Source organism: Solanum lycopersicum, chromosome 1, assembly GCF_036512215.1.
Source record: "Solanum lycopersicum chromosome 1, SLM_r2.1".
Taxonomy (NCBI): domain Eukaryota; kingdom Viridiplantae; phylum Streptophyta; class Magnoliopsida; order Solanales; family Solanaceae; genus Solanum; species Solanum lycopersicum.
The window spans coordinates 74864050-75008228 of NC_090800.1; the positions used below are offsets into that span (position 1 = coordinate 74864050).

The 144179-nt window shown below is 32.4% G+C and overlaps 11 protein-coding genes, 2 non-coding genes and 1 pseudogene across 21 annotated transcripts; 6 read left to right on the forward strand and 8 right to left on the reverse strand.

The window, feature by feature from the left end:
* The first annotated feature begins 13689 nt into the window (after positions 1–13689).
* On the forward strand, positions 13690–16962 carry MYB12 (Myb12 transcription factor). The gene is made up of 4 exons (NM_001247472.1): positions 13690–13870; positions 13961–14090; positions 15530–15879; positions 16474–16962. The coding sequence occupies exons 1-4, from the start codon at positions 13738–13740 to the stop codon at positions 16875–16877; spliced, it is 1017 nt and encodes a 338-aa protein (NP_001234401.1). The 5' UTR covers positions 13690–13737; the 3' UTR covers positions 16878–16962.
* A 2752-nt stretch (positions 16963–19714) lies between these two features.
* On the forward strand, positions 19715–24587 carry LOC101246860 (uncharacterized). Of its 5 annotated transcripts, none has more exons than XM_010324174.4 (6): positions 19715–19887; positions 19967–20051; positions 22666–22803; positions 22902–23216; positions 23303–23562; positions 24092–24587. In XM_010324174.4, exons 2-6 carry the CDS (start codon positions 19971–19973, stop codon positions 24369–24371), a joined length of 1074 nt encoding a protein of 357 aa, XP_010322476.1. In that variant the 5' UTR covers positions 19715–19887; positions 19967–19970; the 3' UTR covers positions 24372–24587. The 5 variants fall into 5 exon arrangements, with proteins under 5 accessions (XP_010322476.1, XP_004229406.1, XP_010322484.1 ...); XM_004229358.5 differs by having other exon boundaries at positions 19738–19887; positions 22659–22803; XM_010324182.4 differs by having other exon boundaries at positions 19784–19887; positions 22659–22803; positions 23303–23491.
* A 59-nt stretch (positions 24588–24646) lies between these two features.
* Positions 24647–29725, reverse strand: LOC101247157 (uncharacterized). The gene is made up of 3 exons (XM_004229359.5): positions 29458–29725; positions 28940–29037; positions 24647–25736 (listed from the first exon to the last, which is right to left on the reverse strand). The coding sequence occupies exons 1-3, from the start codon at positions 29629–29631 to the stop codon at positions 25175–25177; spliced, it is 834 nt and encodes a 277-aa protein (XP_004229407.1). The 5' UTR covers positions 29632–29725; the 3' UTR covers positions 24647–25174.
* A 12211-nt stretch (positions 29726–41936) lies between these two features.
* On the forward strand, positions 41937–52427 carry LOC101247459 (uncharacterized). Of its 2 annotated transcripts, XM_069299187.1 has the most exons (24): positions 41937–42065; positions 42147–42382; positions 44139–44218; positions 44959–45045; positions 45167–45217; positions 45312–45429; positions 45611–45667; positions 45799–45863; positions 45963–46046; positions 47326–47376; positions 47470–47532; positions 47613–47659; positions 47931–48000; positions 48078–48140; positions 48484–48573; positions 48653–48691; positions 49344–49493; positions 49579–49656; positions 49763–49848; positions 50551–50599; positions 50675–50755; positions 50925–51018; positions 51740–51852; positions 52056–52427. In XM_069299187.1, the coding sequence occupies exons 2-23, from the start codon at positions 42265–42267 to the stop codon at positions 51805–51807; spliced, it is 1689 nt and encodes a 562-aa protein (XP_069155288.1). In that variant the 5' UTR covers positions 41937–42065; positions 42147–42264; the 3' UTR covers positions 51808–51852; positions 52056–52427. The 2 variants fall into 2 exon arrangements, with proteins under 2 accessions (XP_069155288.1, XP_004229408.1); XM_004229360.5 differs by having other exon boundaries at positions 41980–42382.
* A 364-nt stretch (positions 52428–52791) lies between these two features.
* Positions 52792–53340, reverse strand: LOC101247750 (uncharacterized). Its single transcript, XM_004229361.5, has one exon. It carries the CDS (start codon positions 53338–53340, stop codon positions 52792–52794), a length of 549 nt encoding a protein of 182 aa, XP_004229409.2.
* Positions 53341–58540: 5200 nt separating this feature from the next.
* Positions 58541–59230, reverse strand: LOC101244226 (uncharacterized). The gene has a single exon (XM_004229512.5). The coding sequence runs from the start codon at positions 59136–59138 to the stop codon at positions 58671–58673; it is 468 nt and encodes a 155-aa protein (XP_004229560.2). The 5' UTR covers positions 59139–59230; the 3' UTR covers positions 58541–58670.
* Positions 59231–62938: 3708 nt separating this feature from the next.
* On the forward strand, positions 62939–65943 carry LOC101248044 (RAN GTPase-activating protein 2). 3 transcript variants are annotated; one of them, XM_004229363.5, is made up of 2 exons: positions 62939–63136; positions 64010–65943. In XM_004229363.5, the coding sequence occupies exon 2, from the start codon at positions 64021–64023 to the stop codon at positions 65671–65673; it is 1653 nt and encodes a 550-aa protein (XP_004229411.1). In that variant the 5' UTR covers positions 62939–63136; positions 64010–64020; the 3' UTR covers positions 65674–65943. The 3 variants fall into 3 exon arrangements, with proteins under 3 accessions (XP_004229411.1, NP_001334927.1, NP_001334928.1); NM_001347998.1 differs by having other exon boundaries at positions 62993–63114; positions 64010–65939; NM_001347999.1 differs by having other exon boundaries at positions 62993–63087; positions 64010–65939.
* A 449-nt stretch (positions 65944–66392) lies between these two features.
* On the reverse strand, positions 66393–82234 carry LOC101248711 (SWI/SNF2-type chromatin remodelling ATPase). Its single transcript, XM_004229365.5, has 12 exons — positions 81728–82234; positions 80751–80907; positions 73149–73213; positions 71941–72129; positions 71457–71606; positions 70886–71275; positions 69725–69984; positions 69391–69609; positions 68851–69058; positions 68579–68732; positions 67654–68256; positions 66393–67283 (listed from the first exon to the last, which is right to left on the reverse strand). Exons 1-12 carry the CDS (start codon positions 82004–82006, stop codon positions 66637–66639), a joined length of 3321 nt encoding a protein of 1106 aa, XP_004229413.1. The 5' UTR covers positions 82007–82234; the 3' UTR covers positions 66393–66636.
* A 1814-nt stretch (positions 82235–84048) lies between these two features.
* On the reverse strand, positions 84049–91839 carry LOC101249013 (uncharacterized). Of its 2 annotated transcripts, XM_004229366.5 has the most exons (11): positions 91489–91839; positions 90779–90826; positions 90384–90560; positions 89896–89962; positions 88432–88496; positions 87110–87188; positions 86499–86617; positions 86340–86419; positions 85136–85205; positions 84607–84684; positions 84049–84488 (listed from the first exon to the last, which is right to left on the reverse strand). In XM_004229366.5, the coding sequence occupies exons 1-11, from the start codon at positions 91720–91722 to the stop codon at positions 84423–84425; spliced, it is 1083 nt and encodes a 360-aa protein (XP_004229414.1). In that variant the 5' UTR covers positions 91723–91839; the 3' UTR covers positions 84049–84422. The 2 variants fall into 2 exon arrangements, with proteins under 2 accessions (XP_004229414.1, XP_010322517.1); XM_010324215.4 differs by lacking the exon at positions 90384–90560 and having other exon boundaries at positions 91489–91799.
* LOC112940797 (small nucleolar RNA snoR101) lies at positions 88827–88888 on the reverse strand. The gene has a single exon (XR_003245062.1). It is a non-coding gene; the product is annotated as a small nucleolar RNA snoR101 (small nucleolar RNA).
* LOC112940798 (small nucleolar RNA snoR101) lies at positions 89125–89185 on the reverse strand. Its single transcript, XR_003245063.1, has one exon. It is a non-coding gene; the product is annotated as a small nucleolar RNA snoR101 (small nucleolar RNA).
* A 1280-nt stretch (positions 91840–93119) lies between the features above and the next one.
* On the reverse strand, positions 93120–108254 carry LOC101249298 (protein phosphatase 2C 70). Its single transcript, XM_004229367.5, has 13 exons — positions 107795–108254; positions 103711–103891; positions 103439–103636; positions 103160–103335; positions 102872–103030; positions 98916–99056; positions 98776–98837; positions 98256–98391; positions 97820–97914; positions 94539–94654; positions 94325–94454; positions 93604–93658; positions 93120–93524 (listed from the first exon to the last, which is right to left on the reverse strand). Exons 1-13 carry the CDS (start codon positions 108023–108025, stop codon positions 93363–93365), a joined length of 1842 nt encoding a protein of 613 aa, XP_004229415.1. The 5' UTR covers positions 108026–108254; the 3' UTR covers positions 93120–93362.
* A 6080-nt stretch (positions 108255–114334) lies between these two features.
* LOC101244524 (dolichyl-diphosphooligosaccharide--protein glycosyltransferase subunit 4A-like) lies at positions 114335–114448 on the forward strand (annotated as a pseudogene).
* Positions 114449–125239: 10791 nt separating this feature from the next.
* On the forward strand, positions 125240–126328 carry LOC138347185 (uncharacterized). Its single transcript, XM_069294839.1, has one exon. The coding sequence runs from the start codon at positions 125240–125242 to the stop codon at positions 126326–126328; it is 1089 nt and encodes a 362-aa protein (XP_069150940.1).
* The last annotated feature ends 17851 nt before the right edge of the window (positions 126329–144179 follow it).

Sequence of the window (144179 nt, forward strand, 5' to 3'; positions counted from 1 at the left end):
AATCAACTGATCAAGTAAGTTTGCCATGAAAAACAATTCAATGTTCGATATTTTTTTTTCGTAATCAACCAAGTCCTACGATCCTACAATATACTTATTTCTTCCTGGTAATCTAATACCTCATACATACACTTAAACATAACTTAGGACCCGTTTGGATGGGCTTAATAAAAGCAGCTTTAAAAAAGTACTTTTGAAAGTAATGAAACTTATTTTTAAAATAAGCAGTTATGTGTTTGGATAAAAGTGCTGAAGTTGCTATGCCAAACGTGAAAAGCAAAAAATGGAAGAAAGAGATGTTAGGGTTATGTGGGTAATTTGGAGATTTTATAAAAATATTAAGGGCAAAAAGATAAAAATGTGGTCAACTTAAAACAGCTTATAAGCTAAAAAAAAAACACCCCTACCCTAGCTTTTAACTTTTGGCTTAAAATAAGTTTTTTTTTAACTTAAAATAAGTTATTCTGAGTATTGCCAAACAGCTAAATAAGTCAAAAATCAGCTTTTAAGTCAGTTTGATCAGCTTTTAAGCTGAGCCAAACAGGCTCTTAATTTAGGATAAATTGCGTGAACAAGTAAATATATATTAGTTAATTAATTAATATAGTTATAGTTTGTCTTAATTATAATTTGCGATCCACTTTTAGCTATGATTACACGGTTTGATTTTTTAGATTTGTATAATTCAGACGTTTGTACAATATAATTTGTATAACTTATGTATAATATAATTTGTATAACTTTTAAAGTTCAAATTTTGTGTTTGTATAAATTTGTTAATTCAAATTTATACAAAAATAGTCGAATTATTACAAATACAACAAATTATACAAAAGAGACAACTTAAATTATAGTTACAATCTGTAAATAAGTAAACTATAATTATGAAGTATAATTAAATTTATTATAATAACAAATTACGAAAGTTTCAATTTATCTTTAATACGGCATCTCATGACTGTAATCACTTATCTTTCCATAATGTTAAATTTGTATCACTTAGATGATATTACTCGTTTATTTTATTTAAAACATAATTTCATTAATATTAATATAAAATTTAAGCATTTGTCATATTCTGATTAGACTTAAGCAATGCATAGTATGCTATCCAATCAGCGTAAATGCACGCCATGATAATTGATATTCGTATCATATGTATTGTCTTATCAAATATTAATATTACTATTATATAAAAGATATATAATATTATAGAAATATGAAATTTATAAACGGGATTCTATATTATTCTTTAGCCTATATGCGCGATAATGTAAATTAGTTTATTTAGGGTGTGTTTGGTGTAACAGAAAATATTTTTCACAAAATATAAATTTTTTATTTATTTATTTTTTAAATTGATACGTAAATAAAAAATATTATACAAATAAATATAATAGTAGATGGGTTAATTAAGGGTGTGGCCGTGTGGGGTGATCATGAGGATGAAGATAAAGATAAAGAGTATTGGAAAACAAAAATGACACAATCAATATGAAATATTATTCGTAAAATTTATTTTTAATTCTACTTAAAAAGATAATTTTTCTATCTTTAGATAATGAATTAAAAATGATATATTTTTCTTCGTATCGAAGCCATGGTTGGTGTTCTTTTTTGCTCTCTGTATTTCTAATCACACGTGCACAAATAGAAGGATGCCTAGTGTGAAACACTTGTTTTCAGATCAGTAAATTATTGAGCATGACTAAAGCTCAACTTTCTATCGACAAGTTCATTTTGATGTAACGTATGAATTGACATGATATTTGATATTGAAGGAAATAACTATAATTAATAATAATAATAATAATAATAATAAATATTAAACATAAAATTATTTAATAATTTTATAAAGTGAATAATTGTTATTAAATATTTTAAGATAATTATTATTGAATTGAGAAAGTAAAATATTATAAGGATAACAAATGATATTTATCGATATCGGAAGAATAAAAAAATATTATTATCTGAATATGTATTGAGAAATAGAATTCAACCTTATCATTTCTAACAAGCGTACTTCATGCTGTTTCAACTTTAATTCTTTGTATCAATACATCATAAAATGCTCCTTTCATTATTATTTTACATTGGGTGGAAGATCTTCTAATTTTATTTTTTTTAATCTTAAATGTATTACAACATTGTAATTATAATATTATATTAAAAAAAAAATTACATTACTCTGATGATTATTTTTATTATATTTACATATATAATAATTGTTATTGAACCTCATTTCATATTTATATATATATTTACTTTTTTATATTTTAAATTTCATCAATAAAAATTTGATTATACAATTGTTCATAATTATTAATAGTCCAACCCCCACCCCCACCCCCACCCCCAACTCAAAAAAAGAAAAAAAAAAACTAATTCCCTAACCTGCACCCACCTCCCAAACTAATTCCTTACATAGTTACATGGTATAATATGCGGGGAAGATAATATTGATATCTAAAAAAAATATTCAAAATTATTATTATTATATTAAAAATGAGCATTAGCGAGAATAAATTAGTAATTGTTGTTAAATATATATTTTTAGCGGTAATTAACACTTTTTGTATATGTTCATAAAGTCTTTAGGGATATTATGTCTAATGGCAACTAACTAATGTCGGTGCTTCACACTTTTTATTAATGTGTTTTTTATTACCGTTTATTTTATTTTAATATATCTATATTCCTTCTATATATTAAATATTAAAGTTTTGTTAACGACCGTTAATATATTTTAGGCCGAAGTCATGTGTGGCTCCTTAAAGTTGTGTGCATATTTCATTTATACATCTTAACTAGGACTTGTACCTATTGAATACGTCTATCCTCTAAAATTTGAACCATTTAAACACTTTATGCAGATGTGGCACAAAAAGTGTGAATTACGCTTGATAAGTGCGTGACGTCGTAATTTTAATATTTTTTTTCTTTTTTAATTATTTTAAAAAAAAATAATAATCTTTATCTCTTTGCAGATAGCTCCCGTCATTTCTGTAACCATTTCTTGAAAATAATTCAATGTGAGCTTTTTCTTATATAACTTTCCATCTTTTTGTTCTTTGTTTTGTTTAATTTTTTTTTATTATCATTATATTATTAATTTTGTAGATGTAAAAAAATACTTTCCTTTTTTTCCAAAAAATAAAGATCACTATAGACAATTTTTTGCCGGAATAAATGGATGTATAAATTTATATCTTTTTCGCTTTAAAAATAGAGACCAACATCCATATCTTCTTTATCGAAAAAATAAGATTTGTCATTAAGATATACTCTCACTTTGTCTTCACCTCTCCACACACACCAGCCCTAAGCCATGCCCCTTCTCCCCCATTAATCAAAGCAAAAAGAGAAAAAAAATGTGAAGAAGCTCTATTAATGAAGCTTAAAGAAGATGAAGAAGAAGACAACAGAGGAATTTGAAGAAGAATTGTATAAATCTGTATGTTAACATATGTGTTTACATCATCCATATATACAATGCTGTTAAGTATAAAAAATGACAGCTACTTATTCTAACTAATTCCTATTAACTAACTTGTAACTAGCTAACTAACTAATTAACTAACTAACTAAAATATTAAAAGAGTACATGATTAGTTTATAATCCCTCTTAACACTCCCCCTCAAGCTAAGAATTGAAAAATATATTTTTCATTCCTAGCTTGTCAATCAGTTCCTCATGTTGAGGTTTGCACAACCCTTTAGTAAGTATATCTGTTTATTGTTCTCTTGTTCCTAAGTATTGTGTCTGAATAAGTTCTTCAAGTATCTTCTCTATTACAAAGTGACAATCTATGTCAAAATGCTTTGTTCTTTCATGGAAAATTGGATGAGCTGCTATTTGAATAGCAGCTTTGTTATCACAGAATACTTTCACAGGCAACTTTATATTCATTCCCATCTCTCTGAACAAGCCTTTTAACCAAACTATTTCAGCAACTGTAGTAGCCATGCTTCTGAATTCTGCTTCTTCAAAACTTCTTGATACTGTGCTTTGTTTCTTTGATTTCCAAGACACCAGTGCTCCTCCTAGTTTGATCATATAGCCAGTAACTGATCTTCTTGTCTCTACACAAGCCCCCTAGTCTGAATCACAATAAGCTACCAAAGTCTGAATCACAATAAGGCATCATAGTTCATGTGTGTATACTCCTTAACAGAATGGAGTAGTTGAGAGAAAGCATAGGTCTATTCTTGATATGGCTAGAGCACTAAGATTTCAGGCTGGTGTACCTCTACAGTTTTGGGGATTTTGTGTTACTACTGCTGTATACATATTGAATAGATTGCCTACTGTGTTGTTACAAGGACATAGTGCTTTTGAAAAATTGTTTGGACAAGTTCCTAATCTTCAGCATCTTAGAGTGTTTGGGAGTCTATGCTATGCTACAGATCCTATAACTCTAGACAAGTTTGCACCTAGAGCTGTTCCAGCTGTGCATATGGGGTACTCAATGACCAAGAAAGGTTATATTCTGTATAATTTGACTTGCAAATCATTTTTTATAAGCAGAGATACTGTGCTTAAAGAAGATATATTTCCTTTCAAGAATCTTAAATCTTTTCTAAATCATTTGTCTTGGATCTTCCTGATAGCTCATATAATGATTCATCTGTATCAGCTTCTGATAATACTTCTGTTCCAGTTCCTAATCCTACAACTTCTATACAGTCTCAGACTTCTTCTAATATTACAGTACCCTTGGTTTCTCTAAGAAGATCTTCTAGACAATCTAAGCCACCTGTATGGTTGGATTCATATGTGACTCAAAGTGCACAAAATGCATGTCTATATCCTATGTCATAATATGTCACTTACTCTAAACTAGCTCCTACCTATAGAGCCTCACTTGCTGCATGTTCTACTATATCTGAACCTCATACATATAGAGAAGCCTGTCAAGATACTCATTGGGTGAATGCTATGAGGGATGAGATTACTGCTCTAGAAGACAATAATACTTGGTCTATTGTTCCTCTACCTCCAACAAATGTTCCTATTGGTTGTAAGTGGGTGTTTAAAGTTAAGTATAAAGCATCTGGAGAAGTTGAGAGATATAAGGCCATGTTAGTGGCAAAAGGGTATAATCAACAAGAAGGTTTAGACTATAGTGAGACATTCTCACCAGTAGCTAAAATGGTTACAGTAAGGTCAGTAGTAGCTTTAGCTGCTTCATGTGGCTGGTTTGTATTTCAAATGGATGTTCACAATGCATTTCTTCAAGGAGATCTTCCTGAAGAAGTTTATATGCAAATTCCTGAGGGTTTTGCAAACCTGGGGGAGAAAACATGGTTTGCAAGCTTCATAAGTCCTTGTATGGACTGAAACAGGCACCAAGGCAGTGGAACTTGAAGTTAACAAAGGCTTTAGTTGATATGGGATTTTCACAGTCTCATTATGATTACTCACTCTTTACTAAGAACATAGGTAAAGAGCTTCTAGTCATTCTGGTATATGTTGATGATCTCATTGTTACTGGAAGCAGTTTACATCATATACAACAAATAAGAGAGGAGTTACAATATAGGTTCAGAATGAAATATCTTGGTGAGCTTAAATATTTTCTTGGAATTGAATTCTCTAGGTCTACAGAAGGTATACTGATGAATCAAAGAAAGTATGCTCTAGGACTTGTGTCTGAGTTGGGATTAGCAGGTTGTAAGCCTTCTTCTACACCCTTGGAGTTTAATCACAAGTTAACTTCTACTGCTTTTGATGAATTCACTGGAAAGAATGCTAATGCAGAAGACACACTTCTTGATGATTTTGGAAAATATCAGAGACTAATAGGTAAGTTATTATACTTAACTATGACTAGACCTGATATAGCCTTTGTAGTACAAGTTCTCAGTCAATATATGCATTCACCAAAAATATCTCATATAGAAGCAACACTTGGAGTAGTGAGATATATAAAAGGAACTGCAAGTCTTGGATTGTTTATGCCAAGCAACAAAGGAAATGAAATGGTAGCTTATTGTGATTAAGACTGGGGGGCTTGTGTAGAGACAAGAAGATCAGTTACTGGCTATATGATCAAACTAGGAGGAGCACTGGTGTCTTGGAAATCAAAGAAACAAAGCACAGTATCAAAAAGTTCTTTGTGACATAGTGACTAATTCTTTGTGAAGATAAAAGGCCCTAGATGCATTGACTTTATCAAATCTTTCACGTAGATCTTCCCATACTGTATGAGCATCAGATCCATAGATTACTGTACTAATCAAGCCTTTAGACACAATATTCATAATCCATCCTAGAATAATTGCATTACATCTATCCCATACATCATGTAAAGATTCAGAATACATCTCCTTTTTACATGTTCCAAGTAGAAATCCTAGCTTGTTTTTTCCAAGTAACACAAGTTTTAAAGATTTGCTTCACAAAGAATAATTTTCAAAACCCAGTAATTGAATTGAAATCAGAACAGAACCTTGGGTATCTGAAGGATGTATAAAGAGAGGATGATTGTGATCGATTGTCCCTGAAGTTGTGACTGGAAGTTGTTGTTGAACTTCACTTGAAGCTCCATCTGCAGTTGAAGGTATTATTGATCGATTTTGAATAGCTAACAGTATCTAATTTCTATGAACAACCAAACACTAGATCTTCAATTCAAGACTCTTTGAAATCTCGTCTTCAGACTATGGAAAAATTAACACAGAGATTCAAATTCTCCTGTGCTCTGATACCATGTGAAGAAGCTCTATTAATGGAGCTTAAAGAAGATGAAGAAGAAGACGACAGAGGAATTTGAAGAAGAATTGTATAAATTTGTATGTTAACATATGTGTTTACATCATCTATATATACAATGTTGTTAAGTATAAAAAATGACAGCTACTTATTCTAACTAATTCCTATTAACTAACTTGTAACTAGCTAACTAACTAACTAAAATATTAAAAGAGTACATGATTAGTTTATAAGCCCTCTTAACAAAAGAGAAGAGGTAAAATCAAAATAAACAAAGTAAGAACAAATCTTTTAAGAAACATCTAACAAATCCTTTAAAAAACATTTTTAATTTTATTGGAAATAAGAAATAAGACGTAAATAAAAATAAAAATAGTAAAGTTCATCCTGCAGAATTAACAATGATAAAGAAGGGTGAGTATTAGAAAAAAGAAGAAAACGACCTCGTGGGGTGGGCTACGATGGGGGTGGGTGAGAAGTGTATAATTAATTTCTTTAAAAAAATTAAAAATCTTTTCGTTTTAAATTTACTTATTTATATTTAAAAATTATATTTATAACTCCTTTAAATTAAAAATGTCATGTGTCTTTATTTGATTTGCTATTTTGACAAATCATATGCATGTGTATTATACTCACTTTTTTTTTTTATCAATTGTCAAAAAAAATATTCAATTAGTATTTATTTTTTAAAATTAAAATGTCTAATAAGAAAATAAGGTCTGTGAAGACGTCTAAATAAATTAAGCGAATAACTTTAAGGGGCCACTCACGACTATAACCTATATTTTATTGCAGTTGAATATCTTGTATTGATTAATCAGTATTCTGATATTATTCCTAACATTAGTTAATCACCTGTTTTGACACATGATAATTCACTTGTTTTCAAAGATTATTTCACTTCTTAAAAAACAAAAAATAGTGTCTCACTATGAAAATTCTACATACAACTTTGATTAGTTGTATTTGGAATTTGAAAAACACCAAAAATCTCATTTTCACTTTTTTCATTTTAGTTTTGTTTTGTTCTTAAAAGAATCCTTAATTTTTATTTTCATAAAAATAACTTCATTTAATTTTATATTTTTGAATGGTAATTCTTAAGGTGCAATTACTTGGCTTTTTTTATTCCGTTGGTTTGTAATGAAAGGATTAGTTATTGGTTTGTGATTTTGTTCCTATATAAATTCAAGTTTGTTTCATTTCTTTAGGTATTAAGAAGAAATTCAGTACTAGAGAAAATACTCTTTCACTTTCTTGCTGATTTTTTTTTAAAGTAAGATTATTTGTTCCTTGTGTTCTCAGTTCATAATTAGAAGAGCTTATAAATTTTGAAGATAGTATAACGGTATTTGGTGAAATATTTTTAAGAATAGTATTATAGCATGTCTTAAGCTGTGAGAACTTTTTTGTGATTTTTAGTATTTTTCAACACAATGTAAGGTGTCGTTTGATCAATTTAATTAGAAGAGCTTATAAATTTTGAGAATATATCAGTATTTAGTGAAATATCCTCAAGGACAATGTTATACTAGCTATGCCCTAAGCTATGAGAATTTTCGTGAACAATGTATTGTGTCGTTTGATTAATAATGAAACGATAATGTTTTCGAGATACTTTATCTTGTATATTTGTGAATGGATACTTTGTATATTCACTTTTACTGGTCCATTATTTCAAATATAGATTTTTATTTTTATTTGCAATTTTTTATATATCAAAAAAAGGCGGAAAAAAAAAGAAAAAAAGAATCATATTTACACATAAGATCAAATAGTTATTTTTCAAGATATAATATTAAGGACACGTTTGGCCATAGATTTCTCAAACAAAATTTGGAGGTGGGGGGGGGGGGGGGGGGGGATTTGACATAGTGTTTGTCCATATAATTTGTTATTATTTGGCACATAACTCAAATACTAGAAACAAAATAGTATTTAGGTCAAATCTCATTATTTGAAAAGTTTTAAAAATTCAACTTCTATACCAAACTTTTATCTTTTACAAAAGCACCCTCTATAGTATATGTTTGCGTTGTATTACATAAATTTTTTTTATGTGAACACCAAAATAGTGATGAAATTCAATGAATATGAAAGTGATGATAGGGATGTTTATGAAAGTGACGAACAACCGACCTAGAATAATAATGTTTCATCTACTTACAATGTATAGAATGATGATTGTTGTATTCGTCTCAAACTATAATGTCATTGACACTGCTTGTTATTTGTTGCAATGAAGATTATATTTATTTTAAAAAATAAAATAATATTATATTTAAATACATGGTGAAATTTTACCCAAATTCTAAAATATACTATCAAAAATATTTAAAAACTATGGCAAAACGCTGGCTAAACATCATCTAAATTAAATAGTGGTCGTGTTAAAATTATATTTCTTAATTGATATGACAAATAAGATAGAACTAAGAATGTACTGTTTACTCAAAAATATTTTATCTCTTATAAAAAGTGTGATAAAATAATTTTATATATTTATTATGGAAAAATCAAAATTTTAAAAATATATGAAAAAGTATTTTCTACGAAACTAATCTCTCAAATTCGCCATTTAATTGCATCTTATTTAGCTAACAAGAATTTGCATGTTGAACTTCTTCTAATATACTCTAGAAATCAATTAATAAGGGACCAAATTGGTTGTGATTTTTTTCATTAAATCACTTGAGTTATAATGTATTTAATGTATGCCGACTGATAACGCTAGAATATAGCTTGTCTTGAAGTCAATTTAAATAAAATACTAAATACACTGATTTGATTAGTGAGTAGACAATTACAATTCATGAATTTATGAAAGGCAGATTTGACTTATAGAAAAATTGTAACATATTTTTATTTTAAATAATTTTTTTATTTTTTAATTAAAATTAAAATTAAAAAAATTAAAATAACATAAAAAAAAGTTCCATTCTATTTAAATTTTGGCCAAAGAGATGGTGAGTCTATGTATCATTTATTTTACGGAATCGTGGCATTAAACAGAACCATAACATTATAAATGTTTTACCAACTTAATTATGAGTGACCAATTAACTTTGTCCGCGTTTGTGAGGCCGTGACGATCAACTTAAATAATTATATTCATAAAGTTATTAATATTTAATAGTTATAAATATGCTATCTTCAAAAAAAAAAGCTACATTTTATATATTTTTGTAGCTGTATTTTTGTAGATGTTCCTTATATTTCAATTTAAAAGTTGATATAATTTTTATTACAATAAATTAAATAAAAAAAAACATTAACTGTACAAATACAAATTGATATTCTTATTTATAAAATTTTAAGTATTAATATATTAATAATACAAGTAATTATAAAATTGAGAGAAAAATTTAACATATATTCGAACTTTGATCGAAATTATTATAATGGTATCAAACTTCTGAAAGAACACTTTACTTCCTACACTTTTTATAGTACATTTTAAATGTATATACGTGTTTATACAGACATCATAAATAATATATAATTATAATAATAACATATCCACATAAACATATAGAACTTTAAAATACATTTGTTAGGTACTATAAAAGTAAAAGATCCTCAAATAATATAATAATCATAATTACGATAAAATTTAAAATATTTTCAAAAATTTATAAATACAAATATATGTCTTTCAAATTAAAATACCACTTGCACTAAAATATGGACAAACAGGACCTTAAATTCTCCGTGATCTCCATCTCTCTGACTCGGCGGTCCTACTCGAGTGAGTTAATATATATATATATATATAAAATTTAATATTTTATTTATAATATTAATAGAGGACACACCGTTCGGTGAGTGAAAGACGAGGAAATGTCAATTCCAGTGTTTTCTAGGAGGCGCTGTGCGTCGACTGACATAATTTCTATTGAAACGTATATAATTTCAAGAATATCCTTCACATTTTATTATTTATTTGTACATTTTCTTTGCAACAAATTTTTTTTGCTAAAACAACTTCTCCTTTCTTTTTTTCAAATATAAGATTACGTAGTTATACTATTACATCAAAATATTTTTATGAAAAGTTAGCAAAGAACTCTTTTTAATCAAATTTATCATCACAGTAGTAAAAAATTTGATTAAATTATATTGAAATTAGATTTATCTATTTTTAAAATAACAAGATACTTAAGAGGCGACAAAGCCTATTAAAACACCAACAAATTAAAAGACACTAGAAAAAAAATCAAAATAAAAGTAAAAACTTAACAACAAAGAAAATAAAAAGACTTTTAAGAACAATTTTATAATTATTTAATCTAATACAAAAGTTAAAATTATTAATATCTAGAATTTCTTGATATTAATAATATTCAATAGAGTTCATAACTAATTCTTGCAATATTTATTATATATGACATTAAAAAATTATATACTATTAATACACGCTTAATACATACATTATATTCTTAATATAATCTATCAAACTAACCCTTTTAAGACATTTATGGACAGGTGAACTACATGAACGATGTATAACTTTTCAAATACAAAAATAAAAAATTGGAAAACTATAAAATTAAAACTCAAAGCTTGGAAAAAGAAATTAGAAAAAGAACGGCAAAAAGGTAGTACTAGTGAAGACAAAATAAAGAAAACAATAAAGGAGACATTATTAATTGAAACTCGAATAAAGGAGTTTAGTGTGGGCACAGGTTGATGAAAATAATAATAGTCATGCATATATAGGGGCTATCAATAATTAAATACAAATGCATTCAATATTTCTTTTCTAGAAAATTAAATAAAACCATGTATGGAAAAAGGAAAAAGTGGAGGAGATAATTATAAAGTGATTTGAAATCGTATGCTTGTCCATAAGATATGAAAATATAATTTAAAATAATTATATCAAATTAGATTGATATGAAATTAAATGTGAAATTTAAATTTCTTAATTAGTATTTCCCTATAAACATGAAACATTTCAGAAGTCCAAAAATTATCACAAAGATTTATTATTATTATTATATATAAATCATGATTCCAAATTGAAAGTCACCATTTTGAGTATGGTTAATTTAAAAGAAATATATTTTATAAAAATAATTCTTAATATTCTCATGTTCAGTTGGTTAAAATATTTTAATTTTTTTTTAAAAAAAAGAGAAAAATGAATTATATGATAAACATAGAGAATACATTTTTTATAAACATATCGAATTCATTATCTCTATCTCGTCCAACTAAATGACCGCCACTCGCAAACCCTCGCTACTTACCTTTTTTCCTACATATTTAAATAGTTAAAAGAAAAATTATTTATAGATAAAAAAAATTCATTAATTTTGAGAATTATTTTGAAAATAATATATTTTTACTTCATATAATTTATTTATTTTTATATCGCACGTACAAACGCAAACTAAACAAAATAATGGGGTGAAGGACAACGAACGTGGTAAATAGAAGCCCCCTGGCAGTAGTCGACTGTGGATGAGCCACGACTATATTTTAAAACAAATGGCTACGTGGCATATTTTAACACCACACACGTGTCCCTCTGTCTCTTTCAATATCTTTCATATAAGAGTTAAGTAGCGAGGACAAAATTTTTATTAATATCTATAATTATAGCTAAAAATGAGTACGAAGCTAATAGGACTAAAATTCATGATTTTAAGAAATTTTAGTAAATTCCTTGATTATTAGACTAAATCGTTCTAGAATTGTAAAAATTTATATATATATATATATATATATATAATAAAATTTTAGCTTTATATATGATGAAATTTTTTCGGCAAAGGGATTGGACAAAGGGTGGCTCTGCCCTTGGATGTTGCGTTTTTTAAAATTAATTTAGTTAATTTCAAAATTAAATTAGGTTATATTTATTTGATACAAATTATATAAAATGTCACATAATTATATTTTTTTTATATCAATATATAATAAAAACATCTAAAAAATATTAATTAAATTTCTTATCATTTGACTCTAAGAAAGCAACGATGTTGATCGAAAGGGAGCGAATAGAGTACGTTATTTGATTTTTAAATAATAATACTCGAGGTTTGAAAATAAAATTTTAGAACAATCGAAATTGAGGGTATCGAATATGTTTAACCTTAAAACGGTACAATTATTTAGATTTATAGACTTCAATCAAGGACATATATAAGGATTAAGATAGTCACAAACACGTGATTTGTATACTATATTTTGATTAATGAATGGGCAAATTAAAATGAAATAACAAATATATATTTATAACGAGACATAAATACGTTAAGTAAATAGAATTAGTTCTGAAATCCGATGTCGATAGCTAGCAACGTCATCGAATAACCTTGATTATATTGGTATTAATTGAAACAAATATAACGTAGAACAAATTAAGCTCAAGATCTTAAAAACACATAAAGATATTACATTACTACAAATGAATTAAAAAATGCGATAATTTACAATGAAGGAAAAGGAATTTTTTTATTAAGTAAAATCATAGAGTAATCACCACCCACTATGACTCCCATCTACCTGGTTAAAGAAAAATTAGCATAAAAAAGTCTTTTATATATATATATATATATATGAAGCAAAGTGTTCTAATTATGAATAAAGAAATATTTATTAGATTATAACGATGATTATATTTAGGATGGAGCTAGCAATTTATCAGAGGATTCACCTCTTTTAATGAAAAATATTATTATCTGTACATAATTAAAATGATTTTTTTTTATAATATACAATAAATATCAAATTCCCTTCAATTATTTTATACATTTATTTTTTTAAGTTTTAAATTTTTTTTTATTAAAAATCTTAACTCTTCTTTTATCAAAGAGTGACATGCAATGCAAAAAAGCTTATTAAGTCAACCTTTGGTACGTTATTAAGTTCACATAAAATTAACTAGACTAAAGTGAAGAGCGGGGTCCATTTATTTGTGTTGTCTCTCTATTTATTGGCATTTCTATTGGTGAAATGAGACTAATTTTCATTGCCTTTTGCTTCTCCATTTTGTGATAATAATAATAATGGGAAGAACACCTTGTTGTGAAAAAGTGGGCATCAAGAGAGGCAGATGGACTGCAGAAGAAGATCAAATTCTCACTAATTATATTATTTCTAATGGAGAAGGCTCTTGGAGGTCGTTACCTAAAAATGCCGGTACGATTACCTACTAATCTTTTATTTTAATTTGAAATTTAAAATTTTTTTCTTCGTTTAACAGTTTTTTTATAATATTTTATTTCGAAGGATTATTGAGATGCGGAAAGAGTTGTAGACTACGATGGATTAATTATTTGAGGTCTGATCTCAAGAGAGGGAACATTACTTCTCAAGAGGAAGATATAATTATAAAGTTACATGCAACTTTGGGTAACAGGTAATTAGTCAATTACTTGATTGGACTTTTTAGCTTGCTAATTAAACCACTCATTTTGTTTCTTTTTAGTCTAGGTCCAGAAAAAAATGTCTCCTTTAAAATCAAGTACTTTCTTCGTTTAAAAAATAATAATTTTATTTTTATTTAGTCTGTTTTATAAAGAATGACTTTTTTTTTAGTAATATGTTAAATTTAATTTTTCACATGACATCTTTAAAATTATAAAATTAGAGATAGTTTGATACATTTGACATAACTTTAATTTAGAATCACTTCTTTCTTTTCTTAAAATCCGTTTCAAGTCAAATAGGTCATTCTTTTTTATACGCAAGAAGTATTTTTTTCTTTAAAAATAAATCTGAAACTCATTTTAGGTTATAAACATTGTCACAATAATTTGGTGCCCGATCTAACAACACTTCTTATATCATTTTAGTGTGTGAATAGTGTTACACCAAATTTAATACAACAAAATTACTCATCAAAATTATTACTATTCATGATAACATAGTGTAATGGATTCGAGCTAGAGAAAGAATAAATAATATGTTTTAGGTAAATAATATTAATGGATTCGAGCTAGAGAAAGAATAAATAATATGTTTTAGGTAAATAATATTCCATTTGCTTAAAAAAATAATCTTTTTTTTTTAAAAAAAGAATGATTTCTTTTACTTTCAGATATATTTTAATCTCAGCTGTTGTTCGTGTGATAAGTTTAATATCATATAATACTTTGCTTTATTTGACATAATTTTAATTTAGATTTATAAAATTAATAATTTTTTTTATTTTCTTAAATATCGTGTTAAATTAAACTAGGTCAATGGTATAATTGATTGAAGTAGATGCCCTAATAAATAAAAGTGAGATCAATGCAATTATAATTAACTTAAATTCATCACTTCTTTTTTACTACTTGAATTCATCACATAAAACAAATGAATTTTTCTTCTTCTTTTATTTCATGTTTACTCCAGTACTTAATAGTTTATAGTTATGTTTGCCTGGAAAAAGGAGAAAAGTTTTGGTCACTTTAATTTGTAGGGTATTATTTTCTACATTCATTATTTGTGCTAATGAATTAATAAGTTAATTAAATTGGTCCCCTCGAGTAAGTTCAATATTACTCTTTTTTTTTTTCTTTTTCATATGACGAGTGACATATTCATGCTTTAAAAACAATTCATCCTTTCTATTATTAGTCATATACCAAGTCTAGAAAATAAAACAGTGACAATTTAAAGTATTTTTTCAAACTAGAAAACGTATCTTAAGTTGGATGTATACACAAATATATCAAATAATTTCAACAAAGAAAAAATTTAGAAAAGATGTGTTAGTTGTGAGTTGTGACATTAAATATGATTGATTAATACAATATACCATCGATCTAGTTTCTAACATTTTCTAGTATCATCGACTTTTTAAAATTACAGATGGTCTCTTATAGCAGAACATTTATCAGGTAGAACAGACAATGAGATAAAAAACTATTGGAACTCTCATCTAAGTCGAAAAGTTGATAGCTTAAGGATACCAAGCGATGAGAAGTTACCTAAAGCCGTAGTTGATTTGGCTAAAAAAGGTATACCGAAGCCAATTAAAAAATCATCGATTAGTCGACCAAAAAATAAAAAGTCAAACTTATTAGAAAAAGAAGCATTGTGTTGTACAAATATGCCAGCTTGTGATAGTGCCATGGAATTAATGCAAGAAGATCTAGCAAAGATAGAGGTGCCAAATTCTTGGGCAGGACCTATAGAGGCCAAGGGAAGCCTTAGTTCAGGTACAAATTTCGATGTTTTGACTATTTTTTATTGTGAAATTTGATTTTAAAAAATATTTTTTGATATTAAAGTGAAAAATAATATTCAAAATTTATTTAAGTTGTGTTTGGTTATGAATATGAATTAGAGTTGTTTTTTTCATTTTTTCCTCAATTATTTCGAGTAAACCTTTTTTTTTTCTTTAAAGAATTGAAATTTTATTGTCAAATATGATTCTCTGAGTTTTAACTATCGAAAAAAGCGAAAAAGATCAAACACCCTCTAATAGTTTTTATTAATCAATTAAATACATTTTCAATAGTGACTATGACGACATAATATTTATATATTGAAATATATGATTATTTTATCAAAAAACTTAAAATTTAATTTTCACGTCTTTCTTTTCTTTTGAAACGTCATTTTTTATATGTACCTTTTAGATCCAATATCTATCTATGGATAGACGTTGCGAAGTACTTTTTGTTATTTTCAATTATTAGGCACAAATAATTGAATCTAGCACCTCTTGTATGTACAAAATTTTAAACTGTAGCAATAAATAAATATATTTTTTAATTTTTTTAAATTTTTATTTTTTTTTGTCTGAGCAGATAGTGATATCGAATGGCCAAGACTCGAGGAGATTATGCCAGACGTGGTGATTGATGATGAAGATAAGAACACAAATTTCATATTGAATTGTTTCAGAGAAGAAGTAACGAGCAATAATGTAGGGAATAGTTATTCATGTATCGAGGAAGGTAATAAAAAGATATCAAGCGACGATGAAAAAATCAAATTATTAATGGATTGGCAAGATAATGATGAGTTAGTATGGCCAACGTTACCATGGGAATTAGAAACGGATATAGTTCCCAGTTGGCCACAATGGGACGATACTGACACTAACTTACTTCAAAATTGCACCAATGATAATAATAATTATGAAGAAGCAACAACAATGGAAATTAATAACCAAAATCATAGTACCATTGTATCTTGGCTTTTGTCTTAGAAATATAATAATATGACATTATATATTGCTTTTGAATATATTACTCAACTCTTTTTGTTTCGTTTTATATTTGGAATGTGGGAATTAGAATGACTAGTTTATGTACATATTTTAAGTTTCGTTAGAAATATCGTCAAGTCAGATTAAAATATGTATGAGTTGATGTAGTAATAAATGTTATTGTTATTACTTTTTTTGATGTAATTGAAGTGTCTTAATTTGATTAGAAAGTAAAGTTAAAATACAGTGAAATTTTTTAAAAATTTAATTTTTTTTTGTTTAGAATATCAAATTAATATAATCTAATTTAATTTTTAAAATTAATTAAATTGACTTTCGAAAATGGAACATGAAAATTAAAAGTGGAGAAGTAGAAAAACACTGACAAATTAATTAAACAAAGAAGAATAAACAAATATGCTCATAAACTTGGTTTTATTTAGTATTTATGATCTTTCAATTACATATAAGTAGATATTTAAATTTGTATAAAGTTAAACAAATAAATATCATGTGACATATTACACGTAAAATATCATGTAAACGTAAATTGTTATGCACAACATGTATATTTAGTTTTTTAATTCCTTACAAAAGAAAACATTTAAAGAAAAAAACTAATCATTAAAAATAGACACTTTATTAAATTGAACGAAATAAAATACTAAATTGAGAAAAATAATAATTAGGCTTTTATAATACATTGATAAAACAAACCAGATATAACACATGAATATGCTCATAAAAGTAGTCTCATTTAATATATATATATATATATATATACTAAAAATTTATATAAAATTATACAAATAAATATATGTCTTACATAATATTTCCCGAGAATCAATAAGAAAATAAGTGCTAAGTTTCAGATCAGTAACGAACTGGCTTCTTGAGAAGCTCATTCCCACCGCACAGCTCCAGCTTGCAACCACAGGGGCCCGTCAATTATCAAATAAAAAAGGGCAACTTATTTATTCTACTTATTCAATTTTTAATAAATCTAAGTAACCATTTATACACCAAATATAATTAGAATTTATAAGTTTTCAAATTAAATGATAGGTTATATATTCTGCCACCAAATATAATTATAATTTGTCACTGTCACTTGTCCTTGATTCATGCATTACAATATTTAAATTCTTACTGCACCTCGTGCAGTACCTTGAATGCTGGAACTTGTCTATCAATATCGGTCAAAATCACATTTTTACTGGCAAGCATACTGAAAATATATTAATTCACGATAAAGATCGAACGAACTAAAAGAAATATACGATAAATCAATACATTTTTATTTTACACTTAATTTTTTTTTATAATTGAAGCATAAAATAGAGAAGGACTAATTCACCTCTATTTATTTTATTTTTTATATTTATAGAATTGAATAATAGTTATTCAACAGTATTCTCTATTTTACTTTTCAAATATAGAGTTTTTTAATTTTTTTAGACAATCAAATTCAACTCAATTCTCTATTTTACTCTCTAAAAGAAAATCATATTCTCTTTCTCGATATTGTATTATTATTTTTATTTCTTTTTTATTTTATAATATAATTTTTTAATCATCCCATATAATTTCATGATATATAATTTTTTTCAAATTTTTTATTTAATATAAATTATATTATTCTAAATTTTATAATAACATAAATTGCCGCAAATAGTAAATAAATTGATGACGTGGCCGGATTATAATTGGCCACATCATCAAATTTTTAAATAAAAAAAAATCAAAATTCTGAATTAAGTTTAACTTTGGGTGTGCACAAGTAGACACTTAAATTTGTATAAAGTTGAACAAATAGACACACTATCCCACATAGGACTACGTGGTATCCTACGTGTATGTGCCATATAGGACTCATGTATTTATTTATTTAAAGTTAGATAGTTAAAGTGAATGTTTGTCCATTATGAAAGTTGGAGGTCAAAGTTGAAATTTGAAGTCAAGTTTAGACTTCAATATATGTATTATGCCTTTGTTTTATGGATTCATTTAACTCGAATTAAAATTAGTGATTGTCAATTGATTTTTTTAATTTGTTTGTATTTAATAATTTGAGAGAGATTTATTATTAATTATTCTTATTATTAAATAAATATACAAAATAATAGCATTCAAATTTAAATTTCAAAGTATATTACGAAGGATAATTAAGTAAAACAATTGCTACTATAAGGATGTTAAGACGACGAGTTAGAATGGATAAGATATCGAATTTTGAGAAAAAACTTATTTATGAAATCCGTTAAAAGTTTGATTCATATGTCATTTATGTTTGAGAAGGTTTGTCCATGTAATTATTTGTTAATTGAGTATAATTTTGATTTTGTAAAATTATTTGTACAAGTGATCAATCATGATTCGTTCACGTCATTAATTAAATCATTTCATAAATTAAAAAAACTTAAATATGATATCAAACTTTGAGAAAAACTCATTATGTCATTTGTTAAAAGTTTTTGACTCATTTATACCATTTCAAATACTAAATAATGGCATGCATAATTTTTTTAAAATGAAAATGACATAGATGAACCACACTTTTAACATATGATATGAATTAACTTTTGTAAAAATCACACAAATCCCACAGTGTTAAAAGCTAATTACATTTTACCCTTGTTTTTTTTTTCAAATTACAAAAATCTCTTAAAATTTAAAGTTTTCGAATACATTACTCAGCATGTCATTACATCGCGTTTTGATACATTATCTTTATTAATACACGACATATTTATCTGGATATATCAGTCAACTTCTCAATATATCGCATATCTATACATTACATTTATTAATAAAAAACACGTATCCTAATAAATTGCATGAGAGTGCGATTTGGGTGCGCACGTACCAAATGCAAAGTCATAGGGCATATTTTGTAACATGTAAAACATATGTGCCAGTGTTATTTGCTCTTAATGAGAGTCCCTTCCTGCAAATCCCCTAATGAAAATGAAGCCCAGAATCCCTGCTTCAATTTCTGCTCTAATGGCAGGTAAAACTCTTCCTCTAAAACCCTAAATTTTTATCAAATGGCTCCTTCCAATTCAATTGTCCCTTCTCCTCCACCGCAGGTGAATGTGCCGGAATTTGCAAAGCCATTTCTGGCCTCTTACCGGAATCTCAAACATTAAACGGCTTCGGTCGAAGCTGCAGCAGGTAAATACACTTTAAACCTTGTGATTTAACACCAGTTCTATTTTTAAAGATGAATTTGAAGCAGCTAGGAAAATTTTCCTGCATCAGTTTGCCAATAGGTGGAGGATTAATACAGTATCTATATCCGTTTTACAAATTTATCCTGGTTGTTTGTGCTAATATAGGTTTTTTAATGTGAAATCATCAGAACTGTTCATTTTAAAAAAAAATTGTAATTCGTTTTCATTATGGATTGTAGTTCATCTATTCGTTGTGTTTACTTAGAGGACGAGTTTGTTGTCAATAGCAAAATTTAAGAGCATGTTTGGATGGGGCGTATAGCTTACGACTTATAACTAATAGTCATTAAGTTAGGGCAATAGAAATTTTAAAGTTCAAGTGAAGAAAAAAAAAAAGATGAGATGATATCTCCTATAGAGAAGGTACAAAAATGAATGTCAAGTTTGCAGTATATCTGAATGGATTTAGCTAAAATCTTGTAGGAGTAATTGGTAAAAAGTTGTGTAGTTTTGCCTCAACATAGATGCTTTTACTACCTTACTGAAAGCACGCCAAGGCAAAGGTACCTAGGAATATGTATAGAGTAGGAAGTAGTGATGTACTTCCAAAATGCAAAATTGGATTACTCCAAGAAACCACATTATAGATTAACCAACATATGATGGATGGACCAAAGAAGCAGATTCAATTGTCTTCCTGATACCATTCCCTAATTTAATACATTGGAGATTATTGAACGTGCTCATGAGTTAATTGAAGAATGAAGCTTCATTTTTGTATAGGTGGGCAATTGGGTTGTATTAGGCCGGTTCTGGTTCTAACCACTCTTTTTGCCCTGCTATGCTGAGGAAATCTTGTGGACCCTTTGAGGGGTAGATTGATGCCTAATGGTCTAGATTTGTCTTTCGTTAACATTCATGGTCAGATTTACCCTCATCGTTACACTATGGACTAGATTCGCCCCTTTCCTTTGTAAAAATGTCCATGTAAGCCTTCATTGTGTCAATAAGGGGAAATTTAGCCCATTTTTGTGACAACGGGGTAGATCTGATTCCAACTATTAATGGAGGGCGAACTTAAACAATTTCGCAAACTTCAAGGACAAATTTGGACAATTTCGTACAATTGAAGGGCTAATTTGACCCTTTTTTAGTTGAGAAAATGTCCACATTTTGCAAAACCTTCGACGTTAGTCAATAGAGGCAAATTAAACCCATTTTAGTAATAGGAGGGGCGAATCTGACCCAACTATTTATGGAGGGCAAACTTAAGCCTCATTTATTTGCACTTATTGGAGGTTTGAATATGAATAATTCAGACATTAGACCATTAAGTGCATTTGTTTTTATTAAGATTTAAGCACTTAACGGGCTTGGATATGTCTTAATCACTAAGATCTAGAACAGTGTCTTAATATGATTAAGAGGTCTATCCACAATCACCAGCCACCACTCTGCCATCACAACAACCACCACTACTAACCACCTCTGTCATCACCACCACCACCATTATTGTCAACGACCATTGCCTCGTCTACCACCAACCACCACTTGCAAACTATTACTAGCAGGTGCTACCACACTTATCTTCTTTATCATTATGATTATATCCAATGCCACCACCACCAGCCACCTTTAAATATTTTATTTTTTATTTGAATTGTATATTTATTATGTACATATAAATAAATTATGTACATTCAGTTGTTGAAAACAAGCAATCTTAATCATTCAATGTTCAAATCTAGAGATAACATCTTAATTATTTAGATGTGCATTCAGATTCAGACGTCTAAATTTTAATGAAAACAAATGAGGCCTTAAAACCATTTCGCAAAGTTTAAGGGCAATTTTGGACTTTTTACTTTTTAGAATAATATGTTTAGTATGAATAAAGTTGTAAATCTTGCAAAAAACACACCCACAAAATAGGTGAAAATGGGTCCAGAAGTAGAGATAGTATTTATTTGGAAACATTTTAAATTACTTTAGTTCAAAAATGGGTTGCACAGATAGAATGCTGAAAAGTAATACACTGTCAAAATAAGTTGACAACTTTGGAATAACCTAAAATAGAAATAGATAGATTATTGGGTATGAAGGAAGTAGTAATAAGTAATCATCAGAGGGTAACACCTTCCCACGGTAGGGTTCAGGTGAAGGCCAACAAATAACCAGTACACTAACAAAACCAAGGTTAGCAAGCTGCAGAAACTAATAGGACTGAATGTGTCAATAGCATAGCAAAGACCTCTAGGCATATAGCTTCTGAAAAAGAATAAACTGCCTTCCTAAAGGCTCATTAGCTTTAAATAAATTATACTTAAATGAACAGTGAAAACTAGAATCTGGAGGTTTTAGGGTAGGATAATTATAATCTGGTAAGATGAGCAGGGACATGAGAAATGCCACTATGGGTATCAAAGTTGGGAAGCAAAGAAATTAGAAAAAAAAAACTTGGTATTTTGTCTGTACATCTCTTGCCTGCTAGCTCAACCTGTGGATTTTCCTGATTATTGATTTTGTAGACTTTATTCTGTCTATTCAAATCAAACATCATACTTTATTATTGATTATTGTGCTATTCTTACACCTTAAAGTTAACCAGCTTCCAGTTCCAAAGATTTCAGAGCTCAAAGGGTTTACTATTCAAAGTCCATAATGATGATAACGACTTCTCAGACCTGGGTCCTCCAGTAGAAAGAGCTTTTGGGCAGCTGAAATTAGTGACGGAGAAGCGCGATCCTTTTCCGGTATGTTTTTCTGATTTTATTTATAGCATAGGACTTCTAATGGTTGGGTACATGTACTAATTGGTTTGAATATGTTACCATTACCTTTTGAGTCACAGAAATTTGATAATGGTCGAGAAGTATTATCTCGCAAGTCTCACAGCAAAAGCATGCAACACGTAAAGGGAAAAGTCTTAACTCTTGATGAACCTCATCAAAGTGGGTGTGGTAATGGTGATGATGCTTCTGGGTCGACTTATACAACTTCAGATGCTGCTTGTATGGACGTCCGGAGGTCAATCTCAGTTGGGAACGTACCTTCTACCATCAGCCTTCCTCAGCTTGTAGAAGCAGTTTCAGTCTTCGGAAAGTTCTGTGCTGCTTCAGTCAGGCATCTTCCCGATGGGCTTAACTGTTGGGACATCCAATTCAAGGTATGCTATTGATTTCTTGAACTTCTGCCTTCAGCCCCCTCAATCAGGAAAAGTTTGTTTATTAACTGTTGTTAACTATTGGCAAGAGCTTAGAATCCCGCAATAGAGCAGTTAGAGCTGGTGCGCTAAATCTTGGGAGGTATCGCCTTCCAATTCAACCCCCACGGGCTTCTATGGTTGTTACTATCAAGATTGAGGACATTCCCGATGATGCTTCCCTCAGTGAGATGCACTCGATCTGTAAATCTGTTGGCACGACAGAAGGGTTGGCATGGGTAAGCAAGGATAGTGTAGAAGCCTTATTTACAGTTGAGAATGACAAAGAATCTGAGTCGATCCTCAAAAAGTAAGTGGTGGTTCATCCTGGAACAAAAGGTCTTATTGTTACTGTTTTCACTCTTGTAGGCTAGGGGGCTGGTTCTTGTCCATTATTTTGCCATCTCAAAAGTATAAAACTGTTCTCACTTCATTTTGGAAGAAGTTGGAGGGGGGGAATCAATCCAAATATGACTTTGCTTTATTACAGCAGCATCATTAATCATATTCCTTATTGTTCCATGTAGTTCTTCACTTACCATTGCATCCATACTCCATTTTCTTTGCATGTACCTTATTAATAGACAAAAACGAGAAGACTGATATTGGCATCTGCTCCGTTCATTTTCTGCCTTCCTTTTTTCCTTAGCAGAACACACTGTACTTCCATTATTGGTGGACACTGGTTGAAAACGCATGATATTTCATCTTTATTTGGTCACAGACTTTAATTATACCACCTGAAATCAAATTGTTGCACATCTTGTTCCCATTTTAACCTTGCCTTAACTAGAAAGAATATGCTGGTGTAACTTTGTTATGTATTTTTATCTTCTTAGGTTGAATGGTGCTATTGTTGGTGGTCATTGCCTATCAGCTTCTTTAGTACCTAGCAACTCATCATCTGCTTCCATGTCTGAAAATAAGGATGATAGATGCAGGATGGCTTTACAAATTAACAACTACTTGACAGAACTCAAAATGCAACTTGAGGAAAAGGAAATGGATTGGCTTGAATTGTCGGTGCTGAAATCGTGTATGGAGGATCTTCAGATGCTGCATGAGGAGATAATGCACCTTGAAGATCTGCCTTCCATCATCGATTCATCTGACAATTGATTCTTGATTTTCAAAACTTCTCTATTCAAGTATCTTCACTTGCTAACAACAGGATAACTCTCTTTCATTCCCCCTTCCTTCATGTGCCTCCTCCTTGGCATTGCTTCTACAATTAACTGCTGAAACCGAACCCGACTTTAATTCCTTTAATTTTTACAATTTCGTTTTCATATTTGTTGGACTGATTACCCTTTAAAAGAAGATATTGGTTGATGATCTGTTTGTGGTGATTGTTAATTGATACAATATCGAAATGCAGAAATTGAACCCGTAAATTCTAAGAAACAAGAATAAAGATAGATCGACACAAACAAAAGAAGTAATATACAACAATGACTATATCACAGTTACAACCTTCGGTGGAAATTACGTGTGAGAACCAAAGAAAGGAGATTCTGTGATTTGTATTATTCAACCTTTTCCTGAGCTTAAGATTGAACTGGAAATAAAGTCTCTCTACTTGATGATCAACGACAAACAATAAATCAACCTCTCTGATGCCTTATCATCCTAATTCATATCACACTATGAATGTATATTTATTTGGCCAATTGCTCATAGATTTCCTATACTTGTGCTTTTGTACATGTTTTTATAATTGCAAAACAAGTTTTTTTGAGAGTGGATAGGCATGGGGCAGGAAAGTGAAACAAGACAAGGAAAACAATGGCAGAATCGGGTAATAGTGTAAACAGAGGGTGGTCATAGAACAGGACTGTTTTCTGAAGTCGTTACCTTTGAGCATGAAGGGCTCAATCGATCCTCGAAAGTATAGCAGTAACTGACAATGACATGTTCTGTGTTTAATCTACAGATTCATCTTCTTTTGGTCCCATATTCAAAATACTACAGGGATCTTCCCCATTTTCGGGTGCTGATACACTCATTGACGAGCATTGTTCAATCTTATATTCTCTCTCGTCAACTAAAGACTTCATGTAGGAACAAGGCCGGTCCTCAGTCTCCATATGATTAGGCTCCTGGCCTGGAGTAAAATGCAATTCAAATGATGATGGTCCAGGAGGTTGAGTCCTCATTTGCACAGACCGCAAAAGTGCAGCTCTCCTTAAGTCAGCAGAGTGGCATATGTCACTGGGTGATGATGGAAATCGACCCTCAGAATCAGAGCCTCGTTGACGAGGCTGGGAGGATGTGGCAGGAGGGAAGTTGCAGGAATGTGACGGATATGACGTGGAGGGAGGGCATGATGAGAACCCATTCATTGGTCTGTGATATCGGTAGGGTGAGACTGGACTAGTTGGTGCACTCTCACGTTGGGGTGAGCTGGTGTTCGTCAAAGCCTCATAACACCGTGAATCATCTGAATCTTCTGACATTGGTGAATATTGAAAGGACAGCTCGTCCCTGAAACAAACATAAAAAATCAAATAAAACTTGATAACAAATAAGCAAGGAGATGGGAAAACAGGATCTTCATCTGATGCTACATTTCTTATAAGCTTAGAGGTACATTGTCAAGTCACAAATAGTAAAGACATTCAAATCTAAGAAGAATTCATGGAGTCTATCTCTACATCAAAGAAAAATTCAGAGAGCTAGAGCAAAATTACATGTTTATGTACTCCACAAAAGTAAGCAAAATCCAAATGCATGCATGATGATAGATTGGTCTATCTACAGATTCTATGCAGTAGTTTGTGTGGTTCTTTCCCATCATGTGTGGTTCTAAAAGGGATTAAGAACTTCTCTTTAGACACTAAACTGGACCAAAAAGACCAAGACTTCGCCGATCATAACTTGGAAACGTATTTTTGCACGATTATTGCAGTTTCATTTAACAGTAGAATACAGTCCTCAATATTTGCATGGTGCATCAGTTTTCTCTAAACAAAATATGCAAGTCAGCGCCTTTCAAGATTTTGGAACTACAAAGCCATACAGCGGTGACCCCTCTATTACGCTTAAAAGTCAAATGACTATACGGCCTGTACTTCCTTGCCAACCATTTTTTGCTCTAAACTCCAAGTGCCATGACAGGAGACACTGAGCCACTGCTTGTTTCATCTGTAAACTTTGATATGTTCCCAATGTCTCTGTATATAAAGCTCTGAACACTTTGCATTTTAACAGAATTGCACTGACAGACACTACAAGGTTTCACAGAATCAAAGTAGTGAATCTAACTCTGATCATCACAGAATCAGGGCAGATTAGTCACTCTCTAAAGAAAGACAGCTGCCAGATGACATCTACGAATTCTAGTCCTCTGTTATCCATCACTCCAAAAAGAGCTGTCACATTTTGAACGCCCATTTCTACAAGTTTTGATAGGTTCTGATTATATATATACTGATTCATCTGTCAAAGATGCAGACATGAAACCCGACAAGGAAGAATCCCGCACCACAGTATATTCACTTGCAACTATACCCTTAATAATTGCCGTCCCACACTAGAGTGTTTCAATAGTTTACAGATCTTAAAGGTTCTATTAACACTCTCCTACCAACTCCCTCAGCATAACATTATGGCAGTGAAATTCAAGAGGTCAACGATGTGTGTATGTCATGTGAATGAGCATCTTTCTACAAGGGAAATATGAGTAAAAAGGTTTTGAGGATGTAGCAAAAGATTGAGGTGGCTACTCTCCATCCAACCTTGTTTATTTAATGCTTCCCAGTTACTAGAAAAAGGAACCATTGAATTCTAAGATATAATAATAATAATAATAACAAGAATAAGGTGCGTAGCCGTTAGAGCTTACTTTGAGTGGCATAGGTTGAGGGAGACTTGTGACTAAGGTCACGGGTTCGAGCCTTACACTAAGCCCGGTTTCAGAGGTTGTGTTTGGTCCTAAGGGTAGGCCAAGATGGATTTTTCAGTCATAAAAAAGAATATTAATAATAAGGCGGGTAAGTTTCAATTATATATTGGAAATGGACTGGACAGCTTCATAGACCATGTAAGTCATGGAGGTTATTGGATATTATTTTATTTTTAATGTAAATGTATTTCATTCATGGCCAAAAACTGGCCATTACAAGCTAATCAGACATATTATTCGATATTAAAGTCCCCATATCCTTGCTAATCAGGCATACTATAACTTACTTGTTGCAGCATACAGTGCTTCTCTTTCATTTTTTATTTTATTTTAGAGGAGGGTCTAGACCAAAAGATGCCAGTAGCATGTTCGATTTACCTTCTAGTAACTTTTAAATTTAACATATGATAGATTATAAGTCTAAAGGAAACCTAACCTAAACCAACATAAGCATACACTGCAGGGAAGCAATTGATATACGTGGGGAAGAAGAAAAGAAAATTCTCTGTCTACTTTAATTCTTGCTTGTCTCTCCATTTAACATCAGTCCTCTCAAAAGGAGAAATTCTAACACAATTTATTGCTGTTCTAAGAGAAAGACATTCACGACTAGGTTTTCTAAGCAGTATCTTAATTGTGTTATAACCCAACTGAGCAATAATTGGCATTATTCTGTTATTTCAGAAATTCAACAAAACTTTCAACATTAAAACATATCTCTGGGTTTCACACAGTACTGAGAGATTGAGCTAGCACAGGCTTCTTTGTGAGATCGATAACTAAGCGATCACTGAATTCTGGTAAATTATTTTTTTCTTTAGAGTGGGCAAAATTAGTTTAAGAGATGATCTATGCAGGATTAATTACTCAACAAAGAATGATACCAAGCAGCCACTATGAGTGGTTTTTATAGAAGGTAGGGGTTTAAGTGGTCAATTAACTCAAAAGTAATACTCTCTCAAATGAAACTACTTAAAACCTATGGAACTTCTGTCAACAAAGGTTGTAAAAGATTACATAGTACATATGAGTAGCATGTCCCGAACACCAATATTTAGGTAAAGGTATCAATGGATCTCTCTCTCTGAACAATTAAGTGTTCTCTCAAGATTCACTTTTTAGGAAGAAAATTTTAAGCTTGGTCTTTTAATGGACTCACAGAGCTTCTTGGGGTCAAGGTGTTGATACAGTAATGAGCTCACTGCCAAGGATGTAAGGACTGAAGGAGAGAGATTTCAAAATCCCCATCGTCCAGCAAACCTCCTTCGATTTAAGTTAAGAGTAAGACAAACCTAAAGCAGTCATACAGACAGAGAGAGAAAGAGTAAAGAACCAAGAAGTAAAGGCAATTAACAGGAAAGCAATCTCTCATCTGCAATGGAAAATTCTTCCTTATCTCTCTCTTTACTATTTCTTTTGTTTGTATAAGAGAAGAAGACTTATAAGCACAAAAGTGCATTAATGTAATAAGTAAAAACAGTAAAATATCCACAAGGAACTAAATAATCTAAGCAGTAAATTCTATAAACTAATGCAAGGTACCTATCGGGGGACTTCTTCACCTTAAACACAATCACATGCTAATGAACTATCATGAACATGTGAGTCAATAAAGGATTTGCACGTAAAGCATAATATCTCAAGGTCAGAGTGTCATTCCAGACTTCCAACAGTAACTGAAGTTGGACTAAAAGCAACTCTCTCCACAATGAGAAACCAAACTTGCTCCCATCCTTAACTATGTACTAATATCTGTCTTCCAATGTAGTACAAAACTCATCACCTGATATAGAGCATGCTTTCGGATCTTGATGGAGAATCCACTATATTATCTGGTAGGGTGTCTCCCACTGTCAATCCATTTAAACTTGATGCCATTATCTGCAAAATTCCGCAAGTTACTTCAGAAAGCCGAAGAAATTAGCACATGAAGGCTGAAATCACAGCCAAAGAACATGCATTTCCGTTGATAGCAACAACAACAAACGCAATTTCAATAATTATATTTAACATAAGAATCTACAATAACATTTACACACTTTGTTGACATTATTAAGAAAGCACCATCTTTTAAAAAGTCTATCAGCCACATCTCAATCCTAAACTAGTTGTAATTAACTATATTTATCCCACCTGCTCTGCTCAAATCCGTTTCATTCTAAAAACGCAATTCAATAATGTAAGAAATTTAAACCCTCGAAAGGTCTACAAACTTGAAATTGTATGTTAACAAAATCGGCTCTAATTCCACATACACATTTCAACAACATAAAAAGAGTAGATTTTGAGAAGGGGCAAAACCTCACTAAGATAACGTTTGTGAGAGTGAAGATTATCGACATAAACCTCGTCTTCTGGGTCTCTATTTCTCTTACCAGTACCAGTTGGGGACGATGTTGCTGATGATGACGATGCCGCTGCTGCTGTTGCGATCGCCGGAGCAGACGACGGCGATGAACCCGTCTCCGAGCCCATATTATAAAAGAGAATAAAAAAATCAAATCCCTTTTCTCTCGAGTTCAATGTCAGAGTGAAAAAGTAGAAAACCGATTAAGCATTAAACCAAAAGTTAACGGCTTTAATTATCCAAAAAAGTATGAAATTATTATTTTTTTTCACCATAGGTTGACAATATGCCAGGTCAGTCTCACTTGTTAGAGCCGGGTCTTGAGAAAATACTTATTTATGTCATCAATTAAAAGCTTGACTCATTTATGTTATTATCTTAAAGGCAAGACTCATTTAATTTTATAAAATTATTTTTGACACATCAATTATAATTCAATCACGTCATCGATTTTTTAATTAAAAAATCAAAAAAAAAGTAATTTAATTTCTCTAGAATTTTGATTTTTTAATTAAAAAAATTGATGACATTGCTAATTATAATCGATCACGTCACTAATTTATTTAATTAAAAAATTAATTCAAATCTTTTTAGAATTACAATTGACCACGTGTGAAAAATGATTTTGCAAAATTACTGTTAAAAAATAATGGCATGAATGAGTCTTTTCTTAAACGGTAATGGCATAGATGAGCCAAACTTTTAACGAATGACATAAATGAACCTTTTCTGAAAGTTCGATGGCATATTTGAGCCTTTTCCCTAAAATTAATAAGGGCAAATGACAGAAATCACACACTTTAAAGGTAAAATTACCATTTGTCTCTTATAAGTTTATAATAACAGAAATCCCTCAAACTGATACAATAATGTAAGCGTTGATATATTAATTTGATGCGCGAGATACATTAACCGTTAAGTAAGATACATTACATTTTATACGTGATATACTAATCTGATGTACATTTTATACATGATACACTAATTTGTTGCGTGAGATATATTAATCTGATGCGCGACATACATAAATTTAATGTGTGAGATACATTAATTTGATTCATTGATACATTAATCTGATACGTGAAAAGAAGGAATTTTGGAATTTATAAAACTATAGGGAATAATGGTAATAAGAAAACTTTAAGGTGGAATTTTTGTCATTCTTCCAATTAATAACCCAAAGATTAGTAACGTAGAACTAGTAATATAGGGTTTTTTTTTATCGAGTGTTTGATTCGTTGCCCACTTCATCTTGTGTTTGAATCAAAATTCTGTAATTAAATTATTATGAAATTTTCTATTTCATGTACTCTCTCCGTTTAAAAAAGAATGGTCTAGTTTGACTTGAAAGAAGTTCAAAGAAAAAGAAATAAAACTTTTTAATCTTGTGATTCTAAATTAAAGTTATGTCAAAATATACCAAAATACCTTTTAATCTTGTGGCTTAAACATGTTATGCGGAAAGTTAAATTTAAAGTGTTGCCAAAAAAGAAAATAGGTCATTCTTTTTGTAACAGACTAAAAAAGAAATAGGATCATTCTTTTTTAAACAGAGTGAGTAATTGGCTTAAGATAGATAATTGACGGATAATAATATTTTTTATAATCTTCTAACTAGCTAGGAGAAGAACAATTTTGTTGTCATAATTGTTATTTTTTCACTTGAATTATTTGAGGATAAATAATTATTATCTTAATAAACAAATCGTTTACAAAGCATAAATTTTTCAATCTAAAAAGATCGACATCTACTTTTAAAAACGAAAAGACAGTAAACAATACTCTCTTCGTTTAAAAAAGTATGACCTAGTTTGACTTGAAACGGAGTTTTAAAAAAGAAAGAAGACTTTTTAATCTTGTGGTTCTAAATTAAAGTTATGTCAAATGTACCAAAATATCATTTAATCTTGTGGTCTTAAACATGTCACGTGGAAAGTTAAAGTTAAAGTGTTGCTGCCAAAAAAAAATGGATTATTTTTTTTAAACATACTAAAAAGAAAATAGGATCATTCTTTTTTTTAAACGAAAAGAATAATAAAATCAAATAAATCATCTGGGACTTGTTTAGCCATGCGATGAAAAATCATGATATAAAATCATAAGAATTTATAAATTCCTCAATTTCTTTAATCCTTATTTCTTGAACTCTCAACTCCAATTTGATAGCCGTAAAATATATTAAATCAATCCATAAAATAAGTTCACAAATACACCCTCTTTTCCCCTTAACATTAGTTGACTTTTTTTGTTTTTCCCATTTCCTTTTTTCAATCACTTCAGTATTTAATTCAATACTCTCTGTGTTCTCTGGTGGAAAGAAACTCTGGGTTGACTTACCATAGCCCATCTGAGGAGGCCTTAGATACTTTCGGATTGTCACACTTAGTGGGATCGAGTCGAAATTTAGGTTGGAAACGATATACATTTGTGTTTGTGTAACTATTATATATGTTGTTTTTTTGTCTTTTGTTAAAAAAAATTACGATATAAAATGTGAGTAACATCATCTATTACATATATAATATATATATATATAAGAGTAATTGTGAAACTACAAAGAGAATGGCCATGAAATGAATTCCATTGCTAGTCTATTTTTGTAAAAGAAATGGATAATGCCCAAGTACCTCCTCAACCTATGCCCGAAATCTCATAGACACACTTATACTATACTAAGGTTCTATTACCCCTGAACTTATTTTATTAATAATTTTTTACCACTTTTCGACCTAGGTGGCACTATCTTGTGGGCCCAACGATGGTTGGCTTTTTTTTCAAACTAGTGCCACGTAAGCTAAAAAGGGTAGAAAATTATTTATAAAATAAGTTTAGAGGAGTTAATAGAACCTTAGTATAGTATAAGTGTGTCTATGGGATTTCGGGCATAGATTGAGGGGGTACTTGTGCATTATTCCAAAAGAAATAGAAATGTATATTATTATTGCTCCTATATAAAATTGGGAGTTGATGGACTAACACATCACAAACGAATAGTACCAAAAACAGTCTATATGGTACAATAAATTGAATAGAGTACCAAGTGGCCGCAAAACCAGATGAAGATAACATCTATTTTGGACTAATGGACATTGGTATAAATTTATTAAAAAATAGACATGCTTTTTCGCTATCAAATATGAATGATAACAGAAGTCTAGACAAGCATAATTTCAGACATTCACCAAACAATGACATGTTTAGATTTCTATATTATAGCAGTGTAAACCTAGTTGTAAAAACTAAAAGAAAGGGCATTGTGAAACTTACCACCAACATTTTCCCCTTGGTTTTGTGACACTGAATAAAATCTTTTGTTAGTTATTTTGCACTAAAAAAAATAAAGTCCCTAATATATGAGATTAGAATCGCTTCAGTATATAATATGCACAAATGAAAATAATGTTAGGTTGGTTTAAGATTTCTTAAAATATAGAAGAGCTAATGAAACTATGGAACAATTCACATTATGTGAAATCAAAACACGAAACTATGGATAACAAAACTGAAAATTATGACAAAAAAATAGATATAGTAATATATGATGAGAGAGAGTTGTTCTGATGATAAACACCTCTCACTTTCAGCTTGAAAGTTGTTAGTTCGAGTCACCAAGGGAGAAAAAAAAAAGGAAGCAACTAGGGAGGGGTAAAAAAGGAAGAAGATATAGTAGTGAATATATTGTAAAATCAAGTGCAAAAACCATAATTTTATGATTTAGATGCAAAGTTGCAATTATTAATTAATATGTATGCTTCTAACATTGAACATCAATCGAAAGACAATTACATATAGCTATATGAATGCATGACTATTCATTGAACGAGATACGTTTATTTATATGTGCAAAACAATAAAAGAAAAAAATAATAAATATTGATACAAAAATATTTGTATGTTGTGTAAATAGCCCTTTTTGTATCAATACACATAAAATAAATCAAGTTGATTACTAAATAGATTTAGATTGTTAATAAGAATTGGTCTTATCTTCTATAACACAGAAACGTCAGGTCTCTACGAGGAAATCGAAATTCAACTTTTGTCAGTGAGAACGCATATGGACTTTCCACATTCACATATGACATTTTTTGATAACACGAAAATATCATGCTTCTATGAGGAAATTGAGATTCAATTTTTTTTAATGAAAGCGTAGATGGACTTTGGCGACTGCACGTACAATGTCTTCTGATAACACAGAAATGTACGATCTCTATGAAGAAATTGAGTATCAACTTTTGTCAATTAGAACATAGATGGACTGTGGAACCTCCATGACCTATTTACAAAGTCGACTCTAGGGTTAGAAAATGAGGTATCTATCTGAGGTCCTGAAATTTGATGTACGTGTTTTAAAACAATAAATAGAATTATTAGAGATTTTCTTTAGAAAAATTATTTTGTATTGTCTCATTTCAATTTGTTTGTCTTTTTTTAGTTTTTTTTTCCTAAAAAAAATAACTTCTTTTTGGCTAAGTCTTTAATTTTAACTTTGCGTATTGAATGTTTAAAAGCCACATGAATAAGTGACATTTTAGTATCTTTTACATATCTTTATTTTAAGACTATAAGATTCAAAACATATTCTTTACTTTCTTAATGATCAATGATAATTCATATGATTAAATTGAAAGCTAGGAGAGAAGGAGATTTTTGAAGTATAAGTATATTTTGAAGAAACAAGTCATATTTTGGTCCTAAATGAAACAAAACTGATATTTGAACACAATTTACAATACTTGAGTGATCATTTAGGGAACTAACTCCGATTAATAATATACAAAGTTAATGTATACTTTCTCCATCCCATTTTATGGGTGGTAGTTTGACTTGACACAAAATTTAAAAAAAAAAGACTTTTAAAACTTGTGGTTCAATTAAATGAATGATAGAATTTTGTGTGACTATAAATCATTTCATTAAGAGTAAACAAAACATTTTATAGTTAAATAGTTACTTAATATAGAAATGTGTCTCTCTTTTTGAAACAAACTGACTAAAAACAAAAGTAAGTCACATATGAAACAGAGAAAGTAATTATTTTTCGAATACACTCTACCAAAAAACTAGAGAATATAAAAAAAGGCTTATGTACCAAAAATAGCTTTGCAAATGACGGGAATGATCTTCGAGTTCCCATCTTAAATCATTCAAATTTTGATTTATCTGAGGGTAGTATCTTTATTATGATTTTTCTAAGAGATCAATAATTTATACATCTTTATATACATGATTTGAGTCTTTTTTTTCTCAATATAGAGTCTTTCTTTTAGTATCTTTGGATGGATGGTGTATAATTGTTCTTTGTCTTTCTTCATGTTTTTTTTGTTAATTATGTACTGGAATTTGTTTATTTGTTCAAACGCCTCTTATGAAATAAACAGGCAGAAGAAAGAACTAAATGAGTTGTTTTATTTGTACATATAGGGTGGAGGGAAACATTTGATTCTTTTTATCTATAGTTTTTGATTCTTATCTTTGGCGTGTGGTAGAGCAATCTGATAGCTCGCAAGTCTCATAACCTTGAGGTCATGAAAATTGCAGTTACTTTTCTATTCTCATTTTGTAGTAATATTCCTTTGTACATGACATGTTTTACAACATTTCGTTACACAATTTTCTCTTGGATACATCCCTTGCATTATGAATCATGCATCCAAAAACAGAGAAATATATTTGACACAACAACAGAGTAGAGACCAATGTACTCGACAATAGAGGAATATATTTTACGCAATTGAATCTTAAGTAATGTCTTATTTGTAATGTATCGCACAATCGAGAAATGTATCTGAGAGCAATTAAAATTTTAAAATTATTGTAATAATGAAGACTTTTGAAATAGAATGTAATTAACACTATTTGAGATTTTCTATTAAATTTTAAAGAACATTTTACATTATATCTGACATATTGGGCCTGCGCTCGGCACGGGCTATGCAAATTTAGTTTTCTAAGAATATGGACAATTAATGCACTAGGTAAAAGAAATAGGACTGAATTAAGCTTAAGTTTGAAATTAGTGGACTGTTTTCAATTTAATCTCACTTATTATATGCATAAATAGTTTAATTAACTTTTAGGTTTAATCTCACTTATTATATGCATAAATAGTTTAATTAACTTTTAGGAGTTATATCACCTCTGAGAAAAAGTATTATTTATTATTAATAATAGAAGGATTGAATACACTTTTTGAATTTAGTAATTATTATAACTTATAACAATCGATCAATTGAACCTGATTCTTCTACTTATCTTTTTCATTTTCCCCTCAAATTGAAAAGGCCATAAGATTTGTTTGGTATGAAATATTTTTCATAAAGTAGTGTTATTTTTTCATAACTAACTTTTTTCTGTTTTTCTCCTATAGATGAATCGGATTTCGATGTATGAAACTTGAAAGGAAGTAGGAGAAAATAAAATAAAAAAATAATCTCTCAGTTCAATTTGTCCACTATTAATTTTATGTATTTTTTAAGAAATTATGAATAGAAGGGTAATTTTATGATATTATCATCTTGGATATAATAAATACAATGTTAGAAAAATATAATAGAGAAATAATAATAAAGGTGAATTAGAAATTAAGTGCACGTTAGGATGGACTTTCAAGTTGATCAAACTTTTGAGATCATTTGGCAATTATAAGAACAACTTAAAATAAGACAAAAGTTAAAAGTAGGGTAACCCTTATTTATTTTTAACTTAAAAGTCATTCTATTTTGACCAAATATATTACCTTATTATCCTTAATTCCTTTAAATAATTCCCAATTTCTTTTATGTGATCTATTTAAATTTTATACTTTTAAAATTTAAAATTCACTTAAATATTAAATATAAAATTATTTATTGATTTTATAAAGAGAACAAATATTATTAGACGTCCCAAAATGATATAGCTAAAGTTCCATTTTTCTGAACCGAATAACCCATCGTTGCTATAACCTTAACACTCTGTAATGAGCATTTTGTGCACACTGAAAAAATTCTTCACTATATAATAATATACATAAAATATAAACTATACTAGACAAGCTTTATACAAATTCAACTCAAAAAATATCATCGAAGAAAAGGGATATATACTAAACAATTGTCCCCTTAAAGCAAACATGCATTTTGTTGAAGCAAATAACATTGTCGGGCCATATAAGCATGTGAAATATCAATTATTATTGCAAAGAATTTGGATCATTGGACCTTTCTGTTTTTCTTGGAAAAGATAAAATCTTTTTTCCGTTTCGGTCTATTGGAAATTAAGTATTTCATCATTTTAAAATATGTGTTATTATAATAAAAATATCATTGGAAATATAATGTTTATTAAGAAATTATGTTAATTTGTATTTTAAAATTATAAAATAATTTTTTTTAAATTAAAATAACATATATTTTGAGACGGAGTAACTATATAATGTGGCATACATATTCTGTTGAGAGGCATCAATCAAAGAAAGGAGATCTTGTTCCCAAATGATCAAAAGTGACCAAACTATAAATCTAATAATATATCTTTTCTATTTATTTGATTCCATTTTAATGGATTTGCACCTCTGAAAGTGATAGGAATCAAGTTAGTTTTATTCAATTTAATTACTTAATATTTAAAATATAATTTTTATTGAATGATGATATAGTTGACCAGGAATTTTAAATAAATGATTATTATGTAGAAGAATATAAACTTTAGTAAAAGGAAATTCTTTAGTCATCTTTATTTCATATATTTACGAAAGTCTTTAGATTTAAGGCTTAAGAAAGAAGGAATTATATAAGTTAGAGATAAATTGAAAAGCATAAAATTGTTTTAGAACAACGTGCTAAATATGTAGGAAAAATATTAGACAATTTTTTATGGCTTAGTCAAGTTTCGAAAAAAGTTATTCTTTTTAGTATTGCACATTGTAAAATTTATTTAATAGTGATATTGATCTCAATAAAAAAATTACATTCAGCGTTCAAATCTAAGATAATTGATTTAAAAAGCAATTCTCTAACTGCACCATAGCTTATATCAATAATTTGATCAGGAACTTGATTTACGTAAACTCAAAATCATCCCTTATTTGTGTTGTTTAATTGTATATCAAGAGATTAAAACTCGATCTTTCTATTGCACCACATTATCAGTGCATTTTGCTTTACAAAATTATTTCTTTTACTTTTTTAGTGATTGATATTTAATATGAAACTTTATTCAAAAATAACTTGTCAAATATGTTTAAAAATATATGATCAAATGCTAGCGGAAAAATTAAAAAAGTTCACATTTCTGAAAACCCAATACTTGCAACTTAAGCAGAGGCATCTTCCTGGCTTAGAAAAGATCCGCTAGAGATTCCCTCTGACTCCTAGTCGAGATCTTCTCTTTCACTATTGTGGCTTTCTCTTTAATACTTCTCTCATTTACTTTTACTTGTGATATTTGAATTTAACACATTTATTTAAAAAAAATAATAAATATTACTAGTTTACCGATGTATTGAAGTTTAACGTTATGTATTTGAAAATTAATTTGAAAATAAATAATGGATAAAAAGAATAAAATATAATTCTTTTTATTATAATTTTTTTATATGGTAAAAGTTACAAGTAATAGGGAAAATTTATTTTTAAAATAATAAATAAGTAAAAATAACCAAAGAACTAATTGATATTTTTGAAACAATAATTAGCATATAATATTAAAAATATGTCAACTTGCTAGAATGGAAATAAAAGCATGAAAATTGAGAGGGAAAAATAAATAAATAGAGAATAATAATCTTGACATAAATTAAGAGGCAATTTTTTATTTTATCAAAAAACGTCTTAATTCTTGCACTTTTTTTTCTTCATAAAATGATTTTTTTTTTATAAAAACATTGAAAATTGAAAATTGAATTATTGATGCTTCTGACTTTGACTAGGCATTGCTTAATCAAGTATCTTAATTGTTTTTTTTATATATATATTTAATATTTTTTATATATATATAGTACTTGTTTTGTGGTGCATCACATCCAAGGAAATGTGTGCTATTTATAAACATGACAACGCATCATATTGTTGCTTATAATAGTCTTCAGTTTAATTATAATTTATGTTGAGAAGGAAATGTCAACAACTACAAATAAAAATAATTACTCATTTTCGTTTTTTTTAATTGTCATAATTTTTTTAATCATAATATCCTTCAAATTCAATTATATGGTATTTTAAAACCTTCGATTTTGATAAATATTTTTAAGATATCTTTTTCATTCTAATGATATAGGAAAAATTGTAATTTATAAATTTTTATATAATTTTTAAATATCAAAATTTACATTTTAAAATATAAAATTAATATAATTTAATATAAATTTATCAAAAAATATAACGTGACAAATAAAAAAAATAAAAAGAATAAAAAGATAATCTATTATCCTTGGATAATGTGCAGAGTAATTTCTAAATACACTTTTTATAAATTATTTAATTTAAATAAGTCGTATGTTGCTCGGATCAATAATAGAGCTGAGATTATAGTTATTTGAATTATTTTTATCAATCTTAATTGACGGATATTTTTGTCCTCTTACGTGAAATATTTTACATCTTTTTATCCAATTATATCCTACGTGTCGCAACCTAAAGGGGGTAGGTGCCACTGCAATTCATGCACTATAACTTCTATTCCATTTTTAAAATAATAAGGAAAAAGTTTTATTTATAATAAATAAAAAATATACAATAATATACTTGTTTGTGATTTTAATTTTATACGAAATTTAAAAAAATAAGATAAATATATCTAGATAACATGATAAATTATAAATCACAATATAAAGGACTCTAGAAGCAAACATCTCTTCGCGTCTTTATACTCTCTACTTTGATGTATTTTAACTTATTTTTTTAATTTATTGTATATTCGAAATAATTTATAAGAAATATTATATGTCATGATAATCAATAATGTATATTTATCAGCGTAACATGAATTATATAAGAAGAAATGACGTATATTATTTGAAAATTACGTAAAAATAATATAATTTATCACTTGAAATATCTTATCTTAAGGATATATAAAAAATCTGATTGATTTTTGAAATTCTGTCTATGCCATGCAAGTTAGGACATAGGGAGTAAGTAATATATATTGTTTAAAAATTATGTATAATACTATGAGTCACATTGATGTTCACTTCAAATATTAAAATATCTTATAAAAATTTGAATGACTCTCTAAATTTTAACTATATCACATATATTAACACAAATTTAATAAACCCTATTAGTATGGATTTCAATATCTAGTTAATAATAATGAGATAATATTAGTATATAGATATAAAATTTTAAAAATGAGAAAAAATAATTTATTTTAAAATAAAAAAATATATCATAAACTTTTTAAATTTCTGACCATTTAGCATTACGCGTTTCTCAATTATTGGAAGTTTAAGACGGTTATTTTACAAACAAAATGTGGTTCAGCTCTTTTTTTATGATGAGTTTTTCGAATTCAAAAATATTATAAGTGCTTTTATTGTGTGAGGGAAAATTTGTTGAAAAATAAATCTAATCGTATTTCTCTCATTTAATTTTTTCTTTCTGCATATTATATACCCAACGTTTCAAAAATCAGCATTAAAATAAACCACATTGGTGTTATGAAGCACCAACCTAGAAGATACTATTTTAGGACCGTGTTCAATTCTTTGATCATGTTGGTATTTGAAAAATAATTTATCACAATTCAATTATATATGGCTAAGGTGTTTAGATACGTGGATATAATAATGATTCTTGACACAAATATTACAGAGTATAAAATTTATTTCTACTAATTTAAAAGCTAAAACATTTCTGAATATAAAGTAATTAAGATTTGCTATGAATATTTAAACTTTTATATTGAAATAAATATTGAAAGGACAAAATATAACCAGTTCAAGTGAATATCAACAGTTTATACATTAATAAAAAAAAAAATATTTATTCTGCAATACATCACATGATGTAGTAGAAAGAAGTGGAAATACAATTTCAAGTTAGTGAATTTTTTTTAACATTCTTATGAAAATTCTGATTATGTCGAATTTTAAAATTCTAAAGCCATTTTCATTATAAATTGCGATAGCATGATTTTTTCTAAGTTCAACTAAAAGAAATGTGAATAGTGTGCTATATCCAGTCTTTACACTTGAATTGGTATTCAGAAATAAAGTAAATTCAAAAATATTGTGACAACTCATGAAATAAATTATGGTATATATAAAAAATGAGACAAGAATAATAAAGAAAAAGATACGAGCAATTATGAGAAATTAGATTGCGATATGGAGATTTTGTGGCTTCTAAAAATGTATAAAAATAGTATCTTTCGCATAAATATATATAATTCCACCTGCATGTACAAAAAACGAATCATATTAATTAAATTATTACATTTTTATTCATTAGTAAAATAATATTAGGATGCTATAAGATCAATTAGAAATTTGATAACCTTTACATTTGGAGATCATGATAGTGTTTAGTTAAGAACTCACTTGACATTATCATAAGTATTTGATTATAAATACTATTTTCTTCGTTTTTTTACGTGTTACTTTCAAATTTGCACTTCCATAACTTTATTATTTTATTCTTATTTATGTTTTATTAAGTTAATTTTATAATAAATGATAAATATGTTAAATTTCAAAAATTATAATATATTTAAATGACTATTTAAATTTTGAGTTTATTTTTAGAGCCAAATCTTTTCACTAATTGATCCAAAAAAATAAAAATTAAAATATACCCACCTCAATTTTCCTATATATTTTGTGTAACAATGTTTTAATTTGTTTTATGATATTTCTATTTTTAAAAAATCAGTGAATGAAAAAAGAAGTTAATGTATGAAGTACTCCCATGAATAATAATTACTTATAGATTTTCTACGTTGGTCAAGGTATATATTTTCAAGACTAATTAATTAACCTATCAAGAGTATATTGGGAAAAATAATTTATATACTAATTTTATAAAATGACAAATTTTATGATTCAATTATTCTTTTTATATAGAAATAAATGACAAATAAAAAGAAATAATGGAAACATAAATCATTAAATTGTCTTCTATACCAATGAAATTTTGAATATTTATAGATATTATATAAAATAAGATGCTTTTGGATGAATTTTACTAGCTATGCGAAGATTGTAGCGATTTACGATATAACTTTTAAAAAATCATATAACAATATGATGATTAATTTGAAAAAAAGAAGAAGAAAGACACGCTTTTCTTTACATTGACTTAAAAATTGAAATTAAATTATTTACTGATTCTTAATATATTAATAAAAACTATACTTTGTGTTCGTAAAATGATTTATCCAAGATTATAATAATCCTAGTTATAGCATAGGATAATCTAATTTTAAATCAACGAATCCACTAAAGTTAAAAACCCCTTTTAAGAATTTTAAATAAATAAATAAAAAGAGAAACTGAAGCCCTGAAAATGGAGAGACGACTGATCCGTTATATATATAATAAAAGAAAGAAGAAAATGACTTGACTACAAAATTTCAGGTTCCATTTTCTCCTTCTATAAAAGAGTCGATACCTTCGAGATTACACACTGCCTTTTTTGATACTAGTTTTCTCTCTCAGGCATTTTCACAGACACTTGGCGTACAGTTTTTCATCTCTGTTGTTAACGCTCTCCGTTTTCCGACCAACAAAACCTCCGCCGGAACCCTAGTAACGAGACAGTAGAAGGCACACAAGAATGAAGTACGTTTTGGTAACTGGCGGTGTAGTCAGTGGTCTTGGCAAAGGTGTTACAGCAAGTAGCATCGGAGTTGTGCTCAAAGCATGTGGTCTTCGTGTTACCTCTATCAAAATCGGTTCGTTTTTTCACTTTTTAGCACTTCATTTTCATCTCATGTGTTGTTATGGTTTTGTGCACTTCTGTAAATCAACTGAATAATATTTGTATAAGCTAAATCTTCTAATTGATAATTAGGCATAAGAAACGCAACTTAAATTTTAAGTCATTATTTTTTTCACTTCGTTTGCTATGGAGCATGGTATTTATACTGAATACATTTATGGGATTAATTTTATCAATTCCGGTATATTAATCAAAATAAGGAAGGAATCTAAAAGGATGGTAGAATTTTTTATTTTTTTTCAAAAAATTTAGCCAAAAGAAAAACTCACATGGGCTTTAGGATAACCAGGCTTGAATTGATGACTTCCACCGCGGCGGCGTCAAGGTCACTCTACTTCTGAGAGGAGATTTTATTTAGCACCTTTTTTGGCTTTTTGAGTGTGTTTTGTTTGAAGGAGAATGTTTTCAAGGGAAGTGTTTCAGTGGAAAATGTTTTAAATGGATCATTTTTCCAAGTGTTTGATTGGGTGTAGGAGTATATGATAATTCTCTATGATGTAGAGTAAGGTAGGAGGACTATGCTTTCGTGATTTTTCTGTATTAGAAAGTTGATAACAGTGTCTTTGGTGTGCCGGATAATTTCTGTATCATTCCCTTGTTTGGTTGTATATTGAATTTGGTGAAGTGTTTTATTAAAGAAAAAGGACAGAAGTTGGTGACATATGATTATCATAAAGATGGATTGATCCAAACAAGAACAAGAAGAGGACAATCATACAGGATACAGGATAAACTAGGATGAGAGTATTTTGACTATGTGTTGATTACAATGTAATAGACTAATGGTGGAGGAAAATGGCTTTGTCCATTAAGAAGAAAGACATTTTGCTCTTTTTGTGCAAAATATTTTTGTTGGATGAAATGTTTTCCAGAATTCAAGGTTATCCTAAGACTGGAAAATGTTTTTAAGGAAATTATTTTCCTTGACAATAGTTTCTGTCATACCATACACACTTTTGGATGATGATTGAAGCCAACTAATATGGCATAGAGAATAGGATAATTGGAAAAGAATTTAAAGAAGTGTTTTTGTCTTATTTTTCGCAGTTCAGGGTAACTGGACATAGGGAACTAATTTCATCAAGTATTATCTCTGAAAACATTCTTTGTCAGACCAAATCCCCTTTATTTCCCCATTTTTACTTTCCTGCTTAGTTGATTTGATCTTTGGCCATGGTGAAGAATTAGCTCTTGTTATGGAGTTTGTGAATGCTTTATGTTGTCAGTACTCAGTATTCACATTCTGTTCATATGTATTTAGCTCTAAAATTTTACAGAAGAAAAAAGTTCCAAGTGTATTGCTAATACAACTCCATGAAGTTAGACTCTGGCTTGAATAGAATAGTCACATGTATCATAGAAATATAAGATACGCCTCTGAGCATCCAGAAGCGTATTTTAGTCTATTGGAAGGCTGAATTAACTTCTTATCTTGTCTATCATTCATCTTTACCTTCATTTGGCACGTGATGCCACTAAGCGGAATATAGGAACTTAGGAAGTAAAGTATTTAGGTGGGGAAGACCAATCACAGAGACAAATAAAAAGAGATTCTACTGGTGGGGGTTCCCCGCGGGGGCTATTACACGTATTTCCTGCTTGAATGCCAGGATGATTATTCATGCATTTTCTTAGTTCTGTTCTGCTGATAGATCTTGATTGATTACTGTGGTTTATCTCTGAAGCATGAGATTTTTTCATCTTTGCAGATCCATATTTGAACACTGATGCTGGCACTATGTCCCCGTTTGAGCATGGGGAGGTTTTTGTGCTTGATGATGGTGGAGAGGTCTTCCTTTCCTCACCCTGTTTACACTGACAAACTATTTTTATTGCCCTTCTTAAATTTGACTCTGATGTGATCTTCATACAATTAATTAGCATACTGAAAATTAATTTTGTTGAATAGTCCTATCGTATGCTTTACTTTTTTGATATGTTTTACCTTATATGGCCTGCATCATGCAGGAGAGCCAGTACGCGATGGTTAACATTCCCTAATTTGATGAGTCCTTGTACAATTGGATCTCATAGAACCAACTTGTTCCACATATAAGTATATTGTTTCCAGTACACCAAGGATTGCTGATATTTTTAAGATATACTTCTCTTGAAGTGGTAAGTAAAAGATGTGCAGACGTAGCGATAAAATTCAAATAAAAAGGGAGAACTAGCTTATAAAGATCCTTCACCTTCAACCATAAGGTTGAGGTTTGAATGACCAACCAAATGAAGTGGAGAAGGGCCACCGGGCTCCTGAGGTGTGGGAGTTGTCTACCATATTGAAATAAAAACAATGTTCCATACTAATACACACTAAAAAGAACTCAAGCTTTGCTTATGTACCTTATTCACAAGATAGAGTTCACAATCTTAGGTTTACACTGTTCTATAGTTCAGAATTAGTAATGGATATATAGTGTTGTTACCTATTCTCTTTTAATATCTTTTGTTTATGTGATAAAACTGTCTCCTAAAGCATCAAAGATGTGTACTCTTATTTAGTACAATACTGATGTGCTTCAACAGGTTGATCTAGATTTGGGAAATTATGAACGCTTTCTGGATGTGACATTGACAAGGGACAACAATATTACCACTGGAAAGATATATCAGGTTCTTATAAATAAACATATACATGTAGATTATGGGTCTCACATGGATCTATGCCTATCGTCTGTTCAGGAATGAGATTTGTTTGACAGTTTTTTCTTTTCCTTTTTGGGTGGGTTACCAGTCTGTTCTGGAGAAGGAAAGGAAAGGTGATTATCTTGGAAAAACTGTTCAGGTGATTTTACTTTCATTTGATATCATATATGGTGCATCACTGCATAGAAACCTATTACTCAGAGGGATTGCTCTCTCTCTCTCTCTCTCTCTAGGTGGTTCCCCACATCACTGATGCTATTAAGGATTGGATTGAGTCGGTATCTCTGACTCCTGTGGATGGGAAGGAGGGACCTGCAGATGTTTGTGTCATTGAATTGGGGGGGACTGTAGGTAAGTGCTTCTAGAATACAGGTGCATCTAATCTACTAAAAGCTCTGGTCCTCTTCCCCATCTCTTTTGGTGTTTTGTGTTCTCTCTCTCTCTATAAATATAATATATATATATATATATATATATATATATATATATTGCAGCATATCTTTTCAATAACTTCTTACGTTATTGCTTTTAGGTGATATTGAATCGATGCCCTTCATTGAGGCTTTACGACAATTGTATTTCACAGTTGGTAAGTAGGATTTTGCTTTATGATAGAAAGATATACCATATTATTCTCTACAAGTAATGCCCTCTTATTGATATGCATTTATGTCTTCTTATTCACATTTCACCCTCCTTGAACTTTTTCTTTGTCATCAGGGCAAGACAACTTTTGCCTCATTCATGTCAGTCTTATTCCTGTACTAGGTGTTGTCGGTGAGCAAGTAATAGTCTATGAAACATCTATGCCTTAACCATGTGAATGTTGTGTACATGTTCTTTCTTTCCATATACCCCTCATTGTGTTCTTCATGTTTCTGCAGAAAACAAAGCCTACACAACATAGTGTGCGGGAATTGAGAGCATTAGGGTTGACTCCCCACTTTTTAGCTTGCCGGTCTGCTCAGGTATGTTATTTTCCCCTATGCTATAAATTCCTGTATTTTAGATTTTCTAGAAGATATGAGTGGGTTTATTTACACTTGGACTTCCATTATAGTTGTGCAATAGCCTATTCTCCTAGTGTGAGCGCAGAAGATGTAAAGATCTCACAATAGCTCCTTTGTGCATTCCTTTTCCTTCCCTTTCTTTCAGCTTGTTCCCCACAGAACAGTTGCCATATAATGAGATGTGAACTTCACACTAGTATATTAACCAGGTTATCTCTGTATGTACTATGTAGTAAATTAGTGATACCTAGACGCATGAAAAGTTGTTTCTTAGGACCCGTTTGGATGGGCTTATTAAAAGCAGCTTTAAAAAAGTACTTTTGAAAGTGCTGAAACTTATTTTTAAAATAAGCAGTTATGCGTTTGGATAAAAGTGCTGAAGTTAAAAAAAAAGTTGTTGATGTGTTTGGCAAATAAGTGTTGATAAACAGCTTTTTAAATCAAAATGTCTGAAATACCCTTAAAAGTTGTTAACATAATAAAAGTTAATTAAAACAGCCATAAATAATTATATTTTGCTATTATTCACATATTTCTTTCTCATCACAAATTATTTATAAGAGGAATATAAACTTATTATAGATTTTAAAGATATATAATTTGAATAGATTAAAGAACAATTTAAGATTTTATTTTAGTTTCATCCATAGGTAATAATAATTGTCTATCATTCACATATTTCTTTATTATCACAAATTATTTATAAGAGGAATATAAATTTTTATTTAAGTTATATGTGCAACTTATTTTACATTTTAATAATATATAATTTGAATAGATCACTTGAAAGATTTAAGATTTATTTTATTTTCATTCATTAGTAATAGTAATTGTCTATCATCCACACATGAAAAGGGAAAAATAGAAGAAAGAGATGTTAGGGTTATGTGGGTAATTTGGAGATTGTATAAAAATATTAAGGGCAAAAAGATAAAAATGTGGTCAACTTAAAACAACTTATAAGCTGGAAAAAAAAAGCACCCCTACCCCAGCTTTTAACTTTTGGCTTAAAATAAGTTTTTTTTAAACTTAAAATAAGTTGTTTTGAGTATTGCCAAACAGCTAAATAAGTCAAAAACCAGCTTTTAATTCAGTTTGACCAGCTTTTAAGCTGAGCCAAACAGGCTCTTAGAGACTAAAAATTTTGGAAAACTAGTTTAAACCTTTAGTTTTAGGATTTTTCGTTTTTCTATTACTACATTTTGCTAATATATGAGATATTTCTACTCTGTTGCAGCCCTTACTAGAGAACACAAAACAGAAGCTTTCACAGTTTTGTCATGTTCCTGTAAGTTTTAACTAATGTGAGGCCTTCTGTGATTTTGCATATAAAATTGGAAGTCATTTTTCATTTCTCATGTTTTGATCTGCTTCCCTATAGGTTGCCAACATCCTGAATATCCATGATGTTCCAAACATTTGGCATATTCCTCTCTTGCTTCAGGTAGGTGTACCAACTGCTACACTTTGTCCTTTGCCATATATGATATGAATATTGCTCCTAAAGTTACCTATTTGTCACAGAACCAAAATGCTCATGATGCGATTCTAAAGCAAATGGATTTAATGAGGTAAAAAACTACCTCTCTGTTGCCCTTTTAGCAGTAATTTAGATTTAGCATCTGATTGTCCTCTTCGTATCTCATATTTCCTTACTGTTCTACTGAAATGAGAAAAATAGTTTTAAAACTTGGATAAATTTTATATGCAGTTCTCTTATTTATGATTTTCCAGCACTATTTTGCTCTCTTTATTTCTACTGGCTGTTACTGATATGGTCTACAATGAGCAAGTTGGATTTTCATGAATGACATAAGGTGCACAATGTTTTTTCTGTGTCAGCGTCGCGAAACCTGTTGATTTACGGGAGTGGACGAAAAGAGCTGAGACCTTTGACAACCTCACAACATCTGTTAGTAGGATCTAAACAATATAGGTACTTTTAACAAATATGTACATTGAAATTGAATAACTGCTTTTTTTCTGCAGGTTAGAATTGCAATGGTTGGGAAGTATGTTGGGTTAACAGATTCTTACTTATCTGTAGTGAAGGTAACAATATGAGACTACAAAGAACATGCACCATCCTAATCTTTATTTAAGATGATATATTGTGTTTGGGATGCGTCTTTTTCATTCGATCATGATAGAGTTTAGCATTTGAGTATAGCTTTGACTTTTCTTTGAAAGTAGCTTTTCCCATGGCACTGTGCTAATTGTCGTGCTTTCTAGTTTCGAAATAGAAGAAACATGCTTATGAGTGATTAGCTGTTAGTTCTTTATCTTCCCTTGCTTCTTTGCGTATTTATGGGCCCTCCTGCATGCATTTATCCGATGTTCATTTATGTTATGATATTGACTTGTCGGTTTTGTAATTTTTCTTCATAATTTTTAGGCCCTTCTGCATGCATGTGTTGCATGTTCATTGAAGCCATCCATTGACTGGATTGCAGCATCAGATCTTGAAGATGATAGTGCTCAATCGGTACTTAGATTTCTCTCTACTTTTAGTTAGGTTCTGTTTTGAGTTTCTGATCGTAATTATCTTCTCTTTTATCTATCAGACCCCAGAAGCTTATGCAACAGCCTGGAAGACTCTAAAGGTAAAATTTGATCTGTGCTTAGTAGCAATAATTATGTCATTCATCATTCTTGTTTGCTTCTTTAGTGTCAGAGTGTTAGTTCCCTCTTAGACATGAATTAGAAGACCATCCTTTTAAGTTGTAAGAGAAGTTAATTAATTTTGATGATGGATTCTTAACATGTGCATTTTGAGAGATGAATCATCTGTCAATGCAGTATTTCTCATTTCTTTTTTCTTTTTCTGGTGTATCATTTCTAGTGTGGTGGTTATGGTTTTCGTATGGTATGTATGCATGATTGCTCGCTTGAGATGTGTTAAGTATGCCAATTTGGTTGAGGGAATGGACTGTTGTCTCCATAAATAGTCTTGGACAATCCTCACCTATAGCTTTTAGGGTTAAGTAAAGCCCAATGTTTATTTTCTTTACAAAATGCATGTGAATATGCGCCACTGCAGTAAGGCTTTTGGCAGTCTAGCTAACCGGTCTATCCTCAAATATGTTTATGATTATTAAGATCACATAAATGTTTGAGCGCATCTTATGCTGCTACTTACCGTTTCTGATTATTTCATTCGAGGCGCTCAGCTGTTACTGTATAACTCATTTTCTTGATAAAGTACTCTATAACTCATTTTACAAGCTATTGAGATGACACCAACAACCTTAACAGGGTGCAGCATGTGTCTTGGTTCCTGGTGGGTTTGGTGATCGTGGGATCAAGGGGATGATATTGGCTGCAAAGTATGCTAGGGAAAATAACGTACCATATCTTGGAATCTGTTTAGGGATGCAGATTTCTGTAATCGAGTTTGCCAGATCTGTAAGTTGATTTTTTCGACGTCTAATTTGAATATTTTGTGTTAACCATTTCTTTGATGTGGCATTATATCTTCTGAATTTTGCAGGTTTTGGGTTTGGAGAAAGCAAATAGTGAAGAGTTTGACTCCCAGACGCCGGACCTTGTTGTAATTTTCATGCCTGAGGTAGTGTGCTCTTTTCAATATTTCAAAGAGATGAAACCGTATTTGTCTCATTTATATATATCTCTGTTTATGCTTTTCTGATATCATGGTTTTAAAAAAAATGCAGGGGTCAAAAACACATATGGGAAGCACTATGAGGCTTGGATCTAGGAAAACACTCTTCCGGACTCCTGATTGTATCATGTCAAAGTTGTAAGAGATATATGTTCACACACTTCTACGTTATCAAATGCCATGTATTCATTGTAACAGTGTCTTGACCAGATTTGATCAATTAGATTTCTATGGAGTTCAAGGATTTGAACTAAAAGCCCGTTTGGATTGGCTTAAAAAAATGTAACTTTTAATTATAAAAAAAAGTCAAACTATAATGACTTTTAAGTCGAAAAATAAATGTAGGGGCAGTCCTACTTTTAGTTTCAATTTTTTCAAGTCGTTTTAAACTTATTTTAAGTTTTTTTTTTTGAACTTTGCCAAAGCCTCCCCAAAGCTAAGAATGAATTAAAAGTAGATTTTACCAATTTTTAAGTCAATTCTATCAGGCTCTAAGTCTAGCATTGCCGATTTCTACGCGTCATCTCTGTATCAGGGGCATATGATATGATCTTATTGCAGGCTTGTTTGTGGGTTGCCTATCATATAGTTCACCCATTTGCTCTAATTGAGATACTAGCTTGTTCTCGTTCACCCATCTAAGAGTAGTTTAGATACAAGATTTAAGATGTTTTTTGGTGGATCTGTACTGGCTTGTTTTTTTTTTTGCTCTCTAGTTATGGGTTGCATGTCCAGTCGATGCTTTTCTAATATATTATTACCTGTCAAAGAACAGAAATTTTTTCTTGTAAATTCTTGTGTTTTCCCTTATGCAGAGTTAACATCTTTTCTGTTGGACAGGTATAACAATTCTAAGCATGTGGATGAAAGACATCGCCATAGATATGAGGTTAGCATAAGCCTATACTTGTTGCATTGATTATGCTGTCATCCTCGTGGAATAAAATGGTGGTGTATATTGCAGGTCAATCCTGAAGTTGTAGGCATTTTAGAAGAAGCTGGCCTTACATTTGTGGGAAGAGATGAAACTGGAAAACGAATGGAGGTTTGATTTTGGACTACATGCTTTAATTGCTGTTATTTGGTGAAAATTATTGTTTACAATCCTTTAGTTTTAGACTGTGATTATTGGTTCACTTTAAGTTCATTGCTTTTATTCTTGTTATTGCTTGTAAACATTTCTCCCGTTTCTCATCCTCTTATTCTTTATGCAGATATTGGAGCTTCCTGGTCACCCATTTTATGTTGGTGTGCAATTCCATCCTGAATACAAGTCAAGGCCAGGGAGGCCTTCAGCTCCTTTTCTAGGTAGGAATTAGTCGGTTGTGACTTCGGTTTTGATATAAACTTATAATATGACCCTGCAAACTTGATGCAATATATCATGCATGTGGTGTTGCATTTTAGTGTTTCTGGAATCATTTTCTGTGAATGGATTGTGTTAATGCAGCTAAGTCAAAATGTAATAGTCTATTTAAGATGACAAAGTCATCATTTTTGCAGTTGTCCATATTGTTTTAGCAGTGTTCCTTTTTCTCATTGTTTGTGATATAATGGAGTGCCATCAGTATAATGCATGTGAAGGTGTGATATAAACCTAAATCACTTGGAAGGAAATTATCGTGAAAGACCTACAATTTCTCGTGATTAATGCAGAAAACAGTAAAAGAAAAAGATTCATATAGGTGATATCTACTAGTGGAGAGTAGGATTAAGTCTTGTTATAGAACTTCTAATATTATTGTTATTACTTATCTATGTGTGTTTAACTTATTTTTATTTGGATTGAGGCATAATAGTTGTTAGAGATCGGGATATCTTCTTCTTTTCTCATCAGGGGTTTCTTGGTTGATTTCTGTATGTGGCCCTAGGACTAGTAGTACAGAGAAGCTACATTGTATGATGGAACTGCGTCATTGCAGTACCAGAACAGGATTCTACGAGTTTGCAAGTTGTTTTTTTTAATTTGATGATGTGAGACCATTACCAGCAGTAGAAGAAATAACTTATAAATCTCATTGTACTGTAGGTCTTATCATGGCAGCAACAGGACAGTTAGAAGCTTACGTCAGGAGTCAGCAGAATGGAAGCATATAGGCAAAACATCAGCGCTAACTAGTTGGATAACTTTTTGCTCACAAGGTACATGAAGTTTCAGAAAGTATCCCCTATGCAAATTGAACAATTTTTTTCACTGGAAATTGATGGAAAAGGGGGGTAAAGTAAAATTCGAAATTAGTGGTCTAGTGGGTCTCCTGTGTCCAAGCAATGTTTTCCTGGTTGATTTCCGTCCCATGCTTAATTTCTTTCCAATAATTGAATCTAGCTTGTGATTTTGATTGCAGGTAATCTGATTTTGTGGTGTGAACCTCCCCGTTCTCTTAAGCTTGTCGTGAGATTAATGTGGATGCACATTTTTTGTTCTGCCTGTCGACACAAAGCCCCCTCAAGTATGAAGCTGCGTGCTATGGCTGTCAATCATTTGGAAGTGGCTTAGCTGATACCCATCTTCTTGTTATTCGCCAACCTTGTTGACGATAGATAATTTTGAAGATATAGTTTGAGTGCTTTAGTTCTCTACTGCATTTGGGTTGTCACCTCATTTTTGTTCTTTTTTCCCCCCTTCAAAATTAAGAATTGTTTAGAGGTTGGCAGTGCTTTATACATTTACTGCTCATTCAGATCAGACTCAATGGAAACCCGATTATGTTGTGAAATTATGTCATTTTGTTTTATTTATGATACAATGAGTGACCAAAATGTTGGTAAACTGATTGTATTACAGCCAGAAACTTTGAAACATGAAAACATGTTGGAGTGTAAAAGCCCTTGCAGCATGGATTCTATAGTTTGAACGAACCTTCTTATAAGAAATACAATGTTCACTCAACAAACTTCAAAATTGAATCAGAAACCAAGAAAAATAATCCAAATAAATATCAGCTCGAACTTTGATACATTTTTATTTTGCATTTTTTGAATGGAATACCTCATCTATCTACAAAAATGTCCTATACAGAGAGAATACAAATGCAAGGTTTGGATACAAGAAATAATGAACGTCTGCAGCTCTCTCCTCCATTAATTAGCGAGCTTTTCATGGTATTGTAGATACGACAATTGTTTTTGCAGCTTCATTTGCTGATAGAACTTCGCAATGAACTCATCTGCCTTCCTATCAATAGCTTCATCATCGCCACTAGCAACGATCTCCTCATACATATACTCATCCTCTTGACATTCAGTCGTCAAGAAGCTCTTCCAAGGAGCGTCGTCATCATTATTATTATTATTGTTATCATTGTACATTTCATCCTCGCGCTCAAAGTCAAAGTCAAAGTCGACTTGAGGTTTAATGCAGGGAATGTTAGGCATCTTGAAACGCAAGGAAGCAGGACGATGCATCTTAACATGAAAGACAGGGGTGTCATCAAAGGAAAACTCACGCTCCCCATAATGCAGTGTCCCATAGTGATCATTGGTATGACGAAGACTTTTAAAATATTTAGGAAGCAAACGGAGATCCACAAGGTGTTTGTTCTTGAAAATGCCACCTTTTCTCGCCCATAACAAGGCTAGTCGGAGAACATTCCAAGCTCTACGAGCAACCAATGATCTCTTCCTCTGCATTTTCGACTTTTCTTGCATCTTTGCAGCTTGTAGTTTAAAAAGCGTAGAAGATAACAAACTTGAAAAAGAAAAGAGAAAGTGTATGCACTTTTGTCTTTTGGATAATCTCTTTTGCTTTTTGTTCAATGTTTATGAGCTTTTTTTTGATGTAGTTGTGTGGAGATGTATAATGCTATATATACATACATTTAAAATAATGCACAGCTAAGAAGTTGGAGAAATGAGAGTGAACTCAAAGTAACGCGTTTTGAGTGGAAATAACGAAATGAATTAATGGGACCCAAAGTGACCAAGTCCAACTCCTAATTAAGGGCTAAGGCTGGCATATGTTCTGTGGGCGGTGCAAACTGGTGGGACACACGCCTTGTACGCTGCGCAATCAGGGAAAAACAACAAATAGCTTATACATGGTTTTATTCGCGGTTCGAATAAAAAATTATTTTAATATGTTATTTTTTATTTGATTTGATTTTTAAAAAATTAATAATCATTATTTTGAATTTGATTTTGATAATGATATTTCTCAATTGAATCGTACAAATAAATTATATACATATATTTTTATGATTATATATACATAATATATTATTTGTATATTATGGGAAAAATTGCAGTGTTATAAAGAAAAAGAATAAGATATGATGTGTTATTTGTGCGATTGATAGTTTATGCAAGTTTATGTTTGTTTTAATATATTAAATAAGCAGGAGTAAACATAATTGGAGTTCTTCATGGCACAAAGATAATTGATTTTCTTACGAATGAATTGTTGTCTTTTCTCTTTTTCTTTTGAGTGAATCATTATTATTTTTATTGTGTATGATTCATATCTAACAATTAAATCAAAATCGATAGCAATCAAACTGATGAATGTATATTATATTTGGTCTGATTTAATTTTAATAATTTAAAAATCTATTAAATTGGTTATAAGTGATTTCCGACCTATGAACACGCATAATAACACTACAAGATAATTAAAATAACATTTTATGACATAATTATAGTTAATTGATATATACCTTCACATTAATTTATCAATTTTAAGGGTTTAGAAATTATTAAATATTTGAAATAACTCACCTACTTGTGTTAAAATCAATGTAGGCAAAATAATATAAAATATCTTCGATAGTCGATCTATTTTCTTACGCATGATAGCTTCGAGAGGTTGGCAGCTAACAAGTAGCAACAATAAGTATTTTCTAATTAATCGACCTAGCTCATATCCCTCTATTTTCTTTCCTATTTCAATTCAAATACATATAAAATATCCATCTTTTTTAGATTTCTACTTTCTATAAATTTATCAAAACTTTAATTATTTCCACACTCATCTATTATCATATATAATGAGTACTAATATATTATATCCGTCGGAGACTACAAATTTTACTGAACTGAATAATTTTGATCCAAAAATGACATTTATCTTTTAAAAGGAACTATTTAATAAAATATAAGTTATTGATTCAGAATTAGTACTTTAAAATGGTTAGAATTTTAGTCTCATAAAATTCAAATTATACATTTTAATATGTAATTAGTCTAGTGATATAGGTTATGAATTATGATCAAGAAAAGTACTATACATATATGAAAGCTAATTGTTGCCAGCTACAACTTTGATTTAAATTTGTCTAACATTAGGTAATCATGATCAATTATATAGGAATACATTTTTCTCTCCAATCATGTAGCCGCATTAATGGCTTCACATTTAATTTGTTGGCTGACATATATTTGGCCCCAAATATATTCCAATTTCTGTAGCAAAACAAAACATCGAAAGAGAAGTTTGTTCCACTTTTTAAGATTAAATTTGGATTCACGTAGAAAAATATTATATTGAGGGTAAAATATTTTCTAATAAAATAACTTCATATTCAAAGAATACAATCTCAAAAATCTCTTCATTAAGATAGAAGAGTGTTTGTTCATCATTTGTAAATCATTTATTGACAAACTAATTACTAATTAAATGCTGGCATTGTTGATTTATTGTCTTGTAGTGTGGCTATTGTCTCAGCTAATAGAGTAGTCTTGAATTTTTATTAAGTTGTTCAAAATATAAAAAAGTCTACACATGAAAAAGTTTTAAGAAATTTAATATTCTATTACAATTATATTAATATAATTTTAAATATATATAAATAATATAATTTTTCATCAAATTAAAAGAGTTCGAATAAATCACTAACGCGCTCGGTACCTAATTATACATGTAGTCCCCCACTTGCCCCTGTTTCCTGCCCACTGCTATATATGTTTGGGCCAACTTATTTCATTCTTTTAGTTTTGTTGTGGAATTTTCCATAACGTTTTCATGCTTTTGCGGGACAACAACAATACCAACAAACGATTTAATGAGATTTTGGATCGAGACATTTTTGTAACATAATGTTAATATAATATATCATAATACACATAAATAAGATATAAGAGTACACCTTTTGTCTATTCTTTGCCGAATAAATGAAACCCAACATAAACATAAATAAAATTTTGATAGTGTCATTAAATGTTTGCCGTCTAATATTAGCATATTCCATGATCTTAAGCATGCATAGCTTTATTTGATTTTAATATATTTTGAAAATCCTTATAACCGATTTCAATTAAAATAGACGGATGCAGCTTTTCTTCATTTCCCCAAGTTTCTATTGGATTAGTGACACATAGGTTAAAAGAAATGGTTAAGATTTAATTTCCAAAGTAAATTTCTAACCATGATTTAATAAGTACATCATATATTATGTATTAAAAATTATTATAATATAACTATCTTAGCAACATATTATCTTGTCCATAAATATAGGGAACAAACATTTTCTTCCTAAATTTCTTTTATACGTAAGATTTTTTTAAAATAATCTTTTTATCTAATTAACTGAATAGAAGTATAGAAACTATAATTAACTATCTTATGTACTGGTATCACCGTATTTGTATTCTTATTATGAAATTGAAGTTAGTTTATTAAAATGGTTTAATTATCACTAGGTAATTTATTAATAACGAATCAATATGTTTTTAACAAAATATTACAATAAATTTTTTTTTATATAAACGAAAAAAAAGGATCCTACGATAAGAAAAAAGGAATAAAACCTTTTTTTTCTATATTTATGGACAAGATAATATGTTGCTAAAATTGTGAGATTATAATAATTTTAATACTTGACATATAATGTATTTATTAATTAAAATCATAATTAGAGGTTAACTTTGAAAAATTAAATTTTAACCATTTATTTTAACCTATGACACGTGTCATTAATCCAAATAAAGAACTTGAAGAAAATGGAGAGAAGAAAAATGGAGAGGAGCCGGATCCAAAATAGACTTGATACATGTATATATAGCATACAGATTGTTTGTTGATATTGGAACTTGTAATCCACCGAGTTCATGCATGCTAGCTTCTACAAGTTGTATTATATACACCAATCATCATATACAAGTTGTTTGTATATATGTATAGGCATGCACATTTACTTTATCGATAATAAAAATTTTATAGTTTTTTCGTCTTAATTTGTCCGTTATAAACAAGGGTGAGTTATTCAGATAAACATCTCTCGCTTCTAATTCTAAGATTGTGAATTCAAATCACTAAGAAAGCAAAAATATGCATGCATAGGAACTCTTAGGGAGGCATGATTAAAAAGAATTGTTTGTATTACCTTTTTCAATCTGTCTAAATGAAAAAATATATATATATATTTTTTATTTTGATAACTTTTTAATTTTAACATTCTACGTAACATTGATGATAGCTTTGGAATGGTCATTTTGGGCATGTGTAGAGCAAAACCAATGATTAACTTAGGGACCAATCAACTATTGATGTGACTTTGAATTAAAGGCATTTAATTTGTTAGGTTTGATTTTGTTGAAAACTTTGCTTTAACCATAGACTTTTTTTGTTCTTATAACAACAAGCAAAGTCCTTCCTGGCCCCTCCTAACCGTTACGTTCCTAATAAATTAATTTATTCTTGTGTTTGAAAGACACAACAATATATAGTGAGTGTATTTTAATATAATGTTTATAGAATAATCTGTGCTTTATGTGGTTGTTCATGAAATATAATATGCTGCCATTCTTGTCCTCTACTTAGTATTAGTACGTATGATTAATGCGGCGATTGATTGAAAGAAAATCCAAAGGCTCAAATTGAAGCTTCGTAGAAGTTGTGGCAGAAACATAAAATTTATTAAAATAATATAAAGTATATAATTTTTTTTTATTTTGCTAAACTTCAACTTTTTTTTAAATTTATTTAGCTTAATTCTAAATACGACGATCAAACTAAATAATATTTAGTGTGCATTTAAATATAGAATTTTTAATTGTTTAAAAAATAAAATTTACATATTTAGAAACTACAGAAATTATTTTTTGTCACATAAATAATTTAAATATTTAAAAAATAATCCAAATAGTAAGGAGAAACAAATTGTATAGGGGAGAATATTGCAGTAACAAACACATTTACATGTATATAACAGCAAAGTCAGTAACACAGGGAAATATTTTTTTTTTATGGAAAAGAAAAAGATATGGTGGTCTTTTATTGTGGTTTATTATTGATGGGATAGTGTGTGTGTGTATATATATATATATATATATATATATATATATATATATTTACAGACTACACCAATTTTTAATATTATGTTCTGTGAAATTTTTTATTTTTCTTGTGTATAAATTTCAATGAATTTTCTTATATTTTTATTAGTGAATTGAGATATCATTCTCTAGTTCGTAAAGAGTTTTCTAATATAGTACTCCCTTCATCTACTTTTCGTTGTTATTATTTTTTAGAGTTAAATATAAGAAGTTTGACTAATATTTTACGGTGTGCTTTTTCATCATATATTGATATGTAAAAAATAATAACTTACGGTACTAAGCGTAACATATCAATTAAAATGGACTGAGGAATAGCTATATTTTACATCGTGTGAATATTCTTAATTTACATCTACATTCTCTATTGATATATTCATTCTCTAATTACTTATGCAATTGATTCATATGGTTTTATGAGGTTCTATGAATGTAGCATCCCATTTGCTAGCAGAATCTAGCTAGACGCATATGCTTTCTTCGTTTCAATTTGTTCTTTATGATTTGATCTAAACATTTTAAAATTTATTAATTTTACATTAAATTAAAGACATACCAACTATACCAAAAACTCTAATTTTACCATTAATGTGAAATGGATAGATGGAGTACCTCTTCTATGTACAACAAACTAGTGCTATGTAATTTAAACAAAGAAAATATGAAATTGAAGGTTTGCATGTAGTATTTAATTACTGTAAATATGATATTTGTCTTTGAAGTTTTATTTGCTCATAGAACTTTGCAATAAACTCTTCTGCCTTCATATCAATAGCTTCATCACAGTTCTCATTCTGAGTATTCAAGAAGCTCTTCTTAGGAGCATCATTGTTCATTTCATCATCGTGTTCAAAGTCAGAATCGACTTGAGGTTTGATGCAGGGGATGTTTGGCATCTTGAAACGCAAGGAAGCAGGACGATGCATTTTAACATGAATAGTAGGTGTATCATCAAACGAAAACTCACGCTCACCATAATATGGTGAGTGATCATTATCATTGGTATAACGGAGACTTTTAATATATTTAGGAAGCAAACGGAGATGTTTGTACTTGAAAATGCCACCTTTTCTCGCCCATAACAAGGCTAATCGGACAACATTCCAAGCTCTACGAGCTACCATCGATCTATTCCTATGCATTCTCAACTTTTCTTGCATGTCAAATATTGAAAATTGAGAGAAAGTAAATATGCTTTTTCAAGTTGTTTCTTTGCTTCTTTATGTTGTGTGTATTGAGTAGAAGGAGAAAGCTATATATATATGTATACATAAAATAAAATGCACAGCTAACTTACTTAAACAAATAACTTACGCGGTTTGAGCGAAATTAAATACTATTATAGTATAAGAAATTGTAACGAGTAGTAGCGGAGGAAGGTGCATAGGGTGGGACCCACATACTAAAACTCCAAAGCCTAGTTTACTTGTGGAAATTAAAACACGCGCGCCGTGTGGTGCACTAATTAGAAGTCTTAAATTTGAGCTCGGGGTGAAAAGAGAAAATTTTGTTGAGAGCGTTATCATCGAATGTGAGCTTCGTATATCGAATGGAAAACCCAAAAAAAAAGAGAAGGAAAACACGCCCACTACACTCAAATGGGCATGATTCGAAAAAAATGTATCTTAAATATAATCTTTATTGATTTGATTTTTAGGTTTTTAATATGAACCCATTATATTTTTAAAGGTCAAAAGATATGATACTAATTATTTTAAATTTTAATATACATATTTAATTTAATTATATTGAATTTTTACCTTACTAAATTTTTTAGAATTTTTTGATGCTAACACATTTGAAATTTTTTGAAAGAGTAAAGAAAAAAAATAGTTGAAATGTCAAAAGTGCAGCAGATAATACTTTGGGAGGTGTTATTAAAAAAACAAAATTGATATAAAATTTAAATTTCTATCCTCGCCTAGGGAGGTGCATATACTTAATCATCATTGTATTAGTATATGATACTTTGAACGCAGACTTACATATCTATATTTAAATATATTTTTTTAAAATTATAATACTACTACATATGATTTAGAGAGGAGAGCATGGTTCATATGAACCCATACCACCCTTTTAGATACGCACCTTGAGTACAACGCGTGATTTTATTTAATCAATTGAATTGTTCGAATATATATACAAAAGCTTAATATTTAAATATGTATTTAGCTTCTTGCGATTTAATATTTGATTCAAAACAAATGCCTAAATTTTCTGGTTATGAAGTCAATTATATTGGTGCCAGCTAAATCTTAGTAATTAAATATGAATACATCAATAAATCATTATGTTCTAATCATGTAGCCACAGTTGTTGCTCGACAGATATTCTCTTCCAAATTTCTGTTATATTGATTAAGTAATTAAGTAAAAAAAAATTAGAAAAATCTTAATAGTTCAATTAGTAGGCAGAAAAATCTTAGTAGTTCAATTAGTAGGCCGTTAATTTTTTTTTTTACTATTAGCGGGAGGTTGCGCCCCATCATGTAATTATTTTTTTTTACCCTTAATATTTTTCTTTTAAGAAACAAAAAAAATAAGAATAAATAAATAGCAACAAATTATATATATATAGGGCTTCTTATATAACTGTATAGGTGACAAAAATAATTCAACAAAATGGTCATATTATATGCAATGTATAGATATTGTATAAATTATATATAATCATGTATATATGATGTATCTATATACATCTACTTTTATTGTTTGTAAAATATATTTTTACATATGCATATATGTTTTTAGTTTCTGATTAACTCAATTTTCATCTAAATAGTCATATAACTGGATTGTATCATTGTTATGTATATTAGGTACATGCTTACGTTCAGATGAATATTTATAATTCAAAGTTAAATCAATAACATGTATATTATTCTCCTTCATTAATATACACAATAAATACACACAAATTCTGTGTCTGCCCTTCTTCAACTCAATGTATATAAGCAACTCTATATTGTTGTAGTATATATATAACATATATATTTTTTTAGAAAAACTAATGTTGTTGCATCGTTTCTTTAATAGGGTGATTTTGAACTTAATATATTTACAAAACAATAAGTAGAAGGGAAATATAAGCTAATAAAAAGATAAATCAAATTTTTATTTTTATTAATTAAATGTAATGATGTGTATATTTATTTTAATTTGATGAGGTTCAATTATGTAATTAGATGTATCTCACTAATATTACTTTATAGATGATATTTATTGTGTATTTTTCTTTTTATCTAATCCGCCACTGGTCATAACTCATTGAAAAATCGCACTCCTTTCAAAAAAGTCACAATTTATCGAAAAATCACAATTTTTTAAAAATTCACAACCTAAGTTAAGAATATCATAGTAATTTAACATTAAGTTAGGAGTTCATGCTTTTAAGAATATATATATATATATTATATTGATTTTTTTAAGGATACTATGTTTTTTATGATTATTATATCTTTGATGAAACATGAGTACTTCAAAAAACTTATAAGTTTGTACTTTATTTTTTTTTATGTCGTTTGAATAAAAAATCTATGTTAATAATTTATTAACCTAGCACTTCATATGAAATATTTGATTTCATAATTATGATAATATTTAAACATTTTTATTCCAAATTAGAAGATTCAAAATATTATATATTGTATTAATTTTGTATAAAAGTAGAACAAAAAATCGACGCATATGTAAAAATAATCATAGTTAATACAACCGTTATATTAAATTTACTCAATGTATGTGTTGGACATATTAAATTTTAATTGTATAAGAAAATATATAGATGAAATCATGAAAATGAGACGTTATTGTATTACGTGTAATTATAGTTATATTGCAAATTTTAACTTAATTTAATCTTGTTAGATGTTAGTTTATTAGCATTTTAATATTAATATTTAACATATTAAATTGCTCACTAACATCATATAATCTCGTGAATAGTTTAAATTTGCTAAAGCCTAAATGGCTTAAAATTATGATATTGTTTAAAGTAATATTATGATGAACATAATTTATTGCTTTCTATGTTTATGATAGATAAAAATCTAATAATAATAAGAGATATAAATTAATATAGTGAACAAAATTTGTTATATTCTCACTTTTAAATTCGACAATATAAACACGAAAAAGTTAAAAGAGTAGCACTTTAATTTTAGAAAATTTCAATTTGTGTAGAAATAGAAGTGTAGTAGGAAGTTTTGAAACTTTTTAGTTGGATAACCATTATTTTTTTCAAAATAAAAATTAAACCCCATATGACTAACTAATAATATACGTGTTTTTTTTTTTCAAATACAATTTTGTAATTTTATTTTTTGTAGCGTTGACACGTAGGTACTATAAAAATAATATTTTTAAAAAGTAAAATTACAATTATTTTTTTCAAAATAAAGATTAAAAGCCCTCGACTAACTACCAATAAACATGTCTTATTTTTTTTCAAAACAATGTTATAATTTTTATTTTAAAAAAATATTATTTTTTTGGCGCGCTATCACCTATATATATATATATATATATATATATATTGATGGATTGATAATTATGACTAACTATCAATACACGAGTTTTTTCAAATACAATTTATAACTTTTATTTTTAAAAAAATATTATTTTTTGTGGCGCTTACGCGAAAGCACTATCACCTTTCCTGTTATACATATAGATTATTTTATGAGTGATTTTTTGAATCTATAAATATAAATATTTCATACTTATAAAATACACCGTAATAGAAAAAGAATTATCTCCTTTATCTTCATGTCTTGCCATTTTCAATTTATAACTATATTGTTATGAGCTTAATTTTGTAATAATTATTCTCATTAAATAAAAAATATTTTGAAAAAGAAATCCAACAATTCTTTGATTTTGAATGATTTGTTTATTTTAAACTAAGAAAAAAAGTTATTATTCAAAATATATATATATTTTTTTTACATTAGGTTATCTCTCGAGTACAAGATAGTCGAATATAAAAACACTGTTCCCACACAACACACAGCACACATTGCTAACTTCATTTTCAGTTGAGATTTTCTTCACTTCCACTCTCTCCGGCGGCGCGTCGAACTCACACATTCTCTCTCGTTGTTTGCCGGTGAGTTACAACACACTCACTCCAACGGTAATTAGAAAAATCCCCAAAAGTAATTTTCTTTTTCTCTTGATTTTTAGGGTTTTCGCGGTTATGCTCTGTATGAGTCAACTTTTTTGGTCATGTGATTTCACAGATCTGTGCTGGATTTTAGTATTTTTTCTTGTTTAATGTGCTTTAGTTTTTGCTTTTATGTAGTTTTTTTATGTTTATTATTTTGGGGTTGGTAGAGTAGAGGTTGCAATTACTGGGAGGAGGACTACACTCTACAAACCCCCACTGTTAGGTATAAAGTTTTTATTTTTCTCGTGAAATTTCTTTGTTTGTAGGGGAAAAAGAAGGATTTTTGTTTTGTATTACAAGTTTCTGGTGTTTTTAGCGGCTCTGTAAATTGTATATATGTTGCTCTGTTCTGCTCATATGATTCCTTGGTAATGTGTGGTATTTTTTTTTGTATCCTAGAAAGTTTTTTTGTGTTATAGTGTGAAATGTGAATATACCTGGGAATGTACCATTTTTGGTTTTTGAGTTTTTTTTTACATTGTTGGATATGAATATGGTGCATTGCAAGGTGGTTATAAAATGAGAGAAAATTCAATCTCGTTTTTGATGATGGATGACTGTAGAAACTTTCCCGTTCTTTTAGACACCTGCTTGGTGTTTTGTGGCGAAAATATTGAGTTGTCAAACAATTATATCTGATTTCTATGACGAAGAATTTGAGCTCTTGAAATTTGATTCGCTTTATGTTAAGTTTTTCTTGTAGGTGTGCACGAATTGTTTCTTGCCTGGTACTTTGTTTTTTGGTTGTTATGTTTTTAACTGCCAGAGCTTAATCTTATAGTGGTTATATTTCTTGAAAGATAATCACTTTATTTTTCTATAGAAACTAAAGACACGATTCACTATATTCCTTTCACTCTAGGTTTTCTGCCAATGGATGCCACAACAGATAACTCTCAGCGCAGACCGTTTTCAATTAAACTGTGGCCTCCAAGTGAGAACACAAGAAAAATGCTGGTGGAAAGAATGACGAATAATCTTTCTAGTCCAACCATTTTCACCCGCAAGTACCGCAGTCTATCCAAGGAAGAGGCTGCCAAAAATGCTGAAGAAATTGAAGATGCAGCTTTTACCATTGCTAATCAACATTATGAGAAGGAGCCTGATGGTGATGGAAGTTCTGCTGTGCAACTTTATGCCAGGGAATGTAGCAAGCTTATCCTGGAAATTCTAAAAAAGACTCCCAAATCAGAGGACAAGGAAATTTCGATTTCTGAGGTAGTTCCTACTGTTCAGGAGACCTTTTTTGATATCTCAAAAGGTAAAAGGGCTTTTATTGAAGCGGAAGAGGCTCAAGAACTTTTAAAGCCATTAAAAGAGCCTGGAAACTCTTACAGCAAAATTTGTTTCAGCAATAGAAGCTTTGGTATAGATGCAGCACGTATTGCAGGCCCTATCTTGGCAACCTTGAAGGATCAGTTGAAGGAAGTTGATTTGTCAGATTTTGTTGCCGGAAGAAATGAGGCTGAAGCACTTGATGTCATGAATATATTCTCAGAAGCTCTAGAAGGTTCTAACTTGAAGTTTCTGAATCTCTCTGATAATGCTCTTGGTGAGAAGGGAGTTAGGGCATTTGGAAAGCTCCTTCAGTCTCAAACCAACTTGGAAGAATTATTTTTGATGAATGATGGGATTTCACAGGAAGCTGCAAATGCTGTTAGCGAGCTAGTTCCTTCCACCGAGAAGCTTAAAATTCTTCATTTTCATAATAATATGACTGGTGATGAAGGGGCTGTTGCGATTGCGGAAATTGTGAAGCGCTCTCCTTTATTGGAAGATTTCAGGTGCTCTTCTACCAGGGTAGGTTCTGAAGGAGGGAGTGCCTTGTGCGAAGCACTTGGGATGTGCTCCCATTTGAAGAAGCTTGATTTGCGAGACAATATGTTTGGTCCAGAAGTTGGTCTTGTGTTGAGCAAGGCACTCAGCCAACATGAAAATCTTAAGGAAATTTACCTGAGCTACCTTAATTTAGAGGATGAAGGAGCAATTGCAATAGCTAACGCTCTTAAAGATTCAGCCCCTTCACTTGCTGTCTTGGAGATGGCAGGTAATGATATAACTGCTGAAGCTGCTTCAGCAATAGCTTCTTGTATAGCTGCAAAGCAGCTTCTTGCCAAGTTAAGCTTGGGTGAGAATGAACTCAAGGATGAAGGTGTAATTCAGATTGCCAAGGCATTGGAAGGACACAAACATCTGACTGAAGTTGATATGAGCAGCAATGCACTAAGGAGGGCTGGGGCTAGGGTGCTGGCTCAAACTGTGCTGCAGAAAGATGAGTTTAAATTACTAAATGTTAATGGGAATTTCATCTCAGAAGAAGGCGTTGACGAGTTGAAAGAGATCTTCAAGAAATCTCCTGAAATGCTTGCATCCCTGGAAGATAATGACCCGGAAGGAGAAGACGAGGGTGACGAGGAGAAAGAATCTGGAGATGAGGACGTTGAGGATGAACTAGAATCAAAACTGAAAAACCTGGACGTCAAGCAAGAGGCAAGTGTTGACGCACACGCACCAGATAGCAATTAGAATCCAGTACTTGACGATTTTTCTGCATGTGGCAGTTTTAGTTTTACCATTTTCTTTATGCTAAGCTGGCCATATTATGTTCCTCCAGCAAGTGCTTCTAACATATAGTTCCATCAGTAATTTAAATTTGGTGGAATTGAACTGTTGCCTTAATTGGTCACGTTAGGTCTCTAGTTGAACTATGTAGGGTACGAGAGAGAACTACTTTTTATTTATGTTGAACCTTCTTTTGTGTTATGTAGACTTTAATCTTCTTCTTTTCTTTTAAAATTTCCATGATGCATTTGACTTGTTTTTTTTTATCGGTGAACGAAATACGTGTGCCGGAATCATCGTGAAGTCCTTGGTCTACTTCCATAATGCATTAGTATTTTTCACTTTTTCGTCCAAAAGATAATGTGTTTTTATGAAAAAATTGTTACATGAATTCAAAATAAATAAATAAAGATGTCATAATTTTTCAAAAAAGTAAATAACAAAGTTGATAATAGTAGGCATTTTAAAGATTTAATTAGGATAGAAGAGGGAGTTTGCTTCTTGTTCAAAGTTGAAAGGCTGTTTAATTTTTAAAGTAAAATTTGATAGGCAATACAATGCCACATTCTGGGTCTGTTAAATACTGGACAAGAGTACAGCCTTCAAAATAGTGAACTAGCTCGTAACATCAACTTGAAAATATGCTGGACATGGCAGCCAAGCTACTGAAACTTAATCCACCATTGACTCCAAATTAGAATAATTAAGAATTGTAGCAAAAAGCTAATGGTACATCTCCAATTTTTCCACTACTGCACAGTTAACTAGTAGCAAATGCAAAACCTAAAAGGTATTAGATGCTAATATACATGTAAGACACTGAGTCAAACAGACGACTAGAACCATAGTTAGAGATCTTAAATGCTCCCCTATGTCCACTAATGACTTCACTGGCCAAATTAATTCCTAGGTTTTACAAGGGCAACCTCAGGATATTAAGCTTGATCTCCTCCTCCTGTGGGCCTTCCACGATAAACCGTCCACACTATGGCCAGTCAAATCGTGATAATCATTTCTCATGGAACTTGCACTCTCGGATTTGAACCTTTTGGGAGTTCTTCCATAGGTATCTTCACTTGTTGCCTCACTCGCCACAGACACAGTATCGGGCTTCAAGTCATGTCCAGTCCTCTCAGAATCAGCATTGCCACTAGGCAACTCACCATTTGAGACTGACTGATGGTCCCTGTTCCTGCCTTTACTTGATTGCGTAAAGAAATCATCTCCGTTCTCCACAGCCTTCATCCACTGTACATCACTTAAAGTATCGGCATAAACCACTTCCTTTCTACGTCGCTTTCCAGTGATATTAGCACTTTCGTATAAGAATCCTTTTCCCTTTTCCTTAGAGTCAGGTGTAGCATAAGCCCAATCTGGTACCTCATGATCTTCCATGAGACGAGATCTGTAACGCTCTTTTTGTCTTCTCTCCTCGTCCATTTTCTCAAACAGCCAAAATTCCTCATCGGAGCGGGCAGCAAGACGATTAATCTCTCTTTCGCTTGGCACATCTGTTCCAAGAGTGCTTGTACCTTTACGCATGATCTCTTCCAACATATCCCTTCTTTCTTGAGCTGCATGAACAAGTAATGTCAAGTTAGATTTCATTATGAAGAGGATCCAAAATCAAGACAATGGATAGAAACATTAGTCAGCATTCACAATCTTAACATGCTGAAAATACACAGGTGGAACTTGGTAAAGCGCTTGATGCATGTCAACAAAAGGTATTAGTACTAACAAGTTGAAAGTACACACGTAAAACATGGTAAATGCAAATTTTTCTTATAATCCAACCTGATTTTTTCGGTCAACCTTCAAAGCAAGTAAAGAACTTGTACATAACTATTAGGTAATTTGTTTCCTTTCCCCTAAGAAAATTAAAGAAGGCTTGGGCCTGGAGGTGTGGAGAGTTCTCTAAAACTACATGTGTACATGACAAACCTGTAGATGTTGTATTGAACAAGCCAGCCTGGATGACCTTAGCATCAATACCCATCTTCTGTTTTGCACGCTCCAAAATGACCTCTTCAATTGATCCAACACTGACCAACACAAAAACCCTAACTTCTTTTTTTTGCCCAATTCGATGTGCCCTATCTTCTGCCTGCTGGTCCATTTGAGGGTTCCAGTCGCTATCAAAAATTATCACAGTATCTGCTGTTTGCAGATTTAGACCGAGTCCTCCAGCACGAGTACTCAAAAGAAACATAAAGTAAGGAGAGTCAGGAGCATTAAATTGCTTTAGCAAAGTCCCTCGCTCCTCTGTTTTGGTTGAGCCATCAAGTCTAAGATACTTGAAGTCATGAACCTGCAGATAGACTTCAAGAATGTCCATGAGGCGGGTCATTTGTGAGAAGAGAAGGACCCTGTGCCCAGCTCTGCGAAGTTTGGGTAGTAAACGATCAAGAAGCTCAAATTTTCCAGATGCTCTCACTATCTCCTCCTTTCGATAAATATTATACTCGGCCACAAATAGGTAAGGGTGATTACAACATTTCCTAAGTTGCATGGAGAGATTCTGCAGACTCTTAGACCTCCCAGTTCCTGCGAAGTCACATAGTCAGCAAATAATGATTGCCAAAAGACTCGGGGGAGGGGAGACGAAAAAAGAACACGAGTTATACAAGGAATCATTGAGGATGTAGATTTTAGAGCAATGGATCCCTGAAGGCCCAAGAGGAAGGGGAAAATGGGGGGGAAGGGGTGGGGGAGAAAGAAAGAGTACTATACAGGCAAAGTTGTTTATCCCTCTCTATAAAATGTCCATGACCCCTCCACACACACCCAAAAAGTAGTTCTTAAAGTCAACCATGCATAAAAGGAATGAATTGAAGGCAATACTTTCTTGAGGGCACCTGCTACTCACCAGAATCCAATCCAACCCTCCCAACATCTGTGACCTGCTGGTAGTATACTTTTTGCCATGCAGACATATCACATTTAAGAACAACTTGTGTTTTCCCAGGAAGAAATTTCTCCACTTCATCCTTCTTCCTCCTCAATATAAATGGCCTTATCACCTAAAAGTAGTCAAAAACATTAGATAAGGAAAATAGAAAGTGCATTTGTAAAGGTGCAACAAATACTGCACAGGCATGACAGAAGTGTATATTAGTGATTACTAAAACCAAAACCTACATGGTGCAACCGGCGAATAATCAATAGTTCCTCTTCATCAGTTAGAGAGACATCACACTTATCGGCGAAGGGGGCATTAAACCACTCCTCAAAATTCTCCACTGAATTAAAGATGTTTGGAAGAAGAAAATTGAGAAGAGACCACAACTCCTGTAAGCTGTTTTGGATTGGGGTACCTGTCAATAGGAGTCTTCGTCGAATCCTATAACTGCAAATATTACACACCTCAATTAGAGAATGCTTCTAGCATCCAATTTTTTTTTCTTGTAAAATTGAACTGCCAAGAATAATGATTTCCAGATTTTGGCATATTCCACAATTAATTTTTTTTTAAAAAAACAAATTACTCATTCGATTATGTGCTAGTGTGTCAGATTATACCTTCATCAGCAAAGGTGAGTGCTAAAAATAAGCAGAGAGGAGCAAACCCAAATCTCATAAAATAGGAAGATTTACACCATAGGCTATTATTCCTCCCCTTTTTGATTAACATTCTTATACATTAGCAACTTGACAAACATAAAATTACATCTCACGTACCCTGACACAAGTGTCCGTGCAAGAGCACATTCGTGATTTTTCAATCTGTGGCCTTCATCAATTATCAGATAGTGCCAATGAATTTTCTTCAGAAATGCTTTGTCTCTCATAATAAGATCATAATGTGTGATCAACACACTGAACCTCCCCTCTCCTGTCAACTCCTCCCTCAGTGCCTTCCTTTCTTCCAAACGACCATCGTAAAGAATAGCAACAATGCTGCAACAAGGAAAAAAGTTCTCACAAGATGTGATGTACAGTGCACATATTAACAAACAAATTCAATGTGTTTGTGCTCCCTGCATGGAAGAGAGAGAGAGAGACTGGTGCATACCTAGGAGCCCATGTTGAGAATTCCGTAATCCAATTAGGTAGTACAGCTTTTGGAGCCACAATCAAGTGGGGACCACGTACACCCTTGTTTTCCAAGAGGTAAGCAATTAAAGCAATTGTCTGGATCGTTTTCCCGAGTCCCATTTCATCCGCTAAAATTCCATTTAAGTTGTTATTAAACAAAGACAACATCCATTGAAGCCCTTCTATCTGGTAAGATCTCAGTTCTCCACCCTGAAGCATAGCTGGTTGCTCCGTAACCTACAAATATCATTAGATCTGCGGCATCAATAACACAACAAAGGATGCAGATACTTAATTTCAGTTGTAGGAAAGGGAAAACAGCTAGTATATTGCAATTGCCATGGAGTTAGTTAGTGGAGATTGTATCAGATACAGATCCTTGTACATCAGCATTAAGCCATTTAGCTGAGATTAGAAACAAACAATGGGCATGAGAACATATTTTGGGACTGGAGAATCGAAATCAAAATTGAATGTACAGTGATATGAAACTAGTACAGATTCCTCGCTTCTAAATATTTTAAAGAAAATCCATCATAAAACCCGAATGGTGGAGCTGGGATGGAGGTAAAATGGGAAGATTTTAGTTAGCTCAGCTACATGACATAAAGTGGTGTAATGTAAAAAGAACGTCACAACATACTTGATAGTCATCCAATTCTAATAATTTTGGCACCTTGCTAAGGTCTAGTCTTTCCATCAAATTAAAAAGTAAGAACAGAAACTCGAGGGACGAATCAGTTTAACAGAGTATTCTCATTACACGATAGAGCTGCAGAATCTAATTTATTACACTAAATAACATTCATGATTACATTAAAGAAGGTTTTTCTTTGTAATAACCAAACACCAGTAACGAGTAATAAAACGCTGACGAGGTCATCTGAAATAATCGAACACTATGACCCAAACTATTGAAACACTGCTTTAAAATGAGAAGACACTGTGTCACAATCAATAGGAAACTCAAGCACATTGACCAAAGACATAGGAGAAAGGATGAGAATACAAATCTGAAAACCTCCGGAAGGTCCAGTTTTTGCAATTAACATCCATTCTAAAACTTGGACACAACTCTTCAATAATATCCCTGGGAATTAAAAGTAAAAGATAACAGAGAAGCGGTGTGCCTCTTTACCTTCTCCTGGATCGAATGTACAGCTGAATTGTACTTCCTTTGACCTTCAAGTAAGTCATTAGTCTTCACATCATGAGTGGACTCATCATCAATTACATCCTCTTCTTCCTCAGGAAGCGACTGCCCAGGAGTATCAGTCTTAGTAGCAGCCATTTCAGCATCTGAACCTTCCAAAGATTCAAGGCCATCATGATCAGCATCTTTCTGCCGTTGAACAGCAGCTCCCAAACGACCCAGGAGGTCATTTGTTTTCCCTAGAAGCATTGTCAACCTTTCGTTCTTGCTTTCCTCCACCATCTTCATGTAAGCTTCTTGATCATCAGCTTTCAGTGCTTGTAACCTCAGTTTCTCAGCACGAGTAGCCCGTTGCCTTTGCCTTCCATGCCAAGCCTACAAAATAGATTGACTTCATTTTAGCCAAGATAAAATCCGGCATATGTCTAAGAGTATAAGAGGTGAAGAATGCATCCACTCTCTAGGTCACAACTCATTATTGGCTCCTGGTATTTGTCAATTGTTGAACAAATGAATGCACAGTAGAACAAACAGCAGAAAGTAAATAATGTCATACCTGAACACCATCATTCCTCTGTTTCCGCCGCTTCTGAACAGCCTGTACTTGTAATTGGAGTTCACGTGCTGCATTGAGTACATCCGCAAAGAACTTCCTTTTTGTAGTTTCCACGCGGTTTCTTTCCTCTTCCTCTATTCTTGACAACCTCTGCAAAATTTTGTTGTTATTACCAACAGGCTTCTGACATCAAATTCTGTAAATTTTGCATTCAAAAGTTTCCCATCAAGGAGTCAAAAGAATGGAGGACAGTGCCTGATTCTTAAAATCTAAATTCTCAGCAAAGCTCTCTTCTCAACTTAACCAATAGATAGAAGACATGACTAAGACTATTTTTTACCTAATTACATCAAGATGAAATTTCATTTCTGAAATTGGGAGGAGAAAGAAAGAATCAGAACCCGTTGTGCTTAAAAACATTAACTTGACAGATGTAGATATAATAGCACAATTGACAAAGGCTCCGAGGCATCTATCACTTTACCTGCGCATCACGCTTCTTCCTCAATGGATCATCAGATTCAACAGCAAAGGCATCTCCTATACCATATACAGGGCGTCGCAATCGTGTCATCCCCCAGTCAAACAATTGCTTGTCAGGATTAGCGCAATGCAGGCGAAGCCAATATTCAGAACTCACTTCAGACCGAACTTTTTGTTGTAAATCTGCTAACTGCAAAGTATAAATAATGATGAGAAGACAATCCATATCCAGCCACCTACACCACTTCTACAACAAAAAATTAGAAGCTTAAATAGGTGGTGGTTAGACTATGCACAGGTGCAGATGATGAAGAAGATATAGACTACTCTCAGGGTAACTACAATGGAGATGGAATGGTTTCCCAATAGATGGTATCTTTAGTTCAACTCGTTGAGCTACGACGATTTGATAGCTATTGATCATCACCTTGGTAAACTATAGCCTTACCAAATAGCTAATCAAACGCGAGCCCTTCTTTCAAGCGCATCTTGAAAGGCAAGCTTTTTGCTTTTTTCAGAACATACTTTCTTTATTAAGAGTCCTTTTTTACCCATATTGTAGGGTGGATCTCAAAAGATATGAAAAATTCTTCGGGAGCATGGCAGGTACTATTGGGGATTAGGGCGATAAAGCACATGAGCTAAATTCTGAATTGCGCAAGTACGTATAGGTGGGAAATGGTACCATTTTTAAATCCAAAACAAATTTGTTATGTTTTCTTTTGATCATGTAAACATTCAATCACAAGGCCAAAAAAATGATAAACAATCTTAGTGGAGACAGTATTGCCCTCAAATTTGTGTATCATATCCCATAATTATCAGAAATCTTCATATTGTACTCATAACTCATAAGTTATACAGAGTATAATAGTGGGATCCCAAGATGAGAGCTTCGTATACTGCAGCAAAATGTAATACTATTTTTTCATCACGGAGATATTTCCAGTAAATAATAGTTAGAGGCAGACCATGCCTTTTAAAATTTAACAAAGAAATTCAGAAATACTCAGGTTTATTACATAGGTAACTACTCCTTTGAAGTGGCAAGGACATCTTGAAATTGATTTGCAAGATAACTGGTGTGGTTCAAAACAACTTTGATGAACATGTTAATCACAAAAGCAAAACTCTTATACATAATTGCAATTGACAGATCATGAGAAGCAGTTATATGTCTAATTAACAATACTCCACATGTACCTTTACCTTTAATTCATAAAGTTCAAGCAAGCACTTCGATTGCAAGTCCTCACCTCTGCTGGTTGGCAAGTCTGGTCAAAGATGAAAGTGTAAGCTATTTCTACAAGTATAAGAAGTGCTGGCATAAGAGACATACAGCACTACTGAATATAAATATATCACAACCAGTTGCGTGATTACCTCTACAAGTGAGCAAGATAATCCTATTATTTAAATTCGGTGCAAATATTACTAGGGGTGGGGGGTACATAAAACTTAAAATTAACCAACACAGCAACAACATACCAATGTAATCCCAAAAGTGGGGCTGGGAAGGCTAGGATGTACGGAGACCTTACCCCTAACTTTAAGGGGTAAGAGAGGGTTCTTACGATAGACCCTCAGCTTAAAAGAAAAGAATCCAACGGAGGATTGTAAGAAACAATAGAAGGCAAGATACAAGACAAGTGCAACAACAGATAATAATACACACCGAAGAACAAGAAACTACACGATAACTAAATAATATTACTAAAAGAAGAAGAGGAGAGGAGGAGGCTAGCCCATTCCTCTCCCACACAAAGTGGGACAAAACTCAATTCCTCAACCTCCATACCTTCCTATCTAAGGTTATGTCCAAAGTCAACTGAAGTTGTGTCATGTCCTGTCTAATCACCTCCCCCAGTTCTTTTTGGGCCTACCTGTACATCTCCTAACTCCTGCTACAGCTAACCTCTCACACATCCTCACTGGTGTGTCCTCATACCTCTTCTTCAGGCGTCCAAGCCATCTCAATCTCGCTTCCTCATCTTGTCCGCCATAAAGGCCCCCTCCACCTAGGACGGTATAGTTTTGTTCTTAATCCTATCTCTCCTAGTATGTTGCACATTCATCGAGAGGTGCAATTATATAGTAAGTACTAAGAGGATGATAGTGACATTAAAGACCTTTTTGACATGTATTGGGGTACGAACAGGATACTTACAGTTAAGGATTGCTACAAGCAGATCTGATCCCAAAATCAGAAGATTCACTTTTGGCCCTGGAGATTGATAATTTGCTTCAATTATTGACTTACATGAAGCTTGTTAACACAAGACAACCTCAACAGGAAAGGTTTCTACATGGTAAATAGATGCACCCTCTGTAGGAAGAATGAGGAAACAGTTAATCATCTTTTGCTGCATTGCTCTGTAGCAATTGACATATGGAGCATGCTCTATAGGTTGTTTGAACTAAGCTTGGTCATGCCTCAGAACCTGAGACGGGCACAGTTAAGCTGGAGTTTATGGAATGTTGATAAGGCCATCATGAAAATCTGGTTGATGATTCTGCAGCTATTTTCTGGAGCCCATGGACAGAGGAATAGAAGGTGCTCTGATGGCTGCTCAACTCCTAGTCGCTATTTGAAAGCAAATTGTTTAATTAATCTTTTTTGCTGGACAGAACTGTCTCCTGTAATTAGTAATGATATTTTCTCTAGATTGTCAGTACCCTTACTTTAGACTAGCACACTCTGTAGGAGCTGGGCTAATTTCACTTTTTTGTCATTTCATCTCCTTATAACTATGCCTTTTGTACTGTTGCATCTACTTGATGCCCTCTTTTTAATGCAATTCATTACTCCATCAAATAAGAAAAGCCAAAATTAGCAAACTACACTTACAACAATCCAAATCTACATAAAATTTAGTAAATGCATAACATGTGTCAAAGATAATGCTCAAACTCATATACTCCATAATCTGACAGAAAAGATAACAATGAAGATAAGTCAGGTTTTGGTATCAAGAGCTGTACGGTTGGCACTTCACATATTTGAAGAGAATATACCCAAAAACTATTGACTCGATCAATCTATTTATCATATTTATCCATCTATCTATACTATTCTATAAGTGGGAACCTCAAGATAAAAATATTAAAAAAAATAAAATACCCTTGAAGACAATAATGCCCTTGAAGAAATAAATAACTTATTCATTCATAACCAGTACATGAACCTCGCTATAGTCAATTTTTCCCTCATTACTGTAAAAACCGCAGAATCAGAAGAGTTGCAATAAGTCAACATAGACTAAATATATATTTTTAAGTTAATACAACCTAAATATCTACTAATTAATGCACATTATATTACTGTTAGCTATTAAATGCCTATCAAATAGACTTCTGCTTCAGTTGCTTTGTTGCTTTTGCTTTGAATTCTTTGAGACTTCTAATTATGCATATATCATTGGCTGCTTCTAATACGACAATCGTTAAAGCATATGAAAAGACAACCTTTTCAGGATGGCATTATAATGTTGGTAAGAAAGAGCAACTTTGAACAGATTTTTTTAATGGAGAAGCGGTATTGCTTCATTCTAACTTACATTAAGGAGATTTCAGATGCATACCAACTATAGATTATAAATGGAGAGAAACAGGGCGATATATGAAAGGGCGAGGTCTTATGATCCACAAAAATTTAAGTTATCTGTCTCACTTTCTCTATTTTCCATCCACTTCGTGTCGCCCCACCACAAGGTTTAAGTTTATTTTTATTTCTTTCATTTTTTCAGTTGAAATAGCAATATTTTGATAGTAGACTATGTTTAAGGGGACTTAATTAACACCTCGTCCACCAAAAGTTTAGTGTAAATATTTAAAAAATAATGAAGTATATTTCGTATACGTTGAATCCTTTTGAGTTTTCTGGGTGCTTACTTTTTCATATTTAATTCTCTTAGTGAGATTCTAGCTGCGCCAATGATAGAAGAGATAACTAATTAGAAATAATAATACTTCTGACCTTAATCATCACAGTCCTAGAAATAAGAAACCAAACTAAACTGTTGTGTATACATATTTACAGTGAAAACCTTACGTTATTCATAATAAAATTTTAAATGTTATCCTAAGAGTAGAACAGATCAAGTTAAAAGATGATTTACCAAAACATTCTTCAAAAATTGATTGACTAATTTGCCCTCATTGTTAGCTGTATATTTGAACTACTGTTGGGTGAACGTGTGGATTGAGAAATTAAGTTAGCCATTTAATTTGGCTGTTATTAAATGGTAAATCTTGGCCATAGTAAATGTGTGGACTGGAAAATAAATACTCCCTCCATTTCAATTTGTTTGTTTGATTTTGATTTGGCATGGAGTTTCAGAAAGTAAGGAAAACTTTCAGATCTTGTGCTCTTAAATTAAAGATAGGTAGAATGTACCAAAATGCTCTTTAATCTTATGTAGGTGAAAAGTTAGAATAAAGAGTTGTCAAAAAAGGAAAGAGGCATTGTTTTTCAAATGGACTTAAAAGGTAAATAAGACAAACAAATTTAAGCGGACAGAGTATATTTATGATAACCTAAACCCTTAAACATATGTGTGAATTGGAAAATGGAGTTGGACATTTAATAGGGATCCTATTAAATGTTGAATTATGGCAAAAGTGAAGATGTGTTTGGTAAACTTTTGGTGATTCAATTGTTTCAAAAATCATCCATTATCAAAGTAAACTACTAATTAATTATCTTATCTGGTGAAGAAAATGATCAAGGTTAGCAAGTAAATTTGATTACTTTGAGCTTATATAATAGGATTTACAAATCAGTAAAATGCATAGTCATCACCCTTAGAAGCACAAGTAAAAAAATGTAGTTTTACCTGTTTGGACTTATGACAGGACGCTCAACTACGCAAGCATTCACCTAGTAAGGGTGGTCTTTGGAGGTGTTGAGAGACTAGAAGTGTACCAATGACGTACACTAGGTCAATTAAGGACATGTATCATGGAGTCAAAATCCGAGTAAGGACAATGTGTAGAGTCTCGGAGCACTTGCCATTTGATGGGGGCTGCACCAAGGATCATCCTCGAGTTCATGTTTATTTGCCTAGATGATGGATGTATTGATGCGGCAAATTCAAAATGAGGTGTCATGATGTATGTTATTTGTGGATGACATAATTTTAATTGATGAGACTCGCGAGGAGTTAACGCTAAGCTGGAGGTTTGGAGACAAACCTTAAGAGTCTAAAGGTATCAGATTAAGCAAGACGAAGACAGGAGGCCCATTCGACAACCCATAATCGGCTCTATAACTGGATCACACACTAAGAAAAAATACTTGGAGTGTAAGTTCAGTGATGTGGTACATGAACCTAATATGGAAGTAAGACTTGATACATAAGCCATCTAAAAGAGAGAGAGTTTCAAGTATCTTAGGTCAATTATCTAGGAAAATGGGGAGAATAACGAGGATGCCACCCACCATATTAGTGCACGGTGGATGAAATGGAGCTCGCATTCATAGTTATGTGTGATAAAAAGGTGCACTAAACTTAAAAGACAAGTTGTACAAACTGGTGGTTAGACTAGCGTTGTTGTATGGGCAGAGTTTTGGCCGATCAAGAACTATCAAATTTAGAAATGAATGTGGCAGAGATAAGGATACTACGATGGAGTGGGGGCATACTAGAAAATATAGGATTAAGATAAGGATATTCGAGACAAGGTAGGTGTGACTTCAATGGAAGACAAGATACAGAAAACGAGGCTGAGATGGTCCGGGCATGTGATTAGGAGATGCACAGGTGCCCCGATGCGAAGGTGTGGGAAGTGTCTATGGATAGATTAAGATTAAGGAGAGGTGGAGGTTAACCAAATAAATATTGAAGAAATGTGATTATACAAAATATGGTGCAGTTGCAACTCACCGAGGACATGACCTTAGATAGGAAGGTGTGGAGGACCCGAATTAGTGCAGAAAGGTAGTAGGTAGGAGAGTATTACTTACAGTCCATTCTAGTAATTGTACTATTACTCTATATTCTTGTTCTTCAACTTCTGTTATTATATGTTGTTTTCTGTAGTTTGTTTATAATATTTTTTTGCTATAGTATTATAGATGTTGTTTCCTTTATTTCCACTAGTTGTCCATTCTAGTAGTTGTGGTGTTAATATGCTTGTGCCAAATTTACAAATTAAAATAGTCATAATTTTGGATCCAGGCAAAAGATTCATGGACATACAACTATAATATCAATAAAACTTATTGATGTACCAGTAAAATATCACAAATAACTACTACCTTTTTATAGTTTTTCACCATGAAATTGACAATGATATACTAACCATCCAAAGGACGACATACTAATCGAATTTATGTACAACTATAAGATATTGCTTTCAGTCTACAACAACTTTTTGAAATGTATGCAACTATAAAGAGAAGAAGGCTACAATTTCTTAAATACAAGGCAAAAAATTACACGTGAAGTACTTGCAACTAATAGTTAACATTGCTCATATTCACATTGTAAATCATATGTCGTTGAAACATAAAAAAACTTAATTCATGAGTTGTAGGGAGGGATTAATGACACCACAAATAGAGACTTAAGCAATTGTTGGATTCAAAGGCCGTGTTAAAGAGTACAAATTGACTAAAAAGCAAGAGGATTGAAGTTGAATAATTGGTATGAAAATCATATTAAAGTAGGGCTAAAACAGTGAGGCATGGGGGAGTTAACAATAGATTGGAAGTTTGGAGACATGCTCTAGAGTCTTAAGGATTTTAGATTAAGCAAGACTAAAACAAAGTACCTTAGGGAAAATATAATGACACAAACTCATGAGGCAGGGGCGGAACTGAAGATTGATGTTCAAGTCATAGCCAAAAGAGGAAGCTTTGAGTATCTTTGATCCTCAATCCAAGAAGACGAGGAGATTGATGATGATGTCACACATAGTATCGGAGCGAGATGGGTACAATGAAGGCTCATCTCTAGGGTATTGTGCAATAAGAATGTCTCACCAAGGCGTAAAAATTAAGCTCTATAGAGTGGTGATTAGACCAACATTGTTATATGGGCAGAGCGTTGGCTAATAAAAAATGTTCATGGTTCATAGGATGAAAGTAGCAAACATGAGGATATTCATATAGATGTATGGGCATACCACAATAGATATGATTAGGATCGAAGTTATATAGGGCAAGGTGGCAATGGCCTCCGTGACAGACAAGGTGAGGGGAGCAAGACTGAGATAATTTGATCATATGAAGAGAAGGTGTGAGGATGCGCCAGTAAAGAAGGGTGAGAGGTTGGTTGCAACAAAGAATTACGAGAGGTAGGCCGAAAAATAATTAAGGGAAGGTAATTAAGTAGAACATTGCACAATTTCAGCTAACTAAGGACATGACTAAGGTAGAAGGTCAGTAGGTAGGTGTTATCACACTTTGTGTGGGAGAGGCATGGGCTAGCCCCCTCCTCTCATCTTCTCCTTTTTAGTAGTATACTAGTATTATTTAGTAATCACATAGTTTCTAATTCTTTATTGTATATTAGTAATGTTGGTTTGTATCTTGCTATTTTATTGTCATATTTTTCTAGCAATCCTGCGTCAAAACTTGTGTACTAGTATGCCATAAATTTGATTGATTAGTTTTTGACCTAACTCAAATATTATGACGAGTACTTCTCATATGACCGGAGGGTCTATCAAAAGTAACCTTTACGCTATACAAAAAGTGGATAAGATTTGCGTACATCCCACCCTCTGAGACCCCACATGTGGGATTGCACTGGTTGTGTTGTTGTAATCATAGTTAAGTAACTACATTTAGTTATTTAAACTATATCGAATCATCTTATGGTCAAATAACTCATCATTCATCAATTTGTGCTTGTATCCTTTAAATTTAGTAGCAAGTATATTTTAATATTATTTGTATCATTCAAAAAGTTTATATTGATTAGCATAAGATTTATGCATGTATATGATGTATATACTTTCCTTAAATGCCCCTGAAAGAACATAAGCAGGAACATATTGATTAGAGTTTGTCTTTCATCGTCGCTCAATGCTCCTTAATTTCTTCCACTGCCATTCAACCTTTCTTAATTCACGTATATATTATCGCCACTATTTACTCTCTTTAAGTGCCCCCAAAAGAACATACAAGAACATATCGATTAGAGGACTTTTTTTGTCTTACATTGTCGATCTGTTCTCCTTTTTTTTTCATTGTCGCTCTATACTCCTTTTTTGTCTTTCAATGTCGCTCCATTCTCCTTTTTGTCTTTCTCCACCATTCAATTCTCCTTTCTTAATTCACTTCCTTGCGATATATATATATTATCACCACTATTTACTTTCCTTAAATGCCTCTGAAAGAACATACAGGAATATATTGATTAGAGGACTTCTTTTGTTTTTCATAGTTGCTATATTCTCCTTTTTGTCTTTCACTGTAGCTCCATTCTCCTTTTTATCTTTCACCGCCATTCAATTCTCCTTTCTTAATTCACTTCCTTGTGATATTAATTAGCAAGACCCAATATATATATATAGAGAGAGAGAGAGAGGCCTTCTTCTCATAATCTAAATAGATCGACTCTGATGAATATTATGAAATAATCAAATCTTTAGAATAATATATCTACTAAATGGAGGATACCTACTAAGCATTTGAAAAAGCCGATATTATATCACTACAAGGTTCAGCACCTCAAGTTCTCTAATATCAAAATGAAGCGAAAATCTTTCTAAAGATCTGCATATCCTGCTCAAAACAGCATGAGTACACACAAAACCCTGTCAAAGAAATCTAGGGGAGCCATCAGTCTAAGCTATGATTACCTTCAAGTTCAGTTAGGCGATGCTGGATATGGCTTCGGAAACGATCTTCCTTTAATTTTGTCAAACCAGAACCTGATGTATAACTTGACCGTTGGCTCAACAACGACTCCTCTAAATCTGCCATCAGGTCTCCATAACTTCCCATTCCTGGACCATTCTGCATAAAAGAAAAACAAATTGATAGCATTAAAAGCTAATTTAAAAGGCATAATATTAAAAAATGACCTCTTTCTTGATGCAAATCAATCATGCTTCAGATCCCAAATAAAACGAATGAATAAAATATATTTTGAACAATCAGATATGTTTCATCACTTCAAATTATGCAAATATTAAAAACTGTAGAAAAGAAAAAGGTCCTCCTCTTTTTAGATGGAGGAGAAAAGTTCCTCATAAACAACATACCTAGTTCTTCATGCTAACACATACAAAAATAACATATCAATCAACAAAGAACAAACTGCATAAATTTATACTTCGCAACTCAATTTGTTACTCCCCTCAGTCCACTTTTACTTTTCCAATTTGGAAAACCAAGAGACAATTTATCACTTAGTTCCTAATTTACCGTTGTTATTAACTATAGTCATTTTCCAATATATTGAATTTACTAAATTTGAAAGGGTGATAGAGTAAAATTATCACTATTTATTGCTCTTTAAGGATTTTTCAAGTCAATATTAGACAAGTAAAAATGAACAAGGGTATTATCTTTTAACCAAATAACCTCACCTTTACTAAAAGGACAACAAAAATGTATCAAGCCCTAGTTTTTTTTTCTTCTCTAAATCTGACAAGATCATACTCTGTGACCATGTATCTACATCTAGCATCTAAAAGTAAGTGAACTATAAGAACATTCTTCTACAATTTACTCTAATTCAACCAGATTCAAATTTTTTAAAAAAAAAACATAAAAGAGAGATTACTCTCAATGAGAATTTGTATAACGAAACCAAAGAGGAGAAACAACTCACTTGCACAGACAAACTGTCCACGTCAGCAGGGGATGCATCTCCGTCACCGACATCAACATCGTTGGCGTCGCTATTGTAAATTGAAGAGACAGCATCGAATACGTCAGGAGGTATCGGAAGATTACGTGAGAGGAAATTGAGAGCACAAATCAATGTCTTCGTCTTCTCTAACTGTTCCTGCGATTCATCAACGGGAGGGGAAGAACCTCCAACCATTCCTCCTCCTCCTCCTCCTCCACCACCGTCAGCGGCGGCGTTGGTCTCTATCTGAGCCACCATGAGTCCTCCCACCGGTGCTGTCAGGCTTAACAACAGCGCGCGAAGAGGACTGTTTTTGTATTTCTTTTTGGAGAATTTGAATTTTTGTTAAAAACTATTAAACCAAAAACTTAATAAACGAGTCTGCCCTTTTCTTTTTCCCCTTCTTATCTCTCTTCTCCCCAAACCCTTTCTATTCGACTCGCTTTGGGTTTTCTTATTTCTTAATCGATCAGATAATGTTAATTTACTCAAAACTCCCTCACCGAATTCTCTAATTCCCCTCACCTCCTTTGTGACCTAAATGACTATATTACCCCCCCTTCTTTTCCTTTTACGACTAAGATTGTGTAATACTAATACAAACAATTAATTAATTTAATATTTTCTTCAATAATTTTCAAATTTGGAGTGATAATATAGCATACTCAAATTTAAAAGTAGATAAAGTCATTTATAATGCTTAATCAGGGTCATCTTAATTCCTAGACTTATTATAAAGGTTATTTTTTAATTAAAAAAATTGTATATAGCTTATGCTATGATTTTCATCTAGAAAATTGCATATGAGATGAAAATAGAACTTGAATTTCGTATGAAATAATTTGATGAAAATACTAATATCGAAATTATAAAGTCCCTTCAAGTTAGAGTTGATTATTTCATATATAGTAGATCTTATTTTTTTCACTTCAAAAGAGATTTGAGCCAGACATATATAAATTGTGTCATATATGATATATACTAGACTGCTTAGTATTTTTAAAATGAATGAATGACTAGCCCTATATTATTCTTTATTAGTATATAATACATAGTATACAACGTATTAGAAAAAAAATAAGTGAAAAATATAATAATTACGTATGAAGAGCTAGAAGCGATTCCTAAAAAAATTATAATGAGCATGTTTAAAGTCATTAAATGACGATACCTAAGAGTATATGTTATATACCAATCATAGTATACTATAGCTATATACTTCAACTACTACTGATTTGCATTATATGTTAAAATAAATTAGTTTTATTATAATTGACATAAAAAAACATTATATCAATAAAATTTTTTATTGATATAATATTCATATAAATTCTTATGTAAAAAATATGTGTATTCCGAAAAGGGAAATTATTTACAAACGATTATCCCTTTACTGTCATACCATTTTGTTTTTAACGACTAATTCACATTTACTATATGATACAATCAAAATATATATACTCTAATAGTATTAAAGGGGAAACTTAACTATTAATTTGCATTTACTACACCATCAAAGTGTATATATACTTTAACGGTATTAAAGAGGAAGAAGTGAAAACACTATTTAATGACTCCTTAATATCATTAATATATATAGAGTTAGATATAGATACACACACTCACTCTAATGATATTAAGTAAGAAGAGATAATATTTCAGTGAATAGAATAAGAGGGATAGCCAGATAAACAGTTTGAATTGTATAGACAATTTTCAAAACACGAGTGATAGGTAAAAAAAAATGATATAAGTGAAAATTAAGCAACAAAAAAAAAAGATTCTCAAGCATACAAGTTCCTTCTTAACAAGCTACGGCCCATTTTCCCTACTTAAAACCCAATGCCCCCTACCCGTATAAACCATTCTCTCAAATTACTTGAATCATCCATTGAAGCCAACTAGTTCAAATAATCATCAATCTCCTCTCTTTGTCCCCCAAATCCTCTCTCCAATCAAATGAAACAAATATGAAAATTTCGTTGACCAAGTCAATAAGATTTATATAGGTCCATGTCCAACCTTTAATTTGGTGCAAAGGAACTTATTCAATTCTAGTAACTCCCATTATAAATCTTGGGTAAGGTAGCAAGTGATACAACAAAGCTCTTGATGGAAACTTTACCCTATTCCCTAATTCTAATTAAATGAATTTAAATAAGTCTATTATTTAAAAAAATTAGGCTCAAAATATCATGTCAACTAGGAGATAAAAAGGAGACTTTTAAAGTGTTTAGTATTTTTTTAAGAAAAATGGTGATAGTTGAGTAATATTTATATTCTAAATGAAATAAAAGTGATATATCAACAGCAGAATATTTATATAATTCCCGTTGAATTAAAATTCCCATCATTTTATGTTTACATGAACTATAGAATGGAACTCAATAAAAAGAGGTCAACCAGTTCAACTGAAATCCAGCGTACCGAACTCCAAAGTTCAATTCATGTTCACCTACCATTTGTGTCAAAAAATGGAGTACATACAGTCTGGTCAATTCAGCTCATGGTACAAGCACCTCGAGTTCCCTAAAAACCAGGAGGAGCCACCACTAACTGCAATAACTTGTGATTTCCTTGCTTAGAAATATCTTCAATATCTGAGCATAGGAGAGGCCATACAGATAGACTTGTGTATCCAGGCTTCTTCAGACGATTGGTAATGTCAGAGGTACTAAATCTTCTGCAGAACATTGTTGACTGGCTCTTGTAAGTATTGCAGACAAATCAAGAGGGCTTCCTGTTTGTGTTAAAAGGTTGGAAGTACAATTAGTCGACACCTTCACTGGTAGCAGAAGAGTTACTCTAATGTAGAAACTTAAGATAACATACACATACAAGAAAGCTGAAATAAGTACCTCCGTTCGAATTGTCCTGCTTCCTTGATGTGGACATGTATTCAAATATAAATCAAATACCTCCTTAGCACTTTTCCCCTAAACAGTAGAAAATCAAGTCAGCTCATCTTTTCATCTACTCCCACTGCACACTTTTTTTTTGAGAAAGGTAACATACTGTAATTTTCTATTACTTGAACTCTAGCAGTTCATGTCATGGAATATCAAAATGACAAAATATGGCCACTTAACTCTCTCTGTATATATGAATATGGCCTCTTAATTCTATATATATGAATATGGCCTCTTAATTCTATATATATACACTCCAAGTTGATCCAAAGAGTAAATAGGAGGAAGTGCGAATTAGGAGATAGTCACGGAAACTACCACTTGCCACAGAAAAAATGTTTCTATTTTCATTAAGTTAAAAGGATATAATTTAGAAAAATCTAACCACAGTAACACGTACATACTTGGTTTCACCATAGAAATTCAAAAACTTGGAGACTTGGCAAGTCCCCATTAAAAAAGTTTGCATAAATAGTACCTTTAAGTTATTGTCTTCTTCTATACACTCTTCCAACCCCGCCAGTCCACCAAAAGCAATTAGCAGGTGCCTAAAGATTTAGAGAAACCAATACAAAATCCAACAGCATTAGTAGATAACACAAAATATAAAGCCAATAACATCACGGTTATAAGCCAGTTACATGAAAAGTATTCAGGAAAGGAAATAAGAAAAACATGGAGCAATTATGCATTTCTATTTAATGTGTTGATATAACGAGAGCAATATGAATGTTAAAGATATGAACATAGTTTATAACTCAAAGATATATATGAACAGTTAAGAAATGAATATTGCGCCTAACCCAATCTGTGAAGCTACCACATTAAGGAGACAACAGTAACCCATACCCTCAAGCAATATTGGACACTCTAACACACAAAAGCCGCACGCCCATGGCAGGACCATCTGGAATATGGACCATGTTACATAAGATCCCAACATACATTGGGTAAACCAAGAATACGGATATATCTAACCCTGATACCTTGTTAAAAATATAGACCTTGAACCTTATCTCAACTCTAAAAGCTAGCTAATAAAGTGAGAGGAGACAACCTATATCAGTCACACCATCTTGAACACTCTAACAAGAACAGTTACCAAGATTGAAGAAAAGGATCCTGGTTGCTGAGCTTGATAAGTTTTAAGTTGTGAATTGGTAACCCCCCACCCCACTCCACCCCCAGCCCCCAAAGAATGGAACATATAAATAGAGAAATAGAAGATGATAAATTTTAGTAGAAAAAATTTGGGTTATGACTTAGTTTAAAAGGTCAGTATGCCAGACCTATTTGAGTGACAAAAGAGCCGAAAACATACATACAGAAGCAGTAAATGTCCTGCAGTGAAAATTCAGCACAACACAAATGGCAATTTAAAACATTTACTATGCTATCAAGTCCATACAGTGGAGTTATAGGTTCACTTTCTTTTCCTGGAAGTCATTGCTGTGAAATGGCTTGGGTTTCCACATGGTCAAAATGCATTTTAAATTAGCATTATCCAATAAAAAAAGTGAGATGGAAGTGCTTTCCGAAGATCATTGGGTCTAGGAAGTAGGAATACACTGACTATCCATTGCAGAACAACAGGAGGGTGACTACTAATTGAGAACTATTACTGTAACAAAAGGGGGGTGACTACTTGCACACAAATATCAAGAACGACTATCGAAACATACCTGAATGATGGGAGAATCAAATCTGAGGACTTCATTACAAGGCCATGCTCGGAGGTACCAATCAAGTGATCATACCCTCCCTAATCAAACAAGAGATGTTACACAGTAACTATTTATGCATTGCTTCTCAAAAAGGGGTTCAACACAAAACCCAAATACCTTGTATGGGCAATTCTTGAATACAGAACTGATATTTGGAGCATATCGTACTTTATATCCCCAATACATCCCTGCATCCTCCATAGGTGTTGAAGAAGAGACAACCTGATGTGGTATGCCTGAGAATTGAAACGTGGAATTGTGAACTTAGATAACTAACAGTCATGTTAGGAAAAAAACACAGTTCCTGAGGCAGTCTTTTGTGTGTGAGATAGTTCTCTGGAAATATTACTATAAATAACGAATCATGTAGGCTACTTCAATAAATATGAGAACTCAAGGATTTTGTTACATTACAGCACATTGTGTTGGGGTTAACTATAAACTATATTGAAGTCTACAAACATTGAGAAGGTGCCCTTTCAAACATCATATATCCGTGTGGCGAAAATGAGAGAATAAATGTTCAAATAAAAGAGAGTGAGGAGAAAACATGTCTGTACCAAAATTATCAACAATGCAAAAACAGATTTCATTCAATCAGATAATTCATAAAAACTTCCTAGCCCTAGGTAGTCAAAATAGGAATAAAATTGGAAATTGAAGTAATAACTACTGCTGAGAGGAAGCAAGATATACAGCTATAAAAGTCGTATAATTCTGGTAAAAACCTGAGTCCAAGTTTCTCTCTGCTCCCATGGATACTGTTACCCTTATTCCTGGGGCAATGACTTGATCAACTGCAACAGGCTGCAAAGTACTAGCAATGTGAACAGTTGGCCAACTCACACAAACGTATAATTATAATAAAATATACCAGCAATATTTCAATGTCTTGTTTTATCTTTTTATTAAGAACAAGATCAACTCTGTTTATCAAGACTACTGACATCAGCAAAATGCTTTTGGGATGCAGCTCTAGTAGTTTACTAGAAGAGGAAATAAAATCCCAACATGTTCAAATAGAACATTTGGTTTTCAAGTGAGACACCATCTCGTCAGCGAGTACGGAAATAGAGAGGCAGCAACAGCCCTTTGAAAAACAAAGGACAAAGGAAAGAGCAATGAACACTGCATGCAGCGGCCTGAATCTGATCATACAGTGTTTCAACTTCATGATTGAACATCTGGCCATGTGATCCTTAAAGAGTGATAAAGAATCTATACTGAGCTTTACATTCCTTAAAAAGTGATAAAATAATCTACACTTAGTTTCACATTAATCAGGTTATCAAACCACATTGGCGGTCCATGATCCTACTTTTCTAGCAAACTTTATACTTTGAAAAGGAAAGAGCTTGGGAATGGTAAAGTTCTACCTTTTGAGAGCAAATGAAAATCAATAACTGGAAAAATAATAACAATACCTCACAAGTTCTCTCTGTTTTCATTTTCATAATCCATATCTCAATACCATTTTACCAGTATCTTCAAACTCCATTCCAGGTCAAGTTGATCTGCTTCATATCTAAGCCCATCTTATCATTATTTCATTAACACAATGATTACAGAGGGAGCACTATGAATTCCCCGACAAACCAATCACATCCTGGGAAAAAATCCACATACTATTGTTTTTTTTGGTAACTAACAGCCCAGATATGTTGTACAAGGGATTCCCAGCATCTTGCAGAAACAGTATGTAATGCAGAATTTGAAGAAGAGTATTTGACTTTCTTATTTTTGTTTCTTTGTTTTAATTAGAGTCATTGCCAGTTACAGATTATGTTTATAACACCCAATCTCGAGAACAAGAAACCAAAAAATACAAGAGTAGCCCCAATTGTATTACTGTTGTAAAGTCTGCAAAAGAGATATTCTTATTTAATTTGCATACATATGCTTCTCAGCATGCAATGTGAATAAGGTGATTCTTGACAGAAGAAATTAAATGAGTCATGGTAACAACAGCTACACTATACAAGTAAAAGAGTAGCGGCCACACGAGCGTTATACAAAGTAAGACAGCATGTTGACAATGAGAATGAAATACCTTACTAAGCCCAACATCGACAAGTGTTCCCCCAGATGTTGAATTTCGATCCTTTAGTGTGACACCTAGAAACAGAAAAAAGATGTCCCAAGGCATCACCCATCCATCAAGAATGTCAAGTTGATATTCAGATCAACACACAACATGATCAACAAAAAGGATATAACATGACAACAGAAGCATTTGAGCAATTTTGGTATAAAAAATGGCTACACATAACAAGAAGGATAATTCAATTGACATAAAGAAAATCAGACATATTTGAACATGTAATGTGAGATCCGAATTGTCAAAAGGACCATTACATTTTAACTAGCCATCTATATAAATTTGTGTCCATTTAACATATAGGGCCAAACTTTTTTTAAGATCAGTAAGGATACTTGCAAAGTTAGAGCATCAGTAACATGAATTTTTCAACAGAACTTACCTGAAGTTCAGCGATCAAGTGTAAGCCATCATATGCAGCAAACTTTGCACCATAATCCATAAACCATATATTTTTTTTAAAACAAACCAGAAAAATGTTTGGTTTTGTAAGATTTTGATAGTCTTCTAGAAGTTTTGGATTTCAAATCTTATATTTAGGTAACTATACAAAACAATTACCACTACAACCTCAACCCCAAACCAGATAACTATTTTTTGGTCAAAATACATTATAACTAATACAGTATATAGGTGCAAAGTTATAGCATCAGTTAAGTAAATTTTCAACAGGACCTACCTGAAGTTCAGAGATCAAGTGTAAGCCATCATATGCAACAAACTTTGCACCATAACTATTTATTGTAAACTATTTATTGTATGTAACAAATACAGATATTTTTGAAGTATGAATCAAAGCCATAGAAGGATGCTTAAGTGGAAACAATCCAAATCCACCAATAACTTTATCAAATGCCATTGCAATAGACAGAGACAAGTACATGCACACAGTCATGCAAGCATCATTATTTACATAGAGGATTATATGCCAAAGGACAGGCCATCAGTTTCATGCATGATCATTTGAATATTCATCTTCATGTATGATCATACTCTTGCAAAGACCAACTAAATTAAGAAAAACAAAAAACAAAAAAATAGTATCAATATCATCTTTATCGCACCCTTGCTAAACCAATGGTGAAACTTATGTGTGCAGTGTGCCAGACCTCCCCCATGGAGGATGCTGGGAAATGGAAATCAAGATATTGAGATTCTGAGCTTTAAAAAGGATAGCAACATTGAATATAAGCTTTATTTTGCATTTCTCTCGTAGAAATCAAGAGTCTGAAGTTTTAGCACTTCAAGGAAAATTAAGGATGAGCTTATAAGGATAATAGTGAAATGCATTCATTATAGGAAATTTTAGTAAAAAAGATAGCAAGCAATTGAGTGCAAGATCCTTTTAGTTCTTTTTTGAAATGAGCTAGAGCGTGCCTGGCATGCAAATGATAAGTGTATTCTTTAGGATGCTACCTTCTCGATAGGGAGCCCATTCATGCTTCCGCAAATGATGTGGGGCATCAAGTGGTGGCAACGAACCCTGAAGACAACAGTACCTTTGAGATCAGAAATCACGAAATCGATTAAATTTAAGCCTGTTTAGTTTGGATAACTTTGCTGAACTGAATTAGTAAACCTCGTCAAAAAAGTGTTGTCTTTTTATCAGTAAAATAGTGTTAATCAGAACTGTTGTTGGTTTACTGTACAAAAATAAATCAAATAACTAAGTCTCTGAGCTTATAACTGAGCACCCGACTGGTACTGAATTAAATAAATCCACCTACACAATAGCCAATCTTTTTTAAGAAAGGCAAACATGTTATGTAGCACTAAGAAAGTACCAGAATATGTACAAGGGAGCAAATCACTAAAAAGGAAATGGGACTAGTTTTTTTAATAGCCAATCCAATCAAACTCTTAAGAGTTCACATTCCATCATAATTTCAAACAGCTATCCTCACCACATATCTTAAGTTGTTGTGCATGGGGAAAAGACTCTTCCGAAGATATTGAGGTGTCTCCATATATTTCAAAATCCTGAAAAGAAATGCAGCACCACTTTCATCATCATGTGACCCATCCTCCATCGTTGGATCTGAACAGTCCACTGAACTACCTATGTTGTCAAATACAACAACCTGTTCAAGAAAAAAACCTTCTAACTCATTTCTGCACTCAAAACAGCAATTTATAATCTCTTTTGACAACTGAAGCTGTTGGAGAGTTCGTATTGTATGCATGTGTTCAAACATATAAGTATAACGTCCACATACTGAAAGCAACACCAATCTCATACTAAAGGTTCACCCAACAAAATCAACACATGATCAAATGATTAGCTTGTAAATATGAGCACCTCATCTATCCGAAAAATGGTGGAAGCACGAGCAATCTGGCCAGCCAACTGCCCAAATAAGAAAAGAGAGATAATAAGTAATAATAAGATGAGTAAAACAATAAAAAATGACCTGAATAATAAACACCCATAATTGTACATATAATAAGTAATCTATGACCCAAGGGTGTGTCTTTGTGGTCCACTAAAGAGGGTCAAGAACTCTAAGGTCTCAGGTTCAACTCCAAGCAAAGACAAAAGCCTTGGGTGATTTATTTCCATGACATACCTCTAGTTACTAGCTGGAGGTGTCAGATATCCCATATATTAGTCTGCAGGCAAGCTAGCCCAGACACAACAGGTTATCTAAGAAAAAAAATAACCTATGCATTTATCAGTTGTAACTTGCTGTGACTTGGCATTGGTCATCCTCAAAACCGGATAAAGGAGGTGGTATGCAGCACTAGAACTAGTAAAATGGCTGGAATTCAATGCATAGGGATGTGATCATCTGGAACGGTCCAAATAGGGTGGAATAGCTACAAATTAAGATAAATCCCATAACAGTAAATGTGGTGTGAGTTGTGACAAGTTATGAAACAACAGTGGAATGGATAAGTATGATTCATATAACGTATAAGAACTAGTCTGGGATGGAAGCACAGTTGTTATTGTGAGCACTAAACATTTCAAAGAAACACAATGAGAAAGAGCAGTATAATGAAAGTTACCCGTGTTGCGAGTTCGAGTGACTGAGTGTTGTCAATGATAGATCCCGCGAGTGCTATGGAAACCGTGGGTTTTTCCTTTAACACACTTTCTTCCTTCACCTCTTTGGTTTTCTTCTTCTTTATCTTCTTCGAATCCCCATTCACGAGATGAAGATCATTTTGCTCATTGATGGTCTCTGTATTCAGGAGTTCCGATTCTGCTTCTCGTTCGGCTCTCTTCTTCTTCTTCCCCATTTCTGTAGGAAGAGAGGGTTTAGGGTTTTAGACGAACGGCTGCAATTTATGTTACCACCAAAAGAAATTAAATTACAACTTGTCTTAAAATAGGTGTTTGCTCATATCCTCATATGAAATTCGTGAAATAAAATAAACATTTGGACATATAATCTCAAGCTGATTTCATCGTATGATTAGATGAAATTTCATATTCTCTAAAAAAAAAAAATTATAATTTGAAAATTTCATTTTATGATTTGAGATTTTTAAATAAAAAATTGATCTTACAAATTTATATTTTATTAAAATAATTTGATATTTATATTTATTAGTCATTTGTTTCAAATGTAAATAAAATTGTTAATTATATCATTACTTTTTAAAATTATTATTCTTATCAACATAAAATTTATTATTATTTTAAATCAATTCCTACTTTATCATTTATATTCGTCAAATTCATCATTTTATATCAAATTTATTTATGAACCAAATTTATTACTACTACTTTAATGTTTAATAAAAAAAAATATTTTTCATCTATATTGAGTGAACAAGACTGACCACAATGACTTACTAATAATTTATTATGTGATTTTATAAATTTTTGTTATTTGGTAAGATTGAATAAATTATTGAAACTATTTTAATAGTTTAACAACTTATTAGATTCTTGTGTTTATGAGAAAATATACAACACAAAAATTTCATATCTCATGTTCCATGTGATGATTTCATATCGCACGACCAAACGAGCCTTTAGTCCCTGAGCTATTCCAGTTTTGATATTATTTTATTCAGTTTATTTAACCTTCAATTAATATAAATGCGTACATTTAACCTTCCATTAAGTTTAATAGGTTTAAAGACTAAAAAAATGACACATCCAAGTTAATTAAAAGGCTAAATATACGTAACTCAGAAAAATCAAATTTAAAATAATGTCATAACTCGATAATACATATCCAATGAAATTCCATGAATGGAGTATACCCAGACCTCACCCTATTTTGTTTACGAAAAACACTCGACTCGATAAGTAACGTCATAACTCAAGAACCAAAATATCCATCTTCCAATGAAAATTGTAGACATTACGAAGTTGTTTGATACATAAGATAAAAGGATAATAATCTCTTAAATTTTCTTAATCAACTTTATCCCATAATTGGTTTTGAGGTATTAGATGATCCCGAAATTATTTCATCTCACCTTGCTTATCTCATCCTACCTACCAAAACAAACTCCTGTGATAATTTTAATAAGTCGGACATCTAATCATAAAAAATTTTAAAAGGTATTTCTGTTTTCATAGTTATTATGATAATTTGACAATTGTTCAATGTTTGCTTCTCACTCTACACATTTGACCCTGAAACTACTCTTTCAAGTTGTACAGAATCTGCAAACTGGCATTTGGATTCAAAAACATTCATATTTCATCTTTCTATCTGATCGAAATAAACAAGGATCACCATTGTTGAAGTTTGAGAATGTACAGACTACAGATCTGAGAATTACATGAATATTAACACAAGGTCAGATCGGGGGGAAAAAAATCAGAAACCTAATCTTCAATATATATTTTTTCATTTTTTTAAAAAGATAACTCAACCATATATTTATCACTGTAAAATACTAGAGATATGAAGTAAATCCTATGAATCAAGTTTACAAGAAAGAATTCTATGGGCGTTTTCGAAATCTAAGAAAATTATTGAAGTGTTGTCTTTTGTACGCAATGTTCTGGCCTCGCTCAGCAAAGAATTTGCTATTTTCTCTGCAGAAATTTCTTCCTCTGTTGAGATTCTCTCCTTTGCCTGCAATTATTGAACATCGGTTAAGCTATAAATTTGATAAGAACATTATATACAGGAACCACCAAAATGCTTTATATACCTGTTGGACTAGTTGAATTGCCTTCTTAACATTAATAACATCCCAGAATCCATCACTGGAAGAACAAAGTTAAAGCAAGTTTTAAGCCAAACGACGTCAAGCATAGCAGAACAGCAAATGACAAGAAAGTAACATATACTCCACCTATCACCTCCCACCAGTATTCTGTCCACCAAAGCTAGGACAATGGGTAGAAAACACCTAGTGTTTACCTAGTGTTTATTTGTCATCGCTAGGATTTGAACCTGAATACTCATGGTTCTTAGCCACCTCATTGACCACTAGGTGACAACCACGGGTGCAACTCCTCTATGATTTCTACAATGGGTATACTGAATATTGGGCCAAACTGGATAAAAAACGGAAACCAAATTTATTTACAGTATCTACGGTATATGCAAGACTACTACTTGGAATATGCTGTAGGTATCCAAGTAAGGGTGTGAGTATCTGATTTAGGTATGTGCAGTTTCTTTTACTATTCTTTGACATGTTTTGAAGAATCCGGAAGAAATGTACTTAAAAATGTCCTATCCCATTTGACACAATCATGTCATGGCAAACCATATAAAATAGATAACATGATGAAGGAAAACCTAGTGGACAGTTTATTTTTTTTCTTTAATTTCAGTAGAGGGTGGATGGGGAGATGAGAAGGAAAATCAGATCAAAGGGAGAACGGAACAGATCAGTCGCAATACATGAGATGATGTCAAATTACCTAGCTAACAGTGCGAATCCTTTGCTAGCTTGATGTATGTACACAACTTGACTAATATAAGGTTCTGAACTGAAGCGAACATCTTGCTGTTTAAGAAATTTGTCTCCGAGCATACGAGCAAGGTTTAAACCTAGTTAAGAGCAAGCAAATCAGTTGATTGTTGAATTAATATACAGCGGATACAAGCACAACAGAAACAAAAGATTCTACTCACCACATAGTCTCGTTTCCCCATCTTTTAAAGGCTCCCCTGTTGCTTGGATACGCAGCCTTTCAGAGTGACTAGTTATTCTGTGATCTTCAGTCATTTTTGTCTGCTTCCCGTCAATACTGACTCAAACAAAAACAGAACAAAGAGTTTAAGCCAAGTTATAATACATTTCTCCAAAATCCTCCACCTTCCGTGGAATGAGTTGACAAGGTATGGCAACAAGAGAACTTGTAGCACATATAACATATCACTACGGCCTAGTACCTACAAATATGTACTAGAAATATGTAACTATCAATCAACCAAATACTAATCCTAAACTAGTAGGATCAGCCATATAATTTCTAGTCATCCGTGCGGCTTATTTGAACCTATTTTTTTTAACACTAAATCTGTTTTATAAGGTAAAGAGTGGTTCTCTAAAGGTAAAGATTCTCTAAACTAACAATGTCTTCGATAATAATGTTGCTTGCGCCAATTTTCTTTACACGTCTACTTAAACCAATATAGATATCAGGTAGCTATACCCACCAAAACATAGACAGATGGGGGAAAGTCAACTAGTTTTATAAAAAATTAAATTGAAAAGGTAGTTTTACATATATTTCCTTTGTTGGGATTCAAACTCTGATCTCCCATGGTCTTCCTTCCAGCTGTATTGACAAAAGTCCCAAATTGGTGATTAATGAGATAGGTGGACTCCTTATAAGGCTTGGACAATCCTCCTCCCTTTGAGCTATCTTACCCAATGTTGGGGCCCCAGAAATCAAAAATGCTTAAGCACCAGATGCTAAGCAATGGGCTTGAGGAGGGGTGTCAAAGAATGACAACAGTCTCACATTGGTGGTTAATGAGATGGGTGGACTCCTCATAAGGCTTGAGCAATCCTCCTCCCTTTGAGCTAGCTATTGAGAAGCGAGTTAACCTAAGATCTAATTTAATACTAAGTTAACATAAGTGTCAAAACAGTAAAAATTCTCATGAGAAAAGTGGATTCCATGCAAGAAACAAATAAATCTTAATCCTAATTAGCTAGTACTGGTATGTGTAGATTCTTTGTTTAAATTGTGTAGTTTTCTTGCACTTTAATGTTCATATAAGGCATGGTGAAACCATTTACCCATACTATTCCTATTTAATCCTCTATGCATGTTGTGTACACCTTTTGACAGATGAGATCATCTAATCTTGTATGATTGTACGCCCATTTTCACACCCGCATTTTTATGACAATCATTTGATGAATATGTTGGGCTATAAAGGCCCAATATCTACACTTATATTTTGGTCTGACAACAATTTATGAAGAAATTTTGCAAACAACATATTCCAATCATAAGACCAAGTTAGAACTACAAGATATTAACAAAAAAATGGTTTATGTTCTCGTAACATTGCAAACTATTAAAGCTCAATCTCAAAATATAAAGATACATCTTAATTTTACCAATAACATGTTGGGAGCATACTTCACCACCTATAGATAATTGTTATTTTCTTGATGAAAAAAAGTTACATCATACCAATTCAAGGCATAAATCTTGAAAATTGGATATAATAATTTGAAGTTCTAGTCATCTGAACAGAGTAATTGAGGAGACAAAACTATGACAACTATAGAAAATAGTCCAAATGACTTCCTTAGCAATTGAACATAGATGCACAATCCCGACCTAAGACTGTATTTGCACAATTACTTTATCTGTGGACCAGTGTATCTTTATTTTTAATGACAGTGTTCAATTACATACATCTTCAACTAATTGTGGGGCAACCAAATAGTAAATCTGCACATGGAAGATGGGGGCATGGAGCAGATGAGCTCACACTCACATTGAATGCTGTAGCTGGGATTCGAATATGCAATCTCCAGGTTGTTATTCCTAAGTCTCAACCACTCGGATTCAGTCTCCCGACCCCACCCCAATACTAACCAACCAATATATCTTAGAATTGGACTAGAATATTAATAAAAGATTATACTAACTTGAGAAAATACGTAAAAAGAAACCCTGGACTTGGCAACAAAACTTACTTTAGCACTTAAACTACAAGGGTGTTTATTTACCCCCCTAATTTCATTTCATGTGAACTTAATACCACCTTAACATATGACGTGGCAAAAAAAGAAAAGCAAAAAAACTAAAGCCGCGTAAATTTTTTTCTTTTTGAAAAAAATAAGGGTCCCACTAGCATTATATATATATAATGAGAAAAAAAAAAGAGAACGCCCACCTACCATTCTTCTTCTTCTTCAAACCCCTCCACCCCTTTCTCAAAACCCCACCTCCCCTGCTTGTCTCTTCTTCCTCAAACTCCCACTGCATCCTACCCCAACACCGACCTATCCTCTTTCTCCTTTTCATCAAACTCTACATCCTATACATTTTTTCGTTATACAAAAATAGAAAATCACATTCAAGACCCACATAATTTTCTTTATTCTTTACTTTTGAGATTTGATTTTTCTTTAAAAAAAATTATTCATTTAACTATAGCGTTGCTTAATCTATTCCTGAATATGCATTAAGAAGTGCAATAAGTAAAGCAAAAGCAAATCTAAAAAATTAGCATATCGATTTTGCATAAATTTAAAATCACCATTGTTGATATAAGTTGATAGTTTCACCTAGTTGGGAAAAAAAAAGGTATGGTAACTAATATAAGTATTGATAGAAGTAATAGTGAATAATTACAAAGCAATGAAAAATAAAATGAATCAATCAATATGAAATTTTGGATCTTAAGAAATTGACCCAAATGAAATAATGAAGAGGGTGGGTAAAGAGTGAAAATAAAAATTTTAAAAGATCTGGAAAAGTTAAAAAAATAAAAATAAAAAATCAAGTATTTGACATGTCATCGATGTGGCACTGAGGTGTCACTTAGGTGGCGCATCTGCACTTGACCCATGAATATGAAACTGGTATTGTATATGTTAGGTGCTATTAAATTCACTTGCAAAAAGATTAGGGGGTAAATAATTACCTGTAAAGTTAAAGTGGTAAAGTAAGTTATGCTGCCAAGTTCAGGGGGAATTTTATGTATTTTTCCTACTAAATTCAAAGAACATTACACTACAGATGGATATATCTGAGGCATTTTCCAACAGAAGGGGTATTAAAACAAAAAGGTTGGCAACGGACCATGCAAAGAAAATCAGATTATTATTAAATACAAGACAAGAATGAAGAGCATCAAAAGCAGCCAAATGCCATATTGAAATGCAGCCACATTTTAATAGTTAGCAAATGAAATTACTGACGGAAGTGTGATTGACGCACTTTACAACACAAGCTGAATCTCCAACATTTGCACATTGCGCATAAAAATTCCCATCACCATCAGCCCACACCAGAAGCACTGTTGCAGTACATCCCTGACAGATTTGTTGAAGCAATAAGGAAAATGTTAGTAAATTCAACAAACTAAAACCTATAACAGCTTAAGCTCCTCCAAAGTAAGAGCATGTAAGTCTAACAGTGATGTGCAGCATGAACTAAATAATCGAATAATTAAGGCAAAAAACATGAGAACAAGGTAAATCTGCACCAGCGCATGGACCTAACCATAAAATTCTGCCGTTCAACTCACAACGTTGATATAGATAACTTGATACACACAGACACAAAACTTACATACTTGCACCACACCAAGAGATAAAGCTTTAATCAGGTGAATAAGGCATATAAGATTTATAAAATAAGTCTAGGTAAAAACCTCATAGTGGTGGTCTATACTTGCTTCCGTTTGAGAGAACGCCTCTCTAAGAACATCTGAAGCATCAGATTGTGATAATACCCTCTCCCTTCTATATGAATCTGACAGGATACTAGCAACCATCTGAGGCATTATTCTGTATAGGGACAACAAAAACCAAAGATAAAATTAGCACACAGGAGTGATGAAGAATTTACAAACTAGCAAAAAACAAATAGCATTTCATTCCGGAAATTCAACTAAAAATTTAATTTTTAAAGTACATTCCTTAATTTCAATGACTAAAGATGATGTGCTATCATCCAGAATATAGAATATCTCGCAGGACATTTTCTCCATAATCCAAGAAAATTACAGCTTATATCATTGGCAGAAAATCAAAATTGCTTTGTGACTGGTAAATGAAGAAAATATAACGCATGATCCATGTCAAGATTACCTTTTAATTTTAGTGATGGAGCTGCCTAATGTACTGATTTTTTAAATATAAATATGACATAACATAGCGATTATAACTTACTTGCTGACAGATACCGCAGCATCCGCTCCTCCGTGTCCATCGCATATCCCAAACAATCCAAACTACAATGTCAAATATACAAATCTTTTGGTCATTATATTTTGGCCAGAAAAACAAAATAAACCCTCCAGTTGTAAAACCTTATCCGTTCCCGGAAGAGGCCAATGGTAATAGCAAACATCTTCCATAGGCAGCTTCTTTCCTCCTCGACGTACGGCCATGGCATCTGATGCTATACCAATCCCAAATGGGACATGATCATTTTGGGATCTAATATGTACCTGGAATCAAAAAATACATGACAATGAGCACCTGCATACACGCCTGCAATCAAACACTAATTATTTGTTACCATTTTTTTTTAAGGTACTTGCAACCAATTTTCTATTTTGGTTTGCCTGGGACTCTGGGAGACATGTAAGCTTTTCTGAAATGCCACCCATTTAAAAAATTTAATGACTTAAATTAAGCATTTCATGATTAATTCACCCTAATACACTAGGTTTTTTTAAAACAGGTGAACTCCAATACACTAGTTTTTCCACCCAAATATTAACAGTAGGTGACTTAAAGGATCACGGTTGCTCATTGACACTTTCAAATTTCAAGTCTATACAAGTAAACACATGCTATACCAGAGTATTATTCATCTTCCTACTACTTCTTCCCCCATCCAAAAGAACTAAAATGGGTTACAAAGGCAAACCCGACTAACTTAGACCAGATTTAGGTATTGAATGATTTCTTTTTTATAATTGGTATTTAACAATTTACATTTTTGATAATAAAAACAAGTAAAATTTGAGCTGTGTAAGAGGACATCCAAAAAAAGAAGCTAGAATCTTAAAATATCAATTGCAAGTCAAAAGAGGATGGGTTCACTCTCCAAAATGTCAGTAGGTGAATCTTCCTACAAGGAAGTTAGTTAAACTTGTTAGGAATCACTCCTTCCCGCTCTATCCTTAACTCATTTGTTTCATTCAATAGGGCTTTTATTCCTCTATACAGTACAATCAACTTTCTGGAAATACCAGATATTGCTTTTTATCAAAGAACATATACATATTACAAAATATTTTTTGGATAAACAGTGGTATCCACGTCAGCATTTGCACACACCTCGAGTAAATGGATATCTGCTACCTCTCAGCAATGATAACTATGTGAACCAAGACTTGAGCAAATGCAAAAAATTCAACTAGTGTCGCCTCTGCTGGGATTAAAACCTTGGTTCCAAGGCTGTGACTGCACTTCTTTGACCACTAGGATAAGTTAAGAGTAAGACAGACACAGGCACTACAAGTTTAGCCAGCGAGATAAGAGTTTAGTTGAGGTGAGATCAAATATTGAGGTAGCTAAATGTGAACATCTTTTCTAGGTTCAATGTTCCCAAAGAATGGAATGATGGATAAAGATGTTACACATAAGATTAAAGTAGGATGCTTGATATGTGTCTCAGAAGTATTTGGTGATCGGAAGAGTGAATGTTGGGGCTCTTAAGCTCATCACATCCACAAGATAAGTGTTGCAGAGATGCGAATACTCATATGGATATGTGGTCATACAAGATTAGATAAGATCATAAATGATCATATCCATATATGGTGCAACCAACACATATAAATGAGAAAATTCTTGAGCTGGTTCAGCCACGTGTTACGTAGGCCTCTGGATGCACACGGGTTTCTTACATGTGAAAACATGATGATTAAGGTGTAAAAAGAGGACGCACTAGACCTAAAATCACATGGAAAGAATTACCTCAACATATTTAGGTTTTCTCTAAATACAGGCAGATCGCAAAATCTAGAAAACAATGGAAGTTGAAATCCGTATATGTGATAACAACTAGAAGACTAGTGCTTATGAGAAGACTCTTAGGGTGGGTTTGGTAAAGAGGGAACATGTTACAGCAAATGCTTTCCAACGTATGGTTCCAAACATTTTCTCTAGGCAAACAAGTTCCTTAAAATAAGGAAAGACTTCCCAAATGGAAGTAGGGGAAACAAATCGCGCAAGTGCATTCCAAGTTTATTGTCTCCTCTCCACCCACCCAATACCCCTAACCCTCACCCCTTGATCATACTCCCCTACTGCCACCCCTGAACCCCCACTGCCCATCCCTACCCACCTCCATAATGTTTTGATAGTTAACATAAAAAACTCTTGGATAATATTTTCTTGCTTACTTACCAAACACTAGATAATATGAAAAGAAAAAAAATACTTACTTTCCAAGAAAACAGTTTCTAGGAAATCACTTTCCGTGAACATTTTCCTTCATACCAAACACACCCTAAGTATATTAAAGATATGAGCACTGACTAGAGTATATTAGAGAACTCCAGAGTTGCACAATCTTTAAGTACTTAGCATAATATATTTTGGACCCAAACAGAGCATTTGTGATATCATTCATACGACTGACTGCATCTAGCTAGGGATTGAGGGGAAGTCCTTGTATTAGATCAACTTTTTATATTCAAAACCCATGCTAGGACTCATGCCTTGCATTTGTATCATGCTAAAAGATTACTTAGATCCCTTCTGAAATCCTACTTTCTTATTCACCTTGTCATGATTGGTTTCAACTCTCATTTAATCAGAGAGATCAAATTATTTATGTTTCAGTAAAATAAAGAGCAAACTGTAATTTCCATGATCAATCTGTAGCTTAATCCTTATTTTAATACCTATAGCAGTTGGAAAATTCAACATTCTGTTCAAATGAAAAGAGCCAATTTGGTTTCTTCACGTGAAATATAGTTTTGGAAAAGAACTTAAAGGCTTCATCAACTTCTATAACCCTCCATACCTTTTTTAGTTGCTCTTTGAAAACCCCGCACCCTACATCATACAAGTTTACCTGCACCCCCTGTAAATGAACTTCTCAACTCGATACAAAAGCTGCTCAGATCACCACAAATTTGCAAGGGGTAGATTTAGACCAAGGAGATGGAGGGACAGAGCATGAGAGAAATGGTGGACGAATAGCATCAATAAGGGAAGTGATGGTGAGAGCACAAAAATGGTCTTTCAAGGAGGCTATATATCTGGCAATTCTGCTTTGGAAGCTTATATGGAAGGTTAAAATACCAGATAAACTGGTAGTTTTTACTTGGTTGGTGGTTAAAGAAGGTGTATTACACAAGAGAATCTTATGAAGAGGTGACCACAGATGTGCCCAAGATGTTTTTGTGAGCAGGGTGGTTCGCCAGCTTTGGAATTTGTTTACTAGCTTCATAGGTATAAGTTGGACTGTTCCATAGAGAACAGGACAGGCTCCAGAAAGCTGGAACAAGGAGGGCAGTAACAGCCCAGACAAGAGTAGATGGAAAATTGTCCCAGCAGTTATTTGGTGTACCATATGGAAAGAAAGGAATTCTAGGGAGTTCTGATAACAAGAGCAGCCCTCTGCACAAGATTAAAATGACTGCATTATCACTTTTTACTATTGGTGTAGTTGACCCTGTGGCTATTGTAGACATTCTAGGGACCTTATAGTTTCTCTTTTCTTCTTTTCTTTTCTTTATCTTTTGTTTATGCCAGACACACACGTGTGGAGCGAGGATATGATCTAGATTCTTGGATACCAGCATACCAGCTTTGAGCTGATGATAGATATGCAAATGTTACCTTTATCCAAAAAAAATATATATTTGGCAATTCTTCTCCCTTTTTAGCTAAGTAATTACATCGACCAAAGAATTCAAATGTTATCATTAGGCACTTTTTTCTTTATGGGGTGACACGGAGCATGCTAGAGCACGGGGTGTTCATTAGTGCCATTGAGTTTCACTTCTTGCTGGTGCTCCTTGACTGTAGGTATCCTTTGTTTTCATAGCAACTCCTTGGTCATCAATTTTGCAACAAATAAATTCTAATAACTTTTCAAATAGCTAGCCTTGAATATAACTATAACATGGAAGTATACAAAGCAAAGATACTCTGTTAAAGTTGATGCCTTTATTTAGTGGGGAGGATCACCAAGGAATTCTTTGTCTATTCATTCATTTATTTTGTGGGAGGGGGATGAGTCCATCATCAAATGAAGAACTTTAACATAGTGACAGCAGCACAAAGACCATTCACTTACAAATATTCTCGAAGTTGTGCCAAGTGTTATTATGTCCCCATTTGCAAGCTCAATTGGATCGCCCCACTGTCTGCTCCCAGAATGAGGATTATGCACAGCATTGGAATTTACTAGTGTGCCATTCAAGCTACCCATGTCAACCAGCTCCCACCTCAATTTCTGAAACAATAAAAGTGGAAAGTGTCTTCTATTTTATTTTCTTTTGCAAATTCATAACTAAGAAACAATACAACACGTTAATAACATCTGCCAAGATCCATAAGAATCCCTAATTTTCAATGGACATACATTTATATTCCAGTTTATCATAGCATGCTTGCCAGAAACCTCTGAATCCATCACCAAGATATCACTAGGTGTCACTCTTCCAAGAGTAAGTGGAAGCCTAGATGTATCTGTTGACTGCATGGAATGTTGAAGACCTTGACAGGGTCCTGAGATAACCTCCAGCATGAGGATGCTTCCTGCACTTCTAAAAGGAAAATATGATGACACTATTTACACACGCTTCCAATCAAAAGAGTGTAAAGAACATCAAGCACTTGTCACAGTGATAGAAGAAATTACTTTGATCTTTTGTATCTTTAGGAGCAAAATCTCCGAACTTCTCGTTCTGTATTGCCAAATTCGGTCTGTACTTTACATCCTCTGGTCTGATGTGTTTCTGTTCTTCTGCTAACTGATTAAACACAAGTGGACGCTTAAGCGTCTGCCCAATAGAGATATCTTCTGAAGTATCACAAACATCCAGAACAAAACTGTCGGCTGGAAAAAGCAATTGAAGTTATGAACTATACAGCATAAAAAGCCAATGAACAAGAAAGGAATGTGTTATATACTATGTGTTAATTGAGGATTTATCCTTTGTTTATGAACAAGTCCCTGTGTCCAGGGTGAACCATAAGCCCCTTGATTCTGGTGACTGCCTGCATCATGAGCATAACCTCTAGAATATTCATGACTCTGGCTTTCAACTAGATGCAAATCATCTGAAATAAGAGGCCTCTCTATATCTTCACCCTACATAACATATAAAAGATAGCAATTTCAAAGAATAAACCATAAAGGGGAAGGAAGAGTCAAACTTATACTTCACAAACATGAATGATGAAACAACAACTTGGAAGATATTAAAGTAACCACAGAATAAAAAATATCTCCCCTAGCATCCTATGAAAGTTATTTCATATCAGACAGAGTCAAAAGTAACATGCTCTTGCATAGGAACAAGATAGTCCACAACCTACATTGATGGTCTTTTTGTTGGTTTGTTTTGGAGGGTTAGCAGTTTAGTAAGTACAGCCAAATCTTTTGTAAGGACTCAAAGAACTTTTACCGACATATGAAGTGCCTAAAAAGACCAAAGCATGAGAAGGTTAAAAAATTTAGCTATGCGTGTTTATATGTTGACATCTTTCACATTCTAGCAAGCCAGGACACAGGAACAAGAAAAGTACTTAGAAGTTTGGCTAGCCAACTAGAATTTCTAACAACTTCATAGAAAAAAAGAACAATGGATATATGTTAAAAACAAGAAAAGAACTTGGAAGAGGTGGGCTTAGTTATTGTTGTTTATTTGTATTAGGCCTAGGAGTGGGCACTATTTGGTTATTGGAAAAATCTATAGGACCAAAGTTTCTGGTTTCATTTTTCGATTTAAAGAGTAGAGAAGTTCAGTTAACCGAAAAACCCAAGTTATTTGTGAGTTGTTCCTTAAATTTTAGGATCAAGTCATCAACGGGCCCTTCAAGTTGTCCGCATATTCCACTTAGACACTTCAACTAGGACTAGTACCTATCTAACAGTCCAAAATCTTAAGAAATTTATACCTACTAAACACAAAATGTCAATCCGTCACAGTCTATAGAATGTAACGAGTGTATCTCACACATTGATGTTATGATAAACCAACAAATAGAGCAATGATGTGTCATAAAGGCTCAAAATAATAATAAAATGATTTTTTAGTTTAATAAATAAAATAATGTTAGCCGTTAACCAAAAGAACAATCAGTCAAAAAAAAAAAGAACTCATTTTCTAACTCCTGCCGACACCCTCCCCAGCTAAACCACCTAACCCTTTTCCCCCTTTTTTTCTTCATCCCTAATCATCGTCCCCCACACTCCTATTTGGAGCTCACTTGTTTTTTCTTGTAAGAATAAATCATAGAAAAAGAATCTTTCATCCAGATTCAAGTGTCAAATAGAAATTGTGAATGAAAAATAATGTTTCCTTTAGTACCAGATCACATGAACGGGGTTGGCGGTGATGAGGTGGTCCCGTGATGGAAGGAGAAGAAGAAAGTTGATTCATGACTCTTTTTCTTTTGCAAGGAAAGAAAATTAATAAAATAGCAAAAAAGATGCCCAGGAGAAAAAATTTAGAGAGAATTTTGGAAGGTAAACATGGGGGCGAAGAAGACAATGACCTAAGAGGTGGAGGTTGCTTTTTCTTTTTTAATTAAGAAATCATTATTTTCTAAAAATGAATGAAATTTTGGTTTTAGTTATTTGCTTAGTGCCAAATATCAATAAAAGAACAAAAAATGCAAGCTTTTTCAATGAAAAATAAACATTACTTGAGATTCTTTCACACGCCCAACAAAAGTGAGAGACGTGTTTTTGCCACATCAGAATTTTGTGTTTGATAGGTACAACTGTTGAATAACTTAGGTGTTCAAAGAGTACTAGTCTTAGTTGAGGTGACTAAGTGAATTATGCAACAACTTTAAGGTGTTGTCGATGACTTCAGCCTAAATTTTAAATCCGTATTTGTTAGTCCATTCAATTAATTAGCGTCCATCAGAGCACTATCAGTTAGAAGCGTACCATCAAAAGAACCAAAGATCTTCACGTTTCATCCGTCACACGACCCATTTTACGCTAAAAGAATTCACCTCATCTCAACGCAACTTGTTTGATAGAACTCCCCCACCATAACATTTACTCCCTCCGTTTCAATTTGTTTCACTAACTTTCCTTTTTAGTCCATTTCGAAAAGAATGACTCGTTCCCTTTTAAGAAACTCTTTAATTGTAACTTTCCACAGGGCAGGTTTATAACCACAAGATTAAGAGTATTTTGGTACATTTGACATGTCTTTAATTAACAATCACAAGATTCAAAAATCTCCTTTATTTTCTTAAACTCCGTGCCAAGTCAAAATAGGTCAAACAAATTGATACGGAGGGAGTATAAATTTAATTTCAATCAAGTTGGACTTGGGTGAAGAGCAAGACTAGAAACATATAAGGGTTTATCTGTTTCAAGGTCTTCTTATTTTATTTTGAAAAGGCACAACTGGAAATGTTCAAACCGAGGTAACTGGACAAAATTTAGAAAATCAAACCAAACCGAATTAACTTTAGTTCAATTTCCATTCACAAATTACAAACTGAAAACTGAACCAAACTATTCAAACCGGACATACCAAGTGCCCACCCCTAATTAGGCCCGTGTAATATAGAGTTTTAATTCTGGTTAGAGACAATCATGTATGTGGAAATATGAGCCTGAGCTTTAGAGAACTCCAAATTTGCCTTAGAAGGACAAATTATTTAGTAGATGAAATTGACATGAAAAAGTGAAATGGCTATAGAGGCTTCATTCAAGTGACCCCAACTAAACTGGAGCTGAGGCTTGATTAATAGTAAAATCATTATTGCTTAAGATAATACAATCAGTAGATGATATCTAGGTTGCCATCTAGATAGATATCATCTGCTCTTTTAAGGTCTTACTCATGAAAAAAATATACCCCATCTTTCACTTTTTAATCTATTAAAAAAGAATGGCATAATTTTCCTTTTAAAAAGAATGACATATTCCATATTTGAGGACTCTTTACATGTAAACTTCTCATTTCACCCTAATGAACAATGCCCCTATAGTCGGAGAAATATCATGGCATGTCTACAACCACAAGTTCTAGTGGTACTTCTGGACTTGGAAGTGTCCCAAAAGTTGTCTTTCTACCTTAAACTCCGCACCCTGTCAAATACTACTTGTATAGAATGAAACCGAGGAGTAGAGTAGATACCTAGATGACTAGTCAAATATATTATGCGCCCCTGCTACTCAGACCTGTTATTTTCCTCATATGCAACGATCGACGAAGTAGGACATAGCTATTTGTATTTAACTTCTAGAAATTCATATGGTCCTCCAAAATCCTCAGCAGATACAAACCACGTCAAATACCAAATCATAGGGGCCATAATACAGAATTTTGAACTGTAAGTACTGGACAGCATACCTAGTAACATATCATGGGAGGTAAGCGAAAATCGCCTCTTAGAACCTCCTTAGTAAACAACCACATAATGATGTAGATACCTCTTCATGAAAACTAAAGAATATCCACCCCCTGGAACTTTAATTGCTTGATCATTATGGGATCAAATTCACATTCAGTTCCTAATAGGAGAAAATAAACTTTTCCAAGTCTCAGAGTTTCTCCTCTGTCCAAGCTTACTCTCCTACGCCACGTGAAAAACATAGTATCCCTAAGCATAGGAACCAGTCTACGCTATCCACATTCAATTCAGAAAATTCACTAAACTAGGAAACAATACCAGCTTCCGAAACCAAAAAAGTTTCAAAATTTGCATCCCCAAATACAACTGTGCAGAACCAAACATCATGATCTATCAATGAAATCTCAATCTCACATCTCATTAGAAATATAACCAATCAACCAACCAACTACACCTCAATACCAAACAAAGATGGGTCGACCCACGGAACTATAAACCCTAAAAAATTCAATCCAAAGCAAGAAATTTTTTTTACATCTCAGCCTATTATGCGAAGAATCAAAACCCTATAAAGCAAATTACATGAATAGCATTTCATATTATAATCCACAATAAGCAAAACCCCAAGAAACCCAATATCATAAAATGAAAAAGAAAAAGGTCTGACCTTGATTGTGTTCTTATTGCGAAAGACAGAGTTGGAGGAGACAGGATGAGAGTAAAAGAAACGCCATGGCTTATACTTGCAGGCGATTAAGATTAAAAAAATGATCAAAAGTAGCATAACAATAATAATAAAGATGGCCTGTTTGGATAAAAGAATGTTGTTGGTGGTGGTTAGAGTGGTCATGGCGATACTGCTGCTATCATCATCAGCACCTGGCATCGCCTTCACCATCGGTGAACCGTGTGATGTATGATGATGAGAGAGAAGACAATTCAACAATCTAATCTCACTCTGTTTCTATCAAAATCCAACCAACCCTTTCTCTCTCGGCCAAGCGACCTTCTCTCGCTTTGAAATGGTCGCATTTACTTGCTATATTTTTCTCTCCCCTTTCTTTTCTCCATCCCCCCACCCCCTATTTCATCCCATAACAAAATGTGGCGTGGTTCGAGTTTTAAGTATAGAAAAATATTTATTAGTCGTATTTTAATATGATTATCAGATATTTTATGATATGTATTTATATTCAATAAAGGTTTTTTTGAATTTTAAGTATAGAAAAATATTCATTAGTCGAATTTTAATATGATTATCAGACATTTCATGATATGTATTTGCATTCGACGAAGTCTTTTCCTTTTATCTTTAATTTGATGTTCTAAATTAAATGTAATAGTATATAAATATGTTTTTCAACTTTGTGCTTTAATCGATATTAATGTTTTTTATCTCTCACTGAATGTGGACAAGTAAATACTTATATAAAATCGAATAAGCAGACACGCATATTCTATTTGACATAATACAATGCAGTTCGCGTATATCTCTAATATACTGTCGTGTATGATTTGTGTGTCTATTTGTTCTATTTTATATAGTAAAACTTAGTGTCTAATTGTGTATATTCAGAATTAGAGATTATTTGATATTAAGTTAAAGAGTATGTTTATGCGATATATTTTTTTAAAATCAATAAAAAAATTTGAAAAAATGTATGTTTCTTTGAATAAATTGGGTGTGAAATAAATTTAAATTAATTAAATTTTAATATAAATTTCTATCATAGAATAGAAAACAAATAAACAATTAGAGAGACGTATATTATTTTAATTATAGCTTATAGAAGAAGTGAGAGTGATTTGGGGATATACACACATGGGACTGTCAATTGTCAACGATCTAAATCTGATAATGGACCTTACTTGGTAGATGGGATTTGCCTAAACTATTATCTTATTACTTAATCAACTCACTTTTTATCTTAATCACAAAATTAAAATGTTTTTGTCAAATGATTAATTGATCCTTATCACGCAATAAATTCTCTTTACCTAAATACCAATTTCATTTAATATTTTTGACATAATGATTTCAATAAATAATAAGTGTATAGTAGGTATGTGTTATTAAGGGATTGGCTATATACAAGTTAAATGATCCAATAACAAATTTGATATTTGATGTTTGTAATAGTTTAAATCAACAAAAAAAAATACAAATCAGCTTAAATGATGATTTTTAATGATTATAATATGTAATAGGGATTTTGATTTTAAAGTTTAAATTTGCAATGTGTCAATCACACATGAAAAATGCATCGAGCTAAATTTTATAAAAGTTATCAATATAATTGTTTGAATTATCATGAAGTTTGTTGGATTTCTTTGACAACCTAAATTTAATGAGATATAGGTGGTGAATTTTCCTTCGGGAAACTTACTTAAATACACCATAATTAGAAAATATATCATTTATAGCTATATATTTTATGTTTTAATTTATATGTCATTTTTTTTTATAAATAGTAGTATTATAATTTTAGTCAATTTATAAAAATTATGTATCAAAGACAATGTATTGTCTATTATATCCTTTATTAGCTAGTTAATTATTTTTGAAATTTTATTCATCATTTATTATAAAATTGACTTAAAAAAATATTAAATAAGGGTAAAAGGGTAAATTCACATCATTTCTTAGTGCAAGTGCAAAGAAAAAAAGACGGAGGAACTGTAAATTCATCACATGTATAATTCACATTTAAGATATAGTGAAAAAATTATGCATTATAGCAAATTATTAATTCAAGATAAATGTTATAGCTATAGTATCATTTAATTTCAATTCATAGCAAATAATTGTTATTCTCGCCTCTCTCTCTCTCTTTCTCTTGAATCTTGCTCATCATTCTCAATTCTCTCTCTCGCCTCTCTCACTTTTTTACAAATATAAATGTATAAATCATGTTTGAGTTTGTATAAAGCGAGAGAGGTTGTATATGCAAATACAAATACATATCTATTCGTCTGATACTTATAATTATACTACTACAAAAATTTTCTTGCCTAGTTCTCTGACTTTTTCTCTATCACGCGTTTTATACAAATACAAATTATACAAATACAATTTACGATTTGTGTTTATATAAAACGAGAGAAAGATTTGATATACAAATACAATTTTTTTAACTCAATTCAATTGTATACAAATTTAAATTTTATACAGATGTACAACACACGATCATTAATGATATACATAGTAGTTACACATATACAATTATCTAACCGATATGAATATCAAATTCACCTCTCTCCGCTTTTTTCCCTCTCTCTTTCGCCTCTTCTAATTTCACTCGCCACTGTAGCCTAACACAAATAACATATTCATATACAACACAATTTTCATATGCAAAGACATCCAATTTATACAAAGCATTATACAAATTAGATGCTTCATCTATGGAGTGCAAATGACAAAATTATAAATATAAAGTGCTAGTATGATTTTTATGTTTGCTATCCTAAAATTTACTCCAATATAATATTGATTTTTTTACTAAACTGCGGTTTACATTTTAAGACAGTTATAATATATTTATATTGCACAAACTTACTTTTACATTTAGTGTAAAATACATATATATTATATGTTTAATTCCTTTATAATACACAGTTCTTTATTTGGGGAAACTAAGCAAATATATATCCCATATATAAAAGCAAAATAACTACAAGCATATATTCATTCACATTCATACCCCGTTATATATTGTCGTGGTGTCATTAAGATTTCTTGTTCAGAAATTACTCATTCGTCAATGATACTATATATATATATTACCACTAAATTTTCTTGTTCATAAGAAATTATTCATTAGGTAATAATATTATAAGAGTATATATATGGTATCATCAAGATTTCTTGTTCATACTTTACTTAGTAGTCAATAACACTATTAGACCATAAATTAAAAAATAATAACTGTTATGAAAAAAAAAAGAAATAAAAATAATAAATAAGAAATTTATTTTATTTAGGAAGAGGGAAAGAAAATAAAAAGAAGATAAACTAGCAAAAAAACAAAGAAGAAGAAGAAAGAAATATAAAAATATAACCAAATGGGATCTCTAGAGAATGATTATATGAAAAATATTTTTTAAGAAACGAGAAAATAAAAATAATTAATGGAAAGAACAAAGTAAATAATTTTATTTTCTTTGAAGGTGAAGTATAGAAAGAGAAAAATAAATACAAAGAAGATAAACTAACCAAAAAAATAGAAATAATAAAGTTATTATCAAATGATATTTTTAATAAAGGATAAAACAATAAAAAAAAAAGAATAAAGGAGAAAATAAAATAATAAATGTAAAGAACAAAAGAAATTGATGATAAGACAAAACGAATAAATGAGACACGTAATTATTTTGAATTTTAGGATTCATTTATGTAGTTTTCTTTTTCTTTTAAATCAAAATAGGTCTTAGTATTTTAATATATTTATAACACATATATATTATATATATAATTTACTTTTAATATATAATATAAATACTATAAATGATAAATATCTTTTAAATGAGATATATCAATGTAATAAAGAAAAGCATATTCAAACGACTAACTTTTACATATAGTAAATAAAAAAATCATATTTGTATGCTATAGCAAAATTTGCATAGTTGCGCTTCATAGCAAACATAGAAACTGTATAATTCGCTATACATATAGCGTTGAAACAAAATGTATAAAACGAAGTGTATAAAACAAGAAAGAGAAAAACATTTGGGCAGAGAACTGTATAAAAATAAATTGTATTATTATAAGTGTATATAATGATTATATACAATTTGAATTTGTATAAAATGAGAAAGAGAGAAAGACAAAAGAGACTTGACAAGGAATATACAATTGAATCGAATTGTATATACAATTTGAAAATTGTATAACGAAAAAGAGAGAAAGGCAAAAGAAACTGAGCAATGGAGTATTTTTATTGTATAATTATAAGTGTATAGGACGAAAATATATGTACTTGCATGTGTATATACAATTTTCTCACGCTTTATACAAACAGAAACACAATTTATACATTTCGCTTCTGTTTGTATAAGTGAGAAAGGCGAGGGTGGCGAGCGAAATTTGGGAGAGTAGCAAGCGAAATTTGAAAGAGGGGAGAGAGAGGAACAAAAATATATGTATTTATACAATTTTCTCTACTTTATACAATTAGAATCAATTTTTATACACTTGTGTTTGTATAAAAAGTGAGGAAGCGAGCGAGAGATTGGGGAGCGAGATATTTGGGAGAGAGGCGCCTGACAATTTGTTGCAAACGTTTACTATGGAGCACAATTAAATCAAACCCAAGCTACTCCATTTATTTTAAATTATTAGTTTGCTATTATATATAATTTTCTCTATTTAAAAAGTAGTAAATAATTTATTAAAAATCCGTCAAAAAAGTAATTAACCCTTTTCCTTACGCTGGAAATAATCAAGCCCATACAAAATGAGAAGCCCATGGCCTTTTGGTTTGGGTTCACCTGAAATTAGGTTGGACATCACATACGGGCCCGTTTGGCCATAAATTTTGCTAGTAAAACTTGGGGAAAAACTTGGTAAATTTTGTTTGTCCATACACTTTTTTATTATTTGGCAAATTTTCCAAATTCCCAAATACTAGAAAAAACTAGTATTTGGGCCAAATTTCATTATTTGGAAAGTTTTAGAAATTCAATTTTTACCCTTAATTTTTTATTTTACAAAAATAATATATTTATTGACACCAACCAATTCAATTAGCTCCCTTCTACATGTATTCTTTTGATTTCATACATTCCTTTATTACAGTTAGTCTTAATGAACTAGCTACTAAATAAAACATGAATTGCATTTATTTTATTTTGGTAGATAAATATTACGTTGATGATGTTGGTCTACGGAACACAAGAGGATTTTTAGCTCCATTCATTGGAATGCGCTATCATTTGCAGGACTACCGAGGAAGTGAAAGAGAGCCTAAGAATGGAAAAGAGCTATTTAACTATAAACATACTTCTCTGCGCAATGTAATTGAAAGAACTTTTGGTGCATGTAAAAGTAGATTAAGAATACTAAGACAAGGCATGAACAACTATGAATGTGACATGCAAGTGAAAATAGTAATTGCTTGCGCTGTATTGCATAATTTTTTACGTGAACACCAAAGTAGTGATGGAATATTCAATGAAAATGAAAATGATGATATGGTTGTTGATGAAAGTGACTAACTACTGGCTCAGGGTAACAACATCGCTTCATCTTCTCGATCGTCTGATTCGAAAATGTAAGCTCATCGAGAAGAGATTGTTCATAAAATGTGGGAAGATTATATTAAAGAATAGGTTGAACTCTTTCAGATGAGAAAGCATATGTTCTTCAGTGATTGCAATATTTATTTCCTTTTGTTTTCTTCTCTTTTTTTTTCCCCGAATTTATATTAGTTGTATTTTCATTATCATGATTTGTACCAAGACCTTTTCACTATACGAATATTTACTGTAGTGATTCTTGTTGATTTGTTGAGGAAGTCATAAATCTTGTTACGTGAGATATCTATTGTGCTATGTAATACAAATTTATGGTTAGTTTGATAGTTTTAAAAACTTATGGGTATAAATCATATTTCTAAAAAATGAAATATGTTTCTCAAATTCTATGGCCAAACATATGGTAAAATTTCACCCAAATTTTCATCCAAATAATATTTGCCAAAAATATTTGAATATCTATGACCAAACGCTAGCTAAGTGTCTCTTTTGGGCTTCAAAATGAAAAAACAACAACATAATTTACATACTGTAATTCTAAATTATTTTTTTATTTTTATTCTTTTTTATTTTACAATTTTTTTTATGATATCAACAGTCCGGATACATAATTAACTGTTCAGATATATAAATTGTGATACATTATATATGTGGTTGTTGTGCTTAAAAAGAAAAACAATTAGAAAATTAAATTAAAATTTCATAATTTATATTATCTAGATCCTCTTTATTGTGTCAATCAAACAAACATAAATCCTAAAATAACAAATCAATTCAAAATTCAAAATCTATGTTCATGTTATCTTTATTTCAGCGAAGAAATTTTTCGAATAGGATTTTAAAAACTTTTGATAAGATATATAATGAATATTTTAATTTTCGACACTCTCAACGGAAGAAAAATTGAAGATCGAAATTTTTGGGTTCTTTAAATTCTACACCAATCTCAATGGTTGCCGACCAGGACCTGGGTTTTTTTGCCAACATTCTTGGAACTTTTATTTTTGTGCTAGTGATTGCTTAACATTGTGACATATCGGATTCCAAACATGAAGCGAATTAAAAGTTGTTATTTTATAATTAGCTTGGACCAAAATAGTAATGTTTATAATTAGCATGACCTCAATTTTTGAATTGAAAAATCTGATAAAAAATAGTATGCAACAAATATTCTTGTGCTTTAATCATTATTTTTTCATTCATGAATTTGTATATTGACCAATAAGTCGTGATACATTACTGATTAAAACTTAATACATTAAAACTTTGATGTATATGTTATGGTTTTGCAGATATGTGAGTTACTGTACTATTAGTATAAAGTATTGATTACATATGCATTTCTTTTTTTATTATTGAATTTGTGTATGCATATATAAATTATGATATATTAGTGACTTCAACTTGATTTAGTTCTAGTTTGATGCATATGTAATGAAGTTTTATAGATGTGAGTTAGTTATTAGATACATGTGAATTTCTTAGGCCGTTGTGTTTCTTAAATTGAGTTAATTGATATGTAATGTATCTCTAAATTTCAAATGTGTGCGTGCATGTTGTTTCATCCTCTAAATTTATTTATGAAGTGTATAAAGGTGGACAAAGATACATTGTTTGTCTTGAGAGAAAAATATGTAACTTTATACCTTGTGAGCACGCAATTGTTGTTGTGAAAAGCAAAAACATCACAAAGATACATATCTTTGCTCTGATTACTACAAACCAACTGCATCAGCAACTACGAATGAAGTTTCAATGACTCCTATGCTGGATAAGGACGATTAATCAATATCAAATTTATTTTGTAAAAAATTGTCTTGCCACCTTGGTACAAAAAGAAGACTGAACGACCAAGGAAAAGGAGGGAAAATACATCGAATGGAAAGATATGCACAAACACAAACATTTTGTACATTCTGGACAAAAACGTCATAAACGAAGAACTTATATTTTCTTTTCGAAAGAAGATTGAAAAACTCTTTTTTGGATCTGTTCTTATGTTTCAGATACATTATTTTGAGATTATTATTTTTAATTTTTTGCGTTTTCACTGTTACCTTGAAATTTTTTTACAATTTACTATTAGCTAGTGAAATTCTGACACAATAAATTGAAAAGTTATGATTTTTAATCTTGTGTTCATTTTTGTAACACTTGGTGTTTTATACACCTTTTTAATATAATGTGTCATTAGCTATTTAATAAAGATGTACCAGAGATTGTTTTTGAAGCTGATATTACTCAATATGGTTCTGATACATTTTTATATAATGTATCATGATCTAGTTAAAAATGATGTATTTGATATGATAAGATTGTGAAAAAGTAGTATGCAAAATAAATAAAGTGTATTTATAAATGTATCACAATAAGAAAGAATTTATTTATCAATAAGATACATGAAACAAGAACTAACTACAACTAATTATTTAATGTATCAACATGAATGAATAAACAACTAAGTAGAACTAAGTTATCAAGTAAATATATAATTGAATTAACAATTGAGTTATAAAATACATTGCATTGGTTAGGTGTCAAAATATATCAACAATCAACAACTAACTAAAGCTAATGAGAAGAAATAATATTGTGTTTATGCATTAATGAATCTAATACATAGTTTAATTCAAATTTTATATCAGATAAATGTGTACGTAAATAATTAAAATAGTGAAAGTTAAAGTCAAAATAAATAACTTTTTACGAAGCAATCTAATACTTGAGTTTGAGTATCTTAAAACAATAACAAAAAAAAATAATCAAAAACTAGAGTTATGTCGTAAATCATTTTTGTGGATTTATGGATGACCATAACTCCTTGGTTAATTGTCTTCTTTATGAGTAGCAATGTTATTGATAATGTGGTCAAATGGATGATCACTCCTTGGTTAATTTCATCCTTTATTGGTAGTAATGTTGTTGATAATGTGGTCAAATGGATGAGCATAACTCATAACTTTATTTCCTCCATAATGGGTAGTAATTCTCAAGGTTTAATATAATGTTTATGGCACCCTTTGGTATTCTTCAATGTAAACCTATAAATAGCGGTGTTGAGAATAATGTTGATACACTTGAAAGAAAGAAAGAAAGATTATATTGTTCCTCTATTGTCTTATATTCTTCTTATCTTCTACTTTGCTCTTAAGGTTTACAATACGTTATCATCACAAAGTCTCAAGGTTGAACAACATTTCTTATGAGATAAATAAAATAACCTAATCTTCAATTGGTCCAAGATGAGAAATAGAGAATTTGTCTCCTTGATAGTGCCACAACTCACACTATTTTAAGAGATAGGAAATATTTCTCTAATTTAATTATGAAAAAGGCTTATGTTAATACAATATCTGGTAGTGTAAAATTAATTAAGGGCTCTGGAAGAGCAGCCTACTACAACCTGGGGGAACGATATTAAATATTTAAAATGCATTATATTGTAGTAAGTATCAAAGAAACTTATTAAATTTTAAGGTATTCGCCAAAATTGCTATCATGTTGAGACTGCCAAGGAAAGGTTGAATACCTTTATATTACTACAATAAAATTGGGGTAAAAATATGTGCATGGTACCTGCATTTTCTTCTGGATTGTACCATACAAATATTAGTATAGTTGAATTACGAGTCATAGTAAACAAAGAGTTTACTAATCCTAATGATTTTATCATTTGGCATGACTGGTTGGGCCATCTCGATTTTAATATGATGCGCAAAATTATTGAGAATTAACATGGGCATACTTTGAAAAAATCAGAAAATTCTTCAATCAAAGAAATTCTCTTGTGCTGCTTGTTCTTAAGGAAAGTTGGTTATTGAACCATCAGCAGCTAATGTTGGAATTGAATCCCATGCATTTCTAGAACATAAACAAGGTGATATATGTGGGTCAATTCACCCTCCATGTGGGACTTTACAATTTTATATGGTCTTGATAGATGCATCAACAAGATGGTTACATGTGTGTTTATTATTAACTCGCAATATGGCTTTTGCGAGGTTGTTAGCTCAAATAATAAGATTAATAGCACAAATCAGATTATGCAATAAAGAAAATTCGTCTTGATAATGCTGGTGAATTTACATGTAGGCTTTTAATGATTATTGTTTGTCCACGGGGATAACAATTGAACATCCAGTGGCTCATGTTCATACTCAAAATGGTCTAGCAGAATCCTTGATTAAGCATCTCCAATTGATAGCTAGATCATTGTTAATGAGGCTGTTTCAATATAGGGGCATGCTATTTTGCATGCAACAACATTGGTGCGAATAAGGCCAACTAGTTATCATGAATTCTCTCCATTACAGTTAGCTTTTAGTCATTAGCCAAATATTTTTCATCCTAAAAATTTTGGGTGCACGATATACGTTTCAATTGCCCCATCGCTACGCACAAAGATGGGTCCATAACTCCTTGGTTAATTTCCTTCTTTATGAGTAGTAATATTATTGATAATGTGGTCAAATGGATGACCATAAAACCTAGGTTAATTTCATCCTTTATTGGTAGTAATGTTGTTGATAATGTGGTCAAATGGATGAGCATACTTCCTAACTTTATTTCCTCCATAATGGATAGTAATTCTCAAGGTTTAATGTAATGTTATGATACCCTTTGGTATTCCTCAATGTAATCCTATAAATAGTGGAGTTGAGAGTGTTGACACCCAATTTTGACCCGCGTCGGTATGAGTTAATTGGTTTTATAAATCTTGCGAAAATAAGATAGATGTATATATATACATATATGTATATACATATATGTATATGTATATGTGTGTATCTTAAAGCTTCCCTTCCTCCATCCCATTTCCCTTTTGTTTATTTTCAGCCCACCCCATTTCTCTTCCCCTTTTCCAGCCCAACCCCCAGGCCCACTTCGTTCACTCTCCCCAGGCCCAATTACCTCTCAACCCAACACTAACTTAAATATCCCAGCCCACTTCAATTCAAATCCCCTTTTTCAACTATGCCAGCCCAGCACATTAAACCCAACCCAATTCCTACCCGACCCGACCCATTTCCCTTTCCCTTCTTCTTCCCCACACGACCCCATTCCCAGGAAGAACAGCACCCCCACGCGACCCCCTCCCCACGCTCTCTCCTCGCTCTCTCCCTTCCTCTCATCCTCTCCCCGCGTCTCCCCCACGCTCGCTCTCTCCTTCCCCTCTCGACAGAAACCCATAATTCCCCAGAAATCACGCGAAAAAACAGAGAGACTCCAACAACCCCGCGTCTCTCCTCTCACTCTTCTCCCTTCCCCTTCGCGTGAACGAGACGGAATGGCAGAGACCTACTCCTGCCGCTGTCACGCAGGTCTGCGACACGCGAGACGTCACAGTCGCCCTCGCCAGCACGCAATGGGTTTGACCCAAGGGAATTTCGAATTTCGAATTCAAATAGGAAGCCTAGCGTCCCTCTCTAAATACCCTCTATTTTTTCAGTCATTCGGGGGGCGATTTGAGTTGAAAAAAAAAATCTTCGAAAAAAAAAGCAGACCTGGGGTTGAAAAAAAAAATTTTGAGAAAGATTTGGCTTCCCTTTATTTTGGTTGGCGATTCTGAAGCAATCGGAATTTTAGGACAAAAGGAAGTCGTTCCGTCAAGGGTTGGTGTGACGCCTCTTGTTCAAACTCGCGAAGTAGAGGCGTGGTTCAGCGTGGAAGTCGCTCGTCGGCTGCTGCTCACGCCGTCCCTGTCGCTGCTCCTCAACAGGTAAGCTTCCTCTTCGCCTTCTACCATCTCTTTGTTCTCTTCTGTTTCGGAGTAGTTCTTCATTGCTTTGACGTTTAGTGAGTTGTCGTAAATCGATTGCTGGTCTGTCGCCTTTGCCCTGGGTCAAATATGTTGGAATACGCTAATGTTAAGTATACGTGGTTTTGTTCGTATGTGAATATAGTAGATTGTATTTGTTGGTTTGTTGAGTTCGAATCACATCGCATATCGTGGTTGGTTTAGTTACACTTGTCGTTTGTGTCGTTTCGTCTGAATCTCAACTGAAAGGGTCGCTTATAGTAGTATCGCGAGCTGTATTTTACTTATTGATCAGCTGTAGTTAAAATGATGAAATCTGTTTTCAAGTCCATGTTCTCCGGCTGCTACTTCTTTTGTTCTTTTGTTTGAAGGTTCTTGACGTTTCTCATCCCAAATTCATGATCCCGTTTCAGCGATATCCCCATCGACAGGCTAGGAAAGTCATAGTTCAGTCGTGAAGCTGGAAATCTTTTCCATAGACCTTCTTACTACTAATCTGACCTATGATTTGTTCATTACTTTCATCATTTGAAATTGGAATATCATGATGTACTTGTTGTTTACGCGCATAGGTGGTGGCTTTACTTGATAAAATTGGTCGTTTGGTTACCTAGGCGGACTCATCTTCCCTGGATGATGGAATGTCCGTTTATGATGGCTACGTTGTTCTTTTCTTCTGTATGTATGTATCGTGTTCCTAATTGCTTTCTAGTTCGATTGTCGAACATCCGAATGGCCATAGTTTTGTTAATTTATTCGGAATTTGTAATGTTGAGTAGATATCACCTTCTTAGCTTTTTCATCACCAGTTTATAGACCTAAGCAAGCTATCAGTGTCTCAAACTTACCTATCGATGCATTTTGCTATTATGAAAGTATAGTAGAAGCGTATATCTATGCATATGATGGCTGTTTCGGTGTATATGTGCATCGCATGTCCCTGTTGTTGTTATTGGCTGTGATTTCTCTTTCACGTCTTAGCTCTGAGAATTGAATCGGAGTCTCTTGTTTCCTCTAACTTAATTCCACATACTTCTGCTTTATTCTTGTTTTATTCAAGATGATTGTTAATGGTTCTTATGTATATGCTAATCCATCGTCATCTTTATTGCATGTGAAATCATTCGCGAGTCCCTATGGACTTCATTTCTAGCTTGCACATCTTTGTTGAGCCGTAAAGGCTCAAAATTCCGTCGAGTTAACCCGTCAAAGCTAAGGATCGCGAAGTTTGAGGAAATTCGAAGAAGAGGATTAGAAGATGTTTTTACTTTATTCTTATATCTTTGTATTTTATTTTGTAATGGGCATAAGCCCTTGTTGTCTTATTTTCTGGAAATGTATTTTGTATGTTAGACTAGGACAGGTACGAAAGGGAAATGGGTCGAAACCCCAAAAACAGGTGGGTCCAAAACTCGGTCAAGGCGAACAGAATCCGAGTTTGGACCCAAATCTCTCTCTCTCTCTCTCTTCCCCCCCGTTACTTGTTTTACATGTTTGTAAGGACTATCGATAGTCTAGGTTTAGAAACTCCAAACCCCCTTCGACGCCTTTTATTTTATCAAAATTAAAATAAATCTTAAAACAATAAAGTTTCAAACTCACGAGTTGGCTTAGAATTGAAAAGTTTAAAAAAGAGTTAACTTTAAACGGATTTTAAAGCAATAATGTTTTATTAAGTTTGATTAAGATTTGAGAAATCTAGCTTTAAAAATTCGCTAGCCTTTAAAAAATAGTCAAATAAGTTAATCGTCGGAAAATCGTATTTAACGGAGTGTCTTAGGTGCCTAACACCTTCCTAAGATACTAATAGGAATCCCGAACCCTTAAAATGTTTCAAAACAATTTTTCTGTTTAAGTTGTTTAGAAACGAAGTTTTCTTGATTTTTCTTAAAAATTAAGTGGCGACTCCTAAAAGTTCAAAAACAAACCCTTTTCGAAAATCAACCCTTTTTCGATAGAACAGAAATGGCGACTCCGCTGGGGACTTGGAGGATTCTAACCTTAAGATTAACGTATCTGATTATTTGTGATTAACTGTTTAAGTGTTTAAATTATTTAGATTTTTTAAACTGTTGCATACATAGCATACATACTTCCGTCAAACGACACTTTTTACATTTCCACTAAAGGACGATTATGCGGGTTCGCAGTCGTTCGTTAACCAAAAATCTTCTTGGGGCACCCTGACGAGTGTTGTTGACTACTTGATAGTCAACGATCGTTAATTGTCCCAGCCCAAGTAGTCCGCTTGGGTTACCCAATCTACTCTAAATACAACCCACTCTTAGTCAAACTAGGATAGAGCGAAACCAAATCCCGAAAATAGCGCATTGGCCTAAGATGACCCGACACCCAAGGAGTGTCGGGCCCATTAGAAAAGTCCACCTTGAGTCCAAAGAGCCTGCGGCTCGATAGGACGCTCATGTTGGTTGTTTAAATTTGAAGGATGTATTGCGTGTTTAACTAGTTGTTGTATCGGGGGGATTGAAAATTAACTAGTTGTATGTTTTTGTAGATGTCAAGTCAGTTCCTTCACTTCAAAATGGTCACCCAGGCGCCCGACATTCTTCGAGTATGGTGGGGCAATCTTAAGGAGTGTCAGAAGAGAGAAATCTCGATTTACTTGGGTCACCTACCTTCGATAATGAACTTCAAGGTATGGCCCACGTTTATCGAGGTCATCACCCGATTTTGGGACGATAAGAAGATGGTCTTTCGATTTGGAGATGTCGAAATAACACCCACACTAGAAGAGATCAAAGATTGCCTTGACTCGATTGGGACGTGTGGCAAAAGGAAAAGGCGTCCCGATCATCACATTCTCTTACCAGATAGGCCAACCAAGAACGAATTGAGAGACATGTTATTCCTAGTGAATGCAGATTGGTTGGAGACCAACGACATTCCACTAATGAGGTTTTTCGAGAGGTGGGGGCACGACAATTATTTTAGATTGTTCCCAGATGAATTTCATGATCACAGTACTTGGAGGCAAACTCAAGCTATCGCTTTCTCCGCATGCCTCTTGGGAACCATGGTGTTCCCTAAAGACGAAGGTAAAGAGATCGACACCTGGGTAATAATGGTAGTGAATGCCATGTTCAGAGGAGTCGGTAGAAAATCTGAAGAAAAGAAATATTGTTGTTTGGCCCCAATCATCTTGTCCGACATTTACCGATCTTTGAGCCTGTGCAAGAATGGTTTCCCGTTTTTCCAAGGTTGCAACATCTTACTTCAATGGTGGTTGACGGAACATCTATGCAAAAGATACAACCCCCAGCTACAGGGTTTGGCCGAACCAAGTCAAACAAGTCCTCTCGATAATTACGAGTTCTGCTTGAGTATCCGTAAATTTCCAATTCACCCCACCAGGGATGCGTGGGCAAAGGTGTTTTACAATTTGAAAGAAGGAGACATACAATGGGTATTATCGAGCTTCAGGTCTCAGATGATAGCAGCCCAAGGGGCCAAATTGCCATTTTTAGTCCTTCCCGGAATCAGAGGATTGCGTCCTTACAACCCGACACGAGTAATGCGGCAATTTGGGAAAGTCCAAATCATACCCGCCCAAGGAGATGCTAGCTCTTTCATTGTTGATTACAACGAGAAGGACAAAATACCTTTCGCTAAAATTATCCTCCAGGAATGGGCCGGACGTGTCAACATGAAGTGGGAGGTCACCGGAGATAGGCGTGAAGCTGGATATGTTGACGAATATAAGACATGGTTGCATAATAATTTGCATGGTGTAGTGGATCCGACACCACGCACAAGTCGGAAAATCGAAGACGTGGAGGCAAGGCTTCAGATTCACGCGTACCATTTTCAGCAAGAGTGGGACCGAAGGGAGCAGGAATTCTATAAGAAAGAACAGGAATTTCAACAAAAAGAGCAAGCATACCAACTCCGGGAATTAGAAAATCAGAGAGTTTTGGCCGTAATGTCACAAGAATTAGCTGACACAAGGACTTGTCTAATGCGTTTGGACACTATTTTGGACGAGCAGATGAACACCTTACAAGCCGTACCAACATCTTCCAAAGCTGCGTTCGCTGAGCCATACGTGTTCACCAGCAAGTGCATTATCCGAGAAGAAGTGGAGAAGGCCAGAAGAGGAGCTGGATCATCAACTCTTTAACTCCCCTGCGTGGGATTGATTTTATATATGTATTTGCATTGCATCCCATTCCCAAGATGTATCCCGTTTGATTTTGATTGTGTAATGAACGCTATGACATCTAGTGAAATTCGTTTCGGGGGTACAATTACTTATTTAAATGGCGCAATACATCCTTCAATTCGTTAGGCCTACCCTTGGCACAAAAGGGTCACATGCATGTTTAGGACACGATATATTTGTTTAAATGTTTATGTGTTATGTTGCTTTGATTGAGGATATCGTAAACCCACTCCTAGCCAAAATTCTAAAGAGTATACAGAAGCCAACATTACAATTGTCCGACCAAAAATCCCGAGTCTCAAGTTTCTCACACAAAATCCATACCATAAATCCTAAATACCGCTCTATCGTCTCAGGAAAGGTGAATCACCGCTATGGACAAAGGCAAGAACGTCCAAACGGAGCTCACTGAGGAGGAATTGCGAAGAAAGATCGAGCGAGTCACTCGAGAGATTCAGAAGGTTAAGGAGGAAGGACTCAAAGTAGACGTGACCACGACGATCTACAAAGCTGCGATCACAACCTTGGATGAAGATCTGGTGTCACAGATAAAGAGAAAGAAGGAGGTTGAGATGGAAACCGAAAGCCTAAGGAAAAGGTTGAACTTGCTTCGTTTGGAGATACACGAAGGAAAGGCGAGAGAGGCGAAGATAGATATCGAGACTGCTGTGTTGTTGGACAGAAGCGCGGCGCTCGACGAGGAATTGGCGACCCATAGCGACCCAAAGGGCGGAAAATACCTCGCCCGTGATCAAGGAGCAAATCACAGTGGCCCCAGTTGTGAAGTAATTGAGGAGGACGATGAAGAAGAAATCGTCTACAAGCCTCCATTTCCCACTGTCCGAAAAGCAGGAATGACGCAGCCACAAGATAAGAAATCGCCAAATGTTGTCTTCTAGAAATTTCAATATTGTTTTCAATTCCCTTGTAATCACAACGGAAGAATGAATGGAAAATTTTCATCCTAAAATCCAAACTACGTTGGGCCTGAATTCTCCTCGTGGGATACGTAGGCAGCCTTCTCGGCCCGGCCCCTATCACAGAAAATTTTCATTCTTCTCCATGTTTTGAAGATATGAAGATAAGATCAACGGACGTCGAAAGGCAGCTGCAAGAAGAACATAGCTCAACATGATTCAGCTTTCCCGAGATGGCGTCAAAACAAACAAATTCTTGTTTGTTCAAAATATATTTCCGTCCTCATTCGTGGGTTAAGATATCCTCAAACAAAGCGACTTGTGTGTTTATCTGTTTTATGTGCGATATTATGCATTTTGTACTCCGGATATGCACTAACAAATCTGCATTTGAGTTATTTTGCCTTGCAGGTACATCTTACTGATCTGTGTCGATAAAGCTAGCAGATCACCACTACTTCACCAGATCAAAGGGTCCCGCAGATTCCTGCCCCTGACCAAACGCAAATACAGCCATGGGAGACAACTATGAGGAAGTCAGCCTTACAGATTTTGTGGTGGCTCAACCCACCGCGGCAGATCAAAATGAGTTAATTATGCAGCTGATGCAACAGATTGCCGAAATGAGGGTCGAAATGCAAAGAATGCAAGATTTGTCTAATCGAGTGTCATCATTCAACCCTCCAAGAGATGGAAGACCTCCACTCCACTATCCTCCCTCAAGCACGGAACAAGTTCAGAACCTTCTCTCTAACCCCATTCAAAATCCTCCAACCATTGACTTAACTACCCTTTATCCCCATCACACCACCACATCGTGTCAAGCACCACATCATTCTCACAATACCAATCAAATCCTTCATCTCCCTCGAAACCAAAATACCGATCCTCAAAATTTCCTCCAAAATTATCAAGCCAATCAAAATACCCAGAATCCCTCCATTATCCCACTCATACCTCAAAAGACTACTTTCCAAATCCCAACTTCAAATGAACCTCATGCCGATTGTTCCGAGCTTGATCACTGTGAGGAACAGGAGAGAGAGTGGAGGTCAAAAGAAGAAGTACCCAAGGCGAAAGAAGAGATTACACTATTTTTCCGAAGTCGATGGATTAAGCTATAAGGATGTATACATCCATCCGAATCTCGACCTCCCAGAAGGGTTCAAGGTGCCAAAGTTTGTCACTTTTAACGGGACAAGAAATCCTCTAACACATCTGAAAGCTTATTGTGATCAACTCGGGGGAGTTGACAAAAACGAAGCATTATTAATGCCTCTCTTCAGTCGAAGTCTAAGTGGAGAAGCTCTGGAATGGCTTACGTCACAGGAGTTGAAACAATGGAAAAGTTGGAATGCACTTGCAAAGGATTTCACAGAAAGATTTGGACATAACATAGAAGATGCCCCAGATCGCTACAACTTGGAGAAGATCAGACAGAAGTCTACAGAAAATTATCGAGAGTACGCTCTTCGTTGGAGAAAAGAGGCTACAAAAGTTCAACCTCCAATGTCCGAACGTGAGATCACTGAAATGTTTATTCGTACTCAAGGGCCTGAGTACTACGAAAGAATGTTGTGTATGATGGGACAAAAGTTTGTCGAGATTGTCAAAGTGGGAGAAGCTTTGGAAGATGGTTTCAAGACTGGAAAGCTCACCAAACTCACCGCATTGCGATATAATGGAAAATCTGCCAGAATCAGTGATATGGATAAATCAAAAAGAAAATTGGCGGAGGTAAGTATGATCACGGCTACTCATAGGAGGTCAGATTCTAAAAGGGAATACCAAAACCATAATGTCAATCAGGAAAAATTTCCTCGCCCAAAATTTAGGAAAGCTCCTAAAGTATTTACACCATTGAGGGAATCTCAAACTCAACTTTATGAAAGGTTGAAAGCAATGGGTAAGCTCTATCCTATAGAAGGAAGACCAGCCAATCCTTTGGGAAAATTTTACAGAGCTGACCACAGATGCCCTTATCATTCAGGAGCCGTTGGACATGACACAGAGAATTGTTCAACTCTGAAGCACAAGATACAAAACATGATCAACAACAACTTGATCAATATTGAGGAAACCACCTGAATGAAGGACATATTGGATGCTCAAGAGTGAGTACAAGACATTTCTGAACTGAATCATTTGGAGATAATCATTCGAGAAGAAGAATGCCCAACATTGGCCAAATTTTGCGTATGAAGTTTTGTTACCTTTCCTTTGAAAATGTATCGCACATTTTTAACGAACTACGTCTGACCTGAATTCTCGAGAACGAGATACGTAGGCGGCCTATGTCGGCTTCGGTCAACCCATTTATTCCCCTTGATTATTCCTTTGTGTTGGAACTACGTTTGACCTGATTCCTGATTCAACGGGATACGTAGGCGCCACAACGGCTCGGTCATATACCCAGGAGATTTCCATTTCTCTTCATAATGGAAACTGGGACAGAATTTTTGAGAGGATCTCAAAAAATTCATTTGAAGTTGGACTTCTTTAACAAGTCAAAACAGAAGACCAAATTCTACGAACGAACTACGTGCGACCTGAATTCTCAAGAATGAGATACGTAGGCGGCCTTTGTCGGCCTCGGTCGGTTTCTTTGTAAAATTTATTCTTGTTAACCTTCAAGGGGAACTACGTTTGACCTGATTCCTGCCTCAATGGGATACGTAGGCGCCACAAGGGCTCGGTCATATCTCTCGTAAGATTTCTATTTCCCCCTTCTACAATAGAAACTGGGATAGAATTTTTGAGAGGGACTCAAAAATTCTCCAAAAGGAACCTTCTCCTCAGCGGATCAAACTAAAGACATTTCGAGTTTGCGACTGGGACAGAATTTTTGAGAAGATCTCAAAAATTCCGAGATTTGTTCGGTTACAATGGAAAGATGAGCAAGATACTAAACTGGGACAGAAATTTTGAGGATGGCCTCAAAATTTCGTCATGGGACTTCCCCACAAGTCCGGAAAGCCTCTGAAATTCATTCGACAAGCGTCGGACTCAAAGAAGCTCGTTAAGCCTGACATGACATGACTTGGCATTGACTTTTTCGAGATACTATTTCTTAAAAATTTCTTGCTTCTCTTAAAAATTTCCCCTTTATATTTCATCTGTTTTGGCATAACATATTTCCTTATCTATCAAGAGTCGGGAAATCGGGAAATCAACCGGAGACATCAAGACAAGGAGCAAACAGCCGAAGGGATCGACACAGATCAGTATGTTTGAAACTGACAATTTTTCTGTGGATGCAGGTTTATAGCTTTGCTTCGAAATCGGCCGAATTCTTTCGACGGATGAATACGGAGAAAGAGAAAACTATCTCCAAAGCTAGTGATTTTATTGAAAGCAAGAAGCATTTCATATCGTTTATGCCAAGATGCTTGTGAATGCGTTTGTTTATTTCAAGCCATTCCTCAATACATGAAATTTACAAAGTGTCTGGCCAGATTCAAAGGTGAATCAAAAAGAAATCTCAGCGAAGATTTCACGATTGCTATAAGAAGACGCTATTTGCATTGCGTTATCAAAGCAAGATGATTATTGTCGATCAAGACAATGCATTACCTCAGAAGAGACAGTTATGCAATTATTATTTTTATCATTATCGATCAAGTCGATATATTATTTGGAGGTCGTCTTGCCGTTACTATTCACGGGGGCAATATAAATAATCATGCATGACGAGAAGATTTCATGCCTCGTCAAAATTTATACATCGCGAGAAGAATTTATGCCTCGCTGGAATTCATGCATCGCGGAATCATGCATCGCGGAAATCATGCATCGCGAGTCAATAATCATGCATGACGAGAAGATTTCATGCCTCGTCAAAATTTATACATCGCGAGAAGAATTTATGCCTCGCTGGAATTCATGCATCGCGGAAATCATGCATCGCGAGTCAATAATCATGCATGACGAGAAGATTTCATGCCTCGTCGAAATTTATACATCGCGAGAAGAATTTATGCCTCGCTGGAATTCATGCATCGCGGAATCATGCATCGCGGAAATCATGCATCGCGAGTCAATAATCATGCATGACGAGAAGATTTCATGCCTCGTCGAAATTTATACATCGCGAGAAGAATTTATGCCTCGCTGGAATTCATGCATCGCGGAATCATGCATCGCGGAAATCATGCATCGCGAGTCAATAATCATGCATGACGAGAAGATTTCATGCCTCGTCGAAATTTATACATCGCGAGAAGAATTTATGCCTCGCTGGAATTCATGCATCGCGGAATCATGCATCGCGGAAATCATGCATCGCGAGTCAATAATCATGCATGACGAGAAGATTTCATGCCTCGTCGAAATTTATACATCGCGAGAAGAATTTATGCCTCGCTGGAATTCATGTATCGCGGAATCATGCATCGCGGAAATCATGCATCGCGAGTCAATAATCATGCATGACGAGAAGATTTCATGCCTCGTCGAAATTTATACATCGCGAGAAGAATTTATGCCTCGCTGGAATTCATGCATCGCGGAATCATGCATCGCGGAAATCATGCATCGCGAGTCAATAATCATGCATGACGAGAAGATTTCATGCCTCGTCAAAATTTATACATCGCGAGAAGAATTTATGCCTCGCTGGAATTCATGCATCGCGGAATCATGCATCGCAGAAATCATGCATCGCGAGTCAATAATCATGCATGACGAGAAGATTTCATGCCTCTTCAAAATTTATACATCGCGAGAAGAATTTATGCCTCGCTGGAATTCATGCATCGCGGAATCATGCATCGCGGAAATCATGCATCGCGAGTCAATAATCATGCATGACGAGAAGATTTCATGCCTCGTCGAAATTTATACATCGCGAGAAGAATTTATGCCTCGCTGGAATTCATGCATCGCGGAATCATGCATCGCGGAAATCATGCATCGCGAGTCAATAATCATGCATGACGAGAAGATTTCATGCCTCGTCGAAATTTATACATCGCGAGAAGAATTTATGCCTCGCTGGAATTCATGCATCGCGGAATCATGCATCGCGGAAATCATGCATCGCGAGTCAATAATCATGCATGACGAGAAGATTTCATGCCTCGTCAAAATTTATACATCGCGAGAAGAATTTATGCCTCGCTGGAATTCATGCATCGCGGAATCATGCATCGCGGAAATCATGCATCGCGAGTCAATAATCATGCATGACGAGAAGATTTCATGCCTCGTCGAAATTTATACATCGCGAGAAGAATTTATGCCTCGCTGGAATTCATGCATCGCGGAATCATGCATCGCGGAAATCATGCATCGCGAGTCAATAATCATGCATGACGAGAAGATTTCATGCCTCGTCAAACTTTATACATCGCGAGAAGAATTTATGCCTCGCTGGAATTCATGCATCGCGGAATCATGCATCGCGGAAATCATGCATCGCGAGTCAATAATCATGCATGACGAGAAGATTTCATGCCTCGTCGAAATTTATACATCGCGAGAAGAATTTATGCCTCGCTGGAATTCATGCATCGCGGAAATCATGCATCACGAGTCAATAATCATGCATGACGAGAAGATTTCATGCCTCGTCGAAATTTATACATCGCGAGAAGAATTTATGCCTCGCTAGAAATCATGCATCGCGGAATCATGCATCGCGGAAATCATGCATCGCGAGTCAATAATCATGCATGACGAGAAGATTTCATGCCTCGTCGAAATTTATACATCGCGAGAAGAATTTATGCCTCGCTGGAATTCATGCATCGCGGAATCATGCATCGCGGAAATCATGCATCGCGAGTCAATAATCATGCATGACGAGAAGATTCCATGCCTCGTCGAAATTTATACATCGCGAGAAGAATTTATGCCTCGCTGGAATTCATGCATCGCGGAATCATGCATCGCGGAAATCATGCATCGCGAGTCAATAATCATGCATGACGAGAAGATTTCATGCCTCGTCGAAATTTATACATCGCGAGAAGAATTTATGCCTCGCTGGAATTCATGCATCGCGGAATCATGCATCGCGGAAATCATGCATCGCGGGTCAATAATTATGCACGACGAGAAGATCTCATGCCTTGTCAAAATTTATGCATGACGAGAAGAATTCGTGCCTCGTCAAAATTTGCACATCGCAAGAAGATTTTATTCTTCGCTGAAAGTTATGCATCGCGAGAAGATTCATATCTCGCAGGAATTTACGTATCGCGGGAAGATATTCATGACCCGCAAGAAGACGTACTTGGATAAAGAAAGAGCAATACTTATCCATTGGCCTCGACTGCATTATGTTATTTCTTATAAAAATAAACATCATGGAGAGCATCGAAGATGACAACAAAAGAAACATCAATATCGCATCAGCATTTATTTATTTATTTCGGCATCAAGTATGGAATACATTGAAGATGATATTGCAAAACACAAGGCATAAGCTTTATTTGCTGGACGTCAGACCGATCGAGTCGACGTCGAACATGGAGGAGAACAATGAAGTGTCGACATGGTAAAAGACACTGTCTCCCATCCTAATTGCATTTTTTAAGCTGACGAGTTTTATCTCAGTCTTTGTCGAGAGCATCCAAAAGGATGAATTCTCCAAAAACCACAGGTGCGGACGACATCAAAAAGGATGCAGCACAACGTGGAACTTTTTCTTAGCAGCGAACTGGGACATAGTCCAAAGAGGAATGTCAAACTCTTAGGGCGCGAGCAGAGGAGCGACTTCCACCACAATCGAACCACCCTCTCGAGGCTTACGGGTTTTTCTCTAGTTCTGTCAGTTTCTGTCTCGCTTCCGAAAGTTTTGTTTTATCAGAAGCAAGTTTCCAATCTGAGTGACAATGCGCCAAGAGCTTTGGAAATTATGTCCGTGTAAGTTCTTACCTATGGATGTGAAGAGCTCCACATTCATGGCTAAGAGGTTGAAAGCCTCTTTTTCATACTCGGTTAATGTGTCACTCGTCCAAAACCGAAGGTTAGCTAGCATAATAGTTTCCCTTTTCCACCGATCGAGTCGAACTACACACAGCCTGATTCCGAAGGTAAGGATATGTAGGCAGATTCAATGTTGAAAACTCGGCTGTAGTCCAACATTTCGCTCTCGAACTCTATTCTCGAGCATTTCAATACCTTCATAATCCGGTATCGAAGTGGCTTTGATTCTTTCAAAATCGTGCGATAAATCAATCTATTTGAACTACAAGTGGCCTGAACTCTCATATAGCCTGAGATATGTAGGAGACCCGTTTCAAGGGTTCGGCCATAATTCCTAAACCCTGTGTCGAATCCTTCCTTTAAAACGATTGGGGTTGATCAAAATTGGTTGGTCAATTTCATCTTCCTCGAGTTGCTTGCGTCAACCCGAGTAAAATGAGGGACAGTTGTTGACACCCAATTTTGACCCGCGTCGGTATGAGTTAATTGGTTTTATAAATCTTGCGAAAATAAGATAGATGTATATATATACATATATGTATATACATATATGTATATGTATATGTGTGTATCTTAAAGCTTCCCTTCCTCCAGCCCATTTCCCTTTTGTTTATTTTCAGCCCACCCCATTTCTCTTCCCCTTTTCCAGCCCAACCCCCAGGCCCACTTCGTTCACTCTCCCCAGGCCCAATTACCTCTCAACCCAACACTAACTTAAATATCCCAGCCCACTTCAATTCAAATCCCCTTTTTCAACTATGCCAGCCCAACACATTAAACCCAACCCAATTCCTACCCGACCCGACCCATTTCCCTTTCCCTTCTTCTTCCCCACACGACCCCATTCCCAGGAAGAACAGCACCCCCACGCGACCCCCTCCCCACGCTCTCTCCTCGCTCTCTCCCTTCCTCTCATCCTCTCCCCGCGTCTCCCCCACGCTCGCTCTCTCCTTCCCCTCTCGACAGAAACCCATAATTCCCCAGAAATCACGCGAAAAAACAGAGAGACTCCAACAACCCCGCGTCTCTCCTCTCACTCTTCTCCCTTCCCCTTCGCGTGAACGAGACGGAATGGCAGAGACCTACTCCTGCCGCTGTCACGCAGGTCTGCGACACGCGAGACGTCACAGTCGCCCTCGCCAGCACGCAATGGGTTTGACCCAAGGGAATTTCGAATTTCGAATTCAAATAGGAAGCCTAGCGTCCCTCTCTAAATACCCTCTATTTTTTCAGTCATTCGGGGGGCGATTTGAGTTGAAAAAAAAAATCTTCGAAAAAAAAAGCAGACCTGGGGTTGAAAAAAAAAATTTTGAGAAAGATTTGGCTTCCCTTTATTTTGGTTGGCGATTCTGAAGCAATCGGAATTTTAGGACAAAAGGAAGTCGTTCCGTCAAGGGTTGGTGTGACGCCTCTTGTTCAAACTCGCGAAGTAGAGGCGTGGTTCAGCGTGGAAGTCGCTCGTCGGCTGCTGCTCACGCCGTCCCTGTCGCTGCTCCTCAACAGGTAAGCTTCCTCTTCGCCTTCTACCATCTCTTTGTTCTCTTCTGTTTCGGAGTAGTTCTTCATTGCTTTGACGTTTAGTGAGTTGTCGTAAATCGATTGCTGGTCTGTCGCCTTTGCCCTGGGTCAAATATGTTGGAATACGCTAATGTTAAGTATACGTGGTTTTGTTCGTATGTGAATATAGTAGATTGTATTTGTTGGTTTGTTGAGTTCGAATCACATCGCATATCGTGGTTGGTTTAGTTACACTTGTCGTTTGTGTCGTTTCGTCTGAATCTCAACTGAAAGGGTCGCTTATAGTAGTATCGCGAGCTGTATTTTACTTATTGATCAGCTGTAGTTAAAATGATGAAATCTGTTTTCAAGTCCATGTTCTCCGGCTGCTACTTCTTTTGTTCTTTTGTTTGAAGGTTCTTGACGTTTCTCATCCCAAATTCATGATCCCGTTTCAGCGATATCCCCATCGACAGGCTAGGAAAGTCATAGTTCAGTCGTGAAGCTGGAAATCTTTTCCATAGACCTTCTTACTACTAATCTGACCTATGATTTGTTCATTACTTTCATCATTTGAAATTGGAATATCATGATGTACTTGTTGTTTACGCGCATAGGTGGTGGCTTTACTTGATAAAATTGGTCGTTTGGTTACCTAGGCGGACTCATCTTCCCTGGATGATGGAATGTCCGTTTATGATGGCTACGTTGTTCTTTTCTTCTGTATGTATGTATCGTGTTCCTAATTGCTTTCTAGTTCGATTGTCGAACATCCGAATGGCCATAGTTTTGTTAATTTATTCGGAATTTGTAATGTTGAGTAGATATCACCTTCTTAGCTTTTTCATCACCAGTTTATAGACCTAAGCAAGCTATCAGTGTCTCAAACTTACCTATCGATGCATTTTGCTATTATGAAAGTATAGTAGAAGCGTATATCTATGCATATGATGGCTGTTTCGGTGTATATGTGCATCGCATGTCCCTGTTGTTGTTATTGGCTGTGATTTCTCTTTCACGTCTTAGCTCTGAGAATTGAATCGGAGTCTCTTGTTTCCTCTAACTTAATTCCACATACTTCTGCTTTATTCTTGTTTTATTCAAGATGATTGTTAATGGTTCTTATGTATATGCTAATCCATCGTCATCTTTATTGCATGTGAAATCATTCGCGAGTCCCTATGGACTTCATTTCTAGCTTGCACATCTTTGTTGAGCCGTAAAGGCTCAAAATTCCGTCGAGTTAACCCGTCAAAGCTAAGGATCGCGAAGTTTGAGGAAATTCGAAGAAGAGGATTAGAAGATGTTTTTACTTTATTCTTATATCTTTGTATTTTATTTTGTAATGGGCATAAGCCCTTGTTGTCTTATTTTCTGGAAATGTATTTTGTATGTTAGACTAGGACAGGTACGAAAGGGAAATGGGTCGAAACCCCAAAAACAGGTGGGTCCAAAACTCGGTCAAGGCGAACAGAATCCGAGTTTGGATCCAAATCTCTCTCTCTCTCTCTCTTCCCCCCCCGTTACTTGTTTTACATGTTTGTAAGGACTATCGATAGTCTAGGTTTAGAAACTCCAAACCCCCTTCGACGCCTTTTATTTTATCAAAATTAAAATAAATCTTAAAACAATAAAGTTTCAAACTCACGAGTTGGCTTAGAATTGAAAAGTTTAAAAAAGAGTTAACTTTAAACGGATTTTAAAGCAATAATGTTTTATTAAGTTTGATTAAGATTTGAGAAATCTAGCTTTAAAAATTCGCTAGCCTTTAAAAAATAGTCAAATAAGTTAATCGTCGGAAAATCGTATTTAACGGAGTGTCTTAGGTGCCTAACACCTTCCTAAGATACTAATAGGAATCCCGAACCCTTAAAATGTTTCAAAACAATTTTTCTGTTTAAGTTGTTTAGAAACGAAGTTTTCTTGATTTTTCTTAAAAATTAAGTGGCGACTCCTAAAAGTTCAAAAACAAACCCTTTTCGAAAATCAACCCTTTTTCGATAAAACAGAGAGTAATGTTGATACGCTTGAAAGAAAGAAAGAAAGAAAGCTTATATTGTTCCTCTATTGTCTTATATTCTTCTTCTCTTTTTCTTTTGCTCTTAAGGTTTACAATAATTTAATGCATCTCAAAAGTGATTACACTATAAAAAGTGTCTAACAACTGACAGATGATTTTTTTTCAATATTAATCAAATCGTTTTGAGTTAGTGTTGTGAATTGACTCTTATGCCTTGGTGGATCTTCATTTTCACTAAACGTATCCTACCTTAGCCTTTTCAGTACTGTATTTCTATAATAAGGTTGCATATCATGCGCGAAGGTAACATTTATCTATGTATCAATCATAACTGATTTTTTTTTTACTATTTGATTTTATGATTATAGATTTATACATTATTGTTTGGTAAAGGTTAATATAATGTATCATAAAATTGTAACGAAGGCATTATCAAGATCAGACAAAATTGAACATCAAAATATCAAAAAAGACTAGTAATGATACGATGAACACACATTTAGTTATAAAATAATAAGATACATAATAACGTATGATAAATTGAATGTTTAGCAACATGTTCTACTTCCCTCCACCACCACCCCTCTTTTCAATAAATATTCATTTTCAAAAAGCTATAATTATTGCTAAAGCTTCATTTGACTCCAAAGTTGTTCAACTTCCTCTCACTTCTCCAATTAGGATTTTGCGTCTAATTACATTAGGAAGAGAGATGTTTGAGATGACCCAAGCATGCTCGACAAACTCAAATCATCTACAAAACTAATTAAATTCTGTTAAATTACAACATTAAAAAACTATTGAATCATTAATGAATCATAAAATCATTGAACTAAAAAAATCAAGTTTAACGATCACAAAAATTGATAAAAAATAGTAGAAAATCTAACCTTAGGTAAAGGATGTCGAGATATTTCTTGATGAGATTTTTCGATACCTCTTTTTGGGGTCTTTATCAACTACGCTTTTGAAGAAGATTGACTATCCTTCTTCGCCTTCTTAATGTTTGCTTTCGCCATTACGAAAGGATTATGTAATTTCTTAAATCTATTTTCTACCCAATAATCTTTTCGTAATCATAATGCTGATTGATGTTAGATGACATTATTTGGGTAATCTCAATACTGAATGAAGGTGTATCATCCATAATGTATCACAATTTTGATGAAGAAAAAAAGTATGCATTATGAGTGAAAAAATTTGAAACAATACCACATGGATGATCGACTGGAGAGAGAAGTTCTTAAAATTCAAAAATTGCAATGAGAAAATTAACTAATAAGATTGTCGGAGTAAAATATGAAGTGATTTAAGGAGTGAAAAGAGGAGAGATAAATCGTGGGTTAGAAAAAAATATGTTACGTATCTGGATGTTGGATTTAATTGAGTAAAAAAAGAGAATTTTAGTAATATTTAGAAAGGGTAGGGAATAATAGAAAATATGTTAAATAATGTTGTGTAAATAGGTAATTTATCCAAAGAAGAAAAAATCACCTTATATTATTTAAGAGTTTATATTACACTCTTTAAATCCACTATTTTTTAGAAAAAATTATATGAATAAGCAAACATATACTAGTTAATTTAGTATCACTATAGTTTAAATTAATTAGGACTCATAACTTAATTTTAGTTGTAATTACATCATCTCTCTCCTCTTTTATACATATACAAATACAAATTATCAAACACAAATTATACATATACATATACAATTATAATTATATGACAAATATACAATATAATTAGTCTCTCTCCACTCTTTGTCATCTCTCGCTCACCTCTCTCCTCCCTCTTCCATTCTCGTTCACTAGATATGCATATAAATATCCATATCAATTTTTTTAAATATATATATATATATATATACTCTCTTGCCTCTCTCTTTCCTCTCCCAATCTCGCTCGCCTCTCTTCTCCTTTTCTCAGTCTCGCTCGTTAAATATATAAAATACATATGTCTACCAATCATCTATATATAATTATTTAATACTGACATATACAAATCGATAGATATACATATATAATTTACCTCTTTTCAGTATTTATCCTCTCTCGCTCTTCTTCCTCTTCACTCAGGAAGGGAATTAACGAATTGAGATAATAGAAAATCCTTAATATATTCCAAATAGTTTAGTACATTTCTCTCAATTCGTTATTTGCTATCCTGAAAGTAAAGTTTTCTGATAATACACTTTACTTCTTTCTTTTTTTGGTTTGTTTATGTTGACTTACAATTTCGAAATTACAATTCAAATAGTAAGGTGAGTGAGATTGCACCATTTTTTCCTTTTTTTTTTTTTGTCCTTTTGATTTGAAGAAGTTGAGATATTTAACAAGTTGCTCTGTTTCTCTCTCTTAGTAATTAATGTCCATTTCTCTCACTTAGTAATTATAATAAATAAATTTTTATAATCACTTAACAAATTATAATTAATTAATTTTATAAATTAATACAAATTTGTTAATACATGTTATTAAAACTTTATTAGTAGGACATTCCACATTCCTAAATAATAATAAAAGAGGTGTTAGGCTTAATTAATTATATGATTTATTATAAAACACATATTAACTAACATATAGTCTTAATGAAATTGAAAAATAATTTTAAAATAAATATTTAATATTAAGAGTAAACCAAATTTTTTTTTAATATGGTCTTTTAATTTCAATATAATGAACAATTAAAAATAAATGGTGAGCGTAAAACAACACATTTTTAACAATTTGAAATTAGCAAGCTACCATAAAAATATAAGACATTTTTAAAATATTAGAGGTGGAGGAATCTAGTACCCCTCATTTAAATTATAATATAATAACATGGTTGACAGCCCAAATTAGTAAAGTCTTTTGTTTCTTCATTGATGTGTTACCAAATGTGTCAATTTCATCGTACAAATTCACAAGTCACACAAACATGATATTATTCTCCTTGTCTCTTACTTTCACTAATATAGTGACCTTGTTTCTTCAATTGATTAAATTGCTGTATATTAAAAAATTGTCTAGTTGTATTTAGCAAAATAATTTTTTTACATTCGAGATCCACAAAATTTGACTATTTCAACTTTGCTAATTGCTAGACATATGATTAATGATTTGGATGGTTCATACCCATTGTATCTTGTTGGGTTATTGACAGATGATTAGACCGTCATGTAAAAAATTATAATTTGCAAATGACAAGTCAGACGACAAATAAAATATATTAAAGACATAATATTAATATGGTTTGGTCAAAGAACCTATTATTGAAAACTAATATTTTAAAAAAGCATAAATATATTTAGAAGAAAATCTCCCCAAGATTCTTAAACATTCATATTACGGATGCTATTGTTTTTTTTTTAAATATGGATCTTTAATTTATAGGATTCCAGACTTTTCCTCTAAAGAAAGAATAATCTTAATATGGAAGAGAATTATATTTTTCTTTTCGAAAAAGTAAAAAAAATTATAGTAATACTTTAATTTTCCTTTGAAGTAAAATTAAAAATCAAATATGGTAAGAAAATCAGGACAAAATCCTAAAATCGTACTGTATTGTATTAGTATTAGTTTAAATAGAATGTTTTGATTGTTGATTCTATCCAATCGTATCCTTTAAATACATCATTAAGTAACGATGGAAAGATCTATTTTATGTAACGATCGATTTGTTGTGATCGCATCATTATCTTAATATTTTCTTCTCATTTTATCTTTATTTATTATCTAAGAATCATATTTTTCATATTTTATTCTTCCTTTTCATAGTTATTGTTCTACTCCAAACCTTACTTTTCTTGTAGATTCATCACTCAAATTATAGATGTGTGACATTATATAACGATGGAGAATGATACAATCTATCTAAACACTGTATTCACTATACGATATAGTACAATATAATACAATACAATACGATATATTATGAAACAATACATAATTATCAACCATTCAAATAAAGTGTTAAAAGGAAAAAACACTCTCTGTGTTATTTCTCTAATGAATTTTGTGGCACTTCTATAATACCTCTAATGAATTTTGTGATACCTTTATAACAAGTGGAAATAGAATGGTTCTTAATTAAAGGCTATATTGAAAGTGTCATTATTCATCGAGGATTAGAGATAAACCATAAATTAGGGAAATTTTGAAGTTTAACTATATGAATTTTTATTTTGCTACTGAAAATTTGATTTTAAATGATGTGAATAAAATAAAACATCTTTAACAGCTCAAAATTAGGAAATTAAGACATTTTAAAAATATAAGAAGTGGAGGAATCAAGTGCACCTAGCATAGCCCTATTTTTCATCATTGTTATGTATCTAAAATATATCAATTTCATCGTACAAATTCACAAGTTACAAACCTGATATTATTATTCTCATTGTCTCTTACTTTCACTAATCACTAGATTTAGTACCCTTATTCCTTTCAATTAATTAAACTAAACATAGTTTAAAATATTGTCTAGTTGTATTTAGCAAAACAGAAATTTTAAAAGCTCTAGACACTTCTTTTTTCTTCCATAAATGAAAAAAATGGTCTTATATTTGAAATTCTTTAATCTGACTATTTCAAATTTGCAACGCACATGACTCATTTATTTAAGAAAAAAGCGCTCTAAAAGTCATTCCTTTGAGATTTATGTGGCACTTTTATAGTAAGTGTAAATAGAATGATGCTTAATTAAAGAGTGAGTATTGTATTAGAAGTGCCACTATTTATTGAAGATTAGTGTTAGAACCATAAATATGGGAAATTATAGAATTAATTGACTACTTAAATATGATAAAAATTTGATTCCCCCCTTATAATTCTTTTCCTACCTCCAATTTAAAAAAGAAAGAAAAAGAAAACCACGAATGAGAAAATTTTAAAGCTTGGAAATGGGGAAATTAAATATCTACCATACCTAGAATTAATCAAATACAATTTGAATAATTTCGTTGGTTTATTATCAAGGTTTGGTATTTTAATACGACTCCAAAGTCGATGAGAATTGTGATGCAACTATTTATAAAAAATTCATAGAAATAACTCAAATTATATATATATATATATATATATATATATATATATCAAACAATGTATTCCAAACTCAATAAACAAAATAAAATACATATTACTCCCTTTGTCATATTTTTTATTTTTAGAGTCAAACTATATAAATTTTGATTAACATTTTGATATGTATTTTTTCATCATATTGATATGCAAAAAATTGCAATTTTGTAGTACTTTTCATATAATTTTTGAATCTCTGACTATTCTGTTTAATATACTGAATTTTAATTTAAATTTGAAAATTAGTCAAACTGACTTTCGAAAAGCACAACATGACAAATAAACGTGAACGTAGAAAATATAATTCAGACTTGTAACCTTAAAAAATCTTAAATATATTCGCGATCCCATAGGAACAACTCTCCTCCCATCATTCATGAGTATAATAAGCATCTAAAGATTGAATGAAAATGACAGACTATATCATATGTCTGTAAAGTGTAACCTAGTACCTATGTTACATCAACTTGCTAAGTATATTCTAAATAACATATATTCTATAGTTTAATAATTTAATTTCGTCCCATCGTTCATGGGCTCGATGCCATTAAACTTTATATTATTCTCACATCAAAACTTTTTCCTTAGGACATCATGCCCTAACTCTACAAATAAATTTTAAAAAATGAAAAATTACCAATAGTAGAAAGGTGAGAGTTAGGCACTAACATAATGGTCAAAAAGAGTTGCAAGATGCCCATTATTCATTATTATTTTAATAAGTCCATGAACTGGATACTCTTTTTACAATTAAAATAAATAAATAAATGCAAAAATATCAACATGTCAAAACATTTAATATTACAAGAAAAGGACAAGGGGGAATGACGCATACTCAACAAATTAAAAATATTTCTATGGCTTTTCAGAAAAATAAAATTGAAAGATGGAATGGATTCTGATGCACATGAAGTAATTTGTTTGATTTTTGATTTAATAAGTACACAGTCAATCACTACACAACAATCAAATAAAGCATATAACAAAAAATAATTGTAACGTCTGATTTGTATTAAAAGAAAATTTTGAAAGATAAAGTTGTTATTATTATCGCGCTCAATAAATTAAAATTTTATATGGAAATTTTATCGTTACAATTTATTGTCTGATTTTTTCAAATTCATTGGATAAATTCTTTTGAGTATTAAAAATTATGATCTTCCTTTCTTTTATTTCGTCCTAAAGAGTCACTTGGACTAAATATTTTTTCAAATTCATTGAATCCATTCTTTTGTGTATTAAAAACTATGATCTTCTTTTCTTTTATTTCATCCTAAAGAGTTATCTGAACTAATTTAATCGTATTTTCATGTTTCGATCGAACAATGTCCATTTTGTTATGAATCAATTAAATGATAAGTTTTTTTAATCTTTTTTGACATGTTTGATTGATCAAAGTATTTTAGAATATATTTTCTTCAGAAAAATAAACTTTTTAAAATAAAACTTCTCCGATAAAAGTAGAAAAAACAAATTCTATTAGTCATATTTCACTTTGATTTCTCTCTAATCGTCCAACATCCAACGTTCCACCCCAACACCCCTCACTCTGACCCTCCCATCCCACCTCACAACCTAGATTATATATAAATGCTTAGATAAGTATAAGAAAATAAGTAAGAAATCATTTATTATTAAATAAATATTTTCATACAAAACACATCCTCTATTTTTTATTATTCAAAGTTTTAGCCAGTATAATTTGTATAATCAATGTATACATCAAACAATGATTCTGCACTTACTTATTCTACATTTTTCATACATTCAATATACACCGGAGAAAACTAATACCTTGCTTGGATGGTTGTTTTTTGTTGTATTGTATTGTTAATTCAAATATAATATTTGTCTATTTTCAATTCATCATTAGGTGACAACGAAAAGATTCATACTATGTAATAATCGATTTGGTGTGATCATGTTATTACCTTAATGAGAAAAATAATTTTTTCTGATTTTATCTTTATTTATTAGAAGAATTAAATAATCATATTTCATCTTTCATTTTATCTTTTCATAATAGCTTTACCTCTTAAGCTGCTTAATTTTCTTGTAAGTTTATCACTCAAATTATGAATTGTGACATTATGTAACGACAAAATACTATACAATCTATCTAAACAGTGTATTTATTAAAATAATATATATATATATATATATATATAATACAATGTATTATTAAACAATACGTAACAATCATTCAACGAAGTGTAAGTATACGTAGTTACAGCTATTTCAACAGCTACAATATTAAAGAAAAAAAAGGAGGAAAAACCAGTAAAATCAAAGAAATAAAAAAACAAGAATGTGGTGTTGTGCTTTGCAATATAATTATTCAATAATTAAATAAGTTTAGTTTAATGCCTTAGCTTTATTAGCTCTTAATTAAGTGGGCTGACCTAATATCTTTATGCCTTGCTAGTGAAGAAAAGTTTTTGTTGTACTTATAAGAAAAGTATGATCGTTTAGGGTCACCAAAGGTTATTAAGTTAATTTATTTATTTTAAAACTTTTTTTTTTATTTTGTGTAACTTTTGGACCACCATGCTCTTTTTCATACTCATCATTCTCATCCAAATAAAATTAGGTCTCTTACATCACCTGTAGTTTACGTACACATAAAATTTGCCATATCAATTAATGGTTGACTATATTAGCTATGCTTTTTATCAATCATTTCTAATTAATTTATCGCTAAAACACTCTAGCTAACTGAATTTTCTTATGATCCATCGCCAAAGCTAAATGAGATTATCATATTAACATTAGTCATTTGCTGATTAGCTAAGAAATTTTATTTATCGCTAATTTCCCATTTTCTAGTAGTTCATAAGTATGTGACATAATGAATTAAATATATATTCATTAATCATGGTTAAATGAGAAAAATCTATGTGCTAACAACACATCAACGTCATGCATGCATCTATTGATTTTATATGACCATTCCATGTAATAACGATTTTATCGAAGGTCGAATATGTTAATTAATCTCATCTAAAAGTTAAAGCTTATACGCATGCTTTTTATTTTTATGGACCAATTAGCACATTCATAAAAATTATTTTTTAACTCCTTAATCTGATTTTATTTGTATATAGCAGAACAATACTTGTAATGTGAATATTGATTAAATTATGGAAAAAAACAGATGATTATTAGTAGCACATAATTAAAAGGTCAGTAAAATTTTATGACGATTGAATTAAATATTTCTATTTTCAAGTGCTACCTTAAAAAAAAATACAATACACGTAGTAATGCTTGTCTTAATCATGCAAGCAAACTAAGCACATTATTTGGTTTCCACTTCATATAATATATATAATTAATTAAGTCTTTTCAGGTAAAAACCTTGTTGCTATTTTTATAATTCCAAAAATTAAAGACAAAATAAAGACTTAAGGCTTAAAATTCCTTTTAAATATAATTTTCATCTCTGCTATTAGATATTTTTACTAACTTTAATTATAATATGGATATACATAGATTTCTAATCCTTCTCCTTTAAGGTTTCGTAAGTACACCTAATATACGTCATTTTCAATAAAAAAAGTTACTAATACAAATATAATTAATTATGTATATGTTATGAAACTTTCATTTAAATCATTTTAGTATGTTTAAGAATACATGATGTCATGGACTTGTGGATAACTTAAGACATATATAGTTTTTATATTTATAAATATGAAAATTACGTAGCAATATATCCAACTTACATAAATAATATTCAACATCACATGCATGAAAGCGAGTGACGTTGAAAGTGTCTATTGACATAAAATATTTTTCTTTCTTTCTTGTATATAGATTTGGGATCCAAATTGAAAATTCTTTTCCTCCACGCATTAAAACATTATAATTGCAAAAAAAGAAAAGGACAATCACATCAATTTGCACTAATACGACAATACATGTATGTTCCTAAGAGTCCGTTTGGATTAGTGGATGAAAAGTAGTTGATAAATACGTTTTAAGTGTAAAAAATTGTTTTTGAATTTTGATGTTGAGATTAATTTTATCAGTAAGAAGTTATAAATTATTAAAGAGCGTGAGAAAATATAACTTTTACTTATTTAATTATATTTTTAACTCGTCTCTTCATATGGAGCGTAATATTTTTTTTTTCATGAACAAATATGTGAACGATTCTTTTTGATTAATTATAGATGACGCTAAACGATTTCAGAACCTTTATGTACTCGAGTACCATATTAACACCTCTGGATGACCGAAGAACCAAAAGAGATGCTGGTATAATATGGGGTCTCCCCCTCCAGCGGGATCAGAAAAGGTTGTATTAAAGTTTCGATCGGATATAAGTAGTAAGAAAGACACAATTCAAATGTATTTTCAACTATTATGTATTTGAGTTTAAATATTAAAATATTGAAACTCTAATACATAAAGGTTGAACCGTTAAATT

What these genes read in the sequence shown, in the direction of transcription:
- LOC101247750 (XM_004229361.5), bottom strand. Translation starts at nt 53,340, where the DNA reads ATGCAGAGGAAGAGATCATTGGTTGCTCGTAGAGCTTGGAATGTTCTC.
- LOC101244226 (XM_004229512.5), bottom strand. Translation starts at nt 59,138, where the DNA reads ATGCAAGAAAAGTTGAGAATGCATAGGAATAGATCGATGGTAGCTCGT.
- MYB12 (NM_001247472.1), top strand. Translation starts at nt 13,738, where the DNA reads ATGGGAAGAACACCTTGTTGTGAAAAAGTGGGCATCAAGAGAGGCAGA. An exon ending in GTCGTTACCTAAAAATGCCG is followed by an intron (nt 13,871 to 13,960) that starts GTACGATTACCT and finishes TTTATTTCGAAG; the next exon opens with GATTATTGAGATGCGGAAAG. An exon ending in CATGCAACTTTGGGTAACAG is followed by an intron (nt 14,091 to 15,529) that starts GTAATTAGTCAA and finishes TTAAAATTACAG; the next exon opens with ATGGTCTCTTATAGCAGAAC.
- LOC101249013 (XM_004229366.5), bottom strand. Translation starts at nt 91,722, where the DNA reads ATGGGGAAGAAGAAGAAGAGAGCCGAACGAGAAGCAGAATCGGAACTC. An exon ending in CACTCGAACTCGCAACACGG is followed by an intron (nt 90,827 to 91,488) that starts GTAACTTTCATT and finishes TTATTTGGGCAG; the next exon opens with TTGGCTGGCCAGATTGCTCG. An exon ending in CCATTTTTCGGATAGATGAG is followed by an intron (nt 90,561 to 90,778) that starts GTGCTCATATTT and finishes TTTCTTGAACAG; the next exon opens with GTTGTTGTATTTGACAACAT.
- LOC101249298 (XM_004229367.5), bottom strand. Translation starts at nt 108,025, where the DNA reads ATGGTGAAGGCGATGCCAGGTGCTGATGATGATAGCAGCAGTATCGCC. An exon ending in GCTGCGGTATCTGTCAGCAA is followed by an intron (nt 98,392 to 98,775) that starts GTAAGTTATAAT and finishes GTCCCTATACAG; the next exon opens with AATAATGCCTCAGATGGTTG. An exon ending in GATTCAGCTTGTGTTGTAAA is followed by an intron (nt 94,655 to 97,819) that starts GTGCGTCAATCA and finishes TGTTTGAGTCAG; the next exon opens with TATTGACGGGAAGCAGACAA.
- LOC138347185 (XM_069294839.1), top strand. Translation starts at nt 125,240, where the DNA reads ATGCCGATTGTTCCGAGCTTGATCACTGTGAGGAACAGGAGAGAGAGT.
- LOC101247157 (XM_004229359.5), bottom strand. Translation starts at nt 29,631, where the DNA reads ATGGGCTCGGAGACGGGTTCATCGCCGTCGTCTGCTCCGGCGATCGCA. An exon ending in ACAAACGTTATCTTAGTGAG is followed by an intron (nt 29,038 to 29,457) that starts GTTTTGCCCCTT and finishes GGAATTTTGCAG; the next exon opens with ATAATGGCATCAAGTTTAAA. An exon ending in GAAAGCATGCTCTATATCAG is followed by an intron (nt 25,737 to 28,939) that starts GTGATGAGTTTT and finishes TGTTTGTTTCAG; the next exon opens with GGACGAGCTGTCCTTTCAAT.
- LOC101247459 (XM_069299187.1), top strand. Translation starts at nt 42,265, where the DNA reads ATGAAGTACGTTTTGGTAACTGGCGGTGTAGTCAGTGGTCTTGGCAAA. An exon ending in ATCTTGGAAAAACTGTTCAG is followed by an intron (nt 45,218 to 45,311) that starts GTGATTTTACTT and finishes CTCTCTCTCTAG; the next exon opens with GTGGTTCCCCACATCACTGA. An exon ending in CAGCCTGGAAGACTCTAAAG is followed by an intron (nt 48,692 to 49,343) that starts GTAAAATTTGAT and finishes CAACCTTAACAG; the next exon opens with GGTGCAGCATGTGTCTTGGT.
- LOC101248711 (XM_004229365.5), bottom strand. Translation starts at nt 82,006, where the DNA reads ATGGTGGCTCAGATAGAGACCAACGCCGCCGCTGACGGTGGTGGAGGA. An exon ending in TACATTCGATCCAGGAGAAG is followed by an intron (nt 69,985 to 70,885) that starts GTAAAGAGGCAC and finishes TGATATTTGTAG; the next exon opens with GTTACGGAGCAACCAGCTAT. An exon ending in GAGGGTTGGATTGGATTCTG is followed by an intron (nt 68,257 to 68,578) that starts GTGAGTAGCAGG and finishes GTGACTTCGCAG; the next exon opens with GAACTGGGAGGTCTAAGAGT.
- LOC101246860 (XM_004229358.5), top strand. Translation starts at nt 19,839, where the DNA reads ATGAAAATGAAGCCCAGAATCCCTGCTTCAATTTCTGCTCTAATGGCA. An exon ending in TTCGGTCGAAGCTGCAGCAG is followed by an intron (nt 20,052 to 22,658) that starts GTAAATACACTT and finishes AAAGTTAACCAG; the next exon opens with CTTCCAGTTCCAAAGATTTC. An exon ending in GTTGGGACATCCAATTCAAG is followed by an intron (nt 23,217 to 23,302) that starts GTATGCTATTGA and finishes ACTATTGGCAAG; the next exon opens with AGCTTAGAATCCCGCAATAG.
- LOC101248044 (XM_004229363.5), top strand. Translation starts at nt 64,021, where the DNA reads ATGGATGCCACAACAGATAACTCTCAGCGCAGACCGTTTTCAATTAAA.